Genomic DNA, 128,800 nt, shown 5'->3' on the forward strand with positions numbered 1-128,800 from the left:
AAAAAATCCAACTTTAATTGACTGGGTATAAATCATTTTAGGAAGTAATATTCAAAATGTTTACAGCCATATTCATTGCATTTATATCAATACATATTTATACCAATACTAGTCATACTATTTGTTTAACCAATTTAACACATCTTCCTCGTGTCACTGATCCTTTCGTATATTCCCCTGTTTCTAGCTCCTGTTTTGGTCAGCTAGCCATTGATAAAATAAGTCCCAAGCCAAAAAAATATTCCATTTCTTTCTTTTCCTTAATTGTAAGTGTTAGCTTGTCCATCTGTCTGATACACTTGCCTGAAAAATGGCCAAAAAACCCAGGCTGTTTGGGGGCCTTTTATCCAGGCCATTTTGGGGGCATTTTTCAATTTGTTTTTGTCCCCAAACTGGCCTGAAAACAGCCCAAAAAACAGCCTGAAAATGGTCCAAAAAACAGGTATACACACGTTAGCCAGCTGATCTTTGGGTTTCTGGTAATCTGGTGCATGCAAAGATCAGCTGGATCTGCATGTGCATGCCAGAAACCCAGAGACCAGCTGGCCTGCACACGTATGTGCAACAACCAGCTGGTCTTCAGATTTTCAGCGCTCCAGCACGCTCCCTTGCATGCTTTGTATCGAAAAGGTTCTCTATCACTGCCCTACAAAGAGCGCAGAGAAGAGCAATAAAGAATAGAATAGAATAGAATAGAATAGAATAGAATAGAATAGAATAGAACAGAACAGAACAGAACAGAACAGAACAGAACAGATGGAATGGAACAGAATGGAATGGAATAGAATGGAATGGAATAGAACGGAATGGAACAGAACAGAACAGAACAGAACAGAGCAGAGCAGAGCAGAACATAATATTCTTTATTGACCAAGTGTGTCCCAACCCTAAAGAGAGGTATCAGGTGGAACCCAGGAGAAGGGGCTTCTCCATGGTGGCTCCCCCCCCCCTCTGGAATATCATCCCTCGCGAAATTAGACTGTCTCCCACTCTAACACCATGGCCGTGGTGACTAAATTGTAGGATAGACAGCTAAGGGAAGTAGGTATGTTTAGCCTAGCGAAGGGAAGGCTTAGGAGTGATATGGTAGCAGTCTTCCAATCCTTGAAGGGCTGTCAGAAGGAAGAGGCCATCAAATTATCCTCCAAAAATGTCTTCTTAAAATTGCAGCTTCTAAAATTAATCCAGATGCTGATGTCATATAGCTTTGATGCCAAGCAGCATCAAACCCATATTTTATCTGTCGCAGAGTGATAACCAAGAACACTGAGGGGGAAGGGGAATTCTAACCTATTTCTGAAGGCCACCGCTGGGACCAGTCAAGAGCTGGGACAAGAAATGATTAAACATTTGGCCACAATATCCAAATAAACTTTTGGTTGACCTCTAAAGAAAGAAATATTCTACGCAGCTGTGAAATTTTTGTTTAGCAAGGTAAAGATGCCCAGGTATCATCACGTCAGATAAATATTCTAGTTTTAATCATTTCTCTTTCTTTCTGTCCTCAATCTGAATCACGGCATGTTGAACAATTTAAAATACCCTCGATATATTTTGACGAGAAACAATGGATGGAAACTAACCAAAACCAAGAAGCAAACTAATCTAATCAAACTAGTTTCCAAGAAGGAAACTAATCAAGGAGAGAAGCAACTTAGAACTGAGGAGAAATTTCCTGACAGTTGGAACAATTAATCAACGGAACAACTTTCCTCCAGAAGTTGTGAATGCTCCAACACTGGAAGCTTTTAAGAAGAGGTTGGATGTCCATTTATCTGAAATGGTATAGGGTTTCCTGCCTAAGGAGGGGGGTTGGACTAGAAGACCTTCAAGGTCTCTTCCAACTCTGTTATTCTATTCTAACCAAGGAGAGAAGCAACCAAGAACTTAGGAGAAATGTCCAAGTGGTGAGAACAATCAACCCATGGAACAAGCTTCCACAACTACTGGAGCTTGCTGGAGTAGTTGTGAAGCTTGCTCCAATAGTTGTGAGAGTTCCATCAAAAAAAAAAAAAAAAGAATGGACCACCATTGATCTGAAATGGTACAAGATCTCCTGCTTGTTGGACTAGAAGAGCTCCGAGATCCCTTCCAACTCTACTATTCTATGTTCTAATATGCCCTCCATGTCATGGGTATTTGAATGAAGTAGTTTAGGAAATAGATTACTGTGAGCTGGGGTGCTTTCGATGTCTGGGGACGAGGTACCAATGTCCCCGTCACTTCAGGTAAGCATTGATATTCCAATTGAATCTAATAGAAATGTAAATTGGATTATTCTGAAACCATGGAGGTCTTTTGTGGAAAATGTATGGATTTTTAGCGATGAGATAGGCCAAATGGATTCCTTGAAGGAGGAGTGCATAGTAGTTACTGATCGGAACGTCTGTGAAAATTAAGATCCATCTTCATTAAATGAAATTAAGTTCCTTTCTGATAAATGTAAACGCTAGGCAGTTTTTTTTAAAATATATTTTTATTGTTTTTACATTTAAAACAATGCAATGCCGCAGAGTCCGGGTGATCGTATATTCACATTATGTACAGCTAGTTTCAACCGTTAACAGTTATTCTACTTAATACATTGTCGGTCCTTCTGTTCGATCGCCATATATACATTTGTTCCAGTCTTATCATCTTAACTTATACCAATCATAGAATCTATTCCATACCTCAAAATATTCTGATTCCCCTTCATTTTTAAGTTCCAAAGTGAGCCTATCTGCTTCTGCACAGGCCAACACTTTTCTGATTATATCTAGCTCTGATGGTGTATTTTCTTTTTTCCAATACTGTGCATAGGTTATGCGCGCCGTGGTTAGTATATGTATAATTAGATAGAGTGTATCTTTCTTAAACCCCTCCGGTATTATGCCTAGGAGAAAAGTTTCTGGTTTAAACATAATTTGTTCTCCCACCATTTGTTCTAACCATGATTGGATCATTTTCCAATATTTTTTTGCCTCATTGCACGTCCACCACATATGATAGAAAGTGCCTGGTGTTTTTTTTACACTTCCAGCAATTTGGGGCCAAATTTTTGAACATTTTAGATTTCGATCACTAGCGTTCTTAAAAACTACCTTAGACGCAATTGTTTTCATGTCAATTTGATGTCAGTGTCACGGAAAGTTTCCACAAAGAAATATTGCTTTGATCAAGAATAACAGAGTTGGAAGCAAATCTCTCTGGGTTGTTTTTTTCTCTCTTAACTGAACACAGATTTTAAATTTAAAGGAATCTTTCGCTTTTTGTCATCCATCATAGGATATTGTTAGGATGCAACTTTTGTACCTGGGGAATCACCTTAACTTCATGAAGTTAGTTGAGGATTTAATCCATTGGCTAGAGTAGCAGAAAATCCTGCAGTTAGGCATTTGCAATTTTTTTTAATTGATCTTTAGGATAAATTGCAGACTGTACTTAATTGGAGACTCCATCCTGTTGTGCCGGTGTGTTTGTGTGTGTTTAAAATTATTCCTAAAAAAAAAAAATCCCACCCTGTGGTACGTCAGATAAAACCCTTTAATTTATTCTGCTTTTAAAAAAAAAATCCTCAAGGAATTTGTGCCGTGAGAGTGGCAACTCTTGGTTTGTTTGAGGGAAGATGGCTTTCAAAAGATGCCACCAGTGTCCTTCCCTGTGGGACCTCAATAAGATCCTGGTTGCATTGGACAGTCGGTGGGGAATCAAATGATCTCCACTTGTCTCTCCAAGTGTTCAATGATTCCGTATTCAAAATTGGCTTGGAAGACACATGGAAAATACATCTAGTCTAGTTCTTTCACGAGACTCATCCTTCTCTGCCGAGAATTATGTCCCACGTTTCCATTTGGAAATATTACTGTGGCTACTGGTACCTTGAATACTGGGGACAAGGAACAAGGCCGATCATTACAACAGGTATTATCTTTTATCGTTGTATTTGTGTTACTCTTCAAATTCTATTAAATTCCAATGCATGCTAATTTGTCTTGAAGGTCTACATTGCATTTAGCTTCTGTTTTGCTACCTGAGGTGTAGTATTAGGAACTAAATATGCGTTTCATACACACGCTTTAATAATAATAATAAAAAAAAATAAGTTCAACCTTTATGAAAAGCATCTGAACAGATGTTTCCATTCCAAATTTTGATTCATGCCGATACGGCTGTTTCAAAGAAATTGGGGTAAGGGATTGAAGTAGAGCCGGATCTGAATATTTCCCCTTAGTTAATTGAGTGGGGTTGAATGAAATTGGTTAATGTATTTATATTTGACGACTGTCTGAGAAAATAAAGAAGGATAAGAGTCTAAGAATCCCCACAGCGTAAGCCATCTTACTTTAGAAGGGGCTCCTCAAAAGCCATGAAGACTTCTTCCCAATATGGGCCCTTATTTTTTCATTGACCTGCCCGTCCCCCTCAAAAAAAAAATCAATCAATGAACCACTTTGGGGAAAGGGAATTTAGTCCTGTCACTTCAAGTAAATTCTTGCTATCTATTCTTAATGTTATTCTTCTCTTCGGAACCCTTCTTGGACAATATAGCCTTGAAAATTTGGCATATCCCATTGCTTAGTTGAGGTTTTCGAGGTGTATATTTTTATATGCTCTGAAAACAATCTGCTATTTCTGGTTGCTGTTTTTTTTAAAAACACTTCCTGATGTTTGAATAGACTTCTTGTTAGGCCGATGAACAAGCAACTTCAGTAAAATTCTCCTAAAGCAAAAGGTTATATGAATGGTAGGGTCCTACCCGTTCGGACAAAATTGTGTACGCACCGAAACGGCAGTAATGCCTACAGAAACCCACCTCTGGGTTATACGTATGTGTAAGTGGTTTTGGTAAAGGAACTAATTAAAAATTGAACATGGTGTAACTATGCTTACCTTGATTATTGGGGCCAAGGAATCCCAGTGACCGTCACTTCAGGTAAAAACAAAATTATTCCTATTTTATTTTATTTTTTTCTAATGTTAAAAGGTTTACTCAGTATATTTTTTTAATTCTTTAAACACTGGACTAGTTGCCCGTGTCATAGAGATTAATTATTGGGGGCTAATGAAACAGCAATAGTGGTTTAATTGCAAATTTCACTAAAATGGAGAAATAGAGATAGGAGAAATGTAGGATGAGGTGAATTTTGTAGGAATTCCACAGAGCTCTTATTTGGTGCAAAATCGCTGTCTGTTATCCAATTAAGTCTATTTGAATCTATCTATCTCTATCTATCTATCTATCTATCATCTATCTATCTATCTATCTATCTATCTATCTATCTATCTATCTATCTATCTATCATCTATCTAGCTATGTCTATCTCTTTTTCTATTTATTGATCTAACTATTTATTGATCTAACTATTTATTTATCTATTTATCTATCTATCTATCTATCTATCTATCTATCATCTATCTATCTATCTATCTATCTATCTATCTATCCATCTACCTACCTTCCATCCATCCATCATCTATCTATCTATCTATCTATCTATCTATCTATCTATCTATCTATCTATCTATCTATCTATCTATCATCTATCTATCTATCATCTATCTATCTATCATCTATCTATCTATCTATCTATCATCTATCTATCTATCTATCTATCTATCTATCTATCATCTATCTAGCTATGTCTATCTCTTTTTCTATTTATTGATCTAACTATTTATTGATCTAACTATTTATTTATCTATTTATCTATCTATCTATCTATCTATCTATCTATCTATCATCTATCTATCTATCTATCTATCTATCTATCTATCTATCCATCTACCTACCTTCCATCCATCCATCCATCATCTATCTATCTATCTATCTATCTATCTATCTATCTATCTATCTATCATCTATCTATCTATCATCTATCTATCTATCATCTATCTATCTATCTATCATCTATCTATCTATCTATCTATCTATCTATCTATCATCTATCTAGCTATGTCTATCTCTTTTTCTATTTATTGATCTAACTATTTATTGATCTAACTATTTATTTATCTATTTATCTATCTATCTATCTATCTATCTATCTATCTATCTATCTATCTATCTATCTATCTATCTATCTATCTCTGTTTGACTGTCTGTCTGTCCACCTATTCACTCCAATTGAAGAAACAAACCATTCTCTATGCATGATAATTTTCTCAATGGAAGGCATTGACAAAGTTTTTACTCATATGCAATAGTCAGGTTAATTTATGGGTTTATTAGTGTCACCTAGATTATTGAGGCTAATGAATTCCAGTAATTGCAACTTGAAGTGAAGGTTTTCTATTAAATTTTTTTCACATGGATATCATGATTTAAAGTGAGGCGTGCCGCCGCGGCCAAGCAAGAGAAGCAAAGAGAAATATTTCTCTTTTTTTTAATTAAAAAGAAAGAGAATAGAATTGTGAATATGAATTTAAGGCAGAAAAGAGGCGTAATTAAAAACAGGGAATGGAAAACAACAACCGCAGGGCAGATGTAAGATCAAAGGCCCAGAGAGTTGGGACTGAGATAATTTTTGTCCAACTGTCATGAAATTAAAATCCCTGTGACTACGCTTTTAATGTCTTTGGACCCAAGTACTCCCCTCACCGTCACTTCAGGTGAGCATTGATATCCCAGTTGCAATTTGACTTCCCAGAAAGGTAAAAATTAGATTGTTGTGAAACCGTGGAGATCTTGACGGGAAATGTATGGATTTTTAAGTGACGGGATAGGCGGAATGGATTCCTTGAAGGATATGTGCATGGAAGTTGCTGATCGGAACTTCTGTGAAAATTAAGATCCATCTTCATTCAATTAAACTAAGTTCCTTCCTGATAAATGTGAATGTTAGCTAGTTTTCATCACCAGCACTCTTGATAATGAGCCCACGGGGTTTTTGCAAAGTTGCAATGGAATTAAAATCACTGTGACTATGCTTTTGATGCTTGGGGACAAGGAACTAGTGTGACGGTAACTAATGGTAAGTTAAACTAGCTTTTTTGTTGTTGTTGTTCTTTATACCGATTGTCTTTAATGATTTTGTGGGATTTCCCCCTATTTTCTGTTGTTTTTAAAATGATAAGTGGCGTAAACCTGCTATCTATTTCAAAATGTCCATGAATAACCCTTCACATGGGTGCTGTTGAAAAATCATCCATTCTCTATGCTAAATTAAATGTCTTATTCACAAATTCATCCAGAACATGCTTCTAAGAGGTTTTCAGATTGTTTATTGTTTAAAATATTAAGATATTACGGCATCAAATGACTCTACAGTAGAGTCATTGAAAATCCAGAGATTTTATACATCTCCAAATCTAAATAACAAAATCTGAAATCGTTTTGCCACTAGATAGATAGATAGATAGATAGATAGATAGATAGATAGATAGAGAGAGAGAGAGAGAGAGAGAGATAGATAGATAGATAGATAGATAATAGATGATAGATGGATGGATGGATGGATGGATGGATGGATGGATGGATGGATGGATGGATGATAGCTAGATAGATATTGTCTTAAGGCTAGGAACTCATGTACTTTTTTCCTTTAGTAATTTGATTCGTCCTGAGGAATTTTCTGTCTTCTAAAGATATTCAAGGTGTATTTTTGTTTGGAGCTACTGTAGTTTTGATCTAAGTCGCTTGTCATGGTCTGGAATGGGCAAAATAATCCTTAGGTTTTTGTACATGGTTTGAATTTAATTGTCTTGGCGTGACTACTTTTACTACTGGGGCAAAGGAACGATGGTCACCGTCACCTCAGGTATGACATTTTTCATTCTTTCTACCTCTTCCATCTTGCTATTAATTTGGATTTTTTCCCCCCCTTTTGGCTTCAATTCTCTAAATGATATTAAAATGTTATCTGTGTCACACTTAGAGCTCTTGAACCTAAATAATCTTAGTGGGGAGCCCATTCTGGGAACAGAGAGGGTGATCTACCCATTATTGTCTTTGCGTCACCATTCGCATTTTTGCTATTCCTTTAAAAAAAGGTAATTGATTCTGTAGACTGGGTTAAATATCTTATTTACAAATCCATGCGCCACATGAGTTCTAATAGGATTTCATATTATTCAGATTAAATCTATATTCAAATCCCAGTAAGGGTATGGCTAGCTGATGAGAGCTAATTAGCTCGAAATAGATCTATACTAGTCTCCCTTTATTTATTTATCAGTACAAATACAACACAAATATAAAAGGCAACATTAAAAATAAGAATATGGTTTTCTGCCTGCATGGTCTTCTGTGATGAAGCCGAAGGACAGAAAGAGGGAGTAGTGACCTTCCTCCCATATTTAGGCATACCAGGGGTTGTAACACAAATATATATATATATCTAAATTTAAACATTAAGGCATCACGTTTGTCCATTGCAACCCAAAATAAGCCACTTAAAGGATACTTTTCTTTGGAGGTTTATAAATTGAGTCCATTTTTTTCATGGTTGGCAAAGGACAATGTGATTCCTTATTAAGTTTTTGTACACGGCTTGTACTTGGTTGACTTGATGTGATGGCTTGGATTACTGGGGCAAAGGAACAATGGTCACAGTCAGCACAGGTATGATTTTTTCATTCTTTTTACCTCTTTCATCTGTTATTAATTTGGATTTTTTTCCCCCTTTTGGCTTTAATTCTCTAAAATTTTGTCTGTGGCACTCTTAGAATTTTGATCTGTAAGCCTTCATAGCAGAAAGAATGTTTTGAAAAGGGAGATGATGACCTTTTAATGAATGTCTTTGCCTCATTTTTTTTTGCTATTCCTGAAAAAAACTGATTCTCTAGCCTCAAAGATTTTATCCATCTCCAAATCTAAGTAACGAATCCCAGAATCATTTTGCCATTATATATATATATTCGTCTTAAGGTACTAAGAACCTCAGGGATTTTTTTTTCCCTTTAATAATTTGATTGGTCCTGAGCCACTTAGATATAATGTTTATCTTTTTAAACAATTCGAAGGGTATTTTGTGGGGCGCATCTGTAAAATAGGGCTTAGCCGCTTTTTCCACGGTCTGTAAAGAACGAGATAATTCCTCATTAAGTTTTTGTACATGGCTTGAATTTGGTTGACTTGATGTGACTACTTCGAGTACTGGGGTAAAGGAACATCGGTCGTAGTCACATCAGGTATGTTTTTATCATTTTTTCTACCTTATGTTACTAACTGTTCTGTTATTTGGAGTTTTTCCCCTCTTTTTCTTCCATTTTCAAAATGACATTTTGTCCGTGGCACTGTCAATGTTCGTAAATATAAGTAACCCTATTGGGAAGTGGATCCTGGAAACAGTGAGAGTTTTAATTAATATCTTTGCATGACTATTCATATTTTTGTTATTCCTTTTATTCCTTTATATATATCATTGTTTCTCTAGGCTCAGTTAAATTTCTTCTTTGTGAATCCATTCAGAACATGCTTCTTCTAATAGGATTTTAAAAGCAAATTGTTCTTCTGAATTTAGACACTAAGGGGTCAAAAAATTGAGTTCATTCTTTGCAGTCAAAAGTATAATTAGCAAAAGTGCCACCAAACATCCAAAGTTTTTATGCCGTCTCCAGATCTAGCAAAGTCTAGAAACTTTCTGCCACCATATAGATTTTTGTCACAAAGGAGGGATTTTTTTCCTTCAGTAATCTAATTAATCCCGAACAATTTATATGTAGTTTCTTATCATTTTAAACCATTCAAAAGTTATTTTTGTTTTGGACTTTTATAAATTGCTTTTTCACGGTCCGAAAAAGGACGAAATAATTCTTCATGAGGTTTTTGTACATGGTTTGGATTTGATTGACCTGATGTGACTACTTTGACATCTGGGGTAAAGGAACAAATGTCGTAGTCAGCACAGGTATGTTTTTATCATTCTTTCTATATATTTGTTATTCATTTGGAATTTTTTTCCTCCTTTTTTGTGCTTTCATTTTCTAAGGGATGTTAAAATTTTGTCTGTGGCACTGTTAAAAGTTCTGGGACATAAGCAGTTCCAGAATCTCATCCAAAAGACAGGGTAATTTCTTAATTTCAGGAAAATCGAGTCTAAATTAAAATAACCCAACAGCCCACTTGAAATTTGTACTTCGGCCAAATGGACAAAAAGTTGGTTATGAAGTTGCAAACATGCGATACGACTTTCCCCATAGTGGGGGAAAAAACCTGGATTTTTTAATGTTTCTCAGTCATTTTTAGGCTGACGTTTTAAATAGGTTTGAAGAGTAACTGCAGAATAAATGTTTCTTAGATAATTGTTTGATAATTTATGACTTCAAAGTAATTACCACTAGAGTCCGTTTACTGCCAAGTAAATATGCAAAAGAATTAATCTTTTTGGTTCATTTTCTCTCTATTTCTTGTTATCCTTTCCTTCAGTTTGTCTGTCTTTTCTTTTTTTCTTTCTTTCTTGTTCTGTTTATTGTGTAGCAGTTTGTATGTTCTCAAATTATATATATATATATATATATATATATATATATATATATATATATATATATATATATATATATTCATCATTTATAGTGACAGAAATTTAATATATTTTATATTATTTTTATATTTTTAATATAGTTCATATATTAATATTCTGTCAGGATAATTGGCAAATTAAGATTAAGGTTTGGCTTAACCAATAGTCAAACTTTTTGTATGATTAGTCCATGACTATTGTTCATTGTGACAACTGGTTTGACTATTGGGGAAAAGGAACCCCCGTCACCGTCACGACAGGTAAAAATTATTCTCCTTTCTTACGTTATTCTTTTTGTGAGTTTTTCTTCGTGATTTTAATGCAGTTTTCTTGGATTCACTAAAATCCATTCCAGGAAGAACCGAGTCTGTATAGCAAAAATAACATTACCCCTTTTCTCCTTTTCTTCGTCTACTCCTCTCTCTCTCTCTCTCCCTTTTCTCCTAAAATGACATTTTATCATTTCTGTGGCAGAGTTTTTTGAAAGAATTTAATAAGATTGTTGCGAACAAAATTGGGTTCTAAGTATTCTTCCCCCCCCCCCCAAATAGTTTGTGTGATCTGGAAATAGAGAAGGATGCGATCCTACTGAAATTTCATTAGATTTGTTCTAAATGATGAGAGGAAACCTCACAATTGTGACATGAAATTGGATTTACTCCATGTTTGACACGAACATTGGATTTACTTAATATTATTCCAGTCCAGTTCTCAGTGATTGTGAAGAGTTAAGTATATATTTCACAGTTATGTTAATGTGCAAGTCTCCACTGGGGACGAGGACCCTTAGTCACCGTTACCACAGGTAAATCTATTTTTTTTTCTAAATCGTATATATGTTTCTTATGTGTAAGAGGACTTTTATTAATTTGGAAGGATTTTGCCTCTGTTGAAGAAACCCACTCTTTCATTCTCTCACTGTTTTTAATTTCTGAGATACTTAAACCAAAGGATTAAAAATGTCACATATCCAGCTCTAGAAATGAAATAGTTTGTTTCTTCCTCTTTTCTTTTACTGTTTGCCTCAATTATTTCAATTTAAAATGGAATAGAACCTTAGATATATCATTTACGAAGCATAAATATGTCTCTCTATTGAATTGTTGCCTGTTTTTCTATTGACTCTCATTTCTATATCCTTTTGTCCTCTATTCTTTTAATTCTTCCATTCTTTATTTCTATTATTGTTATTATTATTAGTTTGCTGTGGAAAATGAAAAAAAAAAAGAGTCTTATGATTCTTTAAAAAGTTAAAGAAATGTCCTGTTGTTAGAACCTGTTTCATGCAACATATCGGATGATCAAATTTTTCTGCTGTAAATTGGGTAATTCTTAATGTATCTGAATTCTCTCTTCGGTTATTTTTTTTTTATTATACACTGTTATTATTTTATTTCCCGATCTTTAGAATTTATTGAGTGCCTTGTTCATTATGAGATTGATTTCTGGATCTGAATTAAGTTTAGGGGGGAATCCAGCACAGATTTCCCATTTGAATTAAGCAGGAGTAAAATGGTGAATTAATTGCCTTTGAACAGACTTAGGTGTGGAAAAGACAGAATAAAATGCTGGTTAGATAAGATAAAATAAAATAAAATAAAAAATCTGTATGATTTTTTTTTAAAAATAGAATGAATGTGTTTTTTTTGCAGTTGGGAGGGAGGGGGAGGATTGAAACTAAAATAGCCTGACAGAAAACAGAATATTCTGGGAGCAGGTGGTGATAGATTCGTTTCTCGGTTTTAGTATATTTTAAGACTCAAGTTTCATCTGAAAGAGTTTGGGGCTTCTGAAATAATTCTGGATGGCTGTAAATAGCCCTTAAGTGTTTCGAAAACAACACCTGGTGTTTTTCCCCCAGTCCTCTCCCTCCTCCCTTTTCCAAAAATAAATGTGATTGATCATGTTTTAATTTTAACAAGGGGAAAAAAATTAAGGTTTTTCCTTAGGCATTTGTTTTTTTTGCTGGCACCCTTTCCAGTTTCTGCCCATTTTTCTTCTAGAAACCACACACTAAAATGGTAAGGAAAAAAGCAGAATTATTTGTATGGATTCGGCTTTAATCATCACACATTTTTTTCCTTGTTTACTATGACAACCTCTTTTACTGAATTAATACGCCTTAACATTGTTTGATCACTTGATTATTATAGCCATTTATTTGAATGATGCTTTTGTTTTCTACCAGCGGAATATTTCTTCATAATTTTGCATTAAGGTTGTTATTGAACGGTGCATTGTTTTATTGTTATTATTTTAAAGAATTACTCATGAGGGAAATGACTGATTTGATTGGGGTGATTTTTTATTTTTTAGAAAAGAATGACTTTGTGGCATGAATCAGAATTGTTCTTTTTTTTTTTAGGGGGCAAATGTTTCTCCTAAAGTCACTAAGAAAGTTGTTTTTCAATTTTCTAATTGGGGAGCGGGGAAAACCACTATATTTATTTATGCTTTAAATTGGGATTGTTCTGTTCTTATCCTCTGTGGCAGAGTTTCCATTTATTTTATTTATTTGGTAGAGTACAATCATGACTGTTCTTTGAAATTTCCATCTTTCTTGTTCTGATTAATTTTAAGAAAGGACTGGTCGTTTTAGGAATTTTGTTTGAGAAAAGATGTTATTTTACTCGTCTTAGTTCATACGACATAGACCGCGGGAAACTTAGTACATGGTTAATTAGCATTCCTATTTAGTTAACATTGATTGTTTATGAAGTAGAAATGGTGGCATTAAAACCCCTCTAAGGGCGATATTTATTTAGAAGATTGGTCGATTGATTGTTGAATTGATTGATGGATTGGTAGACAGAGAATCTTTTCAGTGCAAAATTAGTAGCCCTCTACAGCATCTTAACTCCCAAACATCTGGGATGCCCTGAGTATCCCAGGATTTTGCCATCCAATGTCTTTCCCCTTTAAATAAAACTTTTGGAGTTTTAGGATAGCAAGCTAGACCCTTCTAGTGTCCCTAAAGCTTAGCCAGAAGAAGCTCTACAGATGCTGTGCGTGGTCTTCCCAACCCCTATAGCTTTAGCTATATCTGAGACAATAATATCTGGGGCTGGGGAGAATCTCTCTGAGTGTCCCTGAAACATGTTTTCTACTTTTGAAAAGATGTTTGGCTTCCTACTCAGCTATGCCTTTGAATGTAACTAGAAAAAGCCCTGGATTTCAGCAAGTTAGCCTGTTGGGGAGCTTCATATTTTTCAGCTCCAGGATAGCTCTAGCAATCCTCAACTAGAAAACAGCTGGAGAACCTTAAGCTGTAGCTTCGGAAAGGTGGAAGCAGCTCTCTCTTTTTTTTTTGGCTTTAGCCTCTTGGAACCCATCTCCTTAGCTTTCCTGATGGTCATCCAGAGCTGAGATCAGCTAAAACTAGGGGTGCTTTCTCCAAAACCAGCTATCTCTTTAGCTTCCCTGATGGTCAGCTAGAGTTGAGATCAAAGAGAACTCTGCTAAAGCTAGGAGTGCTTTCTCCAAAGCCAGCTTTCTCCTTAGCTTCCCTGATGGTCAGCTAGAGCTGAGATGACAGGACTCTCCAAAGCTAGGTACTCGCCTACAGCAAGCAAAAGGTTCAGCTAGGGGTATTTGGAGTGCTTTCTCCAAAACCAGCTTTCTCCATAGCCTTCCTAAAGGCCAGCTAAAGCTGAGATCAAAGGGATCTCCAAACCCAGGTGCTCGCCTAGATAAAAGCTAAAGCTAGCAGCGCTGTTCTCCAAAGCCAGCTTTCTCCGTAGCTTCCTTGAAGGCCACCTAGAGCTGAGATGACAGGACTCTCCAAAGCTAGGTTCTCACCTAGATAAAATGAAAGGTTCAGCTAAAGCTAGGGGTGCTTTCTCCAAAGCCAGCTTTCTCCTTAGCTTCCCTGGTGGAGAGCTAGAGCTGAGATCGAAGGGATCTCCAACGCTAGGTGCTCGCCTACAGCAAGAAAAAGGTTCAGCTAGGGGTATTTGGAGTGCTTTCTCCAAAACCAGATTTCTCCGTAGTTTCCCTGAAGGTCAGCTAGAGCTGAGATCGAAGGGATCTCCAACGCTAGGTGCTCGCCTAGATGAAAGCTAAAGCTAGGAGTGCTTTCCCCAAAGCCAGCTTTCTCCTTAGCTTCCCTGATGGTCATCTAGAGCTGAGATCAAAGGGATCTCCAAAGATCCCTTCAGCTAAAGCTAGGAGCACTTTCTTCAAAACCAGCTTTCTCCTTAGCTTCCCTGACGGTCAGCTAGAGCTGAGATCGAAGGGATCTCCAAAGCCAGGTGCTCACCTAGATAAAAGCTAAAGCTAGGAGTGCTTTCTCCAAAGCCAGCTTTCTCCGTAGCTTCCCTGAAGGCCAGCTAGAGCTGAGCTCAAAGGGATCTCCAAAGCTAGATTCTCACCTAGATGAAATGAAAGGTTCAGCTAAAGCTAGGAGTGCTTTCTCCAAAGCCAGCTTTCTCCGTAGCTTCCCTGAAGGCCAGCTAGAGCTGAGCTCAAAGGGATCTCCAAAGCTAGATTCTCACCTAGATAAAATGAAAGGTTCAGCTAAAGCTAGGAGTGCTTTCTCCAAAGCCAGCTTTCTCCGTAGCTTCCCTGAAGGCCAGCTAGAGCTGAGCTCAAAGGGATCTCCAAAGCTAGATTCTCACCTAGATAAAATGAAAGGTTCAGCTAAAGCTAGGAGTGCTTTCTCCAAAGCCAGCTTTCTCCGTAGCTTCCCTGGTGGAGAGCTAGAGCTGAGATGACAGGACTCTCCAAAGCTAGGTTCTCACCTAGATGAAATGAAAGGTTCAGCTAAAGCTAGGAGTGCTTTCTCCAAAGCCAGCTTTCTCCTTAGCTTCCCTGGTGGAGAGCTAGAGCTGAGATTGAAGGGATCTCCAATGCTAGGTGCTCGCCTACAGCAAGAAAAAGGTTCAGCTAGGGGTATTTGGAGTGCTTTCTCCAAAACCAGATTTCTCCGTAGTTTCCCTGAAGGTCAGCTAGAGCTGAGATCGAAGGGATCTCCAATGCTAGATGCTCGCCTAGATGAAAGCTAAAGCTAGGAGTGCTTTCTCCAAAGACAGCTTTCTCCTTAGCTTCCCTGATGGTCAGCTAGAGCTGAGATCAAAGGGATCTCCAAAGATCCCTTCAGCTAAAGCTAGGAGCTCTTTCTCCAAAGCCAGCTTTCTCCTTAGCTTCCCTGATGGTCAACTAGAGCTGAGATCGAAGGGATCTCCAAAACTAGGTGCTTGCCTAGAGCAAACGAAAGCTAGGGGTATTTGGAGCGCTTTCTCCAAAACCAGATTTCTCTGTAGCTTCCCTGAAGGCCATCTAGAGCTGAGATTGAAGGGATTTCCAAAGCAGGGGCTCACCTACATAAAAGCTAAAGGTAGCAGCGCTTTTCTCCAAAATCAGCTGTGTCGGTTTTGGCGAAATCAGTGCTGACTCTCATCAAATGCCCCGCATTGGTAGCTCAAGCTCTTCCAAGCTCCTAGCATTTGCCCAGCTTATTAAATACTGAGCAAGCATGCTAGCTTTCCTAGCCATAATATTTTTTTACAGCAATAGCTAGGGATCACCAGCCATCATAAGATGCCTTTCTGCAGCCCCCTTACCCTCCACTGAAAGACAGCTTGATAAAAACTAGGTACCAGCAACCCTCCTCCTTCCCTGAATCCCACAGTATGGCTAGGCGCTCATTCGTATTGTACGTGCAAAAGGCAGAGAGGTATGTACAGTCAAGCTTAGGGCTTAGCTATGGACCAGATGAATGCTTTTCCTCCTTCGCTCTGGGATGGAATTCTCAGAAACCGGTCCCTGAGCTAGGAGCATATAGTTACTAAGCTTTCGAAAAAAACCTACAGAGATGGCCTCTCTTTCAAGCTAAGAGATCGGCCAGGTCAAAGCTGCTTCGTTCCTCTACTGAGAATTGGTTTGAGCAATCACAGGGCGATTTCTCTGTAGCTTCTCCGAAAGCTTGTGTTAGGTTTGGGAGCATGCACCTGAAATTTACTGCCGGGGTTAGCTGGGATTAGGGGTGCTAGGAAAGCCATAAATCTTTCGTACTGATCCCAGTGCTAGCTAGGAGGAATAGCACAAGCTGAGTTAATAGCTAAGACTATTCCATAGCTGGGAGAACCCTTGAGAGCAGAGAGAAGCTTGGGAGGGAAACACTAGCTTTCTGTGAAACCCGCCACTCAACGGGGAGATCTTGTCAATCAATCTTTCAACTGCAGAGGTAGCAAGGGTGGTAGTGGTAGCTAGCCCCCCCAAAAAAACCTGGAAGGGTTCCCCATTTAGTGGTGGGTTTAATCGTCGGTGGTTAAGACGTTGAGCTTGTCGATCAGAAGGTAGGCAGTTCAGCGGTTTGAATCCCTAGTGCCACGTAATTGAGTGAGCTCCCGTTACTTGTCCCAGCTTCTGCCAACCTAGCAGTTTGAAAGCACGTAAAAAAACGCATGTAGAAAAATAGGGACCACCTTTGGTGGGAAGGGAACAGCATTCCGTGTGCCTTTGGCATTTAGTCATGCTGGCCACATGACCACAGAAATGTCTCTGGACAGTGCTGGCTTTTTGGCTTTGAAACGGAGATGAGCACCACCCCTTAGAGTCGGGAATGACTAGCACATGTGTGTGAGGGGAACCTTTACCTTAATCAGGATGGGGAACGCTTGAGCCATTGTGTAGAAATTCTAAAGCTCGCCCGTCGGCTTGGAAAGCTGCAAGCTTTCTAAAGCTGCCATTTTGGGAGAAATTGAACTGGGGTTGCCTAGCCAGCTTACCGCTTTGCCCCCAAAACAGCTCAGCTGTTTAATCTTGGGGCTCAGCTGGTTCCCGAGCGATTTAGGTCTCTGCAAATTCTAGGAATTACTCCAAGCGAGTCCCTTAGCTAAAAGGTGGATGATTGTTCTCAAATTTTTAGAGAAGAAGGAGGAAGCAGAGGTTGACTTCACAAAGTTTAGCGGTCAAGTAAAACCCTTAGAAGCCCAAGATCAGTTTGACTTGTTTATTGTTAACTTGGGTTACGGTTTATTTGCTTTTTACAAGCTCAGCCTGTAGTACAGATTCAGTCTGGTTGTTTTATGATTCAGTGTATTGTGCAAAATCGCAACCTGCTCGTTTTGTGATAGCGGCCAGAAGGTCAGCTGAGGGACACCATTCCAACTTGTGGCATGGAGAAGGTTGAGAAGGATGGACCCCATGGCCAAGCTTAGTAGGAAAGTCCTTCCTTTCCCGAAGTTGGAAAGCTTTCAGAAAAAGCTTTGAAGCTCCAAGAGCCTTTCTCCCTACTCTAAAACGTGTGGCTGTTCTAGGGAGATAACTCTATAGCTTTGAAAATCAGGTTAATTCCACAATCTGCTCGTTTTGGGATAGTGGCCAGAGGGACAGCTGAGGGACACCATGCCCAGCTTGTGGCATGGAGAAGGTTGAGAGAGGATGCCATTTCTCTGGACCACATGGCCAGGCTTAGTAGGAGAGTCCTTGCTTTCCAGAAGTTGGAAAGCTTTCAGAAAAAGCTCTGAAGAGCTTTTCTCCCTACTCTAAAACTCGTGGCTGTTCTAGGAGATAACTCTATAGCTTTGGGGGGGGGGGAAGAGAGCTAATTGCTCCCAAATCTCCCTGAAGCCATAGAGTTTGCAAGCTGCCTGCGAGACTCTTAGCTTAGACATCCCAACGTTGGGGGGAAAGCAGTGAGCATTTTTTCCTGCCTCTCCTTCCTTTATTGAGGTGTAGTATCCCACTTGGATATGTGCAACCCTTTGCGTTAAACTTTGAGGTTGCACCTCATGTTTTCTCACGCTGCTCCAAGGCTCTGGTTGGAGAAATGGTTTGTGAGGGCTGGGTAAAATACAGCCAGCTTCCCAGCTTTCTAAAAATCAAGAGCCTAGATAGGAGAATGATAAAGTTACCCGCTGTATCTTGGATTCAGCAGCAGAGTAGAGTTGTATGAATTATGGAGAGGGACTTTGGGGAAATAGCTACCTTTACTCAGCTAGATAAATGATTTGACTTGATCGATTACACCTGGGCTTTAGAAGAAGTCAGGAGGCCAAGAGAAAATGGACAGGAAAGGAGGAAAGAAGGAAAAAAGATTTACTAGTAGAATAAAATGAAATATGTTAATATTGCCAATGATACATAGTTAATATGATGTGAGGGGAATAGATTAATGCTTTTCATTGTGGATAATTAACTAAGCGACGTGTGTACTATACAACATTAAATCTGAGGATAAAGCTTCTCTACAGTAAAAACTGAATAATAGATGAAAATGAAATGTTAAATGTGGTTAATTTGGAGGGGCAAATAATGATACCGTTGAACCTACTAAGAAGAAATTAAACTTAAGATGGAAAATATGGAAAGAAAACAATATGGCTGAAATGGGAAATGGAAAGATGATGTAAAATGAACTATGCATACGGGAAGATGTTCAGAGGGAAACCCCGGGCAACAATTTGTTTATAAAATAAGTTAAAATATGTAACAAAAAATTAAATTTGTTTCCCCCCCAAAAAAGAGAAGTCAGGAGAAAGCAGCTAAGTTCTCCCCGCCTGGCCTCCTGGAATAGGGTTACTTGACCTCATCCACTTTCCTCATGCAGCTAAGGAATTCTAGAAGTTGAAGTCCAACTATCTTAAGGTGGATGAGCTTGACAAACCCTGTTCTAGAAAGTCACTACTCATCAGCTCAAGCTTTGGGTGGGCAGGGTACGATGATTTTGCCAGGGTCTAGCGTTCAGTTGTAAATTGTATGGTTTTCTTCTGCACTACGGTGCCAGAGAGCAGTTGGGGACTTTCCTTCTGAAATGCGACAGAGATAGGAAGTGTGAAATGTTCTAGCAGTAAGTCAGCTGCAGAAAAGGCAAAATGACAGAGTTGGAAGGGACCTTGGAGGTCTTCTAATCCAACCCCAATAAGCTGAGCTTCCAATAAATCAGAGAAGCAGCTGCTGAGTTGGTTATTTTAATAACTGTTATTTTAAGGTACCGTCAGATTCAGGCCGAGACAAATTTTCCCCTCCTGATTTTGACGCACAAAGTATTCTTTAAAAAAAAACAGAACTAGATCAGTTTGGATTGGGATGGAGGATGAAAGGCTCACCTTTGGAGAGGGAGTAGAATCATTTTTCATTCTGGTCACTGTGAAAGTTTTAGCCCTGCTTGTTCTCCATATTTAAAGGAGAAGCAGGAACTGAGTCTCATGGACTGTGCTTTGATTCTGTAAAACCAAAGAAGAGAGAGACCCAGGAAGAGGCTTGGGAAAAGTAACTGCTTTTATTTGTACAAAGAAGAATTGGGTAGACCATTCCACAACATGCAGTTAAAGGTCACACCTTAGGGAAGATATGGCATCTTTTTATACCTTTGGAGGCATCTGCTTAGTACCCAATTCTGGCCCCCTGGCCCATGCCTTCCTTGTAGCCCTGCTTTGGCTGAGCAGCAAGGAACAGTGGAGGCTGAGTGCTTAGCAGTACAGGTATTTGCCTGATGTAACCCTGCCAGGCCATAACTGCCCCAGGCACTGAGTTGCCCACAAAATCAAGATAACAGGAGTTAGATCACTGGTAGAAGCAAATGGAGGAGGCAATTCTCATTCTTGCAGGAGCAAAGCAATTCTTACAGAAGTGAAATAGCAAGTTGTTATCATGTCCCGGTAATTCTACCCATTCTACTATTGCTATGTCCCTTCAGTAGAAGACATCTGGTAAATATCTGAATCAGTTTGGTGTAGCAAGTAAGTTGCTGGTCTAGAAACCGGAACGTTGTGAGTTTTAGGTCATTCTTGGGCATGAAAGTTGGCTGGGTGGACTTTGCATTGATCACTCGTTGTTGTCATGGGGGAAATAGGAGGTGGGAGAATGAGGCACATTTACTACACTGTTGTGTGATGTACCTGTTTCTAAGCAAGAAATCAGGAGAGTTGAGAGAATTGGAGCCTAAAACATAGCTTTTAAGAATCAAAAGAGAGATCTCCCCTTAGACAGGGGGATCAGAAACTTTTTCTGAAGTTCTCTAAGGTTCTGTGGGAATATCCTTGAGAGAGGGGGGAGGACAAAGGGGAAAGGGAGGCAGAATGAGGAAGGCAATGGTCAACTAAGAGACATCTCAGCCCACAGAAAAGTGGGTGGAAAGTCTCTCAGAAGAGACCCTCCCTCATTCCCTAGAAACTAAAGGAAGGAGGGGGACTTACACGATTCTGTTACAGTAAAAGTAGTATTAGAACTCATGATACTGGTTTCTGGGCTACTTCAAACAGTTGACACCCAAAAGGGAGGGGTGTGTGTGTGTGTTTGTGTGTTTGTGTGCGTAGAGCAAGAAAACAGAGTTTACTCTTTTAGTAGCTAACCAAAAGAGAGCACTCAACTGGTAAAGAAAGGGGAGCCAAGTAGAATATCCAGTTTGAGCAAATTGTTGGCTTTCATTTACCTGGATGACCAAGATAACTTTGGCAACAAGGTTTCAGAGAAAAGTTTGAGATCTGCTTCCATCTTTTGGAGAAGAAATGCTTTGATTACTTTCAAATCTCAGCGTGTGGCCCGAAGGAGATTAAAATTTTGCTTCTCGTTTTCTTCCCTAGACTCGGAAATATTTTGTCAGTTCGTCTGTGACCTCTGAGTAAATGCTATTTTACAAAACGTTCTTAAGGATTCCGTCTTTCCGGCACTATGGGGGGAATATGCGGGTGGGGGGGTGTTCACCATTGTTGTTTTCATGAATCTGAAAATTTATCTCCTTGGAAGGAGATTCCAATCCTGTTTAGAATCCGTCCAGTTTGCGGCAATAAGAATACAAAATATTTCCTCCGCGAAGGAGATGGACGGTTTCTAAATATGAGTTTCTAAATAGATAAACTTTCCCAAGGTTGCTCTCTATAGGGATTCCTATAATAATCCTGGGGAAGTGGTCCCATTGATTGAAATCTCCTATGACAAAGCCTGGCAAGCCACGAATCTCAGGCTATGGGCAGCTAACCGGTAAAACGTTCGCACCTCCGTTCATACTTCCTAACCCTCCTATCTCAGCTCACACACAGGATGATCAGTTGAAGGAGGGATCCATATGAACGGTTAGAACTGGTTAGGGATCAAGTGAGGCAAAACTTCAGCCTGGAAGCTTGCCTCTAACTTGAATCTATCCATGGAACCACGACACGCACTCCGCAGAACCTGGTTGAATCGAGGAACACTTACACGGATAGTTGTTCGTCTTCTCTTCCTTTCCCAGCAAAAGCAAGACTTGCTTCCTTTCGTGCGCTCAATCCCAGCTGAGCGTGTAACCGCTTCAACACCCGCCATCCTTTTTTTCTTCTCCCTCAGAATCCCCAAAGGCCCCTTCTCTTTTCCCACTCATCCCATCCGGGGACAACTCAGGCGCTCAAGACATCACCATCGGATGCCTCGCCAAGAATTTCCTGCCAGATTCCATCACTTTCTCCTGGAATGATACAAACCATCAGAGTATCAGCAGCCAGAACTACGTGAAATTTCCATCGATCTTGTCCGGTGGGACGTACACCACAGCGTCTCAGGCTAAAGTCCCCCGGGCTGCGTGGGAAAGATATGAAAAGTTCTATTGCCAAGCCGATCACCCCAAGGGCAAGCCAACGATCCCAGTTGTTCGACAATGTAAGTGAAATTCCTTTACTCCATCAGCCATGCCACCCACCAACACGTAGGGTACTTTCATGAGGCAGCCAATCAGAGGACATTAGAAGCTAGAGACAACACAGGCTTGTAGAAAAGTTAGCCTGCCTCCTAAATCACTAGAACCTGCCGTATTTTTCCGAGTATAAGACGCACCTTTTTCCCCTCAAAAAAAGAGGGTGAAAACTTGGGTGTGTCCTATACACTGAATGTAGCATTTTTTGACCTACCGAAACCCCACCCACTTTGCAAAAACGGATGTGCACAAGGTTTAGGAGGCTTGCAAAGTGCTCCTGGGGGCTGAGGAGGGCAAAAACAAGCAAAAAACTCATGGTGTGTCTTATACTCCAGTGCATCTTATAGTCTGAAAAATATGGCAATTTCCTTTGCTTAACCCAACGGATAATTAACACAGTCTCATTCAAACCTGACATTTTCTACCTGGGTGATTATTTCTTTGGAATGATAGGCACACTGAGATACTTTCATTTCCCTTGAAAAGCCCACATTCTGACTATAGAGGGCGTGGCTTCTTCTTGGCCATGGTAAATGAGTTCTCTGAATATGCTCCTCAGGGCCCTGTTTTGTGCTCTGGGGGATGAGCCTGAGGTCTGGGGTTAAACCCCACTCATTCTCATTTCCCTAGATCCCTATTTCTGAGACATTTCGGTAGATACAGATGTGTTTCTCATTTATCAAAGGCCAGCAGATCACTTAGTTTAGCTAGTTGGTGTTCTTGATAGAACTGAACATGTAAGTCCCTCAACATTACTGCCCCTTCTGAATCTTCATTTACATTATGCTTTGAAGGTATTGAAGTTCCTTGACCCAATTGTCATTGTTTTTTTTTCTTGCAATGCTCCAGATGTGCCACCATTAACGGAGCCTGGGATGCTCATCCGGGCACCAATTGTTAAGGCCTTTTCCAGTAGCTACCTAAATTCCACTGTTACCTGTGAAGTTAGTAACCTCTGCTCCCCAAACATTGAGCTCCGTTGGCTTAAGGAGCAACGAGAAATCACCACCGGCATCACCACCAGCAAACCCGTCCCGAATAGCCATGGGGGATACACCATTTGGAGCAAACTTGTCATCACCAAGGAAGACTGGCTTTCTGAAAAGAAGTTCACCTGTGACGTGAAAAGCAGGACCTTCAACCGTTCGGAGACCTTCAGCGTGCTATCTTTCGGCAAAGGTAAGTAGAATCTTCTTCAAGAATCAGAGCAAGGTGGCCAGTTATGGGATAACTCTTTCCTCAAATGCTCCTTTAGATGAAACACTGAGTTGTTTAGTTGGGGGGGGGAGTGTCTGCTGCCAAGCTTTGTACATACACATCCACCCCACATTCTATACCTACTTTGGTTCACCGGGGACCAATGCCTCTGAGAGCATCCATTAATTCAGTAAACGATACTGTGTTTTCCCAAAAATAAGACAGGGTCTTATTTTCTTTTCACCCCCTGAAATAAGCGCTTGCCCATATTGGGGGGGTCTTATTATTTTTGGGGTGCAGGAGGCCCCTCGGCCCTTGGGCTGCTGATCAGCTGATCCAGAGAGGGCCAGAAGTTCTGTCTCTGTTTTTGGCACATTTTTGCCAGTCCTAGTGTTTCTGGTCCTGCTGCTCTTTTTGCGGCTGCCACTAAGAGAAGTGTAGCTAGGATTTGCGGGAGTGGCCTCCTCAAGGCTGTTCCATGTGGATGGCAGGTGCACGTGGGGCACATGGGTTATGTTCCCCCCTTTTCCCTCCAAGAAATGGCGTGGACCAGCTGCACATGCATTTAAATATTTTACGGGATGGCTTATTTTGGCGCATGTGCTGAAAATCCCGATTGGGCTTATTATTCGGGGAGGTCTTATTTTGGGAAAAACAAGGTATATTCACCTGTAAAGGAGAATATTTGTAGCTCAGGGTTGAAATGGAAGACGTCCTTGGTGATATCTGAGCTAGCTTGTTTTCTTGCAGACGTTTCATGAGCCAAAGTAGGTAACCTCATCAATGCTCGAAGGGAGTGGGGTTTGCACGGCTGATGTTACTTCCTTCTGCAAACAAACAAGCTCACAGATCCCTGAGAAACCAACACACGCACCTCTGTTTTGATGTCAATGCAGAGAATTCTCTTTTCTCTGAAGTGCCCTAGTTAGAATTTGAACAAAGAAAACACATGCTCCTTATTAATAAATGGCTAGGAAAAACAGAATATCCGTCAGGGTTCCAAGTAGCATCCAAAAGTCAATCAGAGTCCAAGGCAAAGTATTGCTCAAAGTTCTAATTTATTAAGAGAGCCATGTTGACACATCTGGGAAAACCCGAATGTGAAAGCTTCCAGGTTTTCCCCACCCAGTTGAAAGTTCAAGATCTTGCCCCCCACACCCACAAGTTCATCCCATGGTCCCATCTCCCACTGCCATGCTGGCAGCTTCCACCCATCCAATTCCCGTCAGGTGCAGAGACAAAGGATGACCTTGGCTTTCTAGAAAGAATTTTGTTTTGGCTATACAGTAAATAACTCCGTACAATCCCCCCCTCCCATTTTCCCACAATAGAAAAGACATAGTAGAATAATGGAAAATGTGGCAGGCCAAAGATCCAAAAGAAAGATGGCCGCAGGCCTGACAATATCGTATATAGCTACCTAATGTTAATGTTCCTATTTCAAAGTTCACCATTGAGATTGAGATTTTTTTTAAAAAAGTCTCTACCATGACAGATTCTGAAAACCCCATCAAAGCTCTCAGAGATAAATCCAAAGAGATCATCTGTATATTTCTGAAAGATGCATAGGGACAGGTCCCTGATACAATTTTATTCCCCCCCACCTAATTGTACGTGATTAATGGACCACCCACTGCATTACATTAATCAAATTGTTAGCTACTTATTCAACACATTTTAATAATCAGAAGGCAGCAGTCACAACATACGCAGCTCCACAATATGCTTGTCATTAAATATGGGAAAAGTAGAGAAAAACTTGTACAATTTACTGGTTTATTGTACAATGGAACCATGTTCTTAATTTTGCTTTGATATTCCCCAGACCCCCCTGACTGTTCAGAAGTTACTGTGGAAACCATCCCCCCATCTTTTGCTGACATGTTCCTGACCAACTCAGCCAACCTGACTTGCAGGATCTCCAATATCCCCCCTGGTTCGGACTATTTGAAATTGAATGTCACCTGGACCCGAGCCTCAGACAACAAGCAACTACACACGGTGATGACCAACTTCGTAGAGCAGCCCAATGATTTTTACTACGTCGATGCGATAGCCACCGTGTGTGCAACCGAGTGGAACGAGAAGGAAAGATATACCTGCAAAGTGACATTTGAAGACGTACTTGTCAAGCCAGTAGAAAAATCCCTGCAGAAGGAGAGTGGTAAGTTTCTCGTTGCGTTGATCCATGAAAAGCATTATGGGGGGGGGGCAGGGGGAGGTCCCACATTCCAGGAGGTTTCCAGATAAATGAGATTAACCTCGTGGATATAGTAGAACCAGAATCCTTAGTACATCCTTCAGGGTACCCCCAAATTGACCTTCTCCAGTTGCCTGGATTGACATCCCCATGAATGCTATTCTTGATCTGATTTTGGTGACTCCTCCTTAACTCCCGTCAAGTACATGTCACGAGTCACCAGTTTCCACATCCATGGTGATCTACAAACATCTTTTTTTTTCCCCAATTCCACTCTTCTTGTATGGAGAGAAAGCACCTTCTCACCTTCCCCTAGGAAAAAGTTTGTGTACAACCTGAGACTATTCAGATTGACAGACAGCACAAATGTAATTTTTCTCAGGCTGCATTGATCTTGATTGGTACCTTTAAACACATAGGCAGAATGATCAAAGGGGTGCCTTGGCTTTTAATTCTGGCCTCATTATTCCACAGGATTTTTTTTCTCCTTTCTCTGGTCTACCCTAAGTAGACCTGGCTTCTTTCGGCCAAGTGTGAACCGTCAACCTTTAAGCCAATCAACTAATCTTTGTCCTATGACAAAGAGAAATGCCTTTATGCATTTAAGAGTGGTATCACCTAGAAGCAGCTACAGTTAAATAGGATCATGGTCTTTCAATGACTCCATGCGGTGGCTCAGTGGCTAAAGACGCTGAGCTTGTCGGTCAGCAGTTTGGCGGTTCAAATCCCAAGCGCCGCGTAATGGAGTGAGCTCCCGTGACTTGTCCCAGCTTCTGCCAACCTAGCAGTTCGAAAGCACGTAAAAATGCGAGTAGAAAAATAGGAACCACCTTTGGTGGGAAGGGAACAGCGTTCTGTGTGGCTTCGGCATTTAGTCATGCCAGCCACATGAGCACAGAGACATCTTCGGACAGCGCTGGCTCTTCGGATTTTAAATGGAGATGAGCACCGCCCCCTAGAGTCGGGAACATATGTGTGAGGGGAACCTTTACCTTTAATCCCTTACGGGGTGGAGCCTGGGCAACTGAATTGAGCTAGCAGAGTGTTTTAACTGGCCGGATGCCCTTCCTGTCACCAGTGCAGGACAGTGCAGTACAATTAAACACGATGATGTCTACTAAATACACGTCTGCGAATGTATCCTCACCCTTTTTCCTTTTCCCATTATTTAGTTGGCGAACTCAAAGCTCCTTTGGTCTACGTCCTTTCACCTTCAATAGAAGAGCTGAATTTGCGGGAAAAAGTTACCCTCACCTGCCTCATCAAACACTTCAATCCTGGCAACATATTTGTGCGTTGGCTCCAGAATGAACAGCCAGTCAGCGAATCAACATACTTCACCAGCAAACCCATAGCAGAGTCCAAAATATCATCCACAGAGCATTTTGCCTACAGCATGTTGAGCGTCAACGAGCAAGAGTGGAGCGCGGGAGATTCCTTCACTTGCGTGGTGGGACATGAAGCCTTGCCCTTCCAGTCAATTCAGAAGACGATAAACAAGAACACGGGTAAACCATCCATTGTCAACGTCTCCTTAGTCCTCTCTGACGCTTCCAGCCCCTGCTACTAATGGTCAACCTCATTTCTTTTGAGAAACCTTCGTTGGCTCTATCTCCCACCCGCCTCTGTTTTCTTCTGCTTCGTTACTGAGACTTCGAATGGAAAGTCCTCAGTGATGAAGGCAGGTCTCTTAAGGAAGGATGTGTCAGCCTTAAACCCAACATCTGGCCACCTCTTTCTGAAGGAATTAAATATTTTGCAATAAAGTATTTTTTCTCAAAACAAAACAAAAAACAAAAGCTGGCTCTTTGTGAGAAATTGTGACGACGCACAAGCTAATACTGAAAATTCTGACTTCCTCGGGCTCCTTCATCTTTTCACATTTATTCCTTCGGGCAATAACTCCTCTACTTCATCTCCTTCTATGGCATTAACGGTCCACTTGTTGTAAGTGGTGCTACTTCTACCCTATTTTCCCACAAATAAGACCTCCCCAGATAATAAGCCCGATCAGGCTTTGAGTGTATGCACTAAAATATGCCCTTCCCCTAAAATAAGCCCTCCCCAAAAATATTGCAACACTGCAGCAGCCATGAGGTGACCACGCTCGCCACCTTCTGCACCTCAAAATTAATAAGACCTCCCCAAAAATAAGGCCAAGCGCTTATTTGGGGGGTCAAAAGCAAATAAGTCCCTGTCTTATTTCCAGGAAAACACATATCAAAGTGGAGAAAAGCTATTTTAGAAAGCTGGCGGACAGCTTCCCTTTTCCGTACTGTCGTCCATTATCCACTCCCCACATCAATGTCCAATTTGGGGTGATTCGTCTTTTCATATCATACCATTCTTAGAGGCACATCCTCGGACCATTCACTTCTCTTTAATTTGTTTGACATGCAAGGCGATGTCTCAAACATTGGGTGTTTGTCAGAAGTTATTACATCCTTTGTACAAGACAAAGAAGTTCTTAAGAAAGAGTTTTATGAAACACATTAAAATAACACCCCAATAGATCTTTAAACAGAGCATAGGAGCTTGATCGCCTCAATAGGAACACAACTAAATACCCTGTTTCCCTGACAAATAAGACCTCCCCGGATGATAAACCCAATTGGGCTTTTGAGCGCATGCGCTAAAATAAACCCTCCCCTGAAAATAAGCCCTCCCTGAAAATATTGCAACACAGCAGCAGCCATGAGGTGACCACGCTCGCCGCCTCCTGCACCTCAAAAATCACAAGACCTCCCCGAAAATAAGGCCAAGCGCTTATTTTGAGGGTCAAAAGAAAATAAGAGCCTGTCTTATTTTCGGGGAAACGGGATAAATGTTGAATGCTCTATCGTGCATCTTAGGCTTCACTCAGTTAACACAGTTCCAGTTCCGAACAATTTCTTTCAGTTCTAAGTGAAGTAAAAACTGTAAACACCAATACAACAAAGAGGATACACAAGCCAAAACATCTTGGTTAAACAACACAAAACAAGTGCTTCTCTGGAGACTCATCCTACATGCAATCGTCAAAGAGCAAACGCACAACATCGTAACGATGGTGTTGTTTTGAAAATAGGGGGGGGTGACCTTTGAGGTTTTGCTGCAAAATAATCTAGTCCATGTCAACAACTTTCAGCACACAGATGATGTTGTTCTATAAAAAGAGAAATAATGCTTTAAAAAAAAGCCGCCATGGTTTGATTCATTGTGAATGTTTATCATCATGAAAATAAGGGACACAGTGGCTCAGTGGCTAAGACGCTGAGCTTGTCAATCAGAGAGGTCGGCAGTTCGACGGTTCGAATCCCTAGCATTGTGTAACGGAGTGAGCTCCGGTTACTTGTCCCGGCTTCTGGCAACCCAGCAGGTTCGAAAGCATGTAAAAATGCAAGTAGAAAAATAGGGACAACCTTTGGTGGGAAGGGAACAGCGTTCCGTGCGCCTTTGAAGGCATTTAGTCATGCCAGCCACATGACCACGGAGACGTCTTCGGACAGCGCTAGCTCTTCGGTTTTGAAACGGAGATGAGCACTGCCCCCTAGAGTCAGGAACGACTAGCGTATATATGCAAGGGGAACTTTTACCTTTATCTTAATCTAGTCCATATCAACAATTCTCAGCACACAGATGTTCTTCTATAAAAAGAGAAATGTGGTTTTAAAAGAAAGCCACCGTTATTTGATTGATCGTGAATGTTTATCATCATGAAAATAATTTAGACGATCAAATACCTAGAACTTCAGGACAATGAAAGGTTATCCCGAGCATTAAAATGAGATCGAAAATTGAGGGTTGAAAATCCACGCCGTTTAATTAAATTATCCAAGGAACCCCCCAACTAATTAACAAATCGCAAACATTTATGAGCACACCCCTTGATTGGGTTAACCAAATTGAACATTCCAGGGTTCTTAAGAAAATTGATTACTTTGTCTGGACAAGAGAGGAGATGAAATGTACCCAAATTGACTTGGTGTTTTTTTTAAATAAAAAATAAAAAAATATAAATAGTTTATACATTAAACAGATCTACAATCAGCTGATTAACTTTTCCATACACCCTGAAAATTAGCCATTGAATTTTTATTCCTTGTCCACATGCTTTGCATTGACAATAAAGGTTGGGTTTAATTTGATCATTTAAGAAAACCCCATCACTCTGACATTCTTAATTTTAAAAAGTATAATTTCCCCCTTTTTTAGTTTTTTGAGCGAATGGACTTTAGAGCCCAAGGTTTTCATGGTGGGCCACCATCAACTTTACTCTTGCAAGCAGGTAAATGCTTCAAAACATTTGATGACTCCCGTGAAGCAAATCCAACCAGCATACACTTCAAATTGACGCCTTTCTGAGGTACTCTTGAGGTCCCTTCGGGGAGAAGGGGTGGTCTATAAATTCAATAAAATTCAAATTCAATTCCCTTCAAAATACTCCAGACAAATTCTTAGCTGTGAGTTTTAAGAGTCCTAAAATGGCCACCAGGCCAGAAAAAGGCCAAACAATTGTTCCTTCTCCTCAAAGAACAGAATAAGGAGAAGGAGTTGATGCCCCCATCCATTCCCTGAATGCTCTTTCTTTTATCCCAACATATGACAAAGAATATTGACAATAATATAACCGAGGAAAACTATTTCATCTGTATTTCACGAGGATGTACTCAAGGGAAGATAGATAAGTATTTGATGCTGCTATCGCCTGTCCCATCTGTCCTATATTCACCATAGTTTCTCAGGAATGTTAAGCTATGAGTTCATCAACCACAGCACTTGAAAGGACAAAATTCATCCTCACCCTCATCTTATGGCCAAATACAGGGCATGTTGTTGTTGTTAGTTGCAAAGTCATGTCCGAACCCATTGCAACCCCATAGACAACGTTCCTCCAGGCCTTCCTGTCCTCTACCATCCCCTGGAGTCCATTTAAGTTCACGCTAACTGCTTCAGTGACTCCATCCAGCCACCTCATTCTCTGTCATCCCCTTCTTCTTTTGCCCTCCATCTTTCCCAGCATGAGGCTCTTCTCCCGGGAGTCCTTCTTTCTCATTAGATGGCCAAACCATTTGAGTTTCCTCTTCAGGATCTGGCCTCCTAAAGAGCAGTCAGGGTTGATCTCCTCTAGAACTGACCGGTTGGATCGCCTTGCAATCCAAGGGACTTGCAGGAGTCTTCTCCAGCACCAGAGTTTCAAAGGCCTCCATTCTTTGGCACTCAGCCTTTCTCATGGTCCAACCTTCACACCATACATTGCAACTGGGAAATCCATAACCAATACTTGGCATCTTAAACTCAAAATCACAATAGGGAGGCCAGGCAATTTGAACTCCCAATAGCTTTGTATAAATGGTAGTTCCTGTAGGGTACTTGTGGCTCTGACTTAGTTACCTAATTGCCCTGTTGTAGCTCATTTTACAGAATAACAGAGTTGTAAGGGACCTTGGAGATCTTCTAGTCCAACCCCTAGAAAACTCGATACCATTTCAGGAAAATGTTGTCCCATCTCTTCTTAAAAACCTTTCTGGAGGCAAGATGTGCCACTGATTAATTGTTCGAACTGCCAAGATTGATTTCAGGTAGCACACAAATAATATCCCTTTGTACTCAAGGAAACGTCTTCTACTACTACTTCATTTAATATTGTGAAACAGGAATTCAGAATGTACCAATTTGCTCCTACATTGGCATTCGCCCATCCGGTTGGATGAAATAAAACAGGGCAATCTGATGGGAAGGGTAGAAAGCTGACTTTAAATATTGTAAACCACAAATTCAGTTCTAACAAGCCACAAAACTGACCAGAGACTTTTGACCAAAACCACTATCCCTTTCTTTACGATTAGACGGATTGCAACTTCTTTGAAAAACTTCAAATTCATTTCAAATGAATGGCACATATTTTTTAAAAACAACAAAACCGTCCTTTCCAAGGACATCCAAAGAAGGAGACAACTGTTTGCCACCAAGTTTGTGTGTAGAATCCCACCAGGCATGAAGTCCTATTTTCTTCTCTAGTGGTTCAGTAGCAGGAGCGTGCTTCTGGGCATGCACAGGAACTTCTGAGCATGCTTGATGATATCAGCTTGGCCTCAACTACCTGTTCAATTGAACTGGTGATGAGGTCACCGGCGCCACCACTGAACTGGCTGAACTGGTGCGAACCGGCAGAAATCCCACCCCTGATCCTGTCCCAACCTGTCCATCGGTCCATCTCAACTTTCCTCCTGCAAATCTGACTTGGGCAGATGCGGCGGGTCGAGTAATTCTTCAGCCAAGCAATAGTCCTCTCTCCTTTGAAAACAGTCTTTAGAAGTCTGTAGCGAGCAGTGGTCCCAAAGGTGCTTTCTCAGAGGCAACTGGACTTTCTTTGGGTTCTCCTTGAAGGTGTTTCGCTTCTCGTCCAAGGATCTTCTTCGGTTCTAACTGAATGAGAAGTGAGATGCCTTCAAGGAGAAAACAAAGAAAGCCCAGTTGCCTTTTGATAAAATACCTTTGGCTACCACCACATCCTGGATTGACTGAAAATCTCCACAGACATCTGTAGAGGGTAGAGCCCCTTCCCTTTGAAGTCCTTCTTTGGGATAGTCTCAAGAAAGGCCATCTCCCGCCATGCCAAGGCTTTCCTAAAACAGCTTAACATTTCTTTCCCTGCTGGCTCCTCTCTGCTTTTCTCCACCATTATTTGGCATCATCTGGCATTCTCTGTCTTCTGGCATAGCGCATCTTCCCCGCTCTGTAACATTTTCATGGCTCTTGCAAGCTACTCTTATCATATGTGCCGTTTAGTTTCAATGCACCCTCGCTTCTTTCTGAACTCTAGACCTTCATGTGTTGTCCAAAGGTTACATAGATGGCATTGTGGACTCGGAGGATGAAGAAGAATTCCAAAACCTGTCGTCGATCCTTTCCACTTTCATCATTCTTTTCCTAGTGAGCCTCTTCTACAGCGCCACGGTGACCGTCATCAAGGTAAGACACATAGAAGAGAAACGGTAGAGCATATGCCAGTGAGATGCCCTTGATCATGCTTTCTACATAGAGAACAAGTAGACTTTAACCTCCAGTTATGTAGACATCAATCTCCCCTTTTGGAATGGATGTATCTATCACTTATTAATAATATGAAGTGATATGATATATGATCAACAGAGTTGGAAGGGACCTTGTAGTTCATTGTGGTCCACCTGCAGAGCTGACAGCAGAGTCGGACAGAAAGAAGGTTGGGGAGGAACATGGGCCAATCCTGGAGTTTGGGGAAGGCTCAGATGAGGGCACTGCATTGGAGGCAGAGAGGGGGTCAGGGCCATCTGGAAGTTATATGCTATCTCTGGAGCTTCCAGAGTCGGACAGCAGAGAGGCAGAGGAACAGGCTCCCCCTGTTACCAGTGTGTGCATGTGCAGAGCTGCCAGAAGGCAAGAACAGTAAGGGTTGGAGGCAATTGGCCCCTCCCATAGGACATTAAGGAGGAGCAAAGGCACATGAGCCTTTGCAGAAAGCAACTTCATGCTGGTCAGTTTACCTTCTGAAGATCCATTTTGACTCTTTGCTCTGTGTGGCCTTGCCAAGCAAATTGCCAATTAAGTCCTTGGCAGCGTGTCAAGGATAATAAAGGTGGGTCCTTATCAGCCTTCTTCCGAAAGACTTTGGCAGCCTACTGGGACTCATTATGGGCTGTGAATGAACATAATTCACAGCCTTTGAAATAAAAAGAGGATTTTGGGGACTGTATGTGCTTTTTACTGTATCAGGAAGCCTAGATCAGAACATAGGTCATCTAGTGATCGAACTATCTATCATCCATCTATAATCTATCAACTATCAACTATCATCTTTCATCTATCATCTATCTTTATCCTATCTACCTATCTACCTATCTACCTACCTACCTACCTACCTACCTACCTATCTATCTATCTATCTATCTATCTATCTATCTATCTATCTCTATCTCTATCTAATCTTATCTATCTATCTATCTATCTATCTATCTATCTATCTATCTATCTATCTCATTTCTTACAGTAACATTTTTTATCTTATTTCTGATTCCAGGTGAAATAGAAAGACAGATGCTGTTCTTCTACATCTACCTCTCTAAAAGGAGAAAGGATTTATTTGAGAGGGGCTGGAATTTTTGTTTAATCTTGCTTTGTATCATAGCCTTAAGATTCCATGTAAGCTGAAACAGCTTAAGTTGTTTACAGCTTAGCTCCATGATGAAATGTTGCTTTACTCTGTCGTGTCATTTTCTGTATGACGTATATCTTTGTGGATACTTCTCTGTGTCTCAATTATTGTCATCATTTCATCATTGTTATGATTTGGGGGGGAGAGGGGAGAATGATCTACCTGATCTTGATACCCTAAAGGGGACTTACAGCACTTTTAATCTTCATGTAAAACAGACAGGGGATCGCTGCACAATTCATATGAATTAGAATGTACATTATATATATATTGAGATTGTCACACCAAGCTGTAATAAATATCTATTCTTGACAAATAAACCATCTCCCTTGTGAATTGTTACCGGCATATTGACAGGGGTGGGCTGTTGGGGGATACATTTTCTTACCGGTCTTTCATCTCTTCCACACCCTCCTGTTTATTTGCTTTGACAAGAAGTCAACATCTTGTCAGCCATATTGCAGACTGCCGTCCCGACCCCGGTTCATAGGGTAAATCTCTGATCTGCGAGGGACCTGTTGCCTCCCTCTGGGTCTGATGAGATGCTGCCCTTCTTTGCCCGCCCCCCTCCAAGTGGGGGTTCTTATCCAAAAAGGATCTTGGAGATGGTTTGTCAGACAGGGTTCATGTGAGGCTCTTAAGAGCCCACACTCCCCACGTCTGTCCAACTGAAGAACTTCTTGTCGACTCATAAATATCTATTCTTGGTGAATGAACTGTCTCCCTTGTGAATTGTTACTGCTATATAGGGGTGGGCTGCTGGGGGTTCTAACTAGGATTATGCCCAGTTCAGCCAATGACACCCATGGCTGGCTCTGCCTGCCTCTCCCATTCTGCCCTCCCAGGAGTCTCCACGCGTCCCATTCATCATGTTAGGTAACAGCAGGGCCTGCGTGGAGGCTTGGGGAGGGCAAGAAGCAGACCTACCAGAGGTTCCAGAAGTATTGCACTGGGGAAAGCAATTTTTGCCCTCCCGGAGGCTCGAGAAAGACCTCCGGAGCCTGGGGAGGGTGAAAGCACGGCCTACCGTAAGTTCCAGAAGTCCAGAAATTCTGGCCTTAAAGTAATTGACATTGCACTGGGTATTGCACTGGGGAAAGCAATTTTTGCCCTCCCGGAGGCTCGAGGAAAACCTCCAGAGCCTGGGGAGGGTGAAAGCCCAGCCTATTGTAAGTTCCAGAAGTCCGGAAATGGGCCATTTCTGGCCTTAAAGTAATTAACATTGCACTGGGTATTGCACTGGGGAAAGCAATTTTTGCCCTCCCGGAGGCTCAAGAAAGACCTCCGGAGCCTGGGGAAGGTGAAAGCACGGCCTACCGTAAGTTCCAGAAGTCCAGAAATTCTGGCCTTAAAGTAATTGACATTGCACTGGGTATTGCACTGGGGAAAGCAATTTTTGCCCTCCCGGAGGCTCGAGGAAAACCTCCAGAGCCTGGGGAGGGTGAAAGCCCAGCCTATTGTAAGTTCCAGAAGTCCGGAAATGGGCCATTTCTGGCCTTAAAGTAATTAACATTGCACTGGGTATTGCACTGGGGAAAGCAATTTTTGCCCTCCCGGAGGCTCGAGGAAGACCTCCGGAGCCTGGGGAAGGTGAAAGCACGGCCTACCGTAAGTTCCAGAAGTCCAGAAATTCTGGCCTTAAAGTAATTGACATTGCACTGGGTATTGCACTGGGGAAAGCAATTTTTGCCCTCCCGGAGGCTCAAGAAAGACCTCCGGAGCCTGGGGAAGGTGAAAGCACGGCCTACCGTAAGTTCCAGAAGTCCAGAAATTCTGGCCTTAAAGTAATTGACATTGCACTGGGTATTGCACTGGGGAAAGCAATTTTTGCCCTCCCGGAGGCTCGAGGAAAACCTCCAGAGCCTGGGGAGGGTGAAAGCCCAGCCTATTGTAAGTTCCAGAAGTCCGGAAATGGGCCATTTCTGGCCTTAAAGTAATTAACATTGCACTGGGTATTGCACTGGGGAAAGCAATTTTTGCCCTCCCGGAGGCTCGAGGAAGACCTCCGGAGCCTGGGGAAGGTGAAAGCACGGCCTACCGTAAGTTCCAGAAGTCCAGAAATTCTGGCCTTAAAGTAATTGACATTGCACTGGGTATTGCACTGGGGAAAGCAATTTTTGCCCTCCCGGAGGCTCGAGGAAAACCTCCAGAGCCTGGGGAGGGTGAAAGCCCAGCCTATTGTAAGTTCCAGAAGTCCGGAAATGGGCCATTTCTGGCCTTAAAGTAATTAACATTGCACTGAGTATTGCACTGGGGAAAGCAATTTTTGCCCTCCCGGAGGCTCAAGAAAGACCTCCGGAGCCTGGGGAGGGTGAAAGCACGGCCTACCGTAAGTTCCAGAAGTCCAGAAATTCTGGCCTTAAAGTAATTGACATTGCACTGGGTATTGCACTGGGGAAAGCAATTTTTGCCCTCCCGGAGGCTCGAGGAAGACCTCCGGAGCCTGGGGAGGGTGAAAGATTGTCCTACCATAAGTTCCAGAAGTCCGGAAATTTTGGCCTTAAAGTAATTGACATCGCACTGGGTATTGCACTGGGGAAAGCAATTTTTGCCCTCCCGGAGGCTCGAGGAAAACCTCCAGAGCTGGGGAGGGTGAAAGACCAGCCTATCGTAACTTCCAGAAGTCCGGAAATGGGCCTCCAGAGGGCCTCCAACACCTGGAGGAAGCAGTTTTTACCCTTCCTGAGGCGTGAAGAAAGCTTCCGAGCCTGGAAAGAGCAAAAACAATATCACACACACTGTGGTGCAGAAAACTGACTAGGCCATGACAACATGGCCATGCCCACCCAGCAAAGGGGCAGAGAACCTGTTGCTGGAACTTTCGAAGCCCACCCCTGGGTATTGAAAATACTGATGACGGTGGTTATTACAGAACTCCCATTTGCTTTCTCAAACCAACTTGGTTAAGCCTGGGAACTGGGTTTCTGAATCTTAAAGTAATTGACATTTCACGGCAGGGAACCCTGGAGGAAGATAACTTCTCAAATACTCTCTGATTCCTTTACAAATATGCGCCATGCCTTTGAGGGTGTATATGCATTGGGAAGAGGGAAGGGGTGGCTCAGTGGCTAAGATGCTGAGATCATCGATCAGAAAGGTCGGCAGTTCAGCGGTTTGAATCCCTAGCGCCACATAATGGAGTGAGCTCCCGTTACTTGCCCCAGCTTCGGCCAACCTAGCAGTTAATGCAATGCATTTAGAAAAATAGGAACCACTTTGGTGGGGAGGTAACAGCACTCTTTGCACCTTTGGCATTGACTCATGGTGGCCTTATGACCACGGAGACATCTTCGGACAGTGCTGGCTCTTCGGCTTTGAAACGGAGATGAGCACTGCCCCCTAGAGTCAGGAATGACTAGCACATATGTGGGAGGGGAACCTTTAACTTTACCTTATGCATTGGGAAATGCGGGATAGGATAAATCTATGATGGATAACTGAACTGGGAGGAGAGAGGAAGGGGGTTAAAATGAAATTGTGGGTAATATTTGTCTGCGTTGCTCAATTTTTTCCACCCACAGGGGTTGTGAAAGGATCCCGGGCCATTTTAAAGCACAGTCTTCCCTTGGATAGCATCTCACACACATCACACACAAACACCAAACACAGATCCCTGTCTGTCCCATTTGCAAAGAGTTATCCTGCTCAGGAACAGACAGACAGACTTCCGGGTCTAAACTTCCATGGTGGAATGGAAAGAATGACAAAGATGGCTATGTTCTACAATGGTCGAAGCGGTTTCCCTCCAGTTGGTGTCGCAAGGTTATTTGCCCTACATATTCAGGACATAAGTGGGAGCAAAATTCCCCAGACACCACAAAAACCTGTTTGGAGTGGAAAGGCCATAAAGATTAAGCAAACTCAGTTTCTCTTTCATGCCCCAAAGTCTGCCAGGTATCAAAGCTGTATTGAATAGGCCAAGGAGATGGAAGGTAGAATAATAGAGTTGGAAGGGACCTCAGAAGTCTTCTAGTCCAACCTCCTGCTCAAGCAGGAGACCCAATAACCATTTCAGACAAATGATTGCTCAGTCTGTGGTTGAAAGCCTCCAGTGATGGAGCTCCAACAACTTCTGAAGATAAGCTATTCCATTGGTTGATTGCTTTCACCATTAGAAATGTTCTCCTTAGTTCTAGTTGCTTCTCTCCTTGGTTAGTTTCCATCCATTGATTCTTGGGGTATACATTCCTTTATACAGGATAAAGACATACGCACTCTTTTGCATAAGCCCAAGGAGATACACACTTTCTGCACTAGTCTCAAAGGTTCTGTCAGGTTTCCGAAAGATGCTCTAATTAATTCATGAGCCTCGAGCCAAGTTTCAAAAGAAATCCAGTCATTTATTGGGAGCACCATTTCGGCAATACCGCTTTGCAGTCAGATGTAAACCTCATTTGAATTATGGCTGAACTTCACCCCTGTTCCTTCTCTCCCCTCAGCCTGTGTCATAAATCACATTCACCAACAAGGTGCACACATCGCAAGCCTGCTGTGGTAATCTGAGATCTGACTCTAGCCGAAGATATGCGTGGAAGGTGCTTCCCCCGCCGCCACTTTCCTCACCATGACAACTTTATGAGTTGACAGGTGTTTTTTTTTTCTTTTGAAGACATTTCGTTTCTCATCCCAGAAGCTTCTTCAGCTCTGACAAGATAATGGGGAATGGAAGGATTTATATTCTTTGCAGACAGCTGGTCATTTGCATCCTTTTAGAGGGTCGTTGAAATACTTGGAGGTTTATCCATGTCCTCAGATTCACCTGAGTAGTGCAAATGGCTCCTGTAGTCTGCAATATTTTTTTTCTAGGAAATCCATTCCTACTCCGACACCATTCCAAGGCTCTTCATCCCAAATTGTATAGCTAAATGTCTGTAGAGATCTCCGTCATCCAGGTCGTGGTTGTCCCAAAGGATTTTTTTTTCCCAGGAGGCAACTGGATGTCCTTGTTTTCTTTTCTTTTGAAGACATTTCACTTCTCATCCCAGAAGCGTCTTCAGCTCTGACAGAATAATGGAGAAGGGAAGGATTTGTATTGTTATATAGTTGGAATAGTGTTGGAATAGCCAACACTCCAGAAGATAGGCTTAAGATACAGAAGGATCTTGACAAACTTGAACATTGGGCACTATCTAATAAAATGAAATTCAATGGTGAAAAGAGTAAGGTTCTACATTTAGGCAACAAAAATGGAATGCACAGGTATAGTATAGGTGGTACCTTGCTCAATAGTAGTAACTGTGAAAGGGATCTTGGAGTCCTAGTGGACAACCATTTAAATAGGAGCCAGCCGTGTGCAGCAGCTGCCAAAAAAGCCAACACAGTTCTAGGCTGCATCAACAGAGGGATAGAATCAAGATCACGCGAAGTGTTAATACCACTTTATAAGGCCTTGGTAAGGCCACACTTGGAATACTGCATTCAGTTCTGGTCGCCACGATGTAAAAAAGATGTTGACACTCTAGAAAGAGTGCAGAGAAGAGCAACAAAGATGATTAGGGGACTGGAGACTAAAACATATGAAGAACAGTTGCAGGAACTGGGTATGTTTAGCTTAACAGAAAGAAGGACTAGGGGAGACATGATAGCATTGTTCCAATATCTCAGGGACTGCCACAAAGAAGAGGGAGTCAAACTATTCTCCAAGGCACCTGAAGGTAGAACAAGAAGCAATGGGTGGAAACTAATCAAGGAGAGAAGCAACTTAGAACTGAGGAGAAATTTCCTGACAGTTAGAACAATTCATCAGTGGAACAGAAGTTGCCTCCGAAAGTTGTGAATGCCCCAACACTGGAAGTCTTTAAGAAGATGTTGGATATCCATTTGTCTGGAACGGTATAGGGTTTCCTGCCTAGGCAGGGGGTTGGACTGGAAGACCTCCAAGGTCCCTTCCAACTCTACTATTGTATTGTATTGTATATTTATAACAAAAAGAAAAAAAACAAGAAAGTCCAATTGTCTCCTGAAAAAGCACCTTTGGGACAACCGGGACCAGGATGACGGAGAATCTCTACAGACCTTTAGCTATAGAATTTGGGATGAACACCTTTTGAATGGTATGAGGGCAGGAGGAGCAATCCTCAGGTCACCAGTGGTGGGATGCAACCAGTTTAATGACCTTCCATGTCAGCGCCAGTGAGTGAAACAGCTGACAAGTGGCAGTTCGCTGTGCCGCATGAATCAGCTGAGCTAAAAACCAGGGGAATATAGGACAGGAAAGGAAAGGGGCAGGTGGGCAGGGCCAACAGCTCACTGGAACTACCGGTTCGCCCGAACCGGTTTAAACTGGCTGAATCCCACCCCTGCAGGTGATCCTGAGGACACAGGTAAACCTCCAAGAGCTTCAACAACCCTCTAAAAGATTACAAATGACCAACTGTCTGCAAGGAATTCTAAATCCTTCCATTCCCCACTATCCTGTCAGTGCTGAAGAAGCTTCTTGGATGAGAAGTGAAATGTTTTCAAAAGAAAAACAAGAAAGTCCAGTTGCCTCCTGAAAAATAAAAAAGCACCGTCTATATATCTATATCATCTATATATGTCGGACAGCCCCGTACAACTTACAATCCGTTCTTGTCTACTAGTTGCTGGATACCCTTGCTTCGCTACGAAACTGTAAGGAGTCACAGGCCGCTCCTGAGTGAAGGAGTAGAACTGAGGTGAAGGAATGTGAGGCAACTGGCAGTTGGAACAGAGTTCTTTTCGGGTGGGGAGGGGGAGTAGAATGTCTAAACTCCCAGACCACAGGCCAGATGAGTCATGTGTTGGCCACCCCCGCGCCCATTTTAGCGAAGGGGTAGCATCAGAGCATGTTACTATAAGGCAGCTGGCAGTTGTAAGGAATACTGATGATGTGATGGTCATTTCGAAAAATCCTTTCTTAGCAAGCATCTAGAAGCCAAGAGAACATACATGCCGAATTTCAGGTTTGTAGGCTTTGCAGTTCTGGAGATTTTGTGATGGATGAGTGGTATTTGGCTTTTATATAGAGATTCATATTTCATATTTCTAAACTGCCCAGCTCCCTCAAAAGAGGGGTTTTTCAACCGCCCGATCCAGGATGCTTTTGCCAGAAAAACGAACGGACATATAATTTCATAATGTAAAGTCCTTGGTGGTCCTGAGCTTGCTTCTTGGCTTGAAGTTGTTTCATTACCCAACTGGATAATGCCATCATAACTAGTGAGTGTAGGGATTGCTTCCTGTTTATATATAGTAGCTTGTTCTGCAAATGTTTTCTCCTTGGTAATGTCCTGATTTCAATATTGTTCTTTGTTTGTTTGTTTGTTTGTTTGTCTGGTCTTAATTCCAGTTTATCTGGATCTCAGTTGCTTGAGTAGATGTGTTTTGGTCTTTTCGTTTCCTTCTTAGCTTTTTTTTAATTTTTTTTCTTTTGAATGGTGTGTAAACGTAGTTTATCTCTATTTGTCCATTGATGGCTGATTTGTCTGAATGCCGAGCTTCATCAAAATATATAATGGAGTGAATTGGTGACCTTGAGCATAAAGAAGAGATGCTGCTTAGGAAACAATCAGACAAGAAGGGGAGAATCCAAGAGTTGTTTATCAGAGAATGACGCTAAGGAAAGATCCACCTTAATGGAGCAAGCAGTTAGAAGTAGAGGGCAGGAAGTTTTAACCTTCAGCCTTGGAAGATTATTTTAATGCAGGTTTACAGAAAAGTAAATTTAGTGAATCTAGTCATGTTTCCTTTCTAGTTTACCTAGGAAGACCAACATTTGAATGTTTTCTCTGACAGTTAAGCGACTGCAGGCTCTGATTTTTGTGTGTCTAATCACACTTGGCCAAATAAAGTGTTAAATTAAATTCAATTCTTCTCTTTCCCCAAGGTCACTCTAGTACATTCTACTAAAGGCTCTTTTGAGCAAAGCCAATCCATGAACATCAATTACAGTCAGAGGACACCATAAAATTGCCTTAATTTCACAACACATTGACAGACTCAATCACAATTTCAGCTTGGAAACCAAGGGCATCCTAGACTAAGCAAAAATCTCAAAACACTAACGAATTCTGAGAAATTTGGCTGATGTTTTGGTTCTGAAAGTTGGTGGGAGGCTCCTGCAAGATAATGGGGAATGGAAGGATTTATATTCCTTGCAGACATCTGGTCATTTGCATCCTTTTAGAGGGTCGTTGAAGCCCTTGGAGGTTTATCCATGTCCTCAGATTCACCTGAGTAGTGCAAATGGTTCTTGTAGATGGCAATATTTTCCCCCTCTGGAAATCCATTCCTAATCCCACACCATTCAAAGGGTCTTCATCCCAAATTATATAGTTAAAAGCCTGTAGAGATTCTCCGTCATCCAGGTCGTGGTTGTCCTAAAGGTGTTGGGGTTGGACTAGAAGACCTCCAAGGTCCCTTCCAACTCTACTATTGTATCACATTGTGTTCTTTTTTCAGGAGGCAACTGGACTTCCTTGTTTTTTTTCTTGTGAAGACATTTCACTTCTCATCCACCTCTCATCAGCTCTGACAGGATAGTGGAGAATGGAAGGATTTGTATTCTTATATTTATAATGAAAAGAAAAAAAAGAAGAAGAAAGTCCAGTTGCCTCCTGAAAAAAGCTCCTTTAGGACAACCCTGAATAGTCAAGCTATTCTCCAAGGCACCTGAGGACAGAACAAGAAGCAATGGGTGGAAACTAATCAAGGAGAGAAGCAACTTAGAACTGAGGAGAAACTTCCTGACAGTTAGAACAATTAACCAGTGGAACAGCTTGCCTCCAGAAGTTGTGAATGCCCCAACACTGGAAGTCTTTAAGAAGATGTTGGATAGCCATTAGTCTGGAACGGTATAGGGTTTCCTGCCTAGGCAGGGGGTTGGACTAGAAGACCTCCAAGGTCCCTTCCAACTCTACTATTGTATTGTATTGTATTGTATTGAATGATGGAGAATCTCTACAGACTTTTAACTATACGGTATAATTTGGGATGAACAGCCTTTGAATGGTGTGGGATTAGGAATGGATTTGCAGAGGGGGGCGGGAAATATTGCCGTCTACAGGAACCATTTGCACTGCTCAGGTGAATCTGAGGACATGGATGTGAGGACATGGGGTGAGGGCTTAGTCCACTTGTGACGATGTAGGATTCTAGGCTAATCCCTCTTTTAACTCCATCTCCAATTTCTGTCCGTCCTTTTTCTAGAGTTCCATCATAATAAAAGCCAGGTGAGTATAATTCTATTTACTGACATTGAGCCCAAACTACAATATTTCAGGGGGCAAAACAGTTTTGTAAAATCCCATAAAGACTTTAAGAAACCCAGCGTGTTCAACACCCAGACCTTACGTGATACAGTATGTGGCCCCATACAGTTACAGCTAGTAATGTGCCGCTATAATAAAAAATATATAAAAACTAAGGACCCTGTAACCCCTTAATTTGGGGCAGAGTGGGGTTTTTTTTCCCCTTTACTCCCTAGGAGAGAAATATTTGTTGTTACCTAGGAGTGAACTCTCAACATTCTGAGTGGGAGATGAGCATCTCCACCACATCACTCGTTATCAGAGTGAGCCATAGTGGCACAGTGGTTAGAATGCAGTACTGCAGGCTACTTCTGCTGACTGCTAGCTGCCTGCAGTTTGTCAGTTCGATTCTCCCCAGCTCAACGTTGGATCAATCTTCCATCCTTCCAAGTTCAATAAAATGAGAACCCAGATTGTTGGGGGCAATAGGCTGACTCTGTAAATCGCTTAGAGAGGGCTGTAAAGCACCATGAAGTGGTATATAAGTTTAAGTGGTATCGCTATCACTATTGCTATTTATATAAATCTTCTATCTTCTTCTTCTATACATACATACGTACGTACATACATACATACATACATACATACATACATACATACTGTACATACATAGATACATACATATTTATTATATTTATTATTATATGTATGTATGTATGTTCCAGCATAACTCTGGAATGCCTCGAGCAATTTCAACTAAACTTGGTACACAGATGACTTACCCCCTGGAAACCCCTGGTGGGTGTATCTGTATCTGTATATGTGTGTTCCAGCATAACTCTGGAACGCCTGGCCCGTTAAGTGCATGGGAGGGGGAAGGGAGAGGGCAGGGATGATGGGCATGGGAGTAAGGGTAGAAAGGCCCCTCTCAATGACTCCCTGTGAGACAAACACTTCGGGGCAAAATGCCAGGATTGTAGACAGGGAGGGAAAGAGGAGCGCATGGGAGGGGGGAGGGAGAGGGGAGGGATGAGGGCATGGGAGTACAGGAAAGAAAGGCCAATAAATGCTTCAATGTCTATAAATACCCAGGCAATACCCGGTCATCAGCTAGTTAACCACATTATATATTTTATATACCGTCCAAGGCAATTCCTCTTCACTTAATGTGGCCCAGGTGAGCCAAAATGTTGAACATTGATTGATTGATTGATTGATTGATGGTGGGTTGGTTGGTTGGCTGGCTTTTCTCTTTCTTCAATAATCAAGGCATCATATTTAAAAACTTAAAAACTTCACACCGTATGTGTAACATAAACAATAAAATCAAATATGGGATTAAAATTAAATGTCATTGAATGAATTAAACTTGGGGGAAGCTATGCCTTTCACAAATGAAGGAGAATATATGGGAGACGGGATAATGTTGCCAGATCTAATCTGGATCAATCACCGGGAATCGGAGGTTTTGTCCTTCAAGCTTTCGGACTCATGCTGGAGCCCATTTTCGGGGAACTCCTCTCTGGCAAAGTCTGTGTTTTGTGCTATTCTGTGTGCAGCCTTTATACGCCACCTGCGGCGTGTGGCTTTTTAGTTGTTGATTGGGGTGTGGATGGCTGGCTATTAAGTCATTGACCGTTGTTGCCTTAAATAAATCAGCGCTCCTATTGGCATCGGTCAACAGCGGTGCATTGTGACCCAGCTCTCCAAACTTGACAAACCCTCTGTGTTTAAATCAATGTTTCCTTTATTAGGAGCACCAGTATCCCCGGCAACAGGTTTCTCTCTCAATGCAGGCTAACACGTCCGTCTGGCAGAGAGATGAATTGTCTGCCACATCTATTCATCCCCAACCCCCTGCCTTTTATCCCCAGAACTAGGGTGGGGCTTCACTAGCAGCAGTGACTCTTCCGTCCCAAGGACCGGCCCACAGATTTCCACTGCTCTCCTCTCCTCTGCCTTCTGTGCATCGGCACATCAGGCACTGGACCCAGCTCTTTTTCCTCATCGTCATCAGCCATCTCCAGACCTGGGGGCTGTTGACTCTCCATCTGAGGGATGGCCCACTGTCCCTCTCTCTGACAGCTCCATTTTCTCTTTCCCCTCGGAGCTCTTAGGTTGCCTTGATGCTGGCCCTGACTTCCTCTCATTCAGCTGCTGCAAGGGCCAGAGGCTGACAGGCCACACCACAGTGTTGATTTACCACTAGCTTACCAAGTACTTAGGAGGTGAGGGATTGGCAGCACAAGGAAACAGCAATCAGTGACTTAATAGCCAGCAATCAACAACTGAAAAGCCACACCCAACAGGCACCATGTAAATACCACATACCAAATAGCCCAAAAGCGCACACTTTGCTAGAGAGAAGTTCTCTGGGGATGGGCTCCTGCATGAGTCCAAAACTTTTGGACGACTAAATTTCTTGTCCGGATGATCGATCCAGATTGCATACTTCTATAAATTTAATTCTTCTTCTTCTTCTTCTTCTTCTTCTTCTTCTTCTTCTTCTTCTTCTTCTTCTTCTTCTTCTTCTTCTTCTTCTTCTTCTTCTTCTTCTTCCTCTTCCTCCTCCTCCTCCTCCTCCTCCTCCTCCTCCTCCTCCTCCTCCTCTTCTTCTTCTTCTTCTTCTTCTTCTTCTTCTTCTTCTTCTTCTTCATCCTCCTCCTCCTCCTCCTCCTCCTCCTCTTCCTCTTCCTCTTCTTTTTTCCCCTCCCCTACAGAGCCAAAAAAAGATCCTTCCATCCTTCCACTTTGGCCCTGCTGCAGTTCCATCAAGGAAGATACTAGTATGGTAACTTTTACTTGCCTGCTTATTGAACATGGCACAAAGTCTTTTGAAATCGTGTGGGAGCCTAACACTCCAGAACCGAAAAAATTCGCCACAGCGCAAAGGAGTGGACCGGAACTGTACACAACAAGCCAACTCACCGTCTCTTCCTCCAGCTCCTCCGATTTTCAATACAAATGCTATGTAAAAGCTAAGACTGAGCTTTCCCCAGTCATCTTCACAAACAAACGTAAGTTTCTTCAAGAGGGTAAACAATGTGAGGTTAAGGCCACCAGAGGCCTGATGAGTAAATATGGCGCTGGGACTCTGTAGGTTCAACTTGGAGGGACGGGGTTGTGCATAAAAACAAAGAAGGGGACTATAGAAGGACGCATCTATACGGTTTTCTTAGCAACAGCATAATAGCTTTCCTGTTTCCTTCTTTTGGGTTTTTTTCAGGGGTGGGATTGAAAATTTTTAGCAACTGATTCTCTGCCCAGTTACTGGGTGGGCATGGCCATGGTGGAGTGGCCTAGTCAGCTTCCTGCACCACAGTGGCAGGGGATGTTTTTGCCTTCCCCACGCTCTGGAGGCTTTCCTCAAGTCTCCAGGAGGGCAAAACCGGCCTTCCCCAGAAATGAGCCTGTTTCTGGACTTCCAGTACTTCTGGTAGGCCCATTTTTCACCCTCCCCAGGCTCCAGAGACTTTCCTTTAGCCTCTAGGAGGGTGAAAATGGCTTCCTTTGGGCTCCAGAGCTCTGCACTTACCTGGCATGATGAACAGGCCATGTGGAGACTCTTGGCAGGGGTGGGGATGGGTGAGCGGGGTCAGCCGGTCCTTCTAACTATGGGTTCAGTCAGTGGTGGGCAACCTTTTTTTTCAACTGAGCCAAATCTCGCCAAAACCACGATTTAAATGTATTTTGAGAGCCACATTTTTAAAACCGAAAATACATAGGATGGTACACTGTTTTTAGTTTCAATAAACTCTGGCATTTGAAGCACACAAGTCTTAAAGCTGTCAAGTTGCAAGATCCTTGCATCCCTAACCCTTTAGGAAAAAAACCCCAAGGGGTCTTCAAACCTGACAGCTTTAAGACTTGTGGACTTCAACTCCCAGAATTCCTCCTCCAGTTATGTTGGCTCAGGAACTCTGGCACTGAAGCATGCAAGTCTTAAAGCTGTCAAGTTGCAAGATCCTTGCATACCTAACCCTTTAGGAAAAAACCCCCCAGGGGTGTTCAAACCTGACAGCTTTAAGACTTGTGGACTTCAACTCCCAGAATTCCTCCTCCAGTTATGTTGGCTCAGGAACTCTGGCACTGAAGCATGCAAGTCTTAAAGCTGTCAAGTTGCAAGATCCTTGCATCCCTAACCCTTTAGAAAAAAAAAACCCAGGGTCTTCAAACCCAACAGCTTGAAGACTTGTGGACTTCAACTCCCAGAATTCTGAGAATTGAAGTCCACCAAGGGCATCAATCATATTAGCCCAGGGATCTGCAAAATTGGCTCTTAAGACTGGTGGACTTCAACTCCCAGAATTCTGAGAATTGAAGTCCACCAGTCTTAAAACAGCCAACTTTGCAGACCTCTGTGTTAGCCCAAAGCCTGGCGCTGGGTGGGCCTTGCTCCCCCATTGGTGGAGCCCCAAGAAGCGAGGAGGGAGAAAAAGAGACGGAGGCCAAGGAGCTTCCCCCCCGCCCCCTCCCAGCAAAAATTTAACCGGGGAGCCGGGCGGCAGTAGCAAATTAGCCGATCACACACGCAGCATGATCGGCTAATTTGCTACTGCCCGCCCGGCTCCCCGGTTAGATTTTTGCTGGGAGGGGGCGGAGGGGAAGCTACTTAGCCTCCATTTCTTTTTCTGCCTCCTCGCTTCTCGTCCCCGCCCGACTTCAGGATCCTCCCTAATCATTGTGGGTCGAAAAGAAAAAAGGGAAAGGGGCGCTTGTTTTGAAGTGCCCGAGAGGAGGGAGGTGAGCGGGCGCCCGGCACACAGAAGAGCCGCATTAAAATGTGTAAAGAGCCACATGTGGCTCGCGAGCCGTGGCTTGCCGACCACTGGGTTCAGTGAACCAGATTAAAATTAACATCCAGTTCATCCAAACTGGTCTGAACAAGTCTGAACTGGCTGAATCCCACCCCTGTTTTTTTTTTTAAAAAAAATCTGAGTCCAGCCTATTTTCCTAAACTCTGCAATTCAAAGATGAACTTGTCGATCCGAAAGGTCGGCAGTTTGGCGGTTCAAATTCCTAGCACTGCATGACGGAGTGAGCTCCCACGACTTGTCCCAGCTTGTGGCAACCTAGCAGTTCGAAAGCATGTAAAAATGCAAGTAGAAAAATAGGTACCACCTTTGTTGGGAAGGTAGCAACGTTCTGTGCTCCTTTGGCATTTTGTCATGCCGGCCACATGACCACGGAGACGTCTTCGGACAGCGCTGTCTCTTCAGCGTTGAAATGGAGATGAGCACCGCCCCCTAGAGTCAGGAACAACTAGCACATATGTGCAACGGGAACCTTTACCATTTACCTAAGTACAAACATTTCTTATGGGTGGCTCTTCCAACAAAACAGCAATGTTCTTCTACTTTGTGTTCTCAGATTGCTTTTTGCAACCTCTGAAACCAGTTGATGTTCAGATCTTAACCCCCAGTTGTGACAAACAGAGCTCAGTGGTCAATGTGGAGCTGGTCTGCTTCCTGAGGAGCCTTAGTGGTGAAAAAGCCGAGGTGGAATGGCTGAAGAATGGAGTACAGATGCAAGAGAAAGAAGTGGTGGCATTGAGATCTGTTGTAGGGAAGGGCAGTGGTTACTCCAGTTTCATCCACCTGAACATCAGCAAAGAGAGTTGGGACAAAGGGGACCTCTACACCTGTAAAGTGACGCGCCCGCCAGGCAGTCAAAACATCACAATGCACAATGCCAGCAAATGTCAAGGTGAGTGTTACCACCCTCAAGTATTAAGAGTTTATGGGCTATCGAATGATGGAGGGGTAAGAAGCAATCCAAGCAGATCACCTGTCAGGGTACCAAGTAATACATCCATGTCAAAACAGAACATCTAATGCAGGAGTCTCTAACTGTCTGGCTTTGTGTACCAGCAGAGATGGCAGGGTGGGGAAGAGGGAATGGTTCAGTGGTAGGTTTTGGCCAGTACGGCCCAGTACGGCCGTACTGACAGTAGCCGGGAGCGGCTGACAGCGTACCAGTACGGTGCCCGGTTTGGCCCACCCACCCGTGTCCTATACCTTTTTTCAAAAGCAACCGGACAACTGCGCTTGCGCACACCGCATGCTGCACCTGCGCGACCTCCAGCAAGCAGCTGGGTGTCGCAGGGATGGTTGAGTGCACATGCATGCATGGGCAGTGCACAGGCAAGAACAGGACACCCAGCCCCGTGAGCAGCGTACCGGTAGTGACGGGGAGAGGAACCCAGCACTGGAATGGTTCCCCACAAGCAGCGGACGCATGAGTCTGCACATGTGAATGGGGCTTCGTTTGGGAGCGTGCACACTCGCCACTTGAACAAGTGGAGCTGCGCATGTGAGCACACTCACCTGCCGCTTCCATGGACCAGTTCTGAATGGGCTGCAGCCCAGTACTGGATCCCAGCCCAGTACTGGATCCCAGGAATTGGGGACCCCTGATCGAATGTATGCTTCTGAAGAAGTGTAGTATGAAAAGCCCATCTGGATGACAGTGTGTTGAATGTAGTCTAATACTGCAGCCTGGGATTATCAACCCTTATCCATATAAATGAAGGGCATCAACAGAGTTCATCCACTTGGTCAAACTGCGATATGGGCCAAAGACAGTGACGTAGGACTGTATTTTCTGTCCAGGATAGTACAATTCATGATTTTATTGTTGGACGTTCGTACCATGATTTTTAATCCTTGTTGAATTATTTAGTGAGAGGTTGGTCAAACAAATAGATAGATGCAGATGTCAATATATAAACATAAATGTTGATAGTAGAGCTTTGGTGGCGCAGTGGTCGGAATGCAGTACTGCAGGCTACTTCTGCCGGCTGCCTGCAATTTGGCCGTTCAAATCACGCCAGGCTCAAGGTTGACTCAGCCTTCCACCCTTCCGAGGTGGGTAAAATGAGGATCCGGATTGCTGGAGGCAAGAGGCTGACTCTGTAAACCCGCTTAGAGAGGGCTGGAAAACACTGTAAAGTGGCACATAAGTCTCAGTGCTATTGCTATTTTCATATGACGCTTTTTCAAAGAGCGTCTTGCTTGGTTTTCTTGAATTTCCTTGCCTTTAAAAGAAGCTACCAAGATTCGCAGCTTGTTAGCAATAGCAATAGCAACAGCATTTAGACTTATATACAGCTTCACAGTGCTTTACAGCCCTCTCTAAGTGATTTACAGAGTCTGCATATTGACTCCAACAATTTGGGTCCTCATTTTACCCACCTCGGAAGGATGGAAGCCTGAGTTCAACCTTGATCTTGGTGAGATTTGAACTGCCAAATTGCAGGCAAGCTAAGAAGCACAGGGGTCCTCAAACATTTTAAATAAGGGGCCAATTCACAATCCCTCAGACTGTTGGGTGCCTGGACCAGCTGGGTGGATTTGGCTAGGTGGTTAGCCCCAAGCAGCTTGAAATATATATATATATAAATGGCAGAAAGCATCTGTGTTGCATTTGTGCTGATAAATAAATAAAGGGAGATTAGTATAGATCTATTTCAAGCTATTTAGTTCTCATCAGCTAGCCATACCCTTACTGGGAATTGAACCTGGGCTGTATTACATATTAGGCAGTTGTATTAGCCACTAAGCCACAGGCTCTCCTCCTTTATCAGCTAAGTAACAAGGCAACATTAAAAAAATGGCTTTCTGCCTGGATGACTCCTAGGGTGAGCCAAAAGACAGCAAAGGGAAGCAGTATGCTCCCTCCCATATTTGGGCATACCAGGGGTTGTGACACAATATATACCTACTTAGCTGATAAAGGAGGAGAGCCTGTGGCTTAGTGGCTAATACAACTGCCTAATATGTAATACAGCCCAGGTTCAATCTCTCTCTTTCTGTCTATCTATCTCTCTTTAACTATCTTCTGGAGGTGGGGAAGGTGAAAAACAGGCCATTTTCACCCATTTCTTTGGGCCTCCTGGGGTGTCTGTGCACCCGGCTTTTCACCCCCTCCACTCCAGAACATCTCTGCAAGCCAAAATTGTTGGCCTTACCTTTCAGTTCCAACCCACGGGGCTCGCGAAGGTACATCCTGCGCTCAGCCAAAGGGACGATGTGGGATGGGGGAAGCCTCGTAGTCCTGCACGGGCCAGACTAATGGCTTTGGTAAGCCACATGCAGCCCACAGCCGTAGTTTGAGGACCCATGTCTTAGCAAACATGTCACTGTTAATGAATTATTAAATATTTTTTTTAATAAAAGCACTATTCTCAAATAGCATTATAATCCTTGTGTCGTCTCTCTCCTGGCCTTCTCCACAGTGTGCTACGGTTGCATGCATCAACCCACCATGTTTTTCACCAAGCCGTCTTACAAAAGCCTGCTTGATAGGTCAGCCGTCCTAGTCTGCACCGTGGTCTCTTCTAACCTTGTGAGAGCTCAGATCACCTGGCTTGTGGACAACAAGCCCAGCAGGGATGCTGCGAATGAGATGGTGACGACGGACGCTAATGGAAGTCAGAAGTTGAGAAGCAACCACTCGGTGTCTTTGGAACAGTGGACCAAGGGCACCGTCTTCACCTGCAAAGTAAGCGGGAGCTGCTTTGAAGAACACCAAAAGGACATCACCCTCAAGAAGGCTACTCGTGAGTAGATTGCTGAGCCCCATAAAACGCTGCTCCATCAAGAAAGCAAGAATCGCATGTCTTCAAAATAAATGAAAAAAAGTTTTAATATACAAAACAGGAATCATGTAAAGAATTTGGGCTTGGCTTGTGATAGGAATCATCCACCTTTGGTTAAGCGTGACTTCATTAAAGAGGAACTTCTCCAACCATTTTGAATTTGCTTTTCCTAGGTGTAGGGAGGCAGTGGCTCAGTGGCTTAGACACTGCACTTGTCCATCAGAAAGGTCAGCAGTTCAGTTCAGCGGTTCGAATCCCCAGCACCCCATAACAGAGTGAGCTCCCGTTACTTGTCCCATCTTCTGCCAAGCTAGCCGTTCGAAAGTACATAAAAATGCAAGTAGAAAAATAGGAACCACCTTTGGTGGGAACAGCATTACAAGACTATCACAATGATAAATTATAGCAAAACAGACAGAGGAAAAGTAAGGCTATGAAGAGAGAGCAGTGGGGAATGGAGGGATGGAGGATGGCGGGGTAGGTAGTAGGTAGGTAGGTAGGTAGGTAGGTAGGTAGGTAGGTAGGTAGATAGATAGATGATAGATAGATAGATAGATAGATAGATAGATAGATAGATAGATAGATAGACAGATAGACAGACAGACAGACAGACAGACAGATGATAGATAGATTTAGGTAGGTAGGTAGGTAGGTAGGTAGGTAGGTAGGCAGGCAGGCAGGCAGGCAGACAGACAGACAAACAGACAAATAGATAAATAGATAAATAGATAGATAAATAGATAATGGATGGAGATATAGAGATAGGTATAGAGGTATAGAAGAGGGAGGGAAGGAGGGAGGGAAGGAGGGAGGGAGAGAATCAAAAGCAGATAGAGAGACCAAAATCTTAGAAATCTTCTGAAAGAGTCCGATTTCATTCCTGGCTTTCTTTCAATCACAACACCTTGGGAGTTTCGAAATTAATATTAAGGACTTTGACTCCTTTAGTTGGAGTGATGTCCTCAAGAGGAGAAACGGCCCCGTTGTTTTTTCCATTTTTCAACACCTGCATGTATTTTTCTTTTCCTTTTCTTTTTCCATTTAGAAATGCAAGCGCCCTCCGTCATCATTTCCCGTGCCCCTCTAGAGATTTCCCTCGAGAGCACCACCGTCCTCATTCTCGTCTGTGATGTGAGCGGATTTTCCCCAGCGGAGATTAACATCTCGTGGGAAAGGAATAACGTATCCCTGAACGAAAAGCTGTATGATAATGGGATGGCCACCAAGACGGCCAACGGTTATTCCACGTACAGCATCCTGAAAATCAATCGAGATGAACCAGGAGGAAAAGGAGGCAGCTACTCCTGTATAGTCCACCATCCCTCTTCTCCAACGCCCTGCGTGGCCTATGAAAAGGTACCCATTGGTAAGTCGACCTTCTAAAGTAGTGGCTGAAGGTATCTGTTCTGATCTAGGCCTCCCAATAAAACCAATTAAAAAACGGGAATTCCTCTCCAGCAAAGTCCCAGCAAATATAACATATTTCATGAGATTTCACAAGTGAAGACCTTTATCAGGCTTGGAGAGCTGCCAGGTCGATATCTTCAAAACACCATGCTGTAGCAGCAGTTCCTTGGCAAGGAGTCAGGAACAGATCTTCACTCTAATGAACTGAATTAATTGTCTCCTGCAAAATCCCCTCCCCTTTTGCTCCTCTTTATTCCCTATGAGAGGGACCATTCACCATCTACCTGTGCCTTTACTCCCAAGTCAGCCATTGTTCCTTAGCTGTTCCCTTCTCCTGACAGCTCCGCGCATGCACACACTGGGAATAGGCTCCAGCTGTTCTTCTGCCTCACTGGTCTCCGGCTCTGAAAGCAGCTGATAACTATCGGATGGCCCTGGCCCCCTCTCTGCCTCCGACACAGAGCCCTCATCAGAAGCTTCCCCAGACTCCAGGACTGGTCCATGTTCCTCCCCAACCCTCCTCACTGTCTAAGTCTGCCACCAGCTCCGCTGGCCGCTGGCGGGCCACAACGGTATCACGATGAGTCACCTGGCATGGTGGAACTTCTATAACACATTCTTTAAAAGCTAATAGATCAGAAACAACTTTTGATTGAGCACTTCCCCATGGCCGAGAGGCAAGTCCATTATTGGAAATTAGGACCCACCCATTGAAAAATATGATTATGTATGTTGCTATATGGTTATTATTCTGAGGAGCCCAGGTGAAAAGGCATATGGTGAGCAGCAGAGAATGTACCTGGGGTCTTATAGAGTCCTTTCCTTCAAAACTGTCCAAATCATCAACAAAATGTCATACAGAAATCACAAGACCATCTTGTGAGTTTTTACAAGATCTCAGTTCTTTCTTTAATACACACCCAAGTACGTACAGGGGAGGGCTTCAAAAATTTCAGCAACGGGCTCTCTGGGCGTGGCCATAGTGGGTGTGGCCTAGCTGACCTCTTGTACCATGATGGGGGGGATTTTCACTTTCCTGAACCTCCAGAGGCTTGCCATGAGCCTCCGGGAGGGCAAAAACTGCTTTCCCCCAGGCTCTAGAGGCCCTCTGGGGGCCAGAAACACCCCGTCCCCAATTTCTGGCCTTCCAGAACTTCCTGGAAGCCTGTTCTTTCCCCTCCCTGAGCCTCCCCGCGGTCCCTGCACTTACCTCGCCATTCAAAATGGGCCACATGGAGACTCCGGGGAGGGGAGGGGAGGGGCAGGCGGGTGGTGCAGGGTGGGTGGGGCCAGCCAGCGGTGGGATTTGGAGGTTCTCCAAACTGGACATAGCATTAGCTATGGGTTCGCCTGAATCTGGGCGAACCTGTAGCAACCCACCCCTGAGTGTGTAATGGTATTCAGAATCCAGGGACAGCTGCTGCATAATTTTCTTTACTGTGATCAGTGGAACACCAACTTTAGAATATAACCTGCCTCCTTGAGTGCAGTTATGTAACAGAATAACAATATAATAGTGTTGGAAAGGTTCGAATCCCCAGCACCCCATAACGGAGTGAGCTCCCGTTACTTGTCCCACTTTCTGCTCAAGAAGGAAACCCTATTCAGATAAATGGTTGTCCAATCTCTTCTTTAAAACTCCAATGTTGGAGTACTCACAACTTCTAGAGGTGAGTTATTCCACTGGTTGATTGTTCTCACCACTAGGAAATGTCTCCTGAGTTCTAGGTTTCTTCTCTCCTTGATTAGTTTCCATCTATTGCTTCTTGTCCTGCTTGAGGTGCTTTGGTGAATAGGTTGACCCCCCCTCTTCTTAAGGCAACCCCTAAGATATTGGAAGACTGCTATCATGTTGCGCCTAAGTCCTTCTTTTCATTACACAAATGTACCGAATTCTTGCAACTGTTGACACCGTGGTTAAGAGCAATATATAACCTGGATTTAAGCAAAGATGTATAAATATATCAACCCATTCTCCTATTTTTAAGGAAACCCAGACGTAACCTCCACAAAGGTAAGGCATGGAAATTAGGGTTGGTTCAGTGAAATGCTTGCTAAAATGAATCTCATCATATCTAAAGGTTAACCCTCAATTCCATGAGGCAGCACAAATGCCATTAGACCAGGAGGGATACGGACCAGCTCCTACGTGTATCTGCTTTGTGCAAATAATTCTGATAATGGGTTTTCCATGTGAAACAGCCATCCGAATCGAACACCACTGATGGACCATTTCAACAACCTTGCCTCATTTCTGTCCTTTCAGAAGAGACCGTTCATATTGTTGCCTTGAGAATTATTGGGGGGCGGCAGGCGGGGAGAGGTATTGGAGGAATAACTAGAGGGGGGAGGACCCAAAGGCTGGAGGGTTTTCATTTTTGGTTTCATTTTGCTTCTATTGGAAAGCGTCGGCATTTTAGGGAACGCGCCTGAGATCACGAAGTCAAAGCACGCTTTCTTCACATCATCACTAAGCTTCTGTTGATTTCAAGAACAAGTCCGTGGGGTCTTCTTGGCAGCAGTCCAGGAGGGGTTGGGCATTGGACCTTTTTGGGAAGGCAGCTCTCAGTCCTGGAATTCTGCAACTGGGAGGTCCTTGGGGCTCTCAGAGCTGCGTTGCTTTCTTGCAGACGACCAGCATTCCCTCCTCCTCCTCCTCCTCCTCCTCCTCCTCCTCCTCCTCCTCCTCCTCCTCTTCCTCCTCCTCAGTGGTGAGCTTCAAAACTTTAGCAATGGGTTCTCTGCCAGATTGCTTGGTGGGCATGTCCATGGTGGGCATAGCCTAGTTGGCCTCCTGCACCACAGGGGGGTGACGTTTTCACCCTCCATGGTCTCCGGAGGCTTTCCTCCAGCCCCTGGGAAGGTAAAAACTGCCTCCTCCAGGCTCCATTTCTGACCTTCCAGAACTTCCAGGAGGCTCATTTTTCACCCTCCCCGAGCCTCCGCGTGGGCCCTGTACTTACCTGACATCCCAAATGGGCTGTGTGGGGACTCCTGGGGGTGGGAGGGGTGGGGAAGGATGGGTGGAGCCAGACAGGGATGGGATTTGCGGGTTCTCAGAACTGGGCAGATTCTTAGCTAGAGGTTCTCCCAAACCTGTGCGAACCCACAGCAGCCCTCACCTGCTCCTCCTCTCCTGCTGTATTACTGTATTCCCTAGTTGGACCATGAGCTAGAGGTTCTCCCGAACCTGTGTGAACCCACAGCAGCCCTCACCTGCTCCTCCTCTCCTGCTGTATTACTGTGTTCCCTAGTTGGACCATGAAATGTCTTCAAGGAAACAACCAAGATCAGAGAGCATGAAGGGTGCCATAGTCCTCCTCCTTCTCCTCCTACAGCCCCCCCTCCTTCCACTCCACAAATACCCCTCCTTTCTACCACTGATGTTCCCTAGTTGGGTCATGAAATGTCTGGCAAGGAAACAAACCACCTGTGAGAGCATCAAGGACCCCACGGTCTTCTTCCTCCACCACCCACTTCACTTTTCTCTGCTCGGCAACCCCCTCTCCCTTCTACTTCTGATGATATTACCTAGTTGGATCATGAAACGTCTGGGAGAAACCAGGCCAGCTCAGAGGGCACTCAGGGCCCCACAGTTCAACCCTAAGCTATAAATATCCTCCTCTATGTGGAAATCTCCCAATGTGTCCCCTTCCAAATATTAGCCAGGACTGATCCTGCTTAGCTTCCCAGCCTAAACAAAACACTAGGTGAAATTTATTTTATTGTGTTAATGTCTCAGATGCTTTGGAAGATGTTTTATTCACTCCCTTGTTTTATTATATAAGCCATCTAGTGCATCAAAAGATGACCAGGTCTTTTCATACAGCATTTAAACCCTAATGTATATTTAATGAAAAGAACAAACCTCTTTCACAATTGATTAATATTTGGTTGGATCCTGCTGCTGAACTCTACCTTAGACTGAGATATTTGAAGTTGTGCCATGCATTTACCCACTGAGGTGATTGGGCTTCCCTCTCGTCTGATTATACGAACAAATTTCCCGCTACCACTCTAAGAAATATATACTGTGGGCGCTTACAAAACACAATCTAATGTCTTCGTGAAAAGAGCAGGAAATAAATGGGTCTCACTTTTGCAAAGGCGAACAAGGACTGCCTGAGGTAAAAAAATAATCTAGAACCGTGATTCTCAACCTGTGACCTGCAGATTCCTGGGGGTTTGCGATCAGCAGCGGGATTCACTTACTGTGAGTGTGAACGCCAGTGGTGGGTTGCAGGCAGTACGGGCTGGTACGGGCATACCGGAGCCTGCCCAGAGCACCGGGTACCGTTCCGGTAAGGTGCTCTGGAGAGCCCACCTGCCGGCCTGAGCTCCTTACCTGTCCTTTAAAGCCTTCGGGGGTCCCACGCACACGCATGGCATGTACAGCGCTTGTGCGACGCTCTGACAAGCAGCCTGTAGAAGCGTCGCTGGCATCTACAATGCATGTGCACACTTTGCACATCCATGTGGGCAATGCCGGACCCATTCCAACCGTACCGGTTGGAATGGGATCTGGAACTTTACCACTGGTGCACACCTTCAGTGCATGGGTGCGGTCTTCCATGCATGCGCTTTGCTTGTACCCGTGGCATGCAGGCATGCGTGTGAGGCTACCTAAGATGTTTAGGAGCCTGGGCTGGTGGGTGGACTCACTTGCAGTTTGGTGCAACCGGTTCTGCCAAACCAGTCCGAACCGGCTGAATGCCACCTCTGATTGCGATGTCATCACAGGGATCCCACAAAGACTTTGGATCTCAATATCGAGTTAAGCCTTGGGAGTCCATGTCCACAAACGGTATTTCAAGGGTGTCCACGGGGGAAGAAAAGGTTGAGAACCCCTGATCTAGAAAGTAAAAGAGAGAAAGCCGATCAATAGTTGCACATTTTAAATACGGTTCGGGAGGAAAACGTTGCACGCATTTCAACTTGGCACCATTGTTGTCTCTGGAAAAAGTGTGTGGGTGTGTATTCGACGTTTCCAGAAGATTTCACATTTCATGCACGCAAGTCTAATTTCATTGGTAAATTAAAAACAAAACTAGTTCCAGTTGAGGTACTGCTGGTTACTCCTCCTAGTACTTGGTGCCCAACGATGCTAGACATCAAGGGATGGTATTCATTCACTTTCCCTACCAGTTTGCAAATGTGAGCGCGTGCATGTGCACCAGTGGTGGGTTCCAGATCCCCGTGCAACTGGTGCGGTGCAACGGGGCCCGGTGTCTCCCACATGCACGTCCATGCGTCCTTACCTCTGCAATGCCTTCGCGATGCTCTAGCTGCTCGGCGGAGCGTCACATAGGCACCGTATGCTTTGTGCGCAGAAGCGCCGAAGAGCTCAAACACAGGTAAGGAGCTGGGGCGGGCAGGTGGGCCCTCCGGAGCACCAATACGGAACGGTACCCGGTGTTCCCGGCATGCACCAGTACGCCCATACCAGGGAGAAGTGCCTGCAACCCACCACTGATGTACACAAACATTCACGCAGGCGCTTTGCTTGCGAATGCGGCTTGCACACATGTGCGTGGCTGAAAACATGCCTGAATAAGACAGCATGGAACCGGGATGGGTAGCCAGGCCCACCCACAATTTCCACTACTGGCTCGGGTGAACCAGTCCGAACCGGCTAAATACTACCTCTGCTAGACATGCTCAGACACAACCTCACCAAGCTTCACATTCCCATCGTACAGCAAAGAGTCTACATCGGGAAGATTCATACAGTGCTAATTTGCTTCTTGAAGAATGTCTCCAATTTTTGTTTATTTACCCTCCAGAGAAAGAGACCCTTTTGCTAATTACAGGTAACTGAGTTTTTGATCTCACCCTAACGACCTGACCCTTTTTCGACTTACGATCGTGGCTCCTGATGCTCACAGTCTCGTTACAGATTTCCTGGAGCCTCAAGCACCTACGGTGGAGCTCCTGCAGTCCGTCAATCGGGAGAAGGACACCGTGGTGTTGAAATGCATCGCAACTCATTACAGGCCCCCCAGGGTCGCCATCTCGTGGGTGGGTGGCCCGCAAAATAAGAAGGAAGGCGTTATGGACCAGAGGATGGCCGATGGGACCTACTGGGCCAGCAGCCAACTCACCATCCCCCTCTCCCAATGGCAAGAAATGGACAGCAAGACTTGTGAGGTGGTACACCAACCAACGAATACCAAAAAAGTCCAGAAGATTTCCAGAAAAGGTGAACTAGAGCAGCAAAGCTAGAATGTCTGAAGTCCATCTTTTAATCAGGCACTTCATGCTCCAATCTTTTCCTTCCCACTTACTGGATGTAAACTGGGATTTTCTTCTGAACACTATGTCCCTGGGTTACCACTCTCCTCCTCCTCTTCCTCCTCCTTCTCCTCCTGCTCCTCCTCTCCTGCTGTATTCCTGTGTTCCCTAGTTGGATCATGAAATGTCTTCAAGGAAACAACTCAGATCAGAGAGCACGAAGTGTGCCACAGTCCTCCTCCTTCTCCTCCCCCCCATTCTCTTCCACTCCACAAATGCCCCTTCTTTCTATACCACTGATGTTCCCTAGTTGGGTCATGAGCTTCATTGTTTTCTTGCAGACATTTCATTAGTATCATCAGCATCACTAGGCCTGATGATGTTACCTACTTTGGTAATTAAATGTTTGAAAGAAAATTACCAAGTTCAGAGACCACTAAGGAGCACCAGCATTCCCTCCTCCTCCTCCTCCTCCTCCTCCCCCTCCCCCTCCCCCCTCCTCCTCCTCCTACTGCATTCCACACACACCCCTTCTACCACTGATGTTCCCAAGTTGGGTCATGAAATGTTTGAAAGAAAACAACCAAGTTCAGAGAGCACCAAGGACCACCAGAATTCCTTCCTTCCTTCCTTCCTTCCTTCTCCTCCTCCTCCTCCTCCTCCTCCTCCTCCTCCTCTTCCTCCTCCTGCATTCCACACACACCCCTTCTACCACTGATGTTCCCAAGTTGGGTCATGAAATGTTTGAAAGAAAACAACCAAGTTCAGAGAGCACCAAGGACCACCAGAATTCCTTCCTTCCTTCCTTCTCCTCCTCCTCCTCCTCCTCCTCCTCCTACTACTACTACTACTACTACTACTACTACTGCATTCCACACACACCCCTTCTACCACTGATGTTCCCAAGTTGGGTCATGAAATGTTTGAAAGAAAACAACCAAGTTCAGAGAGCACCAAGGACCACCAGAATTCCTTCCTTCCTTCCTTCCTTCTCCTCCTCCTCCTCCTCCTCCTTCTCCTCCTCCTCCTGCATTCCACACACAACATTTCTACCACTGAGTTTCCCTAGTTGGATATGAAATGTCTTAAAGGAAACAACTCAGAGAACACCAAGGATCTCACAGTCTTCCTCCTCCTCTTCATCCTCGTCCTTGTCTTCCTCCTCCTCCTCCTCCTCCTCCTCCTCCTCCTCCTCCTCCTCCTCCTGCATTCCATACACACACCCTTCTACTATTGATGTTCCCAAGTTGGGTCATGAAATATCATCAAGGAAACAACCCAGCTCAAAGAGCACCAAGTATCTCACAGCCTTCCTCTACCTCTTCATCTTCCTCTTCCTCATACTCCTGCTTCTCCTGCATTCCTGTGTCCCCTGATTGGATTATGAAGTGTCCAAGGAAATAACCCAGGTCAGAGAACACCAAAGGTGTCATAGTCCTTCTCCTTCTCTTCCCCCCTCCCCTTCTCTTCCACTCCACAAATACCCCTCCTTTCTACTACTGACGTTCCCTAGTTGGGTCATGAAATGTCTAAAAAGAAATAACCTAGGCCAGAAAGCACCAAGGATCTTACAGTCCTCCTCTTCCTCCTCCTCCTCCTCCCCCTCTTTTACTTCTTTGTGTGTTAAGAGAGAGATACAACGTTCTGGTTTCTGCTCTTCTGAGAGCCTCAACTAAGATCCTGGGTCACCCTGAAATGGTCTGGCTAAAGAGACCATTTACCAGGGGTAGATTTAAAGCCACCAATGGCCTTTCTAAAGTCTCTGCCACATTCCTGGGCAAACAAATTCAGTAGAGGTCTAGGGAGATTCTCCATCGTCCTCCAGGTCACGGTTGTCCCAAAGCCGTTTTTTTTTCAAGAGGCAACTGGACTTTCTGGTTTTTCTTGGAAGACGTTTCGCTTCTCATCCAAGAAGCTTCTTCAGCTCTGATCAGATGGTGGGGGATAGAAGGATTTATATAGTCCGGCGATGGCTAACCTTTTTGTCATTGCATGCTGAAAGCGTGCATACGCCCCTGCACCCATAATACAATGCATGCAAGAACCCCCCGCTCCTGTGTGCCCTGCCCCCGCATATGCACACATGACCCCATGCATGTGTTTGCAATTCCCCTGCAATCCCCCACCCCACTGCAATTCCCCCCTGCCCCCTCACCCATTTAGGGTTTCAGATTGGTGTAGGAGGCTTTCCCGGTCCAAAACGGGGCACAGGGGGACCGTTCCTGCACCAATCTGGAAGTCAAAGTGGGGCACGGGGGGTGTTGTGCAAGGCCCCAAAATGCAATGCAAGCACCCCCCTCCCCAGGCATGCACCCCGCTGCGCATGCACCCCTCCCCATGCACATAGGTGCGTGCATCCCCCACCTGTGCTCTTACCCCCATGCATGCACATCAGAGACCCAAAGACCAGCTGGCAGGCAGGATTCGCGGGCGCATATGCAGTGGAGCTGGACCGGGGCAACAGCTGGCATGCCCACCGAGAGGGCTGTTGCGTGCCACCTGTGCAGTGGTGGGTTGCAGGCGGTACGCCCCAGTACGGGTGTCCCTTAGCCTGGCCGGAGTACCGGGAACCGTTCCGGTACGCTGCTCCAGAGGGACTTCCCGCCCGCCTGCCCGAGCTCCTTATCTGTCATTTAAAGCCTTCGGCACTTCCACGCATGGAGTGTACAGACCTTGAGCAACGCTCCGCCGAGCAGCTGGAACTCGGTGTGCGTCCATGCGGGCAACGGCGGGCCTGTTCCAACCGTACCAGTTGGAATGGGATCCGGAGCCCACCACTGCACCTGTGGCACACACACCATAGGTTTGCCATCACGGATATATTCCTTCTGCATTTAAAAGGCAACGGCCCCTCTTTTGAAGACAGCAAAGTGCACATTTTGGGCAGAGAGGACCGCTGGTTTGAAAGACGGGTCCAAGAGGCCATTTGTGTCTAAATTGAACAGCCCTTTCTCAAAAGAGGAGGAGGGCGACGGCATCCTCTATCTCCAGTCTACAACACAGCTGCTTTCAACAGTTCCAAGAAGGCTCCACCCCCCACCCCACCCCCATTTTCACCACTCAGGTGACCCTGAGGACACAGACAAACCTCGAGGTCAATGATGGCCAAACATTTCAGCACCGAGTGCCCAAACTGGCACGCAGGTGCATGGATGTATGCACGCCAGAGCCCCCAAAACCCAAAGACTAGCTGGCCAGCGTGTGCCTGCCTGCTTTCTGGCCATTTTCCTGGCTGTTTTCAGGCCGTTTTCAAGCCAGTTTTGGCTCATTTTTCGGAGAGTTTTTGGCCCGCAAAAACAGTCCAAAAACTATCTGAAAAGGGCCCGACAAATGCTGTGGTTTTGGGGTCATTTCTGAGGCCATTTTCAGGCTGTTTTGGGAGCCATTTTCAGGGCCATAAATGGCTCAAAAACAGCCCAAAAACCAGCCAGAAAAATGGTCCAAAACACAGGCTGAAAGCGGCCAAAAAAACACCCCCCAAAACAGGCTGTTTTCTGGACCATTTTCAGGCTGGTTTTTTGGACGATTTTTCTGGCCGGTTTTTGAGTGCTCGGACGCCTGCGAAGACTGGTTGGTGACATGCCCACAGAGAGGGCTCTGCATGCCACCTCTGGCACCTGTGCCACAAGTTTGTCATCACTGCTCTAAGTGGCTTTAATGACCCCTTAAAAGATGCAAATGACCAGCGGTCTGCAAGGAGTATAAGTCTACTTCCATTCCCCACCATCCAGTCAAAGCTTAGAAGAAGCTTCTTGGATGAGACGCAAAGCATCTTCAAAGGCTAATAAGAAAGTCCAGTTGCCTCTTGAAACAAAGCACCTTTGGGATGAGATTCAATAGAAGACTTCTTCAGGGGATGGAGAAGTTCTCCAGAAGGTTTTTCATGAACAAGTAAAGTCCAGTTGCCTCCTGATTAAAAAAATAAATAAAAGCACCTTTGGGACATGGGAGATAATGGATAAACAGTGGATAAACATAATAGCAAAACACTGAGATACAAGAGATACAAAGGAAGGTTAAGGAAGAGTTACACAATGCCATTACTTTGTTCTAAAAGAAAGAAGGACTTCATTCTCTGCTTGACTCTACTTTTGTAGACCCCCTTACTCGTCATTTTCCTACGAAATAAAACTCGAATAAAGTTAACGCTTTCCTTTCTGTTTCTTTAGACTGGATTACGATGCCCACGGCTCTCGTGGTGACCCTGAATGCCCACCCACTCTGTCCAAGTTTAGGAACCATCAGTAGTGTGACCTTAGTCTGTTCCATCTATAGCTCCTCCGGAGAGGACATTCAAGTCACCTGGCAACCAGATGGGAAATTTCGAACGTCACCGAAGGTTCGGTCAAACAGTGTCCAGTTCTACATGAGTAGCAACTTCACAGTATCCCTGCAGGAGTGGAACAAGCTAAAAGAATATACCTGCAAAGTAACTCAAGCTGGAAGAAATCACACAGAAACAAGAACTATCAGCAAGTGCAAAGGTGATTCATTCATTCATTCTCTCTCTGTGTCTCTCTCTCTCTCCCTCCCTCCGTCCCTCCCCCCCCTTTTTTACTTATTCTTTCTCTTCTTTCTTTCTCTCTCTCCCTTTTTAATTATTTTTTCTTTCTTTCTTTCTCTCTGCTTTTTTACTTATTCTTTTTCTTTCTCTTTTCTCTCTCTGTTTCTTCTTCTTTCTCTCTCCCTTTTTCTTTCTCTCTCCCTTTTTACTTATATTTTCTCTCTGTGTCTGTTTTTTTTCTTCCGCTCTTTCTGTCTTTCTCTCTGTCTCTCTCTCTGTGTCTCTCCCCCTCTCTTCTTTTTTACTTATTCTTTTTCTTTCTCTCGCGCTTTCTTTCTCTCTCTCCGTCTCTCTTGCTTTTCACTTATTGTTCTTTCTCTCTCACTTTGTCTCTTTCTTTTTCTCTCTTCTCTTTCTTTCTCTCTCTTTCTCTCCCTTTTTAATCTTTCTCTCTTCCTTTTTCTTTCTTTTTCTTCCTCTCTCTCCCTTTTTTCTTATTCTCTCTCTCTCTCTCTCTCTTTCTCTCTTCTTTTTTAATAATTCTTTCTGTCCATTCATTCTCTTAAAACATTTCTGTCCAGAAAATAACTTCATGTTCTCTCTTTTTGTTTTCCTTCTTCCTTTGATTCTAGTTTCAACTAAATAATAATAATAATCACGACAGCAGGAAATTACATTGGATTGATCGTAGAATGTAGTAATGATAACAACTCAGTTGGAAAGCGAAGCATTTGACGATAGCTGGTCCTTGACTTACAGCCAATTGCTTAGCAACTGTTCAGGGTTACAACGGTCCTCCCCCAAACACTACTTATAGACCCATTTTCAAGTGGTCCTGAGTTAGGCCACTTGTAATCTGAGATAGGCCCATGACCACCACAGTGGCCATCATCTCCAGAGCTGCTTTGGAGGCCACACCCAGAGATAGAAACCCTCTGTCAACTCATAAAGCCATGGCAAGGAAACAAGGAAGCGCATTCCATGCATACCTTCGGCTAAAGTCGGATCTCAGATTACTAAAGCAGGCTTGTGAGGCAGGCACCTCGTTGGAGAATGTGATTTATGACACAGACTGAGGGGAGGGAAGGAACAGGGGCAAAGTTCAGCCACATCTCAAAGGATGTTAGATCTGACTGCCATGAGGTATTGCGGAAATGGTGTTCCTAATAAATGACTGGTTTTCTTTTGAAACTTGGCTCGAGGCTCATGAATTAATTAGGGCTTCTTTCAGAAGCCTCACCCCCTCCATGTCTGGGGAACTCCACCACCAGCCCCGAGATGGCCTCCAGCAGCTCAGGCAGGGAAGTTGCCACAGACCAGGGAGACTGGTATACCAGCAACTACCCCACGTGTTCCCATGAGCCTGACTTCAGAAACAGGGTCTCACAGCTTGAGATTAGTGGCGCAAGATCCCTGAAAGCCAATGATCTGAGGGGCCAGCGGCCAACAGGCCACAATAGGTCATGTCACCTTTTCCAACACCGTCGTAACATTGAATGGTCACTAAATGATGTGCTGTAAGTTAAGGATTACCTGGATGGTGTTTTGTTTCACTGTATGTTCTTTTTGGCTATTTCATTCCGCCTATTGTAAAACATTTGTCGTTTGCACTCTTGCAGCCTGCAAGAACAGTGTGCCACCTCCTACAATGTATCTCCTCAAACCACCCCTTGAGAGACTCTTCGCTCAAAACAGAGCTATCTTGTCTTGCCTTGTGGTGGGCTATGAACTGGAGAACGTCATCCTCACCTGGATGATGGACGGACTGAACCTCACCACGAATGCCACCACGGAAAAAATCAAGAGACACCCAAATCGGACCCAAAGTTTCCAAAGCCAACTTAACCTCACCACTCGGAACTGGGATGCTGGAAAGAAAATCAAATGCCTCGTTGCTCATATCTGCTCGCTTTTCCCTCAGGTGAAGCAGAGCATCCAAAAAAGCACAGGTGAGAGAAGATTCAGCAAGGATCCCAAAACTCAGGTGAAAATATTTGGCTTGCCCGAATGTCTATGGCAGGGGTGTAAAACTCAAGGCCTGTGGGTTGGATCTGGCCCATGATGTGGTTGGATCCAGCCCACAGGACCATCCTGGTCTATGCAATGCAAAGAGGAAAGATCAGGCCAGCATAGCTTCGGCCTGGTCTACCCAGAGTGAAGAGGAAAGATCAGGCCAAAGTGGCTTTGGCCTGGTCTACCCAATGCGAAGAGGAAAGATCAGGCCAGCATAGCTTCATCTCGGTCTACCCAATGCTAAGAGGAAAGATTAGGCCAGCATGGCTTCAGCCCTGTCTACCCAATGCTAAGAGGAAAGACCAGGCCAGCATAGCTTCATCTTGGTCTACCCAATGCGAAGAAGAAATATCAGGCCAGCATAGCTTCATCTCGGTCTACCCAATGCAAAGAGGAAAGATCAGGCCAACATAGCTTCATCTCGGTCTACCCAATGCGAAGAGGAAAGATTAGGCCAGCATGGCTTCAGCCCCGTCTACCCAATGCTAAGAGGAAAGACCAGGCCAGCATAGCCTCATCTTGGTCTACCCAATGCAAAGAAGAAAGATCAGGCCAGCATAGCTTCATCTTGGTCTACCCAATGCTTAGAGGAAAGATCAGGCCAGCATAGCTTCATCTCGGTCTACCCAATACAAAGAGGAAAGATTGGGCAAGCATGGCTTCAGCCCTGTCTATCCAATGCAAAGAGGAAAGATCAGGCCAGCATAGCTTCATCTCGGTCTACCCAATGCAAAGAGGAAAGATCAGACCAGCATAGCCTCATCTCGGTCTACCCAATGCGAAGAAGAAAGATCAGGCCAGCATAGCTTCATCTCGGTCTACCCAATGCAAAGAGGAAAGATCAGGCCAGCATAGCCTCATCTTGGTCTACCCAATGCAAAGAGGAAAGATCAGGCCAGCATAGCTTCATCTCAGTGTACCCAATGCAAAGAGGAAAGATCAGGCCAGCATAGCTTCATCTCGGTCTACCCAATGCAAAGAGGAAAGATCAGGGCAGCATAGCTTCATCTCGGTCTACCCAATGCGAAGAGGAAAGATCAGGCCAGCATAGCTTCATCTCGGTCTACCCAATGCAAAGAGGAAAGATCAGGCCAGCATAGCCTCATCTTGGTCTACCCAATGCAAAGAGGAAAGATCAGGCCAGCATAGCTTCATCTCGGTCTACCCAATGCAAAGGGAAAAGATCAGGCCAGCATAGCTTCATCTCGGTCTACCCAATGCGAAGAGGAAAGATCAGGCCAGCATAGCTTCATCTCAGTGTACCCAATGCAAAGGGAAAAGATCAGGCCAGCATAGCTTCATCTCAGTGTACCCAATGCAAAGAGGAAAGATCAGGCCAGCATAGCTTCATCTTGGTCTACCCAATGCGAAGAGGAAAGATCAGGCCAGCATAGCTTCATCTCAGTGTACCCAGCATGAAGAGGAAAGATTAGGTCAGTCTGGCTTCAGCCCGGTCTACCCAATGTGAAGAGGAAAGATCGGGCAAGCATGGCTTCGGCCCAATCTACCCAATGTGAAGAGGAAACATGCCATCAGTTTGGGCAGTGGCATCAAACTAGCCATGCCCACCCAGTTCACCATTCCACCCAGTTGCCATTCCCACCCAGTTGCCCATGCCTGCCAGGCCATCCGAGGCCAACCGCAGCCCTGATGTGGCCCTCAGTGATATTGAGTTTGACACCCCTGGTCCATGGAGATTCACAGACATCCAGGTTAACCCAAATGTGCTTTTTTTTCAAACGGTAACTGGACTTCCTGTGTTTTTCCTTGAAGGCATTTCAAGTCTCATCCAAGAAGCGTTTTCAGTTCTGACTGAATGGTGGAGAATAGAAGGATTTATACTCCTTGCAAAGGGGAATATATTCTTATTCCCATTTGCACTATTCAGGGCACAGATTGTTCTGATCTAGGCTTCCTCAAATGACACGAGGCAGAGTCCTGGTCCCAATAAAACCCCTTTTATTAAATGAAAGTGAATTCCTCTCATTTACATTCAGCAAAGGCCTAGCGAACAGTCTTTCAAAGGAATATTTATGACCACAGACCTTATCTAGCTTGGAAAGCTGCCATGTCAATATTTTCCAAAGGAGGTGCTGTGCGAGGAAAGACTTGGCACATAGTCTCGGAGATTCACGGACAGATCTCCACACTCCTGAAATGAAACTAATGCGCGAATGAACAAATGGTTTCCTGCAAAAGCCCACTCCCCTTTCACTCCTCTTATATTTCATCTGGGAGGGGACAATCACCTTCCACCTATGACTTTACTCCACGTCTACTCTGATTTCTGAGTTGTTCTTTTTGTCTGGCAGCTCTGTGCATGCACACACTGGGAACAGGCTCCAGCTGTTCCTCTGCCTCACTGCTGTCTAGCTCCGAAGGCACCTGATCACTGCCAGACAGCCTTGACCCCATCTCTGCCTCTTACACAGAGCCCTCACTCGAGCCTTCCCCAGCCTCCAGGACAAGCCCATGCTCCTCCCCAACCTCCTCACTCTCCAACTCTGCTGCCAGCTCCGCTGGCCACTGGTGGGCCACAATACAGACAAACCTCCAAGTGGCCTCAACGATTCTCAGAAAGAGTACTAACGACCAGATGACTACAAGGAGAACAAAAATTTTCTGTTCTCCACCATTCAGTCAGAACTGAAGAAGCTTCTTGGATGAAGAGCGAAACGTCTTCAAGGAAAAACAAAGGAAGTCCAGTTGCCTTTTGAAAAAAGCACCTTTGGGGTGTGGCTTGTTCTTGAAAATGGGGGAGGGAGGGAGAATAATTCTCGGGACTAATTATCAGAGACATGATCTCCAGATTCTTTGTTTCATACGCGTCAGAAAATGGGTGGCCCAAATAAAAAGATGATATCGTGAATGCACCATCCTTACCATATCATCCACGAGATTTAATTATTATTCCAACCATCCCTTTTCTTTCACTTTAAAAACAAACAAACACCCTTATCCATATTTCTATCTCTATCTTTATTTTGTATAGATTCCAGCCAAGTACCTTCTCTCTCTTTGGTCCTTCCGCCACCATCGCAACTGACACAACCTACCTCCCAAGCTGTTGCTTGGTTGGCTTGTGTGATCCATGGATTCTCTCCATCTGAGATACTCATCAAATGGAAGAAGGACAACAGAAGCTTAGAAGCCTCTGAGTATATCACAGGCCCATCCATACTTGAAACTGGGAAGTCCACTTTTTCTACTCAAAGCGTCCTGAAAATCCCAGCATCTGAATGGGAGAATAGAGTCATGTATAGCTGCCTGGTGGGACATGAATCCCTAACTATCATGAAGAGCGTCAGTAAATATCTGTACGGTAAGTCTTGGTGCTGGAAAATTCTTGATCGGCTCAAGAATGGGACCAAGGTTGAATTCTTCTCAGTGGAAATTACTACGTGAATCATAGACGGTAGTGAAGAAACATGAAGAATCTGCACTTTTAAATTTAACAGAGTTGGAAGAGACCTTGGAGGCAAGTTGTCTTCTAGTCCAACCCCATGCTTAGGCAGGAAACCCTACACCACTTCAGACAAATGGTTATCCCATCTCTGACTAAAATTTTCAGTGTTGTAGCATTCACAACTTCTGGAAGCAAGTCGTTCCACTGATTAAGTGTTCTCACTGTCAGGAAATTTCTCCTCAGTTCTAAGTTGCTTCTCTCCTTGATCAGTTTCCACCCATTGCTTCTTGTCCTGCCCTCAAGTCCTTTGGAGAATAGCTTGACTCCCTCTTCTTTGTGGCAACCCCTGAGATATTGGAACACTGCCATCATGTCTCCCCTAGTCCTTCTTTCTCTTAAGCTAAACATACCCAGTTCCTGCAACCGTTCTTCATATGTCTCCAGTCCCCTAATCATCTTTGTTGCTCTTCTCTGCACTCTTTCTAGAGTCTCCACATCTTTTTTACATCGTGGCGACCAGAACTGAATGCAGTATTCCAAGTGTGGCCTTACCAAGGCATTATAAAGTGGTATTAACACTTCTCGTGATCTTGATTCTATCCCTCTGTTTATGCAGCCTAGAACTGTGTTGGCTTTTTTGGCAAACTACTGGCTCATATTTAAATGGTTGTCCACTAGGACTCCAAAATCCCTCTCACAGTCATCACTATTGAGCAAGGTACCACATATACTTCTTAACCCCAAATACAGTACATGAAAACTCAACGTTTACAACTCTTAAGAAGCTACTGAATGTCCTCTATTGAACATTTCAAGGTAACTGTTGATAAGGTAGCTCCATCAATGGTGTTTGGGCAGAAATGGCTGTTTTACACATTGCAATCTTTTCCAACACATCCACAAATGTGTTTCCAATTGGAAAGAAGCTTCCATCAATTATTTAAAATCACTAAATCTCATGGCCCAGGGGTGGATTGCTATGGGTTCGGCTGGGTTCAGGAGAACCCATAGCTATCATTATGACTGGTTCGGAGAACCTCCAAATCCCACCCCTGGCTGGCCCCTCCCACCCCACCCCTCCCAGGAGTTTCCAGGTGGCTCGTTTTGGATGTGAGGTAAGTGCAGGGCCCACATGGAGGCTCGAGGAAGGGGAAAAATGGGCCTCCCTGAAGTTTTGGAAGGCTGGAAATGGGCCCGCTTGAGGAAAGCCTCCAGAGCCTGGGGAAGGCAAAAACACCCCCCATACCCGCTGTGGTGCAGGAGGCAGCTAGGCCACGCCCACCATGGACACAGCCATCCAGCAACCCGGCAGAGAACCCGTTGCTGTAATTTTTGAAGCCCACCCCCATCATGACCACTCTTATCAAATAAAAACTGGGTGTCCAACATTGCTGATCCACCTGACAGGTTTCCGAAAGACGCCCTAATTAATTCAGGAGCCTCGAGCCAAGTTTCAAAAGAAATCCAGTCATTTATTAGGAACACCATTTCGGCAATACCCCCATTGCAGTCAGATCTAACCTCATTTAAATTATGGCTGAACTTTGCCCCTGTTTCTTCCCTCCCCTCAGTCTGTGTCATAAATCACATTCTCCAATGAGGTGCATGCCTCACAGGCCTGCTGTAGTAATCTGAGATCCGACTCTAGCTGAAGGTATGCGTGGAATGTGCTCCCCCCCTCCTCACCATGGCAACTTGATAACAGACATGCCAATGCTTTATGAGTTGACATTCGGCTCCCCTCACTTTCTGAAAGTGACCTGTGCGAAGCAAAAGCAATATGAGTAAGGTATAGGATTTAAGGCTGTGTCCCCTCTCCCCCCTCCCCCCCGCCCAGACTTGTTTGGATTTTATGCACGGAATTTTGCTCTAAGGCGATCAGCCGGGATATTTCTACTCTTTACCCAAGGTACTATCTTTTTTTTAGCCATAGATATTAAACTCACATGGTCTTGATTATATGAATGCACTGTGGAACCCCCCAAATCAACCATTTCTTTTCAGATTTCCCCAAACCCGTTCCTCCACGAGTAATGGCATTCCACACCTTTGAGGACAAGGGCTATCCAAAACTTGTCTGCTTGGCTACCAGTTTCTACCCCAAAACCATCGACATTCAGTGGAGCACCAAAGGAGAGAAATTCAGCTCCATTCCAAACTGTTCACCTCTGGTGCCCCTCCCCGATGGGACGTTCCAGAAGGACTGTAGTCTGACCATCAGTGGAGAAGACGAGCACAATCCACAAGCATACACATGCACCGTGAATCACCGTGCGACCAATTCTTTGATCCAGAAAGATGTGCATTCTTCCGGTAAGTTGGACTTTGCACCGCTTAAATTGCAAACAAAAGAAACAGTGGGTCTGATGTATTTGCGAAGTGCTTTTACCAATGAGTGAATAGCCACAGTCCTCGAGCCTCATTATGCTCCACTTCACATTCCAAATCAGTGCCCTTGACTTTTAGCCTGCCAATCATGCCAATAATTGCTTCATTGCTAATATGGTTCCTAACAGAAATGTTATGCTTTTACTGATTTGCATAGCCAAAATACATTAAGGGTATGGGTCTAGGACAGTGATGGCGAACCTATGGTACGCGTGCCACAGATAGCACACAAAACCATTTGTCAGGGCATGCGAGGTGCTGCCCTGTCAGCTGGCCAGCACGCATGCGCGCGCTGGCCAGCTGAGTCCACCCTTTTTTAAAGCCATTTTTCACCCTCCCCAGGCTCCAGAGACTTTATAGGGGCCTGGGGAGGGTGAAAAGAGCCTCCCCTCCCTCTCCAGAGGCCCTCCGGAGGCTTCGTGAGCTTCCTGAAGCCTCCGGAGCACAAAAACCCGGCCCTACGGGCAAACTGGAAGTTCGGGAATGGACTTCCTGTTTGCTCAGAGGGTCATTTTGACTGCTCCGGAGGCTTCAGGGAAGCCTCTTGAAGGTCCCTGAAGCCTTCGGAGCGCTCAAAACGACCCTCCGAGCAAACTGGAGTCACTTCCGGTTTGCTCGGACGGTCATTTTGACTGCTTCGGAGGCTTCAGGGAAGCCTCCTGAAGGTCCCTGAAGCCTCCGGGGGGCTCCCGGAGGGGCAGGGGAGGCTGTTTTCGCCCTCCTCATGCTCCTATAAAGCCTCTGGAGCCTGGGGAGGGCGAAAAAAGCATACAAATATGGGGGGGGTCGCACCTGTAGTGTGCGCATGTGCACTGGGGGGGTTGCGCATTGCATTATGGGTGCGGCACGCCTGCACACGACCCCCCTGTGCTCCCCCCACTTATGGCACACAAGCCAAAAAAGGTTCACCATCGCTGGTCTAGGACAGCTCATCATGGCCAACTTGCCATGGCCAATTCACTGTGGTCAACTCACCATGGCCAAATCAACACCGTCAACTCGCCTCAAGGCAACCCACCGTAGGACAATTCAGTGCTGTGTTAATCATTTCGTTCGGTTGCTTTTATTATTGGTGACCACGTTTTCATCAAAAATTATTGTAAGTCCTGTATTTCTAAATTGACTTTCTTTACTTTATTACTAGCTAATAACCTGCCGTTTCCTGGGTTTTTATTTATAGGGGGGAAATGTCCGGACCGAATGTAATTTCTAATGTTGGATTTTCCCCCTTACCAGAGGGAGCCCTTGTGTGGAGTACTGTGAAGCCGTTACCATGGCAACTCCACTGCACTGTACAGTCAAAGCCATTTCACGGCAATACAGTAGAAGCCATTTTAAGGCACAACAGGCTATATCTTAACCCCAAGGGGTGTTAGTGGTGTCTTACCCCCACAATATATATTTTTTCCCAAGAGAGTAAGTCATCTCTGTACCATGTTTGGTTGAAATTGCTCAAGGTGTTCCAGAGTTATGCTGGAACACACACACAGAGAGAGAGAGAGAGAGAGAGAGAGAGAGAGAGAGAGAGAGAGAGAGAGAGAGAGAGAGAGAGAGAGAGAGCGAGCATTTCTATATAGAGACATTATTGGCCTGGCTCCATTGAAATGAATTTAAATTTTGCATTTGTCCCATTGGCCATGGTGTGTTGTCTGTGGCAAGTTGGCCATGGCAAGTTGGCCACAATGAGTTGGCCATGGCCATTCCATAAGGTGATACCATGAGTGCTGATGGCTCTGGCTATTGAGTTGGTGTTGACTGACATCAAAGAGGGGGGAAAGCAGCTGATTGGTTGAGAGAGATGAATAGATTTTTGGAATTCTTTTATCTGCATTTGCTTTCATAGTAAATAATTGCTTCTATTAAATGGAGAGTTAATCGATTAGCTTTGAGGAAGGAAGGGTTGGATGTGGATCCATTTTCCAAGGTTGGTTCCATACCTCCTTCATCGTGCCTATCTACAAGTGGAAGAACCTGCATTTTTTGAAACAGAACCAAGTTGTTTGTTTCTCCTTCTTCATCAGCCCTAGCATCCAGATGCTAGATTAATTTTATTTAGATTTCCCAGGCTAATCACCAGAAGGAGCAGCTGATTTTGAAGTAGTCATTCCAATATATGGAATGGTGAGGTAGGAACCAGAAAGTCCCCGTCCAATTAATTCATGCAACATTGCTTTTGAAGGAACGGCGACATCTCTGAGCAATATGGAAGTGATCAAGATGCAATTGCCATCCTTCGAAGAGCTCTTCACAAACAGGAGTGCGGCTCTAACCTGCATGATGTCCCTCACGAATGCCAGTGCCAATGCAACCTTCAAGTGGACCATGGATGGCAAACCGGCCAACAATAATTCAGTGACAAATGAAGTCTTCCGAGAAACTAACGACACTTTTTTGATGTATGGCCGACTGGAGGTGAATCTGAGTGAATGGATCAACACCACGCAATTCACTTGTAGCATCCAGAGTGGCCTAGAAGAAACAGAGATGAAGCATTTTGACCGAAGGAATGGTAAGGACTCAGATAAAGAGACGGCAACCGGGGTGGGATTCAGCCGGTTCGGATCAGTTCGCCCGAACTGGTTGTGAAAATCATGGGTGGGTAGGCCCACCTGCCCTGGCTTTATGCCATCCTATTCAAGCACATTTTCAAGCCGTGTGCATGGGTGCAAGCCGTGTGCATGATCAAAGCGCATGCGTGGAAGGCCGAGTGCATGCGCGCTCACATTTCCGAACTGGTAGGGAAAGTAAGTGAATGCCACCCCTGGACAGCAAGCAAATGAGACAGAAGAAGTACAGGGAGATTGGGAAGCAGTTCAATCCAGCCTTATTCTGAATTGATTTATAATCAGAGCAGAGTCTTATTTCTCAACAGCAGAATTGTGGCATTATTTATTTGTTTTCGGGAATTTATATTGCTGCCTATTTGCACATGGTGACTCAAGGTGGCTTACAGGAACATAAAACGATTAAAGCTAATAAAAGAGAATAATCATCATAAATTAATAATATAATATAATAATCTCCCACCCACCCTGCCCCGATGAGAACACATCACATGAGCCATTTCATGGTTTCCATCCCGCTCCGCGATCCCCAGGCCCCCTGGCAGAACCAGGCTTTTAGTACTTTCCGGAAGAGTGTTAGAGTGGGGGCCAGTCTAATCTTTGGGGGGATGATGTTCCAGAGAGAGAGGGAGCCACCACGTAGAAGGCCATTCTTCTGGGTCCTACCAGGTGTATCTCCCTAGAGGATGGGACCCGCAACATTCCTTGCCTCCTTTCTCTGGTGGGCTGGGTAGATTTGACCAGCAAGAGGTGATCCCTCAGATCACCTGATCCCAAGGGCTTTAAAGGTGGCAACCAGCAACTTGATGGTCTTAATGGTATGTTCACAACACAGCCAGTTTGGCCTGATAATTGAGGTGCTGGCTTAGAAACCAGGAGACTGTGAGTTGTAGTCCTGCCTTAGACATGAACGTTGGATGAGTGACTTTGGGCCAGTCACCAAGAGACTGAGAGTTCTAGGCCCACCTTAGGCATGAAAACTGGCTGGGTGATTATGAGCCAATCACCAGGAGACCGTGAGTTCTAGTCCCACCTTAGACATCAAAGTTGGATGAGTGACTTTGGGCCAATCACCCAGAGACTGAGAGTTCTAGGCCCACCTTAGGCATGAAAACTGGCTGGGTGATTATGAGCCAATCACCAGGAGACTATGAGTTCTAGTCCCACCTTAGACATCAAAGTTGGATGAGTGACTTTGGGCCAATCACCAGGAGACTGTGAGTTCTAGGCCCACCTTAGGCATGAAAACCAGCCTGGTGACTTTGAGCCAATCAGCAGGAATCTGTGAGTTTTAGTTAGGCATCTATTAGGTATAGACGCTGGCTGGGTGATGAAGGACCAGTGCCTCTCTCTCAGCCCAACACACCTCACAGGGTTGTTGTCATGAAAAGAGGAGAAACAAGGAAGCTATGTATGTTTCCCAAGTTAAGTTACTGATAAAATAATAAAGGCACGATTTTTAAAAAATCTAATAAATAAATAATATCGATGGCCTTTTAACTTAGGAATTCCACCAGAATTCCAGATATCATAGCTTGACAAGAACGGCAGGAAAGTTGAAGATTTCTTACCTAGCGTCCTTCCATGAAAAGTGAACGGTGTGGTGGCCTAGGGGTATAGACACTTGCCTCCCACTTGGGAGAGTGAGAGTTCAATCCTAGGTAGCGGCAGGTATTTATCTCCTAGGGCGCAAAGAAATAAAATATCTGCTGTGAATTCTGTGTGGCATCAGGAAGGGCATCCGGAGAGTAAATGCTGAGCTCTGTCCAGTTGCCCCAATTCTACCCCGAATTAAGGGATTACAGGAGGGTCATAAAAAGGGAGTTTTATCCTTACTTGAAAGAACCCTTCTCAATACAGCGAAGGGTACAATGATGATAGAGTCCAGCGCATTTTGTTTCCCAAAACATGTTGTCTTGTTTTTGTTAACCTAGGGACTGTGAGACCCCCCAAGGTGGATCTCCAGCGTCAGTCGTCCAGCGAAGACTTCAACGTAACCCTCCTGTGCATAGCGAAAGATTTCTATCCAGATGAAATCTTTCTGAAGTGGGAAGAAGAGAACCAAGAGATGTCCTTCAAGGGCTACGACGCCTACGGCATGAAGTGCAACCACGAGAAACAAACATGCTCCTTGCTGAGCATGCTCGAAGTCCCCACAAGCAAATGGATGACGGGCGCCTCCTACAGATGCCTTGTAGCTCATGTCTCTTCAGAAAACATAATCGCTAGAACAACTAATTTCTTAACTGGTAAAAAAAAAAATCATTAACGCCAACAACCACCTCAATTGTGGCGTTGTTGTCATAATGCTCCCTTTATGTACCCTTCCATTTCACATTAAAACAATATGCATGAATTGGACATTGCTTGCTTTCTTCTTCGATTGGCAGCTTCTTTACAACCAAAAAGAGCCACAATTTAGGCCAGGGTTCAGCAACCCGCAGGCTCTGGAGCCACATGTGGCTCTTTTATTCCTCTTCTGCGGCTCCAAATTTTCGTCACAACCACCAATGTGTGATACCCGCCGGTACGCAATTTACTGAGCTTTTCAAACCCTGGCAGGCCAACCATGGATAAATCCATGGAAAGAAAAGTTTCAGAAGAAAACAGAACATTTAATTCAACCACATACGCCAGTTCTGTGGCCGCTCAGGAAATACTCAGGCACGGGAAGAGTATTTTGTGGCTCCCTGTGTTTTATTTTTTGTGGGGAACAGGTCCAAATGCCTCTTTGAGTGTTTAAGGTTGCCGACCCCTGATTTAGGCCAACGCAACACTCCAAAGATGCTATACGGGGGTGAAGTTTTTTTAAAAAATGCGGCCGATAAACTCCCACCATTATCCATTTGCGATGCATTTGATGCTTTCCTCCCCCCCCCCAAAAAAAACAGTTTGTCATCCTTTTACTTACGTTTGAATGTGATTTTTCACCCTAATCATTTCTCTTTGCTGGTTTTAAGACTGCTTCGTTGACTGAATGTTACGCTCCGGGGGAATATGAGGATTTGATCGTTCTTTCTCTAGCCACGATGCCCCTTTGATCCTGCTTTAAATCTGCTTTGATTATTGTATACATTTGGGGGGGGCTACCGTTTTTGTCACTCACCTTTTATTCTCGGTGGTAGGAAATATCATCATCCTAGGTAGTCCTCCACTTATGCATGCTCCCTTAGCAACGGTTGGAAGTTAGGATGGACCCAAGGGTGGGCTTCAAAAATTTTACCAAGGGGTTCTCTGCCAGGTTGCTGTATGGGCGTGCTCATGGTGGGTGTGGCCTAGTCGGCTTCCTGCACTATGGCATGGGGGAGTTTTTGCCCTCCCTGGGCTCAGGAGGCTTTTTTTCGAACCTCCGGGAGGGCAAAAATGGCCTCCTCAGCCTCCGGAGACCCTCCGGAGGCCAGAAATGAGTCTGTTTCCGGCCTTCCCAAACTTCCAGTAGGCCCGTTTTTTTGCCCTCCCTGAGCCTCCGCCTGTGCCCTGCCCTTACCTGTATCCAAAACAGGCCACATGGGGACTCCTGGGAGGGGCAGGTGAGGTGGGCAAGTCCAGCCAGGAATGGGGTTTGGAGGTCCTCTGAACTGCAGAGAATTTTAGCCAGAGGTTCTCCCTAACCCATTGCGAACCCCCAGCAGCCCACCCCTGGATGGACCCCACAAAAGCTACTTATGACCCGATTCTGAAATTCTGATGGCCACCCCCACCCCGTGTGGTCATGGGATCATATTTGGGGTGCTGCACAACTGGCCCATCCCGCGGTCACCATTTACAGCATTTTTGCCAGAAATCACCATTGACCTCTGGGTTTTCGGCAAAAAACCAAGCCCATGGTGAACAATAGATTTGCTTAACAACTGCTGCATTCGCTTAAGGACCATGGCACTTGCTTTACCAAAAAGAAAATAGTTGTAAAGCCAAGTTGGACAAATAATGAGCCATTGTGCAGCCATCGTGGCTTACAACAGTAATTGCCAGGCTCCATAATGGATGTAGGTCGAAGACAACCCATGCAGATGTTCAATAATGGTTCAAATAGAAATCGATCATGTCTTTCTCCCATTCTCTGTCCACCAAATGTTTTCTATTGGTTTTTCTTCCTGTGCTTTTTGGAGCCCTCTTTCTAATTTGTTTTTCTTTTTCCCCATTCTTCAGATTCCTGGGACTGTACCCTCATGGGAACGGCTTTCTGTGATATCCGCAACGAAAGCGAGGATGAATACAGCGAGCTGGAAGAAGCCAACGGTGTCTGGAATAAAGTTTTCACCTTCATTGTTCTCTTCATCGTAGCCCTATTTTATGGCGGACTAGTCACGTTCATCAAGGTAAAAAAGGAAATCTGATTCAAAGCATAGAAATAGAATATTGCCATCTCTTTGTTTCTCAATTGCCCGTCCAGTAAAGGAGTACCTACCCATTGTGGCCCAGAATCATGGCAGAAGCAAGCAAAGATGATTAGGGGGCTGGAGGCTAGAAGCAAGGGGTTGGACTAGAAGACCTCCAAGGTCCTTTCCTACTCTGTTATTCTGTTTTCACGTATGCAGGAATTGGGTATATCTAGTCTAGTGAAAAGAAGAACTACGACATTATAGCAGTGTTCTAATATTTGAGGGGCTGCCACAAAGAAGAAGGAGTCAATCTATTCTCCAAAGCATCTGAAGGCAGGACAGGAAACAATGGATGGAAACAAATCAAGGAGAGAAGCAACCTAGAACTTAGGAGAAATTTCCTGACAGTGAGAACAATGAATCAGAGGAACAACTTGCCTCCAGAAGTTGTGAATGCTCTAGAGTCTCTGAAGAATTTGTCTGAAATAATATATAGTCTCCTGCTTGAGCAGGGTGTTGGACTATAAGACTTCCAAGGTCTCTTCCAACTCCGATGATGTTCTACATTCTGTTCTAATCATCCCAGCTTGAGGAACCTGGGTCCTCTTAGATGTTCCTCAGCTGCAGTTTCTAGCAATGTCTACCAGCCAAGCCAAGGGTGAAGGATATTGGGAGTTATACCCAATGGTGCTTTTCAAAGAGGCAACTGGACTTTCTTCATTTTTCTTTGAAGATGTTTTGCTTCTCCTCCAAGAAGGTTCTTCAGCTCTCTGAAGAAGCTTCTTGGATGAGCTGAAGGAGCTTCTTGAATGAGAAGCTAAATGCATCCAAAGAAAAACAAGAAAGTCCAGTTGCCTCGTGAAAATGAACCTTTGGGACAACCATGACCTGGATGACTGAGAATCTCCATAGGCATTGGGAGTTATAGTTCAACAATAACTGGAGGGCTCACTCAGTAGCTAAGTCCTAAAATCCCTCAGCCTTTTGGAATACAATGTGGATATTCAGAATTTTGAGAAAGCCTTGCAGATGCCACAACATAGCACAATGTATGCTTTCATATCACAATTTACTGTATTTTTCAGAGTATAAGACGCACCGTTTTCCCTCAAAAAAGAGGGTGAAAATCTGGGTGCATCTTATACACTGAATCCAGCATTTTTTGCCTCCTGAAACCCCGCCCCTTCACCAAAATGGCCGTGCATAGTCTTTAGGAGGCTTCCAGAGTGCTCCAGGGGCTGGGGAGGGCAGAAATGAGTGGAAAATTGGTCATTCTTTGCTCGTTTCCCCACCCCATCTCCCAGGAGCACTCTACAAGCCTCCTAAAGGCTATGATCTGGCCTCAGGGGCTACCCTGGAAACAGCAAAGGACCAGCCTGTGGTCTCTCTGCATGGCCCTCCTGCATTCTATTTTCAGCCATGACGGCCTCCTGCATCCCTCCGCCAGCAAAAACAGTGCCCCGGGAGTGCATGGACTCAGCGTTTGGTTGAAATGGGCTCCTGAAGCCCTCTTCCATGAAAATGGGGCCTGGGAGGGTCACATGCATCCTCACTGAGCTCGGTTTTCACTGATAGAGGGCTGAAGGAGGCCATCACAGCCAAAAACAGAGCTCAGGAGGGCCGTACAGAGGCACCGGGGATAGGATAGAGGAGGCTTCTGTGGGGCAAGCCTGAGGGAGAGAAGAGAGATAGAATAGGGGAGGCCGCTGTGCAGCAAGCCTGAGGGAGAGAAGAGAGATAGAATAGGGGAGGCCACTGTGCAGCAAGCCTGAGGGAGAGAAGGGGATAGGATAGTGGAGGCCACTGTGTAGCAAGCCTGAGGGAGAGAAGGGGATAGGATAGTGGAGGCCACTGTGCAGCAAGCCTGAGGGAGAGAAGAGAGATAGAATAGGGGAGGCCACTGTGCAGCAAGCCTGAGGGAGAGAAGGGGATAGGATAGTGGAGGCCACTGTGCAGCAAGCCTGAGGGAGAGAAGGGGATAGGATAGTGGAGGCCACTGTGCAGCAAGCCTGAGGGAGAGAAGGGGATAGGATAGTGGTGGCCGCTGTGCAGCAAGCCTGAGGGAGAGAAGGGGATAGGATAGGGGAGGCCACTGTGCAGCAAGCCTGAGGGAGAGAAGGGGATAGGATAGGGGAGGCTTCTGTGGGGCAATCCTAAGGAGAGAAGGGGATAGAATGGGAGAGCTTGTGGGGCAAGCCTGAGGAGAAAAGGGGGATAGGATAGGAGAGGCCTCTGTGCAGCAATCCTGAGGAGAGAAGGGGATAGGATAGGAGAGGCCGCTGTGCAGCAAGCCTGAGGGAGAGAAGGGGATAGGATAGGGGAGGCTTCTGTGGGACAAGCCTGAGGAGAAAAGGGGGATAGGATAGGAGAGGTCTCTGTGCAGCAAGCCTGAGGAGAGAAGGGGAGAGGGAGAGGAGGAGAAAGGCTTCTGTGAGGCAAGCCTGAGGGAGAGAAGGGGAGAGGCAAAGCCGATCGTAACTACTCATTAATCTTCAAGCTGTAAGGGTCAATTTATCAAGCTCGATCACGTAGTTTCGTAGCTGAGCTATCCAGCTAGTTATTTAATATCGAGTAGTTGATTTAATCTTTTCTCTCTCTCTCTCTCTCTTCCCTCTTTCTCTTTTCACAGGTGAAATAACCCCCACCCTCACCCTTTTCCTATCGATGAAGCACCCATCAAACGGGACCCCACCTTCTCCCCTCCACCACCCATGTCTCTCCCTCATCCTTCCTGACCACTGTTCTGTACTACGTGCTTCGTGGAAAGTCACAGCTAAGCATTAAATGTCACCAAAACGATCCACTTCCACGTAAACCCGTCTCTGCTTCGGTCCGCCTTAACAATAACAGGAAGAAACCAGTTGGCTCTCTGCATGGAAGAAAAAGTTCTAGGAAAGGTGTAATATTGTTACCCAAATGTTCACAAATGCTAAGAAATTCATGAAGGGTGCACAAATAGCAAATTTGTCAGGGTTCCAAGTAACACACACACATCCCAATGAAAGAAGACTCTGTTCCATGTTATTACCGTATTTTTGGGAGTATAAGATGCACCGGAGTATAAGACGCAGCAAGATTTTGAAGAGGCAAATTTAAAATAAAAAGTTTTTGCACTCTGCAGATCTCCCAAAAATGGCCCATTTTTCACAAAAACGAGCCCATTTTTTTGTCAAAAAAGGGCATGAATAGCCTTTAGGAGGCTTATAGAGTGCTCCTGGGGAGTGGGGGCAAAAACAAGCAAAAATGTCCCATTTTTTTCACTCATTTTGCCCTCCCCAGCCCCCAGGAGCACTCTGGAAGCCTCTTAAAGGCTATGCATGTCCATTTTTGCAAAGGGGGCGGGGTTTCAGGAGGTCAAAAATGCTGTATTCAGTGTATAAGATGCACCCAGATTTTCACCCTCTTTCCTGAGGGAAAAAGGTGCATCTTATACTCCAAAAATATGGTAGATACCAATATTGGCATGTCTGGGAAAACCCGAATCTGAACGTTTCCAGGTTTTCCCCACCCAAAAGAAAGTTCAAGTCCCTGCCCAGCACCCACATGTCCATCCCATGATCCAATAAGGCACCGTCCAACACTGGAGATGCCTCCCAATCACCTCATCGCAGCTGCAGGGCAAGACGGCCTTGACTCTCTGAGAAAAGAATGTTATTTTGAGTATACATCTCCCATGCTCCATATAATCCCCCCTTCCCATTTTCCCACAGTAGAAATTGTGGCAGGCCTGAAGGCCCAAATTTAAAAGATGGCTTCCAGATCTGACAAAATTGTTAACCTGTCCTCTAATGTCCAAAAGGGGAAATGTCAAAAGAGCAAAGAGAAATGCTGTGTCGTTTCCAAAACAGGCCACCTTTGGATCATGGTTAGTTTATTGGCATGGCACATCAACGGACCCTCCACAGAGTTGGGTTCCTACCGGTTCAGACTGGTTCAGTGACCCATGCCTGCCAAGTCCCCAAACCATTTCTACTATGGGGCCGCCATCTTGTTTTTCAGTTCTGCGCATGCACAGTACAATTTTCAGTGGAAAATGTATATTATTTTTTAAGGTTTTGCCCACGCGCAGACCTTTTTATTTGCAAATGCGCACACGTGGACAGCGGCATGTATGCAAGAGAAGCATGCACATAAAATTTTTGTGCTGCTGAACCAGCAGCAATGCCAGCAGCAATCCTCTCCTGAGCCTCGGGTGCGCTAAAATCACTTTTCAAGAGTGACCCTATTTTTTATTATTCAAGAAAAGAGGGCCCCACCTCCGATATGTAACCTACCGACTTATTTCTCAATATCCGTTTGGTTCTTCCCTTGATCGGCCCTCTAGTGCAGTGGTGTCAAACTCAAGGCCCAGAGGCCAAATCCAGCCCACGGGGTGCTTAGATCTGGCCAATGGCGCCACCCTGGAAATGGCAATGGACTAGCCTGCTGGGTGGCCCTCACAAGCTCTGTTTTCGCTGCCAGAAGGTTGCAGGGGACCATTGCAGCCGAAAATGGAGCTCTGGAGCCCGTTTTCGCTGGCAGAGTGCTCGGGCCCCCATAGGTGCCACCAATACGAGTTATGTCAACCTGGACATGCCCCCTTGGTCCCCCTGATGTCAAACCCAACCCTGACGCGGCCCTCATTGACATCGAGCTCTAGTACTAAACAGCTAGTCACTATTTTCTTTAAAGTCAATTGAATGAACTCCTTCACTTGCTTCCAATTAGGCATTTAAGATTCTGAGAAAGATTCTTAGTGCAACGTAAAAAGAGCAAATTATTACCGGGTGCCAAAAAGGGAGCAACCTGAAGGGGAGATAACTGGCATGCATGCGCACGCCCGGAAGCTGTGCTTCCAGTTTCTGGCGCACTCACGCACACTGGCCACCTGGTGTTCTAGTTTGGGTGTGCATGTCTGCATGCAAACCATCTGGACACCACGCATGTCTGTGCCAGAAACCAGAAGGCTAGGAACCTGGTGCGCACATGTTCGCTGGGATGCTGCTTCTCTGGTTTCTGGCACTCCCACACATACGCAAACCAGGTGGCCGGGGTGTAGGTGCGCACCGGAAATCAGAAGAGCAACGGGCGACAGCTGGCTGTGTGTGCCACTTCCGTCACATGTGGCATAGGTTCACCATCATGGTTCTACCGTGTTTCTCTGAAAATAAGACAGGGTCTTATTTTCTTTTGACCCCCTAAATAAGCGCTTGGCCTTATTTTCAGGAAGGACTTATTATTTTGGAGGTGCAGGAGGAAGCGAGCGTGGTCACCTCACAGCTCCTGCTGTGTTACAATATTTTCGGAGAGGGCTTATTTTCTGGGGAGGGCTGATTTTAGTGTTTGCGCTCCAAAGCCCAATTGGGCTTATTATCTGGGGAGGTCTTATTTTTGGAAAAACAGGGTAGAGTGTCCAGAATCAACAGTTGTTTTGCTAAAAGTAGACGTCTCTACGCATGTCCATTGTATGTTCATTGATTAAGGTTATGTAAGGATATTATTGTGATGTAGCATAAATGAGCATTAATCTTTCTTTTCAGTTTATGACACTGAATAACACTGCCTTGGCAACTGCATTTATTTTATCCTATTAGCACAAAATGTTGCCCTCCCCTGCTATATAAACAGCATTAAAACGGGGTCTTACTGCATTTCTTTATATTGTGCTACTTTTTATGCTGTGTACTGCACTATTCTTAAGATTGTTGCTTATTTTTTCTGGATATATATATATATATATATATATATATATATATATATATATATATATATATATATATATATATATATATATATATATATATATATTACTTCGATAGTTGCACTGAGTCTGACTATATTATTTTTCTTGTTCCCCGTCATATAATGTTCTCATTAAGTGGAAGTATTCTGTAAAACTTTTGCTGCTACATAAAGTTCCTTTTTCAACCTGTATATTATTCTTTGTCTCTAACTTTTTTTTAATAGGGGGGAAAGGTGTTGGAGGGACTGCAGTAAGAATAGATTTTACATCCAGATGGAGTTGACTCAAATGATCAAAATCAAATTGATATTTATTAATAACAGCCAGTTGGTTGAAACGATTAAGGCATCAGACAAAACTGGATGTCTTTGAGCCAGTCACTTTTCCTCATCCCTAGGAAGGAGGCAATGGCCAATACTGGAAGTCTTTAAGAAGATGTTGGATAGCTATTTGTCTGAAACGGTATAGGGTTTCCTGCCTAGGCAGGGGGTTGGACTAGAAGACCTCCAAGGTCCCTTCCAACTCTGCTATTGTATTGTATTGTATTGCTTCTGAAAAACCTTGAAAAATTTTAGAAATTAGGCAGTGGAAGAGGGTAGAGATGGGAGGAATGCCTAGATTGAACAGCAGATGCAAACAGAGATAAATATCTAAGAGAGGAACTTGGAAGGCAAGTAAAAAAAGCATAGCAATTAAAATATTCAAGCAGGCAAGAGATGAGGGATAGATGATTTTTTTTCATTGTTGTTTTGATTTGATTTCCCCTTCCTCTTAAAGCATAGCAATTAAAAGTATTGGAGCGGGCAAGAGGTGATGGATAAATGATTTTATTCATTGTTGTTTTGATTCGCTTTCCCCTTCCCCCTCTCTTTCTCTTACTAAAAGCACAGCAATGAAAGTATTGACATGGGCAAGAGATGATGGATAGATTATTTCTCTTTTTTATTGTTGTTCTGATTTGCTTCTCCTTTTTTTCTCTGTCTCTCTTTGGCTATCGCTTTTTTTTAAGGCGGGTGACATGATTAGAAGTTAGATGGGAAAGACAGGGAAAGTTTTTTAATAAAGGGTGACATGATTAAAAGCTAGAATGAGTGGTAGAAATAAGGGAAGGGGGAATATTAGTGTATAAAATTTTATATAATAAAATGAAAGTAATAATAAGAGAAAATGTGGAACAACTGAACAATGATAGATTGCAACCGAATATAAATGTGCATTATTATTATTAGAAATTCATAAGTTATTGAATGTAATAATTATGATTAACTTTATTAGTTTTATTTATATTAGAATGTATGACACCCAGGTGCCACATTGTTCCCGCATTGATTGGATACATTTATAAAAAAATTAAAAACTCAGGGGGGGGGAACCTTGCCAATAAAATTTTGGGGTCTTGTCTTCAAGAATCAGACACGATTAAATAGAAGGCGAGGGTGGGAAACCTCACACATAAAAAGTCACATATGTATGGCCTAAGTACCGATGGTGAAAATGTTTACAAGAAAAAAGAGAAATAGGCTTTAAAAACAGGATGGAAATTGATAATAAATGTTCCCAGGTGCAGATGTTTTCAACTTGAACTCTAGACTGTTCAGAAATTAGAGAAGTTGTAAATTTTAGCATAGTTCCGTTCTAAATAGCAAGAGAATAGAATAGATTAACAGAATTGGAAGAGACCTTGGAGGTCTTCTAGTCCAACCCCCTGCCTAGGCAGGAAACTCTATACCATTTCAGACAAATGACTATCCAATGTCTTCTTAAAGACTTCCAGTGTTGGGGCATTCGCAACTTCTGGAGGCAACTTCTGTTCCACTGATTAATTGTTCTGACTGTCAGGAAATTATCCCTCAGTTCTAAGTTGCTTCTCTCCTTGATTAGTTTCCACCCATTGCTGCTTGTTCTACCCTCAGGTGCCTTGGAGAATAGTTTGACTCCCTCTTCTTTGTGGCAACCCCTGAGATATTGGAACACTGCTATCATGTCTCCCCTAGTCCTTCTTTCTCTTAAGCTAAACATACCCAGTACCAGCAATCGTTCTTCACAACTAAATAAGTCTAAGAGCACTTAGACTTATATACCTCTTCATATTTCTTTATAGATCACTCGCTCTCTAAGCAGTTTACAGAATCAGCATTTAAATAGGAGCCAGCCGTGTGCAGCAGCTGCCAAAAAGGCCAACTCAGTTCTAGGCTGCATCAACAGAGGGATAGAATCAAGATCACGTGAAGTGTTAATTCCACTTTATAAGGCCTTGGTAAGGCCACACTTGGAATACGGCATTCAGTTTTGGTCCCCACGATGTAGAAAAGATGTGGAGACTCTAGAAAGAGTGCAGAGAAGAGCAACAAAGATGATTAGGGGACTGGAGACTAAAACATATGAAGAACGGTTGCAGGAACTGGGTACATGTCTAGTTTAATAGAAAGAAGGACTAGGGGAGACATGATAGCAGTGTTCCAATATCTCAGGGGTTGCCACAAAGAAGAGGGAGTCAAACTATTCTCCAAGGCACCTGAGGGTAGAACAAGAAGCAATGGGTGGAAACTAATCAAGGAGAGAAGCAACTTAGAACTGAGGAGAAACTTCCTGACAGAACAATTAATCAGTGGAACAGAAGTTGCCTCCAGAAGTTGTGAATGCCCCAACACTGGAAGTCTTTAAGAAGATGGGGCAACCCCTGAGATATTGGAAGACTGCTATCATGTCACCCCTAGTCCTTCTTTTCATTCAACTAGACATACCCAGTTCCTGAAACCGTTCTTCCTATGTTTTAGCCTCCAGTCCCACCATTGCCAAAGCACCAGAAGGCAAGGCAAGAAACCATGGGTGGAAGCTAATCAATGAACAAAAGCTATCTGGAATTAAGGAGGATCTTGCTAATAGTGAGAACAGTTAAACCACTTGCTTTCAGAGGTGGTGGGTGCTTCATCACTGGAGGTTTTTAAGAAGAGACTGGACAGTCACCTGTCTCAAATCTTAAACTTCTTAAAATCAAGAAGACTTTGCAGAAGACAATAATAGCCAATCTTTCGTAAGAAACCACACAGATGGATTAATGCATTCACTGAGAGAGGATCTTGACTTGAAGATGCTTTTACTGGTGTCACGGGTTCATGTTGGGGAAATTCAGATACTAGAAATCAGGATTCTTATTTAAGGACTTTGGTTGCTCTCTATCCCCCTGATCAACTTTATTTTTCAAACAACAATATGTTTCACAAAAATAAGAACAATTCCATTCTTGGAAGATCAACGTCTCCATTGTCTTTATTTCATGCCTGCTTGCTCTAGAATCCACAGTCAATAACAAAGACAAGATCTATATGTTTATCAAGTGCTTGAACTGAGGATAATGGATGGAGAGAATCTGGGCCACATTTTCTTCTGAGAGAGGGAGAGGGAGAAGGAGAAGGAGAAGGAGAAGGAGAAGGAGAGGAGAGGAGAGGAAAGGAAAGGAAAGGAAGAAAGAAAGAAAGAAAGAAAGAAAGAAAGAAAGAAAGAAAGAAAGAAAGAAAGAAAGAAAGAAAGAAAGAAAGAGGGAAGGGGAGGAAAGGAAAGATAGAAAAAGGAGAGGAGAGGAAATGAAAGGAGAGAAAAGGAAAGGAAAGGAAGAAAGAAAAGAGGAAGGGGAGAGGAGGAAAGGAAAGGAAAGGAAAGGGGAAGGGGAAGAAAGGAAAGGAAAGATAGAAAAAGGAGAGGAGAGGAGAGGGAAGGAGAGGAAAGAGAGAAAAAGGAGAGGAGAAGAAAGGAAAAAGAGAGGAAAAAAATATATTGGACAACCATTTGTTCAGAGCAATAGAAGGTCTCCTCGTTGAGCGGTGGGGACCTCCAAGTTCCCTTCCAACTCTGTTGCTCTGTATTTGCCTCCATTATTATTTTACAATCTCAATAGCAGAGAGAAAAGGGGAGGAAGTTGCTATCATAATAGGGACCTCTCCTTATGGATCTGATATGTTTGACCTAGACCAAGGGTTAGCAACCCGCAGCTCTGGAGCCGCATGTGGCTCTTTCATCCCTCTGTTGCGGCTCCCTATTGCCGGTCAGCTCCACAATTGATAGGGCTTTCGGTTAGGACAGGTAGAGAAAAAAAGGACGCTGCGCTAGGAGGAGACTCCATAGTGAGGGAACTGGAATTCTGGTCAGCTCCAGAATTGAATGGGGGAGGGGCTTCTGGATAGGACCTTTGTGGCTCTTTGAGTGTTTAAGGTCGCCAATTCCAGGACCTAGAAGTTCTTCTATGGGAAAATCTGTTGATCCCTAACAAAGTGCTACATAAAAACCTTTCCACCCTTTTGAATCAGGCCGGGGATATCAATATTTCTCAGTGTTGGTGGCTTTAAGATGTGTGGATTTCAACTCCCAGAATTCCTCAACCAGCATAGCTGGTTGGGAAATTCTGAGATTTGAAGTCTTCCCCCCTGCCCCCCAATCTTAAATCTACCAAAATTGAGATCCTACATGACATTTTTAAAAAAACAGTTCATGCATTGTAGTTTGGTTTCCCCTCTACCACTAAACCCGGTGTTTTCACCTCTCTGAGTCAAATCAACAAACGGAAGTTGAGTTTCTATTCAAAGCATATCGGAGTTCTTCTTCTGAAGTTATGAATCTATCACTGTAAAACTTCGGCTCGAATTGGACATTTCAGCTGCGGCTCTTGGTGTAAACAGGATGCATCTGTTCTCAGGGTGACTTGACTACCGAGACTTAGGAGGCCATCAACGGATGGTGTCGGCCATTTTGTCGTGAACGGCAAACCTCAGGAAGAAATGGAGCGGCCCGAGTTTTCATTGCGGCCCCAATAAATTATCTCCTGGAAAAACAGCCTGTCACAGATTCAATGTGCCAGGCGTTGTTAGCCTTGAGGTTCTCCACAGTTAGATGTTTCTTCTGCTTTCCAAAATATATATATATATCTCATTTGTCACCAACGGACAAATTGCCTCAACAAATTCAATTGCCTCAAATTCAAGATGGAGACTATACAACCATAAATTTAAATAAATTTAACAGCACCATGAGTAAGGTGGCACTTTTTTAAATAAACATTTTAGTCCATGAGAAAGGAAACACTTTATCCACTCATATATTTTTTTTATTCTACAATCATTTGATGACCGGTAGAATTAATCCTATGAGGTCAGGCTTGTTCATTTTTGACATTTAGAACAGCTGCCGTATGTGGGCATCATTGTTATGTGGAATTGCTTATGTTGTTAGTTGCGAAGTCGTGTCCAACCCATCGTGACTCCATGGACAATGTTCCTCCAGGCCTTCCTGTCCTCTACCATCCTCTGGAGTCCGTTTAAGCTCATGCCTACTGCTTCGGTGACTCCATCCAGCCACCTCCTTCTCTGTTGTCCCCTTCTTCTTTTGCCCTCCATCGTTCCCAGCTTTCTTCTCCAGGGAGTCCCTCCTTCTCATTAGGTGGCCAAAATATTTGAGTTTTATCGTCAGGATGTGGCCTTCTAAGGAGCAGCCAGGGTTGATCTCCTCTAGGACCGACCGATTAGATTATCTTGCAGTCCAAGGGACTCGCAGGAGTCTTCTCCAGCACCAGAGCTCAAAGGCCTCAATTCTCAATTCATGGCAAAGATACTGGAGTGGGTTGCCATTTCCTTCTCCAGTGGACCACGTTTTGTCAGAGATCTCTGCCTTGGGTGCACAGCATAGTTCACAATTTCATTAAGCTACACTAGCCCCTTTGTCACGACAAGGCAGTAATCCATGGGGAGGGGATTGCACAACAATATAGAAATTTAGGTTTTGAACCTCTGGTTGTTTCTACTGACTTTCTCACCTAGTGCAAAGGTAAGCCTTTGTCTTGAAAACGGGACCTCAAGATCCAAAACTAAGTCAAAAGGAACACTGGGCCAATCTAATAAAATGTGAACTGAGTAAGGTTTTACACCTAGGCAAGAAAAAAACAAATGCAGAGGTATAGAATAGTTGACACCACGCTCCATAGCAACTGTGAGAGGGATCTAGGAATCCTAACAACCAGTGAAATATGAGCCAGCCATGAGCAGCAGCTGCCAAAAAAGGCAACACAGTTCTAGGCTGCATCAACAGAGGGATAGAATCAAGATCATGTGAAGTGTTAATACCACTTTATAAGGCCTTGGTAAGGCCACACTTGGAATACGGCATCCAATTTCGGTCACCACGATGTAGAAAAGATGTGGAGACTCTAGAAAGAGTGCAGAGAAGAGCAACAAAGAGGATTAGGGGACTGGAAGCATAAACATACAAAGTACGGTTGCAGGAACTGGGGATGTCTAGCTTAATGAAAAGAAGGACTAGGGAAGACATGATAGCAGTCTTCCAATATCTCAGATGTAATTAGCTTTGCTATAAGAGAAAGTCAGGAGAGTTCACTCTCTCTCTGCTTGTCCTTTGATTGATGACTTGATGACTGGAACGTGAACTGCGACTGTAAGCAATTGTTTGTTTTTTGAATTGTGTTTGGACTAATATCTACTATCTACTATCACTGCTTGTGAAGCAACTTTAGTAGTAAAGCTACTTAATTTTACTAGCAGTGCCTGTGACTCTATTCGTGTGTTTCTATTAGCAACGTTTTTCTCTCCGGCTGCACATTCCGCTGCACTACTCTCTGTCTCCCAACGGAGATACCTCCTAACAGTAATAGATGGAAATCTATCAAGGAGAGATCTTGTCAGGCCTTCAGCCATCTTTTCTTTTGGGTCTTTGGCCTGCCACACTGGGAAAATTGGGGGGGGGGGATTGTAAGGAGTCGCATACTATGTAGCCATAACAACATTCTTTCTAGAAAGCCAAGGTCATCCTTAGTCTCTGCACCTGACCGGAACTGGATGGCTGGAACTGCCAACATGGCAGTGGGAGATTGGACCGTGGGATGGATTGGTGGGTGTGGGGGCAAGATCTTGAACTTTCAACTGGGGGGGGGGGAACCTGGAAGCTTTCAGATTTGGATTTTCCCAGATATGCCAACATGGCTCTCTTCATAAATTGGAACTTTGAGCGATACTTTGCCTTGGACTCTGGTTTACTTATGGAACCCTGACAGATCCAACTTTACAACTAAAGAGACATTTTGCGACAGTGAAAACAATTAACAGAGGAAAGGCTTGTCCATGGAGTCGCGATGGGTCAGACACGACTTGGCAACTAACAACGACCACCATTACACCTCAGCAATAAATAAGATTGTTGATGATTTGCAAACTAGCAGCCTGTAACTTGGATGTTATGAAATGATAGATTTATGACTTAATTGTCTTTAATGACAGTACATGGTCTCTTTTGGCCCTGAACCACATTTCAATGACAAGGTTTCCACGCTTGTTTTGAATAACGATGGCAGCATACATTAGGGTATTAAGTCATAGGACTCAATAGAACCTTGCTCAAAGTTCCAATTTATGAAGAGAGCCATGTTGGCACATCTGGGAAAACCCGAATCTGAAAGCTTCCAGGTTATGGCATTTACTGTGCAGGAAAGATTAAAGGAGCAAAGTGACATCATATCTGTCTTAACACTGTGATATAAACAACGCCATGATGTACACCACAACATTGGAGCTTCCATTGGATGTCCATGCCACTATATGAAGATGCTGAATCTGAGGAGGTAAATGGCTGACAGGAATAACAGAATAGATTGCTTATGTTTTGATGAAACTAAATAGCAAGAGAATGGAATAGATTAACAGAATTGGAAGGGACCTTGGAGGTCTTCTAGTCCAACTCCAGTGTTGGATCATCGGCAACTTCTGGTGGCAAGCTGTTCCACTGGTCAATTGTTCTGTCAGGAAATCTCTCCCTAGTTCTAGGTTGCTTCTCTCCTTCCTTAGTGTCCATCAGTTGATCACTTGTTCTCCTGCCTTTCAGGGGCTTTGGTTTTAATGAATGGGGATTTTGTGGCTGTGACATTCACGCAAGTAGAACCAGATTTTTTCCATTCCATCCCCCCCCCCCAAGTCTTTGGGGACATTGTGCATCATTTCATAATCTGAAAGGGAATGGCATTATACTACCCTGCTTCTGTGAAAATAAGACCTCCCCAGATAATAAGCCCAGTCGGGCTTTTGAGAGCATGTGCTAAAATAAGCCCTCCCCCCAAAAAATAAGCCCTCCCTGAAAATACTGCAACACAGCAGCAGCCATGAGGTGACCAAGCTCGCTGCCTCCTGCACCTCAAAAATAATAAGACCTCCCCGAAAATAAGGCCAAGAGCTTATTTGGGGGGGGGATGTCAAAAGAAAATAAGACTCTGTCTTATTTTTGGGGAAACACAATACTCACACACATATAAATAGACACATGTTTTGTGTGACTAGTTCTCCCTCCCCCCCCCTTTTAACTGGATTAAGCTTGTGATTGTTTATGTTTCAATTAAACAAATGAATGCTTATTTATACTCTCTGTTTTGGTGAAGATCCCTGTTAGATCTGTTTGTTTACTGTGAATATATATATATATATATATATATATATATATATATATATATATATATATATATATATATATATATATATATACATACATACATACATACATACATACATACATACATACATATATATATATATATATATATATATGCCTTGTTTGTGCTTCTTTTAATATTAAAATTAGCTGATGAAAAGAAATGTCAAGCTGGAAGGATGTTGCTTAAAGCAAGAGAAGAAGAGGAAGTAAAGCTGAAGTTTGGCTCTCTTCAGCCATACTTCCTGTTTTGCATGCACATTGGGTAGACTCATGAATGCTACATGTGGTAGCAAGCTTCATCAAGCATAGCTTTTAAAGGTTAACTTCTGCAGGCCAAAAGAAATTTAGTTCCAAAACTAACTAACTAACTAACTAACTAACTAACTAACTAACTATCATCTATCTATCTATCTATCTATCTATCTATCTATCTATCCATCCATCCATCCATCCATCCATCCATCCATCCATATATCTATCTTTCTATCTTCTATCTATAAATCATTTATCAATCTATCAATCATCTATCTATCTATCTATCTCTTTATCTAATGTATCAATTATCTATTATCTATATCTATCTATCTATCTATCTATCTATCTATCTATCTATCTATCTATCTATCTATCTATCTTCTATCGATCATCTATCTTTATCCTTTCTATCTATCTTTATCTAATCTATTTATCTATGTATTTATGTGTGTGTGTGTGTGTGTGTGTGTGTGTATAATCTATTTTATGTATCTATCTATCTTTATCTAATCTATCTTCTATCTATCTATTTATGTATCTAGCTTTCTATCTATATCTATATCTATCAATCTATCATCTATCTCTTTATCTATAACTATTATCTATATCTATCTATCATCTATCTATCTATCTTTATCTTATCTATCTATCTATTTATCTATCTATCATCTATGTATATCTTTATTCTATCCATCTACAGTATATCTATCTATCTTTATCCTATCCATCTACAGTATATCTATCTATCTTTATCTAATATATCTATTTATCTTCTCTCTATCTATCTTTATCCTATCTATCTATCTATCTATCTATCTATCTATCTATCTATCTATCTATCTACCTACCTACCTACCTACCTACCTACCTATTTATCTATCATTTATCTATCTTTATCCTATGTATGTATCTATCCTATCTATCTATCCTATCTATCTATCTATCTATCTATCTATCTATCTATCTATCTATCTATCTATCTATCTATCTAATTATCTATCTATCTACCTAGCTACCTATTTATCTATCATCTATCTATCTTTATCCTAAGTATTTATCTATCTATCAATCTTCTATCTATGTAATGATAGATAGATAGATAGATAGATAGATAGATAGATAGATAGATAGATAGATAGATAGATAGATCTATCATTACATCATCAGGACCTTCTCAAAGGTCTGAACAGACACAGGGACATCCTAGAGGTAGAGGCCAGAAATTAAACAGTTATGGCAATTATGAAAGAGTAGGATGGATGGACACCAATGGGCTTAGCATTCTTTTGTATTGTGTCTTTCTGTTCCAACTACATGCTCACACGATTAGTCCCTGTTACCTGCCTTTACTTATTTATTTATTAAACTTCCTTGCTGCCCATTTTACCCTGAGGTAACATGTTTCTGGTAAAAGAGTCATTTTGAGAAGATCACAATGTCACACTATTTTCAACATCCAAGAACAAGACCATACTAAACTTGGAGATTTGATTGCCAAAGTTGCTCCATAATTTTAGAAACACATATACAACTTCCATTCATAATTTATTTTTAAAATTAACCGTGTATTCCTGGAAATGTTGCCTTCTGAAATTGCCATGCAATTCTGAAAGGAGATGTGGCTGTTTTTAAGAGTTTCGAGATTTTTTGGTGCTCTGAAACACCATTTTGTAATTAAATTTAAAGTGTTCTAAGACCATTCAACTCCTTTGGATACTTCCCTCACTTACAACTTAACAACTCTTGATTTCAAAATACTTTTAAGTATTTAGCATCCCTTGCCAAGCTCTCTGTCAACTCATAAAGCATTCCGGGCCTGCTCTCGAGTTGCCATAGGGGAGAACTGACAGAGCAGCTCGGTAGCCACGACCAGAAGCACATACCTTTCTCAAGGCTGTATCCCAGGTTATCAGAGCCAGCTGGAGAGGTGTGTTTTCTACAGCCCATAAAAGTGGGGAATGTGATTTATGACACAGCCTGGTAGGAGGGGGAAACAGAGTCATACTTGAGCTGCAAATTACATGGTACAATACAATACAATACAATAGTTGGAAGGGACCTTGGAGGTCTTCTAGTCCAACCCCCTGCTTAGGTAGGAAACCATGCACCACTTCAGAAAAATGGTTATCCAACATCTTCTTAAAAACTTCTAGTGTTGGGGCATTCACAATTTCTGGAGGCAACTTCTGTTCCACTGATTAATTGTTCTTACTGTCAGGAAATTTCTCCTCAGTTCTAAGTTGCTTCTCTCCTTGATTAGTTTCCACCCATTGCTTCTTGTTCTACCCTCAGGTGCTTTGAAGAATAGTTTGACTCCCTCTTCTTTGTGGCAACCTCTGAGATATTGGAACACTGCTATCATGTCTCCCCTAGTCCTTCTTTCTCTTAAGCTAAATATACCCAGTACAGAGCTGACTTCACTCGGTACGTGCTGACATGTTGCTTCTAATAAATAAATGGATTTCTTTTGAAACTTGGCTCGAGGCTGAGTTAGTTAGGGCATGTCGGAACCCTGACACTCTCTTCTTGTCATCTCGTCACATCGGCCTGCCAGAGTTTTGTAGCAATGAATAAAAATTCCTTTTTTTAGCCTCTTAAGGAAGAGAAGTATTACCGAAGAGTAGTTCAGACATTGTGTACTGGAATCCAGCAATTGAAATCCAACCCAGCATGAGACCTCAGATTGGGCAAGCTTTATTAGAAGAGTGGCAATTGCTGTCATGAAATGTAGTTTGGATTCTAAGAAAAGCAAGAGAAAACTCAGTTCAGATAGTTCAGGGGTGTCAAACTGAAGGTGCTTAGATCTGGCCCAAGCGGCCATCCTGGAAATAGTGAAGGACCAGCCCATGGTGCCTCTATCAGTGAAAATGGAGCACGGGAGAGTCTTCCCGGGCTCCGTTTTTGGCCATGACGGCCTCCTGCAGCCCTCTGACAATGAAACAGAGATTGGGGAGACCACATGCAGCCCACCTAGGTTCCATTTTTGGCCACAACAGCCTCCCGCAACTTTCTGCCAGTGAAAACAGAGCTTGGGGAGGCTGCGCGAGCTAGCCACGCCCCCCTGACCATGCTTCCTTCCCCCCCCAGGTCAAACGCAACCCTGATGAAGCCCTCAATGAAATCAAGTTTGACACCCCTGAGATAGTCTGTGTGAGATAAAGACAGTGAAGAGAGCACCTCTCTAATAATTGCCAGAGTACATGCTTTAGGGCGGTGGTAGCATGCTTTAGTTAGGCAAGGTTCTGTCTATAGGTAAGGAACAATAAAGCTTTCTTCTTGTTCACGTTCTTCAAATGTGCTTTCAAATGTGTGCAGCAGCTGCCAAAAAAGCCAACACAGTTCTAGGCTGCATCAACAGAGGGATAGAATCAAGATCACGTGAAGTGTTAATACCACTTTATAATGCCTTGGTAAGGCCACACTTGGAATACTGCATTCAGTTCTGGTCGCCACGATGTAAAAAAGATGTGGAGACTCTAGAAAGAGTGCAGAGAAGAGCAACAAAGATGATTACGGGACTGGAGACTAAAACATATGAAGAACGGTTGCAGGAACTGGGTATGTTTAGCTTAAGAGAAAGAAGGACTAGGGGAGACATGATAGCAGTGTTCCAGTATCTCAGGGGTTGCCACAAAGAAAAGGGAGTCAAACTATTCTCCAAGGCACCTGAGGGTAGAACAAGAAGCAATGGGTGGAAACTAATCAAGGAGAGAAGCAACTTAGAACTGAGGAGAAATTTCCTGACAGTGAGAACAATTAATCAGTGGAACGGCTTGCCTCCAGAAGTTGTGAATGCCCCAACACTGGAAGTCTTTAAGAGGATGTTGGATAGCCATCTGTCTGAAATGGTATAGGGTTTCCTGCCTAGGCAGGGGGTTGGACTAGAAGACCTCCAAGGTCCCTTCCAACTCTACTATTGTATTGTATTGTATTGTATTGCTTTGAAGAATCACAATGTGTCTTTTGGGGGATTTGGACTCTGAAAATTGCTTCATTATGACCACATTTGGAATACTGCATCCAGTTTTTGTTGCCACGATGTAAAAAAGATGTTGAGACTCTAGAAAGAGTACAGAGAAGGGCAACAAAGAGGATTAGGGGATGGCAGGCTAAAACATATAAAGAATAGAATAGAATAACAGAGTTGAAAGGAACCTTGGAGGTCTTCTACTCATAGATATAAACTAGATATGTCTAGTTTAATGAAAAGAAAAACTAAGGGAGACACGATAGCAGTGTTCCAATATCTCAGGGGCTGCCACAAAGAAGAGGGAGTCAAACTATTCTCCAAGGCACCTGAGGGTAGAACAAGAAGCAATGGGTGGAAACTAATCAAGGAGAGAATCAACTTAGAACTAAGGAGAAATTTCCTGACAGTTAGAACAATTAATCAGTGGAACAGCTTGCCTCCAGAAGTTGTGAATGCTCCAACACAGTTTTTAAGAAGTTGTTGGAAAACCATTTGTCTGAAGTTGTGTAGTTTCCCTCCTAAGCAGGGGGTTGGACTAGAAGATCTCCAAGTTCCCTTCTAACTCTGTTATTCTATTCTAAGCTCTTACCGGACAACTGGAACAACACAGAAGGTTTTCTCACAATCCCAAAATTGAGCCTCAATAGTTGGCTGCAGAGGTCACTACTATGTTTCTCTGAAAACAAGACAGGGTCTTATTTTCTTTTGAGTCCCGAAATAAGCACTTGGACTTATAGTTGGGGAGGTCTTATTATTTTTGAGGTGCAGGAGACAACGAGCGTGGTCACCTCATGGCTGCTACTGTGCTGCAATATTTTTGGGGAGGGTTTATTTTCGGAGAAGTGTCATTTTAGCACATGCACTCAAAAGCCCGATTGGGCTTATTATCTGGGGAGGTCTTATTTTTGGGAGAACAGGGTAGCATCTTTCCACCTTTCCCAAGTTAGAGCATTGTAACTATATTGAGATTGCAACATCAAAAATTACTAACCGGAAAGTTCATCTTGGCTGATAATTTATGAGTTTCAATTACAACCTACCAGAAAGACAGCCATAAGCAGTCCTGCATTTTAAGCAAGAATCCATTACTCTGAAAGATAAGTCTCTTAAGCAACCTCTCTAGAAATACCCAATTATTGTGGGGATTACAAAGGATCCCTCTGTCAGGTTTCCGAAAGATGCCCTAATTAATTCATGAGCCTCGAGCCAAGTTTCAAAAGAAATCCAGTCATTTATTAGGAATACCATTTCGGCAATAGCCCATTGCAATCAGATCTAACCTCATTTAAATTATGGCTGAACTTTGGCCCTGTTTCTTCCCTCCCCTCAATCTGTGTCATAAATCACATTCTCCAAATAGGTGCATGCTTCATAAGCCTGCTATAATAATCTGAGATCTGACTTTAGCCGAAGGTGTGCGTGGAATGCGTTCCCTCCCGTTCCTCACCATGGCAACTTTATGAGTTGACGCCCTCCAGTTTTTGTATACTAGCTAGCGTGAAACAAGTGTTTATTTTTCCTTTGACAGATGTCTAGGTGGTTGGGTTCCAGAACAATACCAGACCACCTCAACTGAATGACAAATTTTAAAACCTTATTTACTCCCCTCATTGTCTTCTTTTTAGTCTTTGAGCTTAACAAGGAACCATAGATTTCTTCATGGGCAACTGTGAACACCCTTTGTGATATTATCGTGGTCAAGGTGCTGACTTAGAAACCGGGAGATTGTGAGTTCTAGTCCTGCCTTAGGTATGAAAGTCTAACCTTTAGGCTTTCTCTTTAATGCTTTAAAGACACAAGAGAAGGAGGAACCAAGCATTAACCGCTGTACTCCAGGCCTGAGTTTAACTGTTTAGAGAGTGCATGGAAGTTATCACTGAGTTTCCAAGGTTTTATACACAAATAGGAAGACTGCTTCGATCTTTTTTTTTAATATCCTGAAATATACCAGAGGTAAGAGAAGAAATAATGGGTAAAAACGAATCAAGGAGAGAAGCAATCTAGAACTAAGGAAAAAGTATTAAAAGCGAGAACAGTCAACCAGGGGGATGGCCTATCTTCAGAAGTTGTGAGTGTCCCATCACTGGAGCCTTTCAGAAAGAAACTGGAGAAACGTTTATTTGAAATGGTGCAGGGTCTCCTGCTTGAACGGGAGGTTGGACTAGAAGACCTCCCAGGCCGATTCCAACTCTATTTTTCTTTATTCTGATATACAACATTTGTCAGCTCACTGATTCCCATACTTCTTAAGGCCTGTCAAAATTGTATGGGAGCATTTTGACTAGTTGATTTAACCAGGAGTTGGACTACATGACCTCCAAGCTCTCTTCAAACTCTGTTCTATTCTATTGTCCCAAAGGTGCTTTCTTTCGAGAGGCAAGTGAACTCTCTGCTTTTTCTTTTTCTTTTTAATATATTTTTATTATTTTTACATTTAAAACAATGCAATACCGCGGAGTCGGACTGACCATACATTCACATTATGTACAGCTAGTTTCAACCATTAACAATTAATCTACTTAATACATTGTTTATCCTTCTGTCCAATCACAATATATACATTTGTTCCAGTCTTGTCATCTTGTCTTATACCAATCATAAAATCTATTCCATACTTCAAAATATTCTGCTTTCCCTTTATTTTTAAGTTCAAGAGTGAGCCTATCTGCTTCTGCACAGGCCAACACTTTTCTGATTATATCTAGCTCTGATGGTGTATTTTCTTTTTCCCAATGCTGTGCATAGGTTATGCGCGCTGCAGTCAGTATATGTATAATTAGATAGAGTGTATCTTTCTTAAACCCCTCAGGTATTATGCCTAGGAGAAAAGTTTCTGGTTTAAACATAATTTGTTCTCCCACCATTTGTTCTAACCATGATTGGATCATTTTCCAATATTTTTTTGCCTCATTGCACATCCACCACATATGATAGAAAGTGCCTGGTGTTTTTTTACACTTCCAACAATTTGGGGCGAAATTTTTGAACATTTTGGAAAGCCGTGCTGGAGGGAGATGCCATCTATAGAACATCTTATAAAGATTTTCTTTATATGCTGTAGCCAATGTTAGTTTCTGATTAAGTATCAAAAGTTTTTCCCACTTAGCCAATTCCACATTGTAACCGAAATTTTTCGCCCAGGCGACCATGGTTTCTTTGACCATGTCTGCTTTTTCTTTGAAGATGCTTCACAAAAAGTCTTCAAAAAGAAAAACCTGAAAGTCGACTTAAAAATAGCAAAAGTGGAGCTTAAAATGAGGCTTCAGTACTAATCTGGAAAGTGGGGAGTTAAATATTCAATACAATATACAATACAATAGTAGAGTTGGAAGGGACCTTGGAGGTCTTCTAGTCCAACCCCCTGCCTAGGCAGGAAACCCTATACCGTTTCAGACAAATAGCTATCCAACATCTTCTTAAAGACTTCCAGTGTTGGGGCATTCACAACTTCTGGAGGCAAGCTGTTCCACTGATTAATTGTTCTCACTGTCAGGAAATTTCTCCTCAGTTCTAAGTTGCTTCTCTCCTTGATTAGTTTCCACCCATTGCTTCTTGTTCTACCCTCAGGTGCTTTGGAGAATAGTTTGACTCCCTCTTCTTTGTGGCAACCTCTGAGATATTGGAATAATGCTATCATGTCTCCCCTAGTCCTTCTTTCTCTTAAGCTAAACATACCCAGTTCCTGCAACCGTTCTTCATATGTTTTAGTCTCCAGTCCCCTAATCATCTTTGTTGCTCTTCTCTGCACTCTTTCTAGAGTCTCCACATCTTTTTTACATCGTGGCGACCAGAACTGAATGCAGTATTCCAAGTGTGGCCTTACCAAGGCATTATAAAGTGGTATTAACACTTCACGTGATCTTGATTCTATCCCTCTGTTGATGCAGCCTAGAACTGTGTTGGCTTTTTTGGCAGCTGCTGCACACTGCTGGCTCATATTTAAATGGTTGTCCACTAGGACTCCAAGATCCCTTTCACAGTTACTACTACTGAGTAAGGTATCACCTATACTGTACCTGTGCATTCCGTTTTTGTTGCCTAAATGTAGAACCTTACTCTTTTCACCATTGAATTTCATTTTATTAGATAGTGCCCAATGTTCAAGTTTGTCAAGATCCTTCTGTATCTTAAGCCTATCTTCTGGAGTGTTGGCTATTCCTGCCAGCTTGGTATCATCTGCAAATTTGATGAGTTCCCCATTTATTCCCTCATCCAAATCATTGATGAAGATGTTGAAGAGTACTGGGCCTAAAACAGAGCCTTGGGGTACTCCACTGCATACTTCCCTCCATGTAGATGCAGTTCCATTGAGAACTACACGTTGAGTGCGGTTGGTCAGCCAGTTACCAATCCATCTGGTGGTGATGCTGTCTAACCCACATTCTTCTACTTTATCTAGTAGTAGGTTATGGTCTACCTTATCAAAAGCCTTACTGAAGTCCAAGTAAACTATATCAACGGCATTCCTCTGGTCCACTAATTTTGTCACATTATCAAAGAATGCAATAAGATTAGTCTGGCATGATCTGTTTTTGACAAATCCATGTTGGCTTTTGGCTATTACTTTGTTTGCTTCTAGGTGTTCGCAAATTCGTTGCTTGATTATTTTTTCCAGAATCTTTCCTGGTATTGAGGTTAGGCTGATAGGTCTGTAGTTTCCTGGATCTAATTTTTTCCCTTTTTTGAAGATGGGAACCACATCAGCTCTTTTCCAGTCCTCTGGTAGTTCCCCGGTGTTCCAGGATCTCTGAAAGATATAATTCAGTGGTTCTGAGATCTCGTCTGCTAGTTCCTTCAGAACTCTGGGGTGTAATCCATCCGGTCCTGGTGATTTGAACTCATCTAGGGTAGACAGGTGCTCACTTACCATTTTCTTCCCTATTTCAATTTGTGTTCCTAATTTTGTGGTGCTGCTTTTGATAGGTTGGACTGTTTTATCCCTTTGTGTAAAGACAGATGCAAAACATGAGTTAAATAGTTCTGCTTTCTCCCTGTTGCTTGTCACCTTCTTGCCACTTTCTCCTAGCAATGGACCAATTGTTTCCTTAACTTTTTTCTTGTTTTTAACATGTTGGAAGAAGCTTTTTTTGTTAATTTTTACTTTTGTGGCAAGCCTTTCTTCATTGTGAGCCTTAGCTTTCCTCACTTCATCTTTACAGGCTCGGGCTATTTGCTGATATTCTGCCTTAGTTATGTCCCCCTCCTTCCACTTTTTATACTTACTTTTTTTGTCTTTCAGTTTGTCAGATAGTTGTTTATGCAGCCATGCTGGTTTCTTTTGGGAGCTGTTGTTTTTCTTCTTCATTGGTAATGTGTTAGACTGGGCTTTTCTAATCTCATTTTTCAAAATTTCCCAAGCTTCTTGAGTTGTTTTCCCCTCGAGGATTCTCATCCATGGAATTTTTCCCAAGCTCTCTCTAAGTTTATTGAAATTAGCTTTCTTAAAGTCCAAGACTCTAGTTTGACTTTGTTCTACTACTTGTGTTTGGATAATGTTGAATTCCAATATTGCATGGTCACTTGCCCCCAGGGTTCCTATGACTTCAACACCTTCTATCATTTCCTCTCTGTTAGTGAGAATTAAGTCCAGTATGGCTGATCCCCTTGTTTCCTTCTCTACTTTTTGGAAAACAAAGTTGTCTGCTAGGTTTGTTAGGAACCTGTTGGATCTTCCACTTGGTGCAGAGTTTGTTTCCCAGTTGATGTCAGGGTAGTTAAAATCTCCCATTACTATTGTGGTGTGCTTCCTACATACCTTAGTTAGCTGACTAGCAAAGAGTTCATCTTCTTCCTCTGCTTGGTTGGGTGGCCTGTAGTATAGACCTATGGCAATGTCATTTCCCCCACAACCTTTAATATTGACCCAAATGCATTCAAGATAGTTCTCATTATTGTTGTGCTCTATTTCTGTAGAGACATAGTTATTTCTTATATATAGTGCAACTCCACCTCCTCTTTTATTTGGTCTATTTCTTTTAAATAATTTAAATCCTTCTAGCTGTATGTTCCATTTGTCAGTTTCATCCCACCAAGTTTCTGTAATGGCAATAATATCATATCTGCCCTCTTTTACTTGAATTTCTAATTCTCCCTGTTTATTCCTCATTCCATGACCAACGGCTTTTCTTGTTACTTTTTTTGATGCGCAAACGGCTGCCTCAGTGTCAGGCTTACAGTGGTGGCCATTTTGTATACTCCGTTGGCCATTTTATGCCCTCCGGCTGCTATTTCACCTCCTCGGCTGCCCAAAACATTGGATTGCTATTGGCGCCATGATATCTGGTCTTTGTATTCGCCATGGGGAATGCGTCATTTAGGCTTATCCCACAGGCTTGATGTCACAGGGTTCAGGTCAGCTAGGACTACCCTGTCTATTGCACTGCCTCACTATGATTGAAACTATAATAATTGAAGCACAAAAAAATTCATTGGGGCGATTACAAAGCCCCCCTTCCAAAAAAAAGGCCATTCTATCATTCTATTCTGTTCTGTTATTCTATTCCATTGTTATTTTATTCCATTGTTATTCTATTCCATTGTTATTCTACTCCATTGTTATTATATTCCATTGTTATTATATTCCTTTGTTATTCTATTCCATTGTTATTCTACTCCATTGTTATTCTATTCCTTTGTTATTCTACTCCATTGTTATTCTACTCCATTGTTATTCTACTCCATTGTTATTCTACTCCATTGTTATTCTACTCCATTGTTATTCTAATCTATTCTATTGTTGTTCTATTCTATTCTATTGTTGTTCCAATCCATTCTATTGTTCTTCTGATCTATTCTATTTTCTATTCATCCTCTTGGACAAAGTTGCAGAATTGACTAGGCAATGATTTTTTTAGAGCAACAAATATTTACAGGTGTTGTTGACCAGTTTGTTTAAGCTCTGAGTGTCTTTTTCTCAGTGACAGAATGTTTGGACTTCTAAAAGACATTAAAAAAGAAAGATATAAAAGAGGAAGAAGGGAAAGTCTCCACGGTTGAAAGCATCTCACATGGCAATTTTGGGAACTCAGACAACAACAAGGGTGGTTGGTTTTTTTCACACCTTCATGCCAGGCCTGAGGGTGTTAGTAATTTGCTAATTTTTGTTTTTAAATGACACATCCTGAAAACATGAGCAAAACTTTGAAAGTCCTGCTCATCAAGGACATAATTGTCAAGGAGGAGCAGAATCCAGTCGAGCGACAGAAGTCCAATGGTGTCCCTGGCATTTGGTTCGGTGAGTAAAAAAAGAGGTATTCTTATTTGACTTTCTACCTCCTGGGAAGTTAGAAATAAATGAGAATATATCAGGAGAATGAGGACATTTCTGGAATCAGATGCTACCTCTGGGGAAAGGGGGAAAGGGAAGATGTCTTGGAACAAGAATTTGTATCTGTCCTTTTATTAGATTTCTTGTCAGTGTATTTAGTTTTCCTAGTGTTGGGGACTACTGAGGCTTGTTGTGCTCTTCATGTGCTCTTCATGTGCTCAAGGATCCACCAAAGGGACTGTATTTGTATTGTAGGACTGTGTAGTTGATTCTACTACAGTCCCTGAAATCTTAGTTGTACATCCTGGCTGAGAACATCATTGATGGAGCAATTCTGCCTAAAGCTAAGAATGGGTTCCTCAACTCCTTGAAGGCGATCCCATTTCGGTCAGGAGTTAGCAGGAAGGAAGAGTTGCACAAAGCAATTATCTTGTTGAGCTGGGAAACAGCCTGCCCCTCAATTAGAGAGAATTTCTGTAATGTGTGGGTGAAGATGTTGTGCTCATTTCTGCACAAAAATAGCTAGAAGGAACTGCATGCTCCATCTGGCCTACCTCACCACCTTCGTTCCTCGCCTCCTTGTTTAGTCTAATGCTAAGAAAAGCTACACGGGGATTAAGGGAGCCTGGCATTCATCTGGAAGGCTTCTCACTTCCAACAAAGGAAACAGCAGTGGGGCTACTGCGACCATTCCTGATTCCAAACCGGAGAAATTATTTGACCACTCAGATCAGCAACAGACAAACTGAGCAGCTAGCAGTGGGGCTACCCAGGTGTCTGTCTATGCTGGTGCTTCATTGATAAGCTTCTGGTCCTCAAGATTACAATTAAGTTACAATAGCTAGCGATCATCCCAGCAGCTTCTTAAAACCTCACGTTTGCCCAGATGCACTCTAGAGCTTCAGTCAAGTTATTATTCCTGATTCCTGAATCATAGCCATAAGATAAGCTACCTGTTGACACGAAACATGGGGTCACCTGGCTGTCTGCTCAAAGCCAAGGAAGAACAAGCTAGGTTTGTGAACATCTGGATTAGCTCTTAGCTAAGAGCTAGGAAGCATTAAAACAAGCAGCTTAGCCTTTAGGTCTGCTGGAAATTTCTTGAGCATCTACCTGAGTGAGGCTGTTCAAATAGTGGGAAAGAAGAACCCTGAGAGATGAGTATTAGGGTTAACAAAAGTTAGTGGGAGGCAGCAATACTTATTCCAAGCCTCAAACCCAATAGGATCTATATGAGGTAGTAGGGAGCATAGGAGCTTGCCACAAGCCTTAGGGTCAATTGAAAGGTTTTCCACCTTGTAGCTTAGCTCTTAACTAAGCTTGGAGGCAACAGTTGAATGGGGTATCTACTGTTATTCCATAGCTCAGAGCTTGGGTTCATCTAAGCTAGGGGGGTTCAGCTTGTCTTATCTAAACCAGGGGGATCAGGTTGTCTTATCTAAGCCCGATCCCCAGCTGAGACCTCCTAGTCCATCAGGCTGTTACATTCCAAAGAAGCAAGTAGGAAGCTACAAGCCTTCTAAGCTAAGCTTCGTGCTCAGCTGGGTGATTTTGCTTTACCTCCTAGCTCACTATTATGATTCAGCTAGGGCTGAAGCAGGTATTTTGTTTTGCTCAGTGCTTCTCCGGCTTGGCAACTTTGAGGTGTCTGAAGTTCACCAACTCCCGTTTTTGGAGCTCAAGACGTTCACACGCCTTAAAGCTGGCAAGATTTAGCTTGAGCTGCAATCTGGGGCTCAGGTATCTAGTGGGAATGAAGGAAGCTACCTAACCTTCTTCCGAGGCTCAATGGAGACATTCTTGCCAGATGTTTTAGAAGAACAAGGAGCTAGCAATCTCGGGCTAAACAAGGAGTTTCTTTATAGCCATAGATTCTATGAGCTTAAGGGCTGAAGCATATCAAGATGGGTGCTGAGCTTTTATATTTTTTAATGCCGAGATAAATCCTAGGATTTAGGAAAGCTAGTTGGGGAGTGGGGCAAGGCGGTTATCCCAAACCATGCTTAACTGGAAGACTGCTAGCTGGGTTTAATGTTTAATGTTCAGCTAAGCCAGTCAGTACAAGTGGTATTCTTAACCATCAGTTGCTTGATCTCCAACTGAGCCATACAACTCAAGTTGGCAATGAACAGGGAAGCTGCTTGCTCCAAGCCTGATGGTTGGCCAAGACATCCTCAACCCTCCAACTGAATGCTACAATTCAGGACAGCTGATCCAGAAAAAAGTAGACTTTATTCCGAGCTTCAATGGCCAACTAGGAGATTTTTTTGATCTCCTAGCTTACTACGATTCTGCTAAGCTGGAGAAAACAATCAGAAGCTTGCCGCAAGCTTCCAAATCTCTTGCTTAGCTAGAAGCTCTATGATGACTATGACTTGAGAAGTTGGGCTCATAAGAAGCTTGTGGAGAGCAACGGGGATCCCGAGGGCCTGCTCCAACCCTAATGCTGATCTTTCACATTTTTAATCATCAGCTAGCTCTGGAAGGTAGGAAGGCTAGTTTGAAGCAAGTGGGCTTATTCCAAAATTCATGCGAGGAGAATTTTCACAGCCGAGCTGAGTTCGTAGGGTTCTGCCAAGCTAATCAGGAAGAAAGGAGCTAGCTAATGGGGGGTCTGCTCCATTCCTTACACATCTTGGAGAATGATCTCTTTGATCATTCTCCAAGAGATGAGGTGAGTTCCTGAGTTCCTGAAAGGGTGAGGAGCAAGAGTACCATGATTCCTTCTTCAAATCTGATATTTAAATAGAAGATTGATGTCCTTCTTATAGAGAGCATGAGGGTTCCAGTGAGCTAGCAGGGAAGGTAAAGTAGTGAAGAACAAGGAGCTTACTTGCCCCAACTCTCATGCTCAACTGGATGCTAGGAATCAGTAAAGCTAGTGGGGAACAAGGAGTGGTGGTTGTGTTATTCATTTGATCTTGGTGATTCTATGGGCCAGGTCTCTCCACATCTTCTGATCTTGCAATACTTTTTTGGAGTTGTTTTATGCTCTGGCTGGTGTGAGGTTTGGTGGGGTCTAGCCATTAAGTTCTTCGGAGCTTATCTCAAATGTCAGGTTCAACTGGGAGATTTTTCACCTCCCAGTGAAGGGGCTTCATTGCCAATCTCCAACTCTGCTGTGTGGCTGAGAATGTCTTGCTCACTCAGCTGAGAGCTTGAGTTCACATAAGCTAGCATGGGTCAACCATGAGGCTTTGTAGAAACAGTCTTACCAGCTATTTGCCCTGCTTGAGATAAGTTTTTGAAGAGCAAGGGAACTAGCAATTAAACTCCTGCTCCACAGAGCTTCTCTACATTCATGGACTCTATGAGTTTGTTGTTGTGGTTGTTAGTTGCGAAATCATGTCCGAACCAACGTGACCCCATGGTCAGTGTTCCTCCAAGACTTCCTGTCCTCTACTATCCTCTGGAGTCCATTGAAGCTCACCCTGACTGCTTCGGTGACTACATCCAGCCACCTCATTCTCTGTCGTCCCCTTCTTCTTTTGCCCTCCATCTTTCCCAGCATTAGGCTCTTCTCCAGTGAGTCCTTCCTTCTCATTAGGTGGCCAAAGTACTTGAGTTTCCTCTTCAGGATCTGGCCTTCTAAAGAGTAGTCAGGGTTGATCTCCTCTAGGACTGACCGATTTGATTGACTTGCAGTCCAAGGGACTCGCAGGAATCTTCTCCAGCACCAGAGTTCAAAGGCCTCCCTTCTTTGACGCTCAGCCTTTCTCATGGTCCAACCTTCACAGCCATCCATTGCAACTGGGAAAACCATAGCTTTGACTATACACACTTGTGTTGTCAGGGTGATGTCTCTGCTTTTGAGTATGCTGTCTAGATTTGCCATAGCTTTCCTCCCCAGGAGCAAGTCTCTTTTAATTTCTTGGCTGCAGTCCCCATCTGCAGTGATCTTGGAGCCCCGGGAAATAAAATCTGTATAATTTACTTAGATTTCAGTAAGGCATTTTATAAAGCAGACCATGGCTTACTTCTTGGTAAGATAGAACAATGTGAGATAGACAGAATGAGCACCAGATGGATTTGTAATCACACTCAGCATGTGGTCTTTTTTTATAATACGTTTTAAATTTAATTTTATCTACATATAGGTCTCTGCTTTTTACTATGCTGTCTAGATTTGGCATAGCTTTCCTCCCCAGCCTCTTTTAATTTCTTGGCTACAGTGCCCATCTCTATGAGCTTAGGTCAGCTAAGGGGCGGAATTACTACCAACTGGATGCTGAACTTTTTTTCAATCCCCAGCTAACTGCTGGGATTTTTGATTCCCAGCTAAATGCTAGGATTCAGATAAGCTAGTGAACAGCCAGGAAGCTCCTTCAAGTCTCGTGTGAATTATGGAGCTCCTTGATCTCCATGTTGAAGTCTAGAATTCAAATAAAGTCCTGAAGAACAAGGAGGTTACTTGCTCCGAGATAACTTCAATCATCTAGCTGAAGGCTAGGAGTCGCTAAGCTAATGGGGAACAAAGGATGGTGATGATGTTATTCCTTCGGTCTTGGTTATTCTATGGACCAGGTCTCCACCCATCTTCCAAACTTGCACTACCTCTTGGAGTGTATCTATGCTTTGGCTGGTGTTGACTTGGATGATCTAAAACATATCTAAAACAGTCTAAAATGGTTGCTGGAACTGGGTATGTCTAGTCTGATGAAAAGAAGGACTAGGGGAGACATGATAGCAGTGTTCCAATATCTCAGGGGTTGGCATAAAGAAGAGGGAGTCAAACTATTCTCCAAGGCACCTGAGGGTAGAACAAGAAGCAATGGGTGGAAACTAATCAAGGAGACAAGAAACTTAGAACTGAGGAGGAATTTCCTAACAGTTAGAACAATTAATCAGTGGAACAGAAGTTGCCTCCAGAAGTTGTAAATGCCCCAACACTGGAAGTCTTTAAGAAGAAGTTGCATAGCCATTTGTCTGAAACGGTATAGGGTTTCCTGCCTAGGCAGGGGGTTGGACTAGAAGACCTCCAAGGTCCCTTCCAACTCTGTTACTCTACTCTATTCTAATTTGATTATTCTCAGATTGTGCCAATACTGATTTCTGCTTGGACTAAGACTGAGTTTTGCTATGTCAGTGAGAACTCGTTCCCAAACATACTTCATTCTCATATTCTTCTATGATTGTAAGTCTAAATCCCCACCTTTGTTTCCCCGTGGGCATGAAAATATGACCCCTTCTTCTCATAGGCTGCAGCTGGTAGTCTCCGATCCAGTGTCCTGTCTGTAAACAATGCAAAATAAATTATCTTCCATCGGACTTTCATTTTGAAAGTCATTGGAAAGTGGAAAGCTTGACCTTGGAGATGCAGATCAGCATCCCGGCTATCCCAAATTAGCTGGAATATTTATGATTTGGGACAGGGACTTCCTCCTCAGAAACCTTAAGAAATCTTACATTTCTTAACCTTCTTAACCCCAAGAAGAGAGATCAATGAAAGCCCAGAGCCAGAAATAAACTAATATGAATAGGACAGGACAGGACAGAATATAGAAAAGAATAGAACAGAGAATAGAATAGAATGAATAGAATGAATAGAATAGAATAGAATAGAATAGAATAGAATAGAATAGAACAGAACAGAACAGAACAGAACAGAACAGAACAGAATAGAATGAATAACAGAGTTGGAAGGGACCTTGGAGGTCTTCTAGTCCAACCCCCCTCTTAGGCAGGAAACCCTACACCACTTCAGACAAATGGTTATTCAACCTCTCCTTTAAAACTTTCAGTGTTGGAGAATTCACAACTTCTGGAGGCAAGTTGTTCCACTGTTTAATTGTTCTAACTGTCAGGAAGTTTCTCCTCAGTTCTAAGTTGCTTCTTTCCTTGATTAGTTTCCACCCATTGCTTCTTGTCCTGCCCTCAGGTACTTTGGAGATTAGCTTGACTCCCTGTTCTTTGTGGCAGCCCCTGAGATATTGGAAGACAGCTATCATGTCATCTCCTGGTCCTTCTTTTCATCAGACTAGACATACCCGGTTCTTGCAACTGCTCTTCGTATGTTTTAGCCTCCAGTCCCCTGATCCTCTTTGTTCCTCTTCTCCGCATTCTTTCTTTTTCTGTGCTCTATTCTATGAGAGAGAGAGAGAGAGTGCTCCTCAGTAGACAGTGTCCGTGATCTCTACTTGGGGACGACTCCTATAATACGACTCTCTTAATACAGTGTTGAGGGAATTAGGTCTCCAGTAGAGCGCTTGCATAGGGGAAAAACTGTCTTCGTGTCTAGTTGTATTGGCATGCAATGGCCTCAAGTGACATCCTGAAGGGAGACGTTGAAACCGTTTATCTCCTGCACGTGAGGGATCTGTAGATATTTTCTCAGCCCTCGTTCTGGTTCGTGCATTTTGCAGGTCCTCAGTGGGAAGCAAGCTGGTTGCAACTGTTTTATTTTTCTGCACTTTAACTATCCGTCGAAGCCTATGTCTGTCCTCTTTGGTTGTTGTGCCCAACCACTCAGTTGAAGTACAAACGACCGACTCAATAATTCCTCTGTTGAACTGTATCAGCAGATTCTAGGACAAAGTTGAGTTTTCTGAGTTGATGATGCAGGGAGAACATTCTTTGTTGTACCTTTTTAATGATGTTTCTAATGTTAGGTGTCCATTTTAAGGCCTGGGAGATAATAGAACTCAGAAACGTGAAGGTCTCTATTGTTGATATCATTTTCTTTCCAACATTTTTTTTTACATTTTCTTTTAATACAAACATTTCATCATTCATTAAACAGTGTGACGTCTAGGTACACATGCTTTGCGTCATAATAGTTAAAGCTTTCCACCATATTCTTTATACATATATCTATTCTTATTGCAATACTGGGACTTAAAACGTAACCTATCTATTGGTATAACACTTCTCTTCTTAATTTATTTAACTTTATAATACATTATTTTCATATTTATTCTCTAACCATTGATAGAACAGCTCCCATATGTTATAACAAACAGATTCTTCCTTTCCTTTAATTGCAAGTGTTAATCTATTCATTTCTGCACATTCTAATATATATTTTTTAAATTCGCTCACACAGAGAGGGACTTCTCCTGGTGCCGTCCACTAGGCAATGCCAACGGGCGACACCAAGGAGTAGGGCCTTCTCTGTGATGGGCCCAACCCTCTGGAATGACCTCCCCCCCGACATTAGAACCACTACTGACCTCCGCTCCTTCCGGCAAAAATTGAAGACTCACCTGTTCCGATTAGCAGGCCTGGCATAATTACAACTGTCCCTCCTGGCAAATGTATTAACTGGTTATTTTAGGGGTATTGTTTTTAACTTATTGTGTGTGTTTTAGGGGTTCAAAATCCTATATTTATATATATTGCTTTGTACAGTTCTTTTAATTCCATTTTTAACCTCCTCCATTCCAACTGTACATATTCAATTTTTATTGTATTTTGATATATTTTGCATGGACTGTACACCGCCCCGAGTCCCTTTTGGGAGAGGGGGCGGTCTAGAAGCATGAATAATAATAATAATAATAATAATAATAATAATAATAATAATAATAATAATAATAATAATAATAATAATAATAATAATAATAATAATAAATCGCATTTCCATCTGTGGGGATCTCTTCACCCTTCCAATGTTATGCAAATATCATTCTAGCTGCAGTTATTACCTGAATAATCAAACATACATTTTCTTTACTATATTTTTCTAACAAGTTACCCAACAAGAACAGTTCAGGTTTTTAGATCAATATGTTGCTGTGTCATCTTCTCCAACCACATTCGGGTTTTTTCCCCTGTATTTTTAATTGTATTTTTTTGGCTTCTACACACGTCCATTACATATGATAATATGACCCCAGTGTCTGGTGACATTTCCAACATTTAGATGAGTTGTCTTTAAACACTTTTGCCAATCTTTCGGGCGACATAGGCCATCTATAAAACATTTTATACAAATTCTCCTTGTATGCAGTTGTCATGGTTAGTTTATAATTTCTATTCTACTGTTGATACTCTGTTATCTAATATTGTAAGAGGTGATAGCAGAGGAGAACTTCTCCTAAAATCTACTATCATCTGCAGTTTAAGAGTATTCTGGCTGTACCATAGGGCCAGTTGATCTGCCTCTCATCTATATGCAGACCCATCATTGTCTCCAGTGAGGTCAACAATTGTTGTATCATCTGTGCAAACTTCAGTACTTTAACGGAGGGATCCTTCGAGATGCATATAGTGAGAAGAGTGCTAATGGAACGGTATTTGATGTCATTTTCCCTAGTTTCACCGACTGCTTCCTATTTGTTAGAAAGCTTACAATCCCTCTACAGATGTGGTCAGGCACAGCTAGCTGAGTCAGTTTAGAGCGGAGCATCTCTGGAAGGATGGCATTGAATGCTGAGCTACTTGGGTTAGTCTACAGAAGTCTACAGAAAGGACCCTTACACAGGCCTCTGTTGGATTCAAGATGTTGCAAGATGTAGAGCAGTGCCATATCGACAGCATCTTCTGCCAATCTATTTGCTCAGTAGCCAAGTTTCAAGGGGGGGGGGTTCTATCAGCAGACCCGTGATGGCTCTCAGGTGGGCCAGCAAGAGTTCAAAGAATTCAATTCTTGAGAATTGAAGTCCAGCAGTCTTAAAGTTGCCAAGGTTGGAGACCCCTGGTGTAAAATATCCTTGCATGTTGTGAGACACTTGGCATGCTGAATGTACATATCTTGGCAGCTCTTGGAAGCTCTAGGTTAACACTGTTAACGTATCCTAATACAATGAGTAGGGAATCTGGCTATCAGCCCATGGGATTTGGTCAGCTAAGGTTTGCAATGCCTTGTTTATGCAAACTTGGGGTGGTATAGTAGACCCCAACTACGATAAATGAAGAAAGCTCTTGAAAGGCATAAAGGACTATGCAAATAAAGAATGGTGTCTCTAAGTCCACCTCACAGAATTTATTTAGTTTATTTAGAGTAGTGTAGTGTAGTGTGTCAACTCACAAAGCATCCCTGGCCTGTTCTCGAGTTGCCGTAGGCAAGGGGGATGGGAAACTGACGAAGCAGCACGGCAGCCACAAACAGAAGCACATTCCAGACATATCTTTCTCAAGGCTGTATCTCAGGGTTACCCACAGCGGCAGGAGGCGAGTGATCTCTACAACCCGTGAAATTGTTCCATTGGTGAATGTGATTTATGACACACCCTGGAGGAGGGGGGAAAACAGGATTAAGTCTTGGTCGTAAATTAAGTGGGGTCAGAGTTGGCTTCACTTGGGCACGTGCCGACATGGAGCTCCTAAAAAAATAACTGGATTTCTTTTGAAGCTTGGCTTGAGGCTCATGATTTAATTAGGGCATCCATCGGAACCCTGACATAGGGTAGTGCAGTGTCATGTACACTACGAGTGTAGTGACATGTTTACATCATGAGTTGTTAATCTAAAAGCATATACTTCCTCCCTTTTTGTACTGGATGGTTTTTGCAATTCTTTCCACTCTTTGAATCTGAAATCCTGTGATTTGCAGGCAGCTGTCATAAACAGAATCATTCAGCCATATTTCAGCCATGAAGCAAGGGTTTGCTGAGTTGGAAAAGTCTGATTTGTTCCTATTTGAAAGGAGCAGTTCATCTATCTTATTGATGAGAGAAATACAGATTAGTTAAATGCAGCGAGGGGTGGGGAAATATTCTTACCCCCTGCTTCCCTGGTCTGTAAAATGCCTCCTCACTTTCCCCTCCTTCTCCTTCTCTTGTTTCTTTTCTGCTTCTTTCTAACTACTGTGCTAGAAGAGATAACCACTGTTCCCTCAGTCAGAATTTCGTCCTCCTTTGAAAAAAAAAGGGGGGGATAAATAGTGCCGGATAGCTGCTTGTTATTGAAAGTCAACTATCCTGGCATTCAAATTCTCATCTCTTGAGTATGACATTCACAGTGAGTCACTGAAAATAATAGAAAACATCAGAACTACCAGAAAGCATTTCACCAAGGTCGCCATCTTTAACAGGATATAAACTCACTATATTCGCTGTGTTATCTTTATCTTCCCCTACAGCCGCAGGAACCCCAACAGCCCCAACGGTGTTCCCACTGTCTCCTTGTAACCAAGACGTTACCACCGCTTCTGAAGTCTCCATCGGTTGTCTCGTCAAAGGCTACTTCCCTCAACCAGCCACGGTGAAATGGAATTCAGGCGCCATCACCAGTGGAATCCATAACTTCCCTCCAGTTTTGCTTGGATCCAACCGGTATACTCACAGCAGCCTGCTCACCATCCCCGTCAGCCAGTGGCAAGCCGAGTCATTCCAGTGCAATGTCGAACATACAGCCACCAGCACGAGAATTGACAAAAGAATTGACCGTGAGTCCAGTAAAGTTATAGCCTGAGGGAGAGAAGGGGATGAAATAGGAGAGGCCTCTGTGGGGCACACCTAAGGGAGAGAAGGGAATAGGAGAAGATCAATGGGGCCAGCCTGAGGGAGAGAAGGGGATAAGATAGGAGAGGCCTCTGTGTGGCACACCTAAGGGAGAGAAGGGGATAGGAGAAGATCAATGGGGCCAGCCTGAAGGAGAGAAGGGGATAAGATAGGAGAGGCCTCTGTGGGGCACACCTAAGGGAGAGAAGGGGATAGGAGAAGATCAATGGGGCCAGCCTGAGGGAGAGAAGGGGATAAGATAGGAGAGGCCTCTGTGGGGCACACCTAAGGGAGAGAAGGGGATAGGAGAAGATCAATGGGGCCAGCCTGAAGGAGCGAATGGGATAAGATAGGAGAGGCCTCCGTGGGGCTCACCTAAGGGAGAGAAGGGGATAGGAGAAGATCAATGGGGCCAGCCTGAAGGAGCGAAGGGGATAAGATAGGAGAGGCCTCTGTGGGGCACACCTAAGGGAGAGAAGGGGAGAGGCCGATTGTAACTACTCGTTAATGTTCAAGCTTTAGCTGTCAATTTATCAAGCCTGATCACATGGTTCCATAGTGAAGCACGGGCATCCAACCGACTAATACTAAATAATACTTAAATCGGACTTCTAATTCCTCCTGCTTAGGCATTGAAACCCGTAGACCTGTGGGCCCCGAGATCAACGTGTTCCATTCTTCATGCGGTTCCAGAGATGGGTCCATACAGCTGTGGTGCCAGATTTCAGGCTTCTACCCCAAACCATTGGACATTGCCTGGAAGGTGGGCGGACACTCTGGATTGCTGCGTCCATACACTTATCCCGCTTGGCAGAATCCTGGCACATACACTTTCAGTACCGCCAGCGTAGTCAACATCACCCAAGACGACTGGCTGGAAGGAAAAGTTTATTACTGCGAAGTAACCCATGCAGCATCACAAACCACGGTGAAAGGCAGAGCCAAGAAATGTGAAGGTAATCATGATCTTATGCAAATGCTGGTCTGTAGAAGCGAACGTGGTATTAAAATAGGGGGGGAAAGGAGGAGCTAGCCCAACTTTTCATAAGACCTTTGTAGAAATCCATAATATTTTCCAATCAATCTTCATTAATTTAGGGCTTCTTCACCTGCTCAGACAACCATCTTTAGGGAGAGGAAACTCAAAGGTGTTTTTTTTTTTCCAAGAGGCAACTGGATTTTCTGGGGTTTTTTTCTCGGAAGACATTTCGCTTCTCATCCAGGAAGCTTCTTCAGCTCTTCTTCAGCTTCTTGGATGAGAAGCGAAAGGGTCTTCAAAGAAAAAGTGCAGTTGCCTCTTGAAAAAGCACTTTCGGGACAACCATGACCTGGATGACTGAGCATCTCCATAGACCGGAAGTGGACACTTTTTTTACTGGTTCAATTAGAGCCCGTAGTGGCACAGTGGTTAAAATGCAGTATTGCAGGTTTGGTCACTGCTCACTGCCAAGAGTTCGATCTTCAGACTGGCTCGAGTTTTAACTCGAGCAGGGATGCAATTCTACTGGTCCGGATTGGTTCTGGCAAACCGTTAGCGCCGACTATCAGCTGGGAGCGAACAGGTTCGCTCCGACTTTGAAGTGGGCTCTCCCACCCGCTATAAACACCTATATTTCCCTTTCCGAAGAACAGCTGATCAGCGCGGCAGAGTGGATTGCCGCACCTCAGCTGTTTTCCACACCAGCAATAATGCAGAAGGTGAGTTCTCTGTTAACTGTGCATATGTGCAAATAAACTGGTGGAATCCCAACGCTGCCTCTGAGGCCAATAAAAGGAGAACCCAGATTGTTGAGGGCAAGATGCTGACTCTGTAAATCACTTAGAGAGGACCGGCACAGCACTATCAAAATGTACATAAATTTAAGTGCTATTGCTGTTGACTTATATTTCCTCAACTCAAAGGCAGCTCTGGTGTAGATCAACTATACAATAGCAGAGTTGCAAGGGACCTTGGAGGTCTTCTAGTCCAACCCTCTGCCTAGGCAGGAAACTCTATACCGTTTCAGACAGATAGCTATCCAACATCTTCTTAAAGACTTCCAGTGTTGGGGCATTCACAACTTCTGGAGGCAAGCTGTTCCACTGATGAATTGTTCTAACTGTCAGGAAGTTTCTTCCCAGTTCTAAGTTGCTTCTCTCCTGGATTAGTTTCCACCCATTGCTTCTTGTTCTACCCTCAGGTGCCTTGGAGAATAGTTTGACTCCCTCTTCTTTGTGGCAACCCCTGAGATATTGGAAGACTACTATCATGTCTCCTCTAGTCCTTCTTTCTATTAAACTAGACATACCCAGTTCCTGCAACCGTTCTTCATATGTTTTAGTCTCCGGTCCCCTAATCATCTTTGTTTCTCTTCTATGCACTCTTTCTAGAGTCTCCACATCTTTTTTACAAAACTGAATGCCGTATTCCAAGTGTGGCCTTACCAAGGCCTTATAAAGTGGTATTAACACTTCATGTGATCTTGATTCTATCCCTCTGTTGATGCAGCCTAGAACTGTGTTGTCTTTTTTGGCAGCTGCTGCCCACGGCTGGCTCCTATTTAAATGGTTGTCCACTAGGACTCCAGGATCCCTTTCACAGTTACTACTGTTGAGCAAGGTGCCACCTATACTGTCCCTGTGCATTTCGTTTATGTTCCCTAAATGTAGAACCTTACTCTTTTCACCATTGAATTTCATTTTATTAGATAGTGCCTAATGTTCACGTTTGTCAAGATCCTTCTGTATCTTTAGCCGATCTTCTGGAGCTCAGATCAAGAGCCTGTTAGCTGGGGAAGAAATGAGAGTTGACAAGGGAACTGACATTAACTTTTTTATCCTTAGGTGGAAGCGGTTGTCCCTCTGGAGATATTAATGTGTATATTCTGCCCCCAACACCAAAATCCTTGTACTTTGATAGAAATAGCAAAATCAGCTGTGTTGTCAACAATCTGCAAAATGAAGAGGGGTTGGAAATTACCTGGTCTCGGGAGAAGAATGGACAACTGACTTCTGAATCAAAGGAAACGACAGAAGAAGCAAATGGTACCTACACTGTTGTCAGTCGCCTCAACGTCTTCACTCAACAATGGGAATCGGGAGAAACTTTCACCTGTGTGGTGGAACATCCATCCTTTGTCACCCCTGTCACAAAGACAATTTCCAAGACCGGAGGTAAGAAGGAAGCTACATTGTTCCCCCGCAGGGGGACTAACGGACTTGTCTTCATTTGTGCCGAGATATTGTAGGACAAGGATGCAAGCTTGGAGACTTGAAAAGGGGCGGCATCAACAATCCAAATATTGGGTGGATAAGTACAGGTCAGAGGTGGCATTCAGCCGGTTTGGACAGGTACACCTGAACTGGTAGTGGAAATCGCAGGTGGGGCTGCACATTCACCCTGGTTCTATGCCATCTTATTTGGGCACGTTTTCAAATCAGGCAGATGCATGCAAGCCCCGCGTGCAATCATCAACGCGCATGCACAGAAGGTCGAGCATATACATGAATGGTACATGCTCACATTTGTGAACCGGTAGAGAAAGTAAGTGAATACCAAGCCTGATCAGGGTGAGAAATTTCACACTTGGCTTGTGTCTAGTCATACAATGGGCTGAAAACTGTGGTTTAGTGGTATAAATGGCTAAAGAATCATAGTTTAGCAAGAGATGTGAACCATTCATTGCTGCCACTAATTTCTCCTGTATTTCATTGTTGTGTTTCTTTCCTCCAACTTTACCAAGGCAAGACCAAGGCACCCAAGGTCTACGTCTTCCCTCCTCACCGAGATGAGCTCAACCAAGGCACACATGTGACTCTTACCTGCATGATAAATGATTTTTACCCAGACGATGTTGATGTCCAGTGGCTAAAGAATCACAACGCCTTGCCAGAAGACAACTATGAGACTACTCCAGCTACGAAGAATAAGCATGATGACTCCTACTTTGTATTCAGCAAACTTTCTCTCCCCAGGGCTGATTGGGACAAACAATCAGTGTTCAGTTGTATGGTGGTCCATGAAGCCCTCCCCATGAAGTTCACACAGAGGAACATCTCAAAAACCCCGGGTAAAAAATGAACCAGCTGCTCCATTTCAACCCATCCTAGATTTGCCTCTAGCACTGTGAGATCAAACTGTTAATGATTTGTCTGCTCGCTCACTTGGCATCTAGATGAATAAAAGTAAACCCTCTCAGGAATATCTCAGATTCTGTTGTTTTCTCCTTAGAGTTGAGATCTAGAAGGGGGAAGGGAGATAACTTGTCTGAAAAAGAAGAGCTAAGGCTTAAGGCTGGTTTATTGGATTGATTGATTGATTGATTGATTGATTGATTGATTGGATTTCTACAGCCCCCCCATCTCAGCAAATGAAAATGGGTGGGTGACTGTTTTGATAATCCAACAAAATGGAGTTCATCATGTTTCTGTATGAATCCCACTGAAGGACAATTGATTTAGCTGGGTTGGGGGGAGCTACACCAAATTAGCCCCACTGCAGCCCTGTGCTGTGAGAAAAGAATGGAATAGATTCATCTACTCCAACCTGGTGAGCTTCAGGATTCAGTGGAAATTTGAACCCATCACGTATAAGGAGAATGATCCTTTACTGTCTGCTCCATATCCACTTTCCTATATTCTTAAATGCCCTTCTCTGTAGGTTGTCCATTTAGCCCGAGAACCAAGAGTCAACGTTGCCGAAATACATATAATTATAACTATTTACTAAAAAATGTCCCATCATCGGAGTTCCAGCAACGTCCCTTAGCCAACTTTCTCATAACCAAAGTTTCTTCATGGACCAATCAATTGGGGCAAAGCGACAATATTCCGCACACATCTATAATCTACACTTAGCTTCAATAACAAGGATTCATATATAATACCCCAAAAATCCAGAGATTGCTCAAGGGAGAATCTCGAGAAGCTGTTATAATATAAGGATGCTATGATCCTAACTAAAAAATAAATAAATAGAAGCATCACGCTCATGGTCCAATAAGCGAGAGTTCCAAAGGACCAACTATGTCAGGGAATGCCAATTATTTGCCAAATAATTGATATAACACCAGAGGTGATATTCAGCCAGTTCAGACCAGTTCGCCTGAACTAGTAGCAGAAATCGTCTCTATTCTGTCCAATTCAGTCACGCTTTTGAGGCCGGGTGCATGCACAGAAGGTGCACCCACAAACAAAGTCCATGCGCGGAGGGTCAGGCACATGCATGGAAGGGGCACGCACATGGCGAACTGGTGGTAGCAAAATGTGAAACCCCCCACTGAACAAATAATCAGGGAAAATAGATCAGGATGGGCATTCAGCTCTCAAGATTTCCACATTCAGAAATGCGAAGCTACATAGTAGACAAATGATTGTCGAATATCTTCTTAGAACTTTCAGTAATGGAGCATTTACAACTTCGGAAGCAGAGGAGGGATTCATTTATTGTTACTATCAGTTCGCCCACCACCATCACAAAACACGGCAATTTATCTTGCGCTCGCCGCCTACATATACGTATAACCTCAAAAACACATCAGTATAGGGTGGGATTACACCCGGACTGGTGGGCTGACACACCCCATCCACAGGTTTCCACAACCGGTTCGTCCAAACCAGTGCAAATCGGCTGAATGCTGCCTCTGTTCTGGAGGCAAGGCATTCCACTGATTAATTGTTCTCACTGTCAGAAAATTTCTCCTTCTAGATTTCTTCTCTCCTTCTTTACGTTCAACCATTGCTTCTTGTTTTGCCTTCTGGTGCTTTGGGAAATAGATTGACCCGCTCTTCCTTGTGGCAGCCCCTCAAATATTGGAAGACTGCTATCATGTCACCCCTAGTCCTTCTTTTCACTAGACTAGACATAGCCGGTTCCTTCAACCGTTCTTCGTCTCTTAGTCTCAAGTTCCCTAATCAATGCACAGATGAGAAAGAGAGATTCTCCAGCACCCAAGAACAATACAACTGTAGAAATTAAATGCTAAGATCTCTCTCTCTCTCTGTTTGGACATCTATTTGCAAATTGAAATATTAATAATCACATTTCATCATATTTACACATTTAATATTTTTCTGAGATATTTAATTTTTGCACCCTCAGATTCATCAAAATTTCTGACAATTTGTTTTCAATGAAATATAAACACGTTCACTGAAAAAACTATTATATAACACTTTAAAAACCCACAACACTCACTCACTCACTCTCTCTCTCTCTCTCTCTCTCTCTCTCTCTCTTTCTCTCTATACATACATACATACATACATACATACATACATACATGTTGCATCCATAAAAGATGGCTTTCTGCCTGGATGGTCTGCTGGAGTGAGCCGAAAGACAGAAAAAGGAAGTAGTATGCTCCCTCCCATATTTGGGCATACCAGGGGTTGTGACACAATACATACATACATACATAAAAGAAAGGAACCTTTTATAGAAATCTGCCGATCCTCATCTGGTGAAGAATGCAGGCATATAATATTTTGATCATGGAAGTTGGCAATTGATGCTAAGCTAAGAATGGGAGAAGTCTCACTTCCATGAAGCAGATCATTACAAACATTACAAAGATGTTATTTTTTTAAAAAAAAATATGACAAATGATAAATGGGTAAAAACAATAGAAAGAAAGAAGCAAGAAATGGACAATACCATTCCACACGAGCAGCTGAGAACACCTATAAATATGCGGAGTTTTTTTTCCGCCTCCGGAAAGAACAAAATAAATGAGAAATTTAAAATATGAAAACAATACCACTCAGTAATAAAATTATAATACAAAATAAAATAATTATAACATATGAATGGCAGATAAATCAGCACATAAATTAGAATAGTAAATAAAATATAAAAAGAGAACTCAATGCGAAGAAGGAAGGCTAATACCATCCAAAGAAATAGAAGGTGTGATTTTACACTCTTGTGTAAATCATATTCATCTTCATCGGTTGATATCTAGGATGCTGGCAGCAATACATATCAACCATCGGTGCCAGTCAATGATATTTCTGACACTTTTTTAAATATTCTGTTGACTGAATATTTAATGAACATAATAATAATAATAACAATAATAATAATAATAATAATAATAATAATAACGACAACAACAACAACAACAATAACAATAACAATAACAATAACAATAACAATAACAATAATAATAATAATAATAATAATAATAATAATAATAATAATAATAATAATAATAATAATATATCTGTAGAAAATTATTCTCATTTTTGGGAAATAAAGACATAATAGATATAATACTCTCAATCTGACAGAAAAAGTATGGGCCTGAAGTTATTTAAAAGGCAAATAAAACACGTTTGTGGTCCTACAATGGGGATTCCTTTTAAATATCACTAAGGAAAATCATTACGACTAAAACTCAGCCTACAAGTCACCCACGGATCTGACGAGCGATTCCGACATTATCACAAAACCAGAATCTATTCCAAATCATAACCCAGGTCGACTTATTGCGGCGGTCTTAAGTCCACTCATGTCATATATTTTGAAATCCAGATTAAAATAAAATAATAATAAAAGGAATACCACAGCACTCATAGCAATAACACCAGCAATAGCCCTTAAACTTATATACCGCTTCACAGTGCTTTCTACAGCCCTCTCTAAGCAATTTACAGAGTCGTCCCATTGCCCTCAACAATTTTGGATCCTCATTTTACCCACCTCAGAAGGATGGGAGGCTGAGTCAACCTTGAGCCTGGTGAGAATCGAAATTGCCAAATTTCAGGCAGCCGGCAGTCAGCAGAAGTAGCCTGCAGTACTGCATATAACCACTGCACCCCCAAGGCTCATAAGCAAGCATTGGTTTGAATGACCGGTAACAGACAAGTCAATATCTTGAATATGTGCACATAAACTAAAACATGACCGAATCACTAGGAGGAATTATAATCCATTGGGTCAAAGAGATGTTTTTTTTAAAATATAAAAACCCATAATTCTGCAAAGAGAATAACATTTAAAAACTGCAATTCCACCCAGGTGCTGCACAATTATGTTTTGGGTCAATTTGTATGGTCTGATTTATCCAGATGACATTTCCAGTGCTATGCAGAAATACCAGGTGGGGAAGAGAGAGAGAGAGAGAGAGAGAGAGAGAGAGAGAGAGAGAGACAGAGAGAGAGACAGAGAGACAGAGAGACAGAGAGAGAGACAGAGAGATATCTTGAATGTGTGCTCATAAACTAAACCATGACAGAATCGCTGGGAGGAATTATAATCCATTGGGTCAAAGAGATTTATTCTTCAATATAAAGACCCATAATTCTGCAAAGAGAATAACATTTAAAAACTGCAATTCTATCCAGATGCCTCATAGTGGTGGTTTAGGTAAACTTGTATGGTCTGATTTATCCAGATGATATTTCCAGTGCTATGCAGAAGTACGAGGTGGGGAAGAGAGAGAGAGAGACAAACAGACAGAGAGAGACAGAGACAGAGACAGAGAGACAGAGGGAGAGATATAGAGACAGAGAGAGAGAGAGAGAGAGAGACAGAGGGAGAGATAGAGAGACAGAGAGAGACAGAGACAGAGGGAGAGATAGAGAGACAGAGAGAGAGAGAGAGAGAGACAGAGAGACAGAGGGAGAGATAGAGAGACAGAGAGAGGGGGAGGGAGGGAAGGAGGGAGAGAGAGATGGATCAATGGAAATTTTATGTTGATGAACCATAAGGCAAATGACATCTTTTCTATTTTTCCTTTCCCAGTGATATTTGTGGCTTTGGAGAACGACTACAGCTTGGAGAAAGAGGAAGAACTGGTGAATATGTGGACCATCCTTTTTATTTTCTTCATCCTCTTCCTCTTCAGTGTGTCCTATAGTGCCACAATAACCATGTTCAAAGTAAGTGGGGAGGGAAGAGAACTTTCTCAATGAGTAGCAGGAAGAAAGGGGATGTCTCTTTTCAATAGCATGTAGATGTTGTTTATTTCTATGTGTCCGTTGATGGCTGATTTGGCAGAGAGCCAGACCAAGAAACAGACCAAGGCAAAATGGAGGATCGGACTCTCACGATCAGGAGGATAATATTCTTCCTAGCCAATATTTAAGATGAACACGTGCTATGAAGTTCAAGATCCTATTATGGCCATCTCCATGTTGTTGGAGAAGCTGCAGCCATCAAAAGAGAGCACCAGAAAAGAAAGGCTGTTAATCTGATTGATCTCTATGATCCTTATGTTCTTCATGTTGTTTATTACAATAGCATGAGGGTGGAGTGTGGTTTTCATGCATCTACCCTTGCTTGTGTTCTGTCCTCGGCTTCCCAAGATCATGAAGCAGACTCCTCGTCCCGATAAAACCTCTTTTCTTTAGGTTAAAGGGAATTCCTCTCCAGCAAAGTCCCCGCAAACAGTCTTTCCTGACTGCTCACAACTACAGACCTTCATCAGGCTTAGAATGTGGCCAGGCCAATATCTTCCAAACGCCACGCTGTAGCAGCCATTACTTGGCAAGAAGTCAGGAACAGATCTTCACCCAAATGAATTGAACTAACTGTCTCCTGCAAACTCCCCTCCCCTTTGCTCCTCTTTATTCCCTATGGGAGGGACCATTCACCGTCCATCTGTGGCTTTACTCCCGAGTCGGCCCTTGTTCCTTCATTGCAATATAATTAGTAAAATTATTCCCCCATGTACTTAGGAATGTTCTCTTTTTCAACACCTCAGGGAACTTTAGAAGTGTTTTGAAAGCAGTGCCCAGTAAGGGAAATCTATACAGCCTAAGCACCGGTTGTATTCTTTCTCTTTCCTCGCACGTTCTCTTAAGAATAAAAATAAAAAATGAGATGAAGTGAAGGAAATAATTGGTCAAGTCCAGGGGTGGGATTCCAAAGTTTTAGCAACCAGTTCTCTACCTGGTTTATGGGTGGGTGTGGCCATGGTGGGCAAGGCCTACTCGGTCTCCTACAACATGGCGGGGGCAGGGGTTACCCTCCCCAGGCTTCGGAGGTTTTCCTTGAGCCTCCAGAGGGCAAAAATGGATTCCTCCAGGCTCCGGAGGCCTTCCGGAGGCTGTTTCTGGACTTCCAGAACTCCTGGGAGGCCCGTTTTTCATCCTCCCATAGCTTCCATGCAGGACCTGCACTTACCTGGCATCCAAAATGGGCCATGCGGAGACTCCTGGGAGGGGAGGGGTGGGTAGGGCCAGCCAGTCCTTGCAACTACCGTTTCGGCAAACCAGGTGTAAAATTAGCATCTGGGTCACTCGAACTGGCTGAATCCCACCCCTGGTCAAGCCAAGAAGAATAAAATAAAAAACTTTGGAGAATAGACGTTGAGCAGGGGGGAATGAAATAATGTAACTTTTTCTCCTATTGGTTGCAAAAAAGGGGGAAGGAAAGAAGTATTAGTAACAAACATAAACAATTCTTTGTGAAGGAATGTGTCAATTATTCTTCTCCACCAACTTCCAACCCATCATTATTTTTTTTTGTTCTCACTGTTTCCCACCAGGTAAAATGGTTTCTTTCAACAATGACGCCACTGAAGAAGAAATCAACTTCCCCTAGTTACAAGAACATGATCCAGTAGGAGACCAATGGGAAGATTTGGTTGGGTCTACGACTCCACCTTCAACGTAAAGGACCTGGAGACTCTCTCTGTCCTGGACTATCCGAGACCAATTTGTGGATCCACGCAGACGGAGCAGACCTTGCTGGAATCTGGAAGAAAAAATATATTCTTGTAAATCATGTGTCATCAAATTAATTCCATCGAACTAAACTTATGGACACATATTAAATTGTTTCCTCAAGAGCAGACACATCTCCAATCAAGATAGGCATGATATATGTATAATGGATGCCTACCGAAAGCCAACCTGGCTTAGCGTCTGAAGAGTTCGTCCCAATGTCTTTGCCTTTCATTGAAAGAAATAGAATTATTCCTATTTCACTGAGAGAAATAGAATTATTCCTGTAAAGAAAAGAGCCATAGTGACTCCATATTTAAACTTTGCATAACCTAAACTAACCATCTGAGAGCCAACCCCTGGTCTAAACAGTCTAACATTGGCAGGAAAGAAGCTGTCATGTTGGGAATGATAGTTTTCTTGTGAAGAAATGTGGTAAGGGTATTTCCAGGGGGATTTCTGGTGCGGGAAATTCTTGCAGAATAGTCAAAAACTGATATAACGTCAGATAGCCAATGATAAGTAGGAGTGTTGAATTGTTTTACTACTTTGTTGAAACTGTATTTAAAGCATGTATTCAGACTTATACAGTGCTCTTCCCTATGGAGGGAACCCTTTTGCAAAAGATCTTTAACATTATCTCCATCTTTATTTGAAATAAATATGCTTTTTATTGTTCATGGTGTCCTGATTTTTATCTGGGAGGTTTTTCTTATCTCACATTCATCCTGTTGTTACAGATATTCCTGGGGATGCCCAGTTCGGCTCCTTTAATGTCCCCAGTAGGAGCTGGAGGGATGGTCGGGACCTCAATCCCACCCAATGGCAGCTCTCGGGTCTCAAACGTGGGCTTGCTCACCTCCTGACCACTGTTCCAACCACTCGAGCCACTGTGTTCCTGGTGCAGTAGCTAAAGTATCAGATAAAAAACCAAGAGACCATTAGTTCAAGTCCTGCTTTAGGATAAGAAGCCAGGCGGGTTAGCTTGGGCCAGACAGATTCTCCCCACCCTAGGAAGCAGGCAACGGCAAAGATCTTCTGAAGTTGCCAAGAAAACCAGAGATGTGTCTGTTATTATGCTGTTGTAATATAATTGGCTTACTTTGTTGTACTTTGTTGTTGCTATTATTCTGTTAGGAAATAAATGCACAAATAAAAACAAATGTGCACTCTTTATGAGTAAGGTTATCTTACTCTTTTCTCTTTCAGATCTTTGCAAACATTAATGCTGTTCAAACTTTGGAGTGGTGGGTTGCTTTTCTAAACTGCCTCCTGAGAAGTCACTCCTCTCTCTCTCTCTCTCTCTCTCTCTCTCTCTCTCTCTCTCTCTCTCTCTCTCTCTCTCTCTCCCTCTCCCTCTGTCTCTCTCTCTCCCTCTCTCTCCCTCTCTCTCTCTCTCCCTCCCTCTCTCTCCCTCTCTCTCCCTCCCTCCCTCTCTCTCCCTCTCTCTCTCTATCTCTCTCCCTCTCTGTGTATCTCTCTGTCTTTCTCTCTCCCTCTCTCTCCCTCTCTCTCCCTCTCCCCCTCTCACTCCCTTTCTTTCTCCCTCTCCATGTCAGGGGTTCAACTCTGTTATAACTTTAAATGGTTGCTAAATGAATGGTCATACGTTGAGGACTACCTGCAATCTGGTTTTAGGAAATGACTGGGTTTTCACACCGGAGAGAAAGGTTTATTGAAAATTGGATTGCTTTTCATATTTGCTCTGCAGGGAAGGAGGGAAAAAAGACTGGGAACAATTATACTCCCTTCCAGACCCGCACTGGCTCTGGAATTTAGAGGGATATCCAATTTTATTCAAGATATCCTTGTTTTGCTGGAAGACTAAAGCAAGAGAGGAGCTAGTCGCAAGACGCACAATACCCAGTGGGATAGATCACCCTCCCCTGATGCCTGAGAGATAAAGAACAAAAGACCCAAATGAGAAAATATATATGTGTGTGGAATTAAAGGAACATCTCCAGAAGAGGTATTCAGCCAGTTCAGACTGCTTCGCCCGAATCGGTAGCGGAAATCGTGGGTGGGGGCCACCCACCTGCCCTGCAGTGGTGGGTTCCGGATCCAGTTGCAACCAGTACAGTGCAACAGGGCCGGTTGTCCACCATATACATGCACGCAACATGCTTACTGCCTGCAACGCTCCAGGACGCTCCAGCTACTTGGCGGAGCATCGCACAGGCGCCGTGTGCTCCGTGTGCGTAAGCCACAATCGGCTCAAATACAGATAAGGATGGCGGGAGGATGGGCCTTCCGGGGCACCGTACTAGAAGGGTACCTGGTGCTCCCAGCAGGCACCAGTACACCCATACCGAAGCATACCGGTCGTATCCCACCACTGCTGCCCTGGCTCTATGCTATCCTATTTATATATATATGCATGCTGGTTTTGTTGTATTCGGGTCTTTTCCCGTGTAAGGTTGAGATTGTCTTTGCAACGTTTCGGCAGGATCTCACCTGCCATCTTCAAGCATGGGCTTAAAATGGGAACGGAGCTGCCATCTTTCTGTAAGTCTTGGTGGGAGGGGATGGGGTGCTGGCTTTGTTTCAGTAAGTGGAATGATTGGTTGTGTGGTTGTATCATGATTGGTAGATTGGTGCTGATTGGTGCAGGCTGTGTGTGCATTGTTGTTTTGTGTTGAAACGGCTTGGGTGGTGGGTGGTGTTCGTTTATTGGCTAGGGCTGGTTTCCAGATGTTTGGTAGGCGAGAGGTATCATCACGTTTGTTCATGTTGTGGGGGTGTTTCTCTATTTCGATGGCTTCCATGATTATTCTCTTGTGAATAATAGAGAAACACCCCCACAACATGAACAAACGTGATGATACCTCCCGCCTACCAAACATATAATATTATATATATATATATATATATATATATATATATATATATATATATATATATATATATATATATATATATATATATATATATATATATATATATATATATATAATTAATTTTTGAATAAACACAAACAAACAAGACACAACAAACACCATAAAAACATCTTCCATTACAAATTGTAAAAAGTGTGTCAATTGGTTACAAAGAACTTTCGTGCATCCCTTCCACCGCCATCACCTATGATTCATATCAAGTTATCTATTTTACATCACCTATATTTATATATATCGCTATCATCATACCTCATCTTTCATATGACTATAGTTGTTTTAACGTCCCTTTATAACAAACATTCCAAAATTTAAAACAAAACCACATAATGGCATTCCATTACCTATTTTCAATATCATCCAACAACATTATATCTTTACAACACATTCAAAATAAAAATTAATTATGTTTGATAACAAAAATTTTCTACCTCTTTTCTTAATCACTGTTTATAATTTATATCCAATTTCCCTTTTATCATGTCGATACAAATATTACATTATTATCATTATCAGTCATTTATTTAACAATCGTTGGACTAAGTTAATCTGACTTTTTCTCCTTTTTTCACCATTTAAAATTTATACCAAATTTCCTCTTATCAAGCCAATACATATGTGTACATTGTTATCATTATCAATTATTTATCTAACTTTATCCATTATCACTTCATTTTTAACATAATGCTCTAATGTTAACTAACTTTAACTAGTGTTTTGTTATTAGTGTTCATATCTCAACCAGTGTCTTTCCAGGAATAGTGTAGTCCTATTTCTTTTGCCATTTGTGGAATTAGTCTTCTGGCTATTCCCTTCATCAAATTTGTGAGGACTTCTCTTCGCAACTTGCTGCTCGTTACATATCTTGTAAAATCTCGACACCCTCCATCAGTAGTGCTTTCGTCAGAAACAGACTGGA

The 128,800-nt window shown here is 43.3% G+C and overlaps 1 protein-coding gene and 2 gene segments (V, D, J or C); all 3 read left to right on the top strand.

The window, feature by feature from the left end:
- Positions 1-8,475: 8,475 nt before the first annotated feature.
- LOC309400410 (Ig gamma chain C region-like) lies at positions 8,476-118,518 on the top strand. The segment is given in 5 exons: positions 8,476-8,542; positions 113,977-114,282; positions 114,967-115,293; positions 117,161-117,490; positions 118,060-118,518.
- Positions 22,879-27,246, top strand: LOC309400451 (immunoglobulin heavy constant mu-like). The segment is given in 3 exons: positions 22,879-23,229; positions 25,073-25,411; positions 26,620-27,246.
- On the top strand, positions 45,565-83,500 carry LOC309400399 (uncharacterized protein). Its single transcript, XM_081968871.1, has 13 exons — positions 45,565-45,846; positions 48,200-48,535; positions 51,066-51,389; positions 52,474-52,794; positions 58,732-59,034; positions 63,236-63,550; positions 65,190-65,519; positions 68,576-68,905; positions 70,994-71,302; positions 73,557-73,886; positions 75,876-76,190; positions 78,091-78,260; positions 80,893-83,500. Exons 1-13 carry the CDS (start codon positions 45,618-45,620, stop codon positions 80,899-80,901), a joined length of 3,621 nt encoding a protein of 1,206 aa, XP_081824997.1. The 5' UTR covers positions 45,565-45,617; the 3' UTR covers positions 80,902-83,500.
- Positions 118,519-128,800: the final 10,282 nt, after the last annotated feature.

This window comes from Natrix helvetica, assembly GCF_964273705.1.
Source record: "Natrix helvetica genome assembly, chromosome: W".
Taxonomy (NCBI): Eukaryota; Metazoa; Chordata; class Lepidosauria; order Squamata; family Natricidae; genus Natrix; species Natrix helvetica.

Excerpts from the sequence above, each read along its gene's own strand:
- LOC309400399 (XM_081968871.1), top strand. The coding sequence starts at position 45,618 with ATGGTAACTTTTACTTGCCTGCTTATTGAACATGGCACAAAGTCTTTT. Across the intron at positions 52,795-58,731 it reads CTATGAAAAGGTACCCATTG|ATTTCCTGGAGCCTCAAGCA; the intron begins GTAAGTCGACCT and ends GTCTCGTTACAG. Across the intron at positions 73,887-75,875 it reads GCATTTTGACCGAAGGAATG|GGACTGTGAGACCCCCCAAG; the intron begins GTAAGGACTCAG and ends TTGTTAACCTAG.